The 126,925-nt window shown below is 35.3% G+C and overlaps 2 protein-coding genes and 1 pseudogene across 5 annotated transcripts; 1 reads left to right on the top strand and 2 right to left on the bottom strand.

The window, feature by feature from the left end:
- Positions 1-15,656: 15,656 nt before the first annotated feature.
- Positions 15,657-16,199, bottom strand: LOC124095996 (calmodulin-A-like; annotated as a pseudogene).
- A 36,357-nt stretch (positions 16,200-52,556) lies between these two features.
- Positions 52,557-57,891, bottom strand: Commd6 (COMM domain containing 6). 3 transcript variants are annotated; one of them, XM_046449482.2, is made up of 4 exons: positions 57,829-57,891; positions 57,729-57,740; positions 54,797-54,949; positions 52,557-52,752 (listed from the first exon to the last, which is right to left on the bottom strand). In XM_046449482.2, exons 1-4 carry the CDS (start codon positions 57,874-57,876, stop codon positions 52,702-52,704), a joined length of 264 nt encoding a protein of 87 aa, XP_046305438.1. In that variant the 5' UTR covers positions 57,877-57,891; the 3' UTR covers positions 52,557-52,701. The 3 variants fall into 3 exon arrangements, with proteins under 3 accessions (XP_046305438.1, XP_058436952.1, XP_058436951.1); XM_058580969.1 differs by lacking the exons at positions 57,729-57,740; positions 57,829-57,891 and adding an exon at positions 57,448-57,702; XM_058580968.1 differs by lacking the exons at positions 57,729-57,740; positions 57,829-57,891 and adding an exon at positions 55,300-55,514.
- Positions 57,892-68,121: 10,230 nt separating this feature from the next.
- On the top strand, positions 68,122-123,089 carry Uchl3 (ubiquitin C-terminal hydrolase L3). 2 transcript variants are annotated; one of them, XM_046449477.2, is made up of 9 exons: positions 68,122-68,215; positions 76,666-76,794; positions 82,554-82,710; positions 83,072-83,157; positions 85,054-85,101; positions 108,772-108,963; positions 113,781-113,856; positions 122,059-122,117; positions 122,871-123,089. In XM_046449477.2, exons 2-9 carry the CDS (start codon positions 76,720-76,722, stop codon positions 122,952-122,954), a joined length of 777 nt encoding a protein of 258 aa, XP_046305433.2. In that variant the 5' UTR covers positions 68,122-68,215; positions 76,666-76,719; the 3' UTR covers positions 122,955-123,089. The 2 variants fall into 2 exon arrangements, with proteins under 2 accessions (XP_046305433.2, XP_046305434.2); XM_046449478.2 differs by lacking the exon at positions 108,772-108,963 and having other exon boundaries at positions 68,197-68,215.
- The last annotated feature ends 3,836 nt before the right edge of the window (positions 123,090-126,925 follow it).

Genomic DNA, 126,925 nt, shown 5'->3' with positions numbered 1-126,925 from the left:
GTCTAAATTAGTATTATGTGGATTGTGGAAGAGATGGAAGCTAAGGAAATAACAAAACTAGTGTTGATAGAGCTGGGGCTGTAGCTCAGTGGTAGAGCACTTGCCTTGTCCATGTGAGGCACTGGGTTCGATCCTCAGCGCCACATAAAAATAAATAAATAAAGATATTGTGTCCATCTACAACAACAACAAAAACCAGCCTTGACAAGTGAAAATGGAAGCTCTTTCTGGGCACTTCCACAAACCACCCTCCAGAAGATGCAATCTTTCTTCATATCCCAGCTCTGTTCTCTCTGTGTTGGTCTCATTTTTGGCTAATAAGGTTGTTTTATGGTTTGGATAGGAGGCGTCCCCCAAAAGCTCCAGTGTTGACATAGGAATATTCAGAAATGCAATGATTGGATTGCAAGAAATATAACCTAATCAATCCATCCTATTTTGATTAGACCTACTGAGTGGTAACTGTAGGGCAGGTGAGACTTGACTGGAGAAAGTGGGTCACTGGGATGTGCCCTGGAAGGATTCATGTTCTGTCTCACCTTGGTCCCAAAGCAATGGAGTCTACCATCTATGGACTGAGACCTCTGAAACCATGAGTCCCCAGATAAACTTTACCACCTCTACATTATTTTCATCAGGTATTTTACAGCAATGAAAAGTTGACTGAAACAGTTGGCTAGACCACAAAGGCAGATCTGAGTTCAAATATTGGCAGGGATTTATGTTATAAGTGTCTATTTATCTATCTATCTATTTACTACAACTGCTTCACATTACTTTTCCTTTGACCACTGACTCAGCAAAGAAATCTTATAAGGCCAAGGTTATAGGCCCCCAGAAGTAGGTCATAAATTGGATGTTCTTAGTATCTGTAGAGAGCAATCAGGCAGGTTAGAGATTCCCAGAATCTCAAAGGACTACCCTATTACCTTAGAGGAAATCCTTTCTTCTCCGCAGTTAGGAATGAGCACAGATTAATAGTTTCCTTCCTTTTTTTTCACACCTGTATGTATATAGGAAACAGCAGTCCCTCAGTGAAGATTATAAGATGAAACATATCATTTTGGGGGGCTTTTTGCAGCAATGGGGATTGACTCTATAACCCCACATGTTAGGCCATTCTTCTACCACTGAGCTACATATACCCCCAGCCCAATAAAATACACTTCTTACATTAAGTTCAATTCATCTGAAATAATTAAATTATGCAAGTTCAATAACTCAAGTTCAATTCATCTTAAAAAATTCATTATTCAATTTACCTATGTAGTCGCTTATTTCAGTCTGTTCCATCTACTTGATTTTTAAAGAATTGTATTAAAATCTTTTGATATAAGTTCATGTAACTTCTACTCACTTTTTTCTTTTTCCAGTACTAGGAAATGAACTCAGGGCCTTGCACAAGTACTCTACCACTGAGCTATATTTCCAGCCCTTTTTATTTTTATTTTGACACAGGGTCTCCCTAAATTACTGAAGCTAGCATCAAACTTGCAATTCTCCTGCCTCAGCAATAGAAAGTTGACTAAAAGCTCCTGAGTAGTTGAGATTACAGTTGTGCACCACTGCACAAGTCTTCTCTTACATTTTTAGTAGTTCTTTTCCTTCTTAGAGTGCTTCCTCCAAGAGTATTTTCAGGGATATTTCTTGTTTGATGAAGATGTTTGAGACCTGGTATACCTAAGCATATCTTCATTTCTATTTAACACTTGAATTTAATTTAGATGAATATAAAAATTATTTTTGAAGTTATAGGAGATAAGGAAGTTTAACAACTTAGTATAGTCTATTATTACCAAAATAATAAAACATGTGACTACCTCCTCTCACAAAAAAATAAATAAGAGCTGGAGGTGGTGGTACACACCTATAATTCCAGCAACTAGCAACTCAGGAGGCTGTGGCAGAAGGATCACAAATATGAGTCCAGGATTTCATGCATCTACCTTTGTTATGGGCCAGGCTTTATGATCAATGACCAAACAGACTCCATTTTACCCTGAGACTCCACATCATGTAAGAAATGCTTCTCCCATGGGAAAGGCCCACCTCTGTACCCTTTAATAGTGACTTAGCATAACATACTTGGCAGTCTAGAAAACATACGGATACCTTGTCTCTTTATAAATAAATAAATAAGCCACGCATGATGTTGCATACCTGTATTCCCAGCAGCTCAGGAGGCTGAGGCAGGAGGATAGCAAGTGCAAAGCCAGCCTCAGCAACTTAGTGAGGCCCTTAACAACTTAGACTCTGTCTCAAAATAATTAAAAAAAGAAGAAGAAGGAGGAGGAGGAGGAGGAGGAGGAGGAGGAGGGGATGTGTCTCAGTGGTTAAGTGTCCCTGGGTTCAATTCCTGGTATAAATAAATAAAAAATAAGTAAGCCTGGGCATGTAGCTCAGTGGTAGAGCATCCCTGGGTTCAAATCAATCCCAAGTACGGCATGGAGAGGGGACAATTTAAAAAAGAAAAATGCTGAGAGTAGATTTTAAATATTATTACCACAAAAATGACAACCATGTGATGTAATGCATATGTTAATTAGCTTTATTTAACCATTCTGATGTATATATATTTCAGAACATACCATACACAACAAATATAATTTTAAAATATAATTTTAGCTGTCAATTTTGTTAAAAAACGATAAAGACTATGCTTGCTACATAAAAAAGGAAGGAAGTAGGGAGAGAGGGAAGGAGAGAAAAGAAAGAAAGTAATATAAATAGAGTACAGACATTAGGAGAATAGAGAATGGGAAAATAAGAGAAAAACAGCAAATAATCTTTTTATATCTGCTGATCATACAAATTTGCTCTTGAAGGATTTCATGCTTCTGCCTTTGTTATGGGCCAGGCTGTAGGAGGCAATGACCAAACAGACTCCATTTGACCCTGAGACTCCATATCATGTAAGAAATGCTTCTCCCATGGGAAAACCCTGCCACTGTACCCATCAATAGTGACCTAGAATAACATACTTGGCAACACAAATAGCAATTCTTATACAATGTTAAATTGTTCTCTTTGGTTTCCATTTTTGTTGGGCAATGTACCTTGTCAGAGATGGTCTAGACATTAGTAACCATTCTCTAACTTGGGCTGCACTAGGGTCATTTTGACCCACTTCCTTTCTGCTTGCTTACTGCTATGCCAACCTGGAAAGTCCCATGGGAAGTACCAATGTACTCATTGCATTGTCTCGCTAACTGCCCAATTCAGCTTCTGTACCTACTTGCTTGCAGTCAACCCGGATGTGGTTTTTGCAGTTTTTTCCTTTAAATATCCTAAAATGCTCAGGCTCTGGGATGTTCCTTGCAGAAACAGTTATGGGCCCTGCGGGAGAGCAGTCACCAGCAGCTAAATAAAGACTCTTCAATTTGGACAAATCAGAGACTTGGTGTGTTTTCTGAGCGACCTGCCCCACAATACCTTTTGCCTTTTGTGGTACTGGGAATTGAACCCAGGGTATTCTATCACTGAGCTATGTCTCTGGTCCCCTTTTTTATTTTTTATTTTATTTTATTGTATATATGTGTTGGGTCTTGCTAACACTAAGCTGCTGGCGCTGACCTTGAACTTGTAGTCATCCTGCCTTCTCAGTAGCTGGGATTACAGGCAAGCATGCACCACCACACCTACCTGTCAATTTTTTAAACTGGGGTCAAATTATAGACTCCCTATAATAATGTTGTCCAATACATGTTTTATAATATTTTTGCTGGTTCGTTGCTATTGTTTTTGTACGGAATAAACAATATAGATTTTTTTTCAGAATACAGATTTTTTTAACATATGTGAAATATTCAGAGAAATTAATTACACTTTCTTTTCTTTCAATATTGTTTTGACAAAAATTTAGGTAATTATTCATTTTTTTCTGCCTACACCCAAAATATAGATACTACTTCTTAATATTCCTGACAGGTAAATGGATGGTAAGAATTATAAAAGTGCCATTGTTTTTTTTTGTTTGTTTGTTTGTTTGTTTTTTAGATGAAGAAATTAAAGTTCAAAATAAGTAGGTAAAGAGAGTAATATTCAGAGTATGAATATCAATTGATTGCCAATCAAACATACAGTGTCTGGCATCCAGAGGATGATTAATAAATGTCTAGACAATGAATTAATCTACAGCTCTCTTGAATTCCAAAGAACAGAAAGTAGAGTGACTAAAATCCCCACAATCCCCATTGTTTCAGAAGTTCAAAATTTCTCTAAAAGAAACAGATTTTCCTCCCACCATAAGGCTGGGATAACTTTATCAATCCCCATTTTTGCCTTTCTGCATAATCCAGAAGTATGTGTGGTTGAAGTTTAAGTACCTACAGTGGTCTGAAAACTGTTGACATAAAACCTATTTGATAGATAAAAGAACATATAAAGTTAAAATGAGAACTTAATACATGCTTTTAGGATAAACAGCTCCATATCAGTCAAGCATATAAGACAAACCACTGTATACTTGAATGAGAGTATTAATGTGGAGAGATTAAACACTTCCCACACTACACATTCCTTTATCATTGAGTGAAACTTCTAATTTATGCTATTTTAAATTATGTGGATTTACATTCATGTTATTGATTATTTTCTCCCTAGGCTAATGAAAACCTTTACAGCTAAAAGCAATATTAATGCCTCAATAAAATTGCCTTCCTGTGAAAATGCTTCTTGTTTAATTGCTGCTTCTACTTGGCTCTAACATGTTTAAAAATGAATCTATTTTAAGTTTATTATGGATGAATTATTCCAAGTTTTTATTGCTGTTTTTAAAATACATCATTCAGACTATTAATAATGGAGATTAAAACAGGCAAATATACATGAAGTATTTTTAATTCATTGTTTTCAGTAGGTCAAGTATTTTTAATTCATTGTTTTCAGTAGGTTTGGATGTTGGGTGTACCCTAAAGGTCCATATATTAAAGCTTGGTTCCCTGGTTCCTTGGTTCTCCCATGGGAAAACCCTGCCTCTCTACCCATTACTGGAGGTAGTAGTACCCACTACTGGGAGGTGGTGGAATCTTTGGAAGGTAGAGCCTGGTGGGAGGCCTTAAGCCATTGAAAGCAGACCCTGAAAGGGATTTGTGGGGCCCCAAATCACTTTCCTTCTCTCTGTTCCTGTTTGAAATGGAGCTATTTGCTCCAACACACACTCCCACCATAATGTGCCACCATCCACAAACCTCACCAGAAACCAAACAAATAGGGCCTGCCTGATCTTGGACTTTGACCCTCCAAAACTGAGCTAACTGAACCTTTTATCTTTATAAATAAGCTGCCTCAGGTATTTCATTATAAAAACACAAATCTGACTAAAACAATATAATAATAACATATGCATTTGGTACAATATTCAAAAATATGTATAGCAAAATGGAACCCTCCTTTCCATTTTTTTCCCAGCTACTCTTTTCTTTCTGGAAATAGTAAGTATGATGAGTTTATTATGCATGGATCTAAAAATGAAATAATACTAGCCTGCATTTGTTGAGTTCTTGCTCTGCACCAAGCATTCTCACCTTAATCATATAAATTCTGCTATTATTTAACAGATGAGAAAAAACTAGGTCATACAGACACTAAAAAAAAATTGCTTTAAGGAATTTCATTTTGTAGGTGGAAAAATGTGGATTCAAATAAGGATCACTGCTCATGCCCCTATAGTTTGTATTGTAGCAGTTACCATGTTATATTTAGCGTTAAGAAGAGACTAAATGAATGGCAGTAAGTTACTAGGGCAATAGATACTAGATAAAATGCAGCAAGCATATCTTTAAAATGTTTTTCACAATTAAGAATCACTTAATTAAGTAATATTTATTGAATACCTACTATGGCCCATACACTAGAAACATTCTTACCATCCTCATGGAGCTCTTCCATCAAGGTATGCAGATGAGGATACAGCAACTGCAGTACTACATGGTATGTACAATTGGGATGGTGCCATAACCAAACTCTAAAATATGTGACATTGATACATATACATACATACATATACAACTTGTGGTTTATCTCATATGACTACATGGCAGATGGGAAGGACACTGGTAGGGGAGACTGAAGAAATATCAAGAAAACTATTGCAAGAAAACTACTGGGGAAATGTTAAGGAACTGCTAAAAAAAAAAAAAAAAGCTGAAAAAATTAAGTTGTGACTCATGTTCTGTAGTGCTAAAAGCACCACCTGATGGACTTTTTAATTTGAGCAAAGCAAAAAGCAAAAAAAATTCAGAGTGTCAGATGGTTTATACTAGCTGCAAGTAATAAAGTATTTCATGAAAGAGATGGATTCAGAAAAGAACAGCCAATTTGCAAACAAATCTTAGAAAATTATAGATGGGCTAGAATTTGCCTGTCTGGAAAATAAACAATCACTTGTTTCTAGGTTCTAATATGAATTTTAAAAATTCTAGAATTAAGAAATGGCCTTAGAATGAAGATCAGATCAAAGACACTTTGTAAAGTTTTCTAGAGAATCAAATGAGTGCTTCCTCTTCTGAACAAAACGGCTTTTTAAAACTTAAAGATATGGTAGGTACCATGGAAACCTGACCCAAGGTATCAGTGAGTCAAAATATAAAAGCCTGTCTTGAAACTACTTTTGGATTTGGCTTCTGAAACATTTAGTGAATGTAATCTGTTATACAGAAAATCCCCAGAGTTCTTAAGGGAATTGTATCAGCAAAAGTATCACCAACCTAGACTAACAGGGACTACAGTTTTCCAACTAAAAAGGTTTCTGAGCCCCAACTTTGCACAGAAGACTGAAAAAGTTGTTCAGAAAGCATACAGGACGATAAATTTAAATTGGGAATTTGAAATTTTTAGTATCTATGGGATACCAGAGCAGAAAAATCAATGGAGTTGAACATATAATTCTGAAAGTTAATAGATAGATTGGAGGTATAATTAGAAATTGTGGAGCCATTAGCACATACTGAAAATACAAAAACAACAACAACATAAACTTTCAACCTTGGTTGAAATATCGATGAAATCTTAGGACCCCCACATCATAATGTTGCTAAATAGGAACCTGTAATAGAAGCAGAAAGTTATTAACAAAGGTGCTTTTGAGAAGACAAAGGAGAAGACTAGTTTTATAAAACTGTCAATATCAGATTCCTAGAAAGAAAAAGTTTCATTCTAAGTGGATTCAAATTAAGACTTCAGTGAAAGAACTATTAACAACAGTGTGGGCAGAACTGATGAGACAAGTGGAAGACGGAGGCACTAAGACCTGTAAGAGTGGAAAGCCAGGACTGACTGCTCTTTGAACTAAAGAGTCTAGAGAAGGACACAGTGCTGCTGGAACCCCGGGGTAGGCACCACCTAACAGAACTGCAGCTGGGAAGGACACAGCTAATGCCAAAGACAGTGCACTGAGCAGGGATGGGCAGAAGAGTAATCACCTGACCCTCTGCTTCTGTTTTCCATCTCCTGCTAGTACACCTTCCATTGAACCAAACTTCCACTGGGGGTGGGGGAGCTAGAGTGATAAAGTCCTCAGAAGACAATATCCCAAAGCATAAATAAAAGGGAAGAAGGGGAGAGGATGTGTCTGTAAGTAAATGGAGAATAGCCAGCATAGGTTGTAAGATAAGGGGAAGATGTAATAATATTTGTAAACCTGAGGCTAGGGTTGCAGCTCAGTAAGAAAGCACTTGCTTAGCATGTGTGAGGCAGAGTTCAATTCTCAGCACTGCATATAAATAAATAAATAAAGATCTATTGACAACTAAAAATAAAGAGTGAGACTTGGCCTCCTTTCTCTTTGAAAAAAAATAATATTTGTAAATCAGATACCATATATGCACAAAGAATATTCAACATAAGTTAGGTGGAAAGAAAGTTATGCTTAATTTACATATACAGTTTTCTATCTTATTAAATTAAATATGAAATAATGGAACATATGAGTCCACTGAATGAATTCCTTAATTAAAAGCAAAAAGCAAAATACACTGTCTTGTCACATTCTACTTTCATTTTTTTGTACTGGGTATTGAACTCAGGGGTGATTAACCACTGAGCCATATCTGCAGCCCTTTTTTTTGTTGTTGTTGTTGTTTATTTTAGAGACAGGGTCTCACTGAGTTGCTTAGGTCCTCACTAAGTTACTGAGGCTGGCCTTGAACTCACAATCCTCCTGCCTCAGCTTCTCAAGGCTCTAGGATTACAGGTGTGTGCCACCATACATGGCATAATAGTCTACTTTTAACTACAAAAGGATCATCATCATTATCTCTTTTGCAATCTTAACTGAACACACTAAATACCTTAAAGTTTATTTCTCCTGTTTGTTATATTTATGCACTTCATCAAGGGTGTGTGACATTGTATCTGTTAGAATCTTTCTTGTGAAAGTGTTGTCAACTGTATACAATTTGTATTCAGAATCAACTGTATACAATTTGTAATACACAGCCAGCACTGTGATGATTTAGACATCACCTATAAACATAATAACTTTGTTCTGTCATTCCACCATTTAATTGGCATGAAATCCACTGCTAATCAGAACTCATCAACATATTTTGCTTTGGCTTTCTCCCTATAGACCTATTTAAACAAGACAATATTTGTGATGCTAACAACTTCATTTCTGAACACAATGCCAAGCATGTTTCTTACATGATACCAGTGAAAATTACATTCTTGGGAGCTGATGACATCAACCATGGAGAATGTTAACAATGAGAAAGAAAGATTCCCTAGGATCTTGTGAGGACAACAACATTTAAGGGAAAGACAACAAACTAAAAAGAATGAACCAAAGACATAGGATTAAGGTGGTATCAAGAAAACAAGTGGAAAATGAGAAGTGGCCCACATTTTTAAATGTTGCATTCAATAAAATAAGGTGAGGACTGAAATGATTCCATTCAACTTAGCCACAGGCAGCTTGTATTAGTCAGCTTTTTGTTACTATAATGAAATACCTGACACAAACACTTATGAAGAAGAGATTGATTTAGCTCACAGTTTTGGAGGCTGAAAGTCAAAAAAGCCTGGCACAGGCTCTGATCCCATAACAGATGGCAGATAGTGGAGCATGGGGGTGGAAGGATCACATCTCAAGCCAGAAATAGAGAACTGGATGCAGCCAGGCTTGCTACTTTCATAAAACCCTTCCTAAAGATCAGTAGAGTAGAAGGGAACAGGGAGATGAAAGAGGAAAAGGAAAGGGGAAGTACTGGGGACTGAATTAGAGCAAATTATATTCCATGCTTTTATAATTACATCAACATCCTAATATTATGTATAACTAACTAAAGACTAAAAAAAACAATTAAAAGCCCTTCTAAGAGAACTGAAGGGGTGACAGAACTAGATAGATAAATAAATAGGTAGAGAGAGAGAGAGTTCTAGAGCAAAGAGCTATAAAATCTATCTTGTTGGACCCTTGTCCTCATGACGAAAATATAGGAAAACTCAATTTGTTTTCAAAATAGACAATGGGAAAAAATTGTGGGCAAATCTCATGAAAAACTCTTATTGGAAACAAATATAGCAGAATAAAATCCCCACAGACCATAAAGGAAGAGCTTCAAAAAGGCATGCCAACAAAATGGGAAACTATAAAATACAATATTTCAAAATAAGCAAAAACTAAAGTTTAAAATATACTATTCAAAGAAATTAAGAAAAACTTAGAAGCCATGAAAGAATAAGTATTAAAGAAATTTTAAAAATAAATGATAGCAGAATCAAAATCTAGGGTTATAAAGCAAGGAACCTGAAATTTTGCTAAATTTCTCTCTACTATTCCTTTCATTGATCCCTTCAAACTTTAGCTCCAGCCAACCCTTATTCTGTGGGCTAACTTCACTTTTGCCATTGGCCTTCAGTAATGCTGACATGATAATGCAAGTATGAAGACCATAGGCACGGCTAGGGTTGTGGCTCAGCGGTAGAGCATTTGCCTCCAACGTGCAAGACCCTGGGTTTGACCCTCAGCACCACATAAAAATAAATGAATAAAATAAAGGTATTGTGTCCAACTATAACTAAAAAATAAATATTAAAAATAAATAAAAATAAACACCATAGGCAAACTGATGAACACTGTAATGGTTTTTTTGAATTGTTGACATGATTGGATTAAGAGATGCTGAAGTTTGAGGCTTCTGAGTATGTATAGGAATGATTAGCATGTGGAATAGCAAACTGAAGTGGAGACACTCCCTAAGTGTAGGCAGCACAGGCCAATAGGACAGTGGCTTGGATGGAATAAAAGATGGAAGAACATTGACTCTGTAGCAGATGCAAGACCAATTCTTCTTTAAGGGGATTTTGATTGCTGCTGGAATCGCCTGAGGATATCAAACTCTTGTTCCTTCACTGTTCCAAAATAGACTCTGACAGTGATTCTCCAGGGAGTTTCCAGAAGCATTTGGTCTCAGACTGAGATAGCATCGTTGATCCCTCTTGTTCTGAGGCTTTAACCTGTTGGACTGCGCATCTACTGCTCCAGCTCTCTAGCCTACAGACGGCCATTGTGGGCTTTCCAGCTTCTGGTCGTATAAGCCAATCTAATAAATTCCCTTTTTATAATCATGCCTCCTGTTGATTCTGTTCCTCTAGAGAACTCTGACTAATACAAACACTTAAGAAATCAGTGCCAGGCACGGTGGTCCACACCTGTAATCCCAGGAGGCTGAGCCAGGAGGATCGCTAGTTCAAAGCCAGCCTTACCAAAAGCGAGGCGCTAAGCAACTAAGAGACACTCTGTCTCTAAATAAAATACAAAATAGGGCTGGGGATGTGGCTCAGTGACTGAGTGCCCTGGAGTTCAATACCTGGTACCAAAAAAAAAAAAAAAGAAAGAAAAGAAATCAGTAAGTACTGTGTCCATAGCCCTTTCTGTATTTCCTGGAGATGAAGCTTCCAATAACAGAAATGACTGGAGAGACATCAACATAGGGACTGGTAGTGAGCATGTGAGCACCAGTGGAACTAAGACTCAACAATGGAGAAGAAGGATAGAGTAAGATATGTAATTGGCCATACACTCCATTAACAAACAAGAGTACAACTTTCAAACTTAAGAATGGTGGAAAATGAAGAAGATATGAAAAGTAGATCAAGACTGCTGATTGCCTTAGAGTTATTACCTGGAAATTAAAAGATAATACTTCAAATCATATGCTAGGGGAGTAGAAGAAGAGGAAGGAAGAATTTATTCGTAAATTTCAATATTTCTCATCATCAGGAACAAACAGAAAAATCACTTGTATACATTGCAGTACATAAACAGCCATGGTATCAAAATTACTAAGAGAGAGAAAACACGCAAATAAAATGAAGAAAGATTATTTCTATAAAACACATGCAAATTAACATAACATAAAACAATAAGGCAGAACTGAAGGGAAGTATACAGAGCATGAACATGATTTTATTTTATATTATTAAAGCATACTTACCACTAATCAAGTTTGAAACAATTGAAATTCCCTAAAGTTAGGACTTAAAAAGACATTGTTTTAGTCAGCTTTTTCATTATTGCGACTAAAAAACTCACAGAGCAAATTTAGAGGAGGAAAAGTTTATTGGGGGGCTCACAGTTTCAGAGGTCTCCATCCATAGACAGCGGGTTCCATTCCTCAGAGCTCCAGGTGAGGCTTAACATCATGGCAGAAAGTGTGGTGAATGGAAGTGGCTCACACGATGATCAGAAAGCAGAGACATTCCACTAACTAGATGCAAAATATATATCCTAAATCCATGCCTCCAATGACCCATCTCTTCCAGCCACATTTAACCCACCTTCAGTTACTACTCAGTCAATACCATCAGGGGATTAATTCATGGATTGAGATAAGGGTCTCAATCCATTCATTTCTCCTCTATACCTTCTTACATTGTCCCATGAGCTTTTGAGGGACACCTCACATTCAAACCATAACAGATGTGAATAAATTGTAGTTCCTTATTACAGAGACTAGGCACTATAAGAAGCTAACTAGCACAGTTGTGAAGGCATTTAGTGAGTGTCTGTGCGCGTTCGTGTGAGTGCGCGCGCGCACACACACATTTGTATTTACATGTAGGTATACCTCAAAATCCATCTTAAAGGGGACAATTATTACTCAGCTCTTGTTCATTGTTGGCTTTGAAGAATGTAGGCCCAGTGTTTCTGAGAATCTTAAATTAAGAGAATCTTACATTAATGATTAAAATATTGTGGAGACCTAATAATATTCCTGCTTAACCACTACATATGTAACCTGTTGAGATTAAAGAAAAGTACATTTATGTATCAATGATATTTGAAGTTTTAAAAATGAGCATATTATTTGTAACAGAACATTTTCCAAAGATAACACTTGATTGTATTGTTTTGTAGCTTTCTCCATGTTTCATATATAGTCAAACCATAATTCCTGCCCTCAAGTGTACACCATATCTTGAGAGAATTTTTTCATGTTAGATTATTACTATGTTCATCTTAACTCATCCCTCTGTCCTGTCTTTTTCTCAGTTAAAAAATGTTTTTAAAAATTTTAGTTAAATTAGTATTTCCAAATGATCTGAATACAAAACTACTTTTGGAAATTTGTTAGAGTCAAACAAGCACTTTTACTGCCAGTATAATTATGCAGCAAGCTGTTTACCAATTCATGGATCACCAATCAAAATATAAAAAGCAAATCATCTGGCTCAAAGTCTACTTCAATTATGGCACTGTGTATACTTTAGCCCAGCTACATGATAAAAATTGCTCTATTATGTATCTTTGCCTCCCATCTTGGAATATGAACAAATGTATTTGCAAACTAAAATACTAACATCTGATTTTTCATAAGATGACATAAATTCCCAAAATTAAAATAATTATTGTGGAAATTATCACATAAATAAAAGAAAATAGTACAATGAACCCAATGTACCCATTATTCAACTCTAACAATTATTAATAAATAGCTAATCTTTCACCTTCTCTACCTACCACTTTCACCTCACCCTAATTACTTAAAATTAAATCCCATATATCATATAATTTCAGCTGAAACTACTCTAGTATTTATTAAAATCTCATAATACAACTCTCACACCCAAAATTAACAGTTTAAGGGGTGGGACATGGGCATTGGGGTGGGGTACTAATGCAATTCACTAACAGAAACTAATTGAAGCTGGAGCAAATGATAAGACTTCAAATCCCATGTGATTTGACATCAGACAACTCTTATGGTAAAATGGTGACGGGGCAAAGAAGATGGCTGCTAAAGGGAGGCAGAGATGCCAAGTCCTCCATCCTGCTTTTGGCCACCCATGGGCCCCAGGCAGGCAGAAATGAAGCATCCAGTCCTGTGACAGAGAGGCCACCCTATGCATACTTGGATGACTTGTGCCCTGAGATGGTCCAGGGCCAAGGTCTTGACCAATACCTCCCAGCATCAATATGCTACTAAAAAGACAGTGTCTTGCTAAGTTGCTCAGCATCTTGCTAAATTGCTGAGGCTGGCCTCCAGTTTGCAGTCCTCCTGCTTCAGCCTCCTGAATTGCTGGGATCACAAGTGTGGGTCACCATACCTGGTTGGTATGCTTCTTCTTCCCACTCTCCACCCTGTGGCTTGGAACAACACGTTGGAGGCAGTCTGGGTGATTTTGGCCTCTGTATGGCCAAGGAGTGGACATCCATCGAGACTTAGCAGACGGAGTTTCCCTGCGATGGAAGGTGTTAAGATAGAAAACCATCAGATCTGACTCATCCCGATGGTGCTACTTAAAAGCTGTCCTTGTCTCCCGGTGCCTGGATCCAGATGCCCACCCCTGGACTCGTTACCTCTTCCTGCCATTCTTCACAGTAAATGTCTTATTTGCTGAAGGTAACCGGAGTAGAGTTCTGTTGCTCCAAGCCAAAAATCTGAACAGAAACAGAGAGCGTGAACGTGCAGGTGTTATTCATGGTACATGACAAAGTGGCGTTTGGTTCCAGTGCAGTGTTCTGGTACCAGAAGAGGCTGTATAGAAACTTGAGATGGGACTTGGGAATATAAGTGCTTTGGGAGATAATGTGTTCCTGTTATCAGAGATAGTCTTGTCTTGGCTGTCCTAGTAGATTCAAGCATTACATGAAATGATCTTGAAGTTCTTCTTCAACCTAAAATCCTAAAACTCTTTCTAGTCATTTGTTGCCAGTGACTGAGGCCCATCAAGCACATCCTGACAGCTGAGGACAATCGTCCCTAGACTAACTTGGTGCATTTCACACGCACCTCAGCTCTTACAGAATTTCAGTGCAAACCACCCATAGGGTCCAAGGCAAGTGTGCATCTCCTCAGAAGAAGATATCTTTGATGCAGTCATTTGTAAGCCATATGAGTTATGACTGGCTTTTAAAGTAGCAGTTGCTATAATAAAAAATTAAACTTATGGAAAATCTCTAAAAAAAATTAACAATTTAATACCAGAACTATACAGCTACTTTTCACATTTTTTTATTCCTGCCACATAATTTAACCATGTGCTTGAATCAGATTTTAAATAAGGTCTATACAATATAATAGGTGGCTATGTCTTTTATTATTTTTTTTAATCTATGGATTTTCTCTTCATTCAATTTTTTTATTATAATTTTTATTGGAAAAAAAATATACAACTTGGAATGGATTTGAGGCAAATTGTGCCATAAACAGATTTTCTTTAAGTGGCTAAACAAAGTTTAAAAAGGAAGTAATGATAAAAGAAAATGTTTCTGGTACAAAACCAGCAGTACAAAAAAATAGTGTATGAATACCTAGATAATATACCCGTTTTGCAATAGTGCAACTTTTAAGTACATATTGTTGACTGTCCATAGTCCACGCAAAGTTATAACTCCACACTTCAACAACAACATGTGACAATTCCTAAAGAAAATTACTTTTAAAAAAAGGCATAACCCAAGGCTGAGGTTGTGGCTCAAGTGGTAGAGCACTTGCCTGGCATGTGTGAGGCACTGGGTTCGATCCTCATCACCACATAAAAATAAAATAAAGATATTGTGTCTGCTGAGAGCCATAGCCAAGTAGGAATGACTCATGGCTTTTTTGGTTGAAAGGTGACACCAGCAAGCCATTGAGATGATAATGATTATGTTAAGATGTGCATTCAATTGGAGATTAGACCCCTGCTGTCCGCCTCCGCCTGCTACTTTGGAGCTCTCCTGGGACTCCCAGAGAGTTCCAATTGGTTGGGGAAGTGCGGTAGGAGGAAATTCCGGAGGAGGGATTTCCTGTTGGTAGTGTGTCCCTGGAGAAGGCCACGTTTGTGGCATTCGTGGAAGTTTTGGAAATAAAGTTTGTTCCTGCTTGAGTGGCTCGTGATTTTGTGCCCAGCCAGACTGCGGCATGTGTCTACCTAAAAAAGTGAAAAATAAGTATTAAAACAAATTTAAAAAGGCGTAACCCAATTTGACCAACTCCATCTTAAGTTTGGATGTGCACAAGGGCTTAGATATATCCAGAGTAAGCCACATGCAACATGTTACTTGATCAATTTTCTAAAATAAGGTTTCAGGACAACAACAGTAAGATAAGGGAAGAAAACATGGAGAAATGAAGTCCTAATTATTATACATGCATATTTTTTGACAGTAGAGGGAAACTCTTACAGATAAGTTACAAAGAAAAGGCAAATAAATGATTTAATACAAGAAATTTAATACATTCTGTACAATGTCTTCACTCTGCTGTCATCATTTGTACAAACTCTTCATAGTTTACTTGACAATCACCATCAATGTCTGCTTCCCCGATCATTTCATCAACCTCTTCATCTGTTAACTTCTCTCCAAGGTTTGTCATCACATAGCGAAGCTCTGCTGCATTAATACAGCCATTGCCATCCTTATCAAATACATGGAGTGCTTCTCTAATTTCTTCTTCACTGTCTGCATCTTTTATTTTCCTTGCCATCATTGTCAAAATAAATTCAGGGAAGTCAATTGTGCCAATACCATCAGCATCTACTTCATTAATCATGTCCTGTAACTCGGCTTCTGTGGGATTCTGCCCAAGAGACCACATTACAGTTGCCAATACCTTTGTTGTTATAGTCCCATTCCCATCCTTGTCAAAAAGTGGAAAAGCTTCTTTGAATTCTGCAATCTTCACTTTTAGTCAGTTGGTCAGCCACGCTGCAAACACTTCCGGTTTCTGAGACATAACCACACAACCACTGGGCTCACTAGCTCTACTCGGACTTCACTCAATTTTTTACTGGCATTTTCTTTTTAAATTTGGAAACTCAATTGTTTATCATACAGTGTTGCGCATCCCTGTAGTGTCATTTGATACAATTACTCTGCACTTATATTTCCTGGAAATTGGCACAGTGAGGATCAATACAACTTTCTGCTGTGATGGAAACATTTTATACACCATCCAATACTTTATCCACTACCTATCTACATATGGCCATTGGACATTTGGAACTGTTACTCATATGACCAAGGTACTAATTTTTTTTTTTTACTTTATTTCATTGTAATTCACTAATTTCCATTTAATAAGCGATAGATGGCAGGCAGCTACAATATTAAAAAGCATAGTTCTCAAATCTTGATCAGATTCTGAGCAGAGGTTTTTGACTTTCATTTTGTTTTTGGTTTTCTTTTTTATTTTCTTTTTTTAAATGTTTATTTTTTAGTTGTAAATGAACACAATACTTTTTTTAAAAAGAAATTATTTTTATGTGGTGCTGAGGATCAAACACATGTGCTAGGTGAGCGTTCTACTGCTGAGCCACAACCCTAGCCCTCATTTTTGGTTTTCTAACATGATTACTTAATATGCAATGTTGTATACTTTTCAGGAAGAACATACTCTCTCTGCATCTCAACATTGATGATCGCTTCTTAATCCATTAATTCATTAGAACTTCCAAAATTTGGTCATTTTGGAAAATATGAACATATATAACAATAGATGGAATTATATAATGAACTCCATGTACATTGATCCTCTTCTACCTGTTGCTTCATTTATAGCCCCACTCACTTTCCTTCCCTCCTGTATCATTAAGACAAATTCCAGATGTATAATTTTATCTATAAATATCAAGATTTCTAAAACCTAAGGGGTATTTTAAAGTGATCATAATCTTCATGATCAAGAAAAAAGTTAACTTTAATTTACTAGTTCTCAAATTGTCCCTTCTTTAAGCACTTGGTTTTCTCTCCAGTTGCTGGTTTGACAATATGATCTTCTTTACATTTCCCAAACTAGACTAGGTGCCCATCATTTCTCCACAGTTTGGTATCTTTTCTTTACATCACCTTAGAGGATATATAAGATCAAGGTGATTTCTCAATGGTGATATTAACCTTGTTCATTTGGTTAGAGGAGTATTTGCCAGGTGTTTGCCACTCTAAAATTACATTTTTTCCCTTCTCATAATTTATTCTGCAATGGAGTCCCTGAGTCCAGCTCACTCCCAGAAGTGGGGTATGGGATTAAGTTGCATCCCCAGAAGGGAGACGGAATCTACATATACTATATACGGAATCTACATCTACAAATACATATACTATCTGATTTGTCCTTTCTCCACGTATGGTTTATGTATTCACTTATTTGTATCACTATGGGTTCACAAATATTTATTTTATACATTGGATTGCAAACCAATACATGTTATTTATTTTGTTGATCAAATTTTTCCAGCTTTGGCCTCTGGGAGCTCTTAAAGGTTAACTTCCATGTCCTTTCATGTGTCCCACTCTTTTCCTCCTTCTTTTTAGCGCTTCCTTGCTTTCTAGCATTATAAGATGTTCTAGGCTCATCTTGTATTTTGCCTGCCTAAGCCCTAAAATCAGTCATTTCTCAAAATAATAGGATTTTGGCATGTAAAGTTATGTGAGAGAGGCTATTATTTAACTTATGGCATTTTCAAATCCATGTGATAAATCCTAATAGCATGTGTATGTGTGTAATATTCCAAAAATCCTGTAGAGATTTGAGTTTTGATCTATCTGATATAACTGCTTCTAAAGAAATTAATATGTGTTGCACTTCCATTTCAAGATATACCATGCCATCTCTCATCCACAATAAAAAAATATGAATCATACAGAATGAATTCTGGTCTTGCCTGTCTGTCCAGGGATGTATTAACTGAGACTTACTACGGAAAACTCTAAAATAATTTCTAGTAGAGAGTCAGTGTTCTCAGTAATCACTAAAGATTGAAACATACCTACACATCTATAAATATTCCCTGGATTACACAATAACACTATAAAATCACCTCTGAAGTAGGCTTGTCTCCAGATAAGATGACATTGCACCTTGAAAGTTCTATTGGGTTAATAAGATTTTCATATTTAAAAGGTTACATTTGGAACAATTCAATAAAAAAGCAGTTTTCAAAACAAATCTATCCCAGAAAAGCAACCTGAGGCATCAACCATTGCCCTCTCTCATTCACTCTTATGACTGTTGCCAAATCCATTGACTTTATAGATGCTGATTTCACTCTGCTGATCCTTTCAAGTTTTTAATTCCTGGAATTTCCTTGTAAGAAACTGGTTCACTTTGTTAAAAATAAATAGCATTAGAATTTTCTGTAGGATGCATAATTAGCCAGTTTCCTCATCAAGTCTGCAATTGCCAGCCTCAGTAGGGCCCATAATGTGCCTTCTCTGTCCTTCACACATCCATTGACTATGTTTCCCATTCTCCAAAGCAGCAATTCAAAACCTTCATCACTATAAGCTCCCAATGCAACACTGCTTATGTTCTTATTCTCAGAACATCATTCATGTTCCAATAAATTATGGACAAGAGACCACCAGGTATCACTTTCTGTATCAGCTAAGTAGCAAGCAACAGAAACACGTTGTCCAAATTAAGTAGAAAAAGGAATTTGTGAAGAGTTATTGGATAGCTCATAAGTTCTAAAAGAGAAAGACAGAATCAGAGTTGAAAGTTATAGCACTAGCACCAAGACCCAAAATAGTGCTGCCAGATGGTCCCAGGAAGACACCACTGCTGCCGCTGCTGCTGCTAGTTTCAGACACTACAGCTTGTTGCAGAAACACAATTAACTATAATAGAGGTCACAGGATGTAGCTTCTGAGCTGTTGTCACTTCTTCCTGGGAAAACTGGATGCTAACTGTTTCTGCAGTACCCCTATAGGATGGGCTCTACAGGGCCCTGGGTCCTTTATCTAAAAATTGAAATGCTCTTGGAGTGGAAGGATTCCTGTTTTCTGTAATATTTTAAACTTCTAATGTGCAGATATTCTATGTGTATTGATACTATTATTTTAGATATTTGCTTATCTGTTTTATGCATACATCTTGGCTGTCCTTACAATCCCTCTTCTTTTATCTTCCACTCTTTTCCTCCCATTCCTGGCATCCCTTTCATAAGTTTCCTAGCCCCTCTTCATGAGTTACATTCAACAATTCTACCCAATTTAAAAAAGGCTAACTATGGATGGATAGGTGGATGGATGGTTGGATGGAGAAAGGCAGGAGCTAGACCAAGCAAAGCAGAGCACCTGCCCAAAATTCACAATCCTGAAGTCTCAAATAGGATGTGTAAAGAACACAAAAATCTGAAGACCAGCAGAACCAGATGGTAGCTCTGAAATTATGCATAGAGTGGATTTGGAGTAAATTATAATATTGTTAAAAAATATTTTCTCCTTCTGCAGAAGTAGGATACCTTACTGCCCCGTTGGCATTTAGTGTGCCAATATGACTTCCAGTCTGAGGAGATGTGAAAGTGATGTGTATCACTTCCCAACAGAAGTTTTAAGACCCAGTGAATGAATCTATCACTCCTGTTTCTCATATACCATGAACCTTACCACTTGTATAATAGCAGCTGCTCCTGGAATGATGCTAACACTGAGTAAAGGCAGAACTGGTTTAAGAGAGGTACAGCATGAACTAGGAACTCTATTGGAAGCCACTGAAAGGTGAGGCTTGATAAAAACCATAACATAACTCGTAGGAAGTGGCTAATAGAGGACCGCTAGGACTGATGTGACAAAGCTCTCAGTAGACAGAGATACCAGCCCAAAGGATACCTTTTACATGGGTGATATTTTTAGATCTTTTTAAAAATCAAAAGTATGAATGATCAGTGTCTTGATATCTACACCAATGTATTTATTCATTCATAAGAAAGCAGTTTTTGAACAATGTAAAAATACTTTTCCAAACCACAATAATTGTCAAGAGGAAGAGGAAACAATAATAATGTTTACAAAAACAAACCTCACTCAAGTGTGAGAGAGTTTTGAAGCAAATGGGGTGCTAGCATGGCCACTCTAAAAGTGGTTCAAATATCAAAATATTCAATTACATATAATAAAAAGAGAAAGACCAAGAGGTACCTGAAAGTATTTTCTTTAAATAAAAAACAAATATTTTTATCAATACATACTTACCTGCAGCAACAAAAATATTCATGTCCCTGGTCCTCCCTGTAAATACAAAAATACATACATACATACAAAAAGGCATTTCAAAATAATGTCTCTTTGCCCAGCACAGTGGCACATGCCTATAATACCAGTGTCTTGGCAGGCTGAGGCAAGAGGATTACAAGTTCAAAGCCAGCTTCAGAAATTTAGTAAGGCTCTAAGCAACTTAGCAAAATCCTATTTCTAAATAAAATATTTTAAAAGGGCTGGGGATATGGATCGATGGTTAAGTGCCATTGGGTTCAATTCATAGTACCAAAAAAAAAAAAAAGTCTCTTTATGAGCTCTCTGATATGAGGGCCTAAGGAAGACACAATTTCAACTTTGTATATTCCTGACCGAGGTAAAATTGAATAGAACCATGAGGAAATATCAGAAAACCTAAATCCAGAAACATTCTATATATAACTGACCTAAACTTTTTTTTTTTCAGTACTGGAGATTGAACCCAGGGGTCCTTAATCACTAAGCCATATCCCTGTCCTTTTTAGTTTACTTTATTATTTATTTACTTATTTTAAGACAGGGTCTCATTAAGTTGCTTAGGGCCTTGCTAAATTGCTGAGACTAGCTTTGAATCTGAGATCCTCCTGCTTCAGCCTCTTGAGTTGCTGGGATTACAGATATACACCCCTGTGCCTGGATATACAGATATACACCTCTTAAAATACACCTGTCACATAAAACAAAGTTTGAGGAACTATTTCAGATTAAACTAAGTTAAAGACACATGGCAATTGAATTCATTTTGGATTTTTTTTTTTTTTTAGTTGTAGATGGACACAATACCTTTATTTTATGTGTGTATTTTTATGTGGTGCCGGGGATCGAACTCAGTGACTCATGCATGCTAGGCAAGTGCTCTGCCCACTGAGCCACAGTCCCAACCCCTATCTTGGCTTTTCTTTAGTGGGTGTTGAGACATTGGCAAAAATTGAATAAGAAAAATTAGATGAGGGGCTGGGGATGTGGCTCAAGCGGTAGCGCGCTCGCCTGTCATGCGTGCGGCCCGGGTTCGAACCTCAGCACCACATACAAACAAAGATGTTGTGTCCGCCGAAAACTAAAAAATAAATATTAAAAATTCTCTCTCTCTCTCTTTAAAAAAAATTAGATGATAATATTGTATCACTGTTAATTTTTTAAATGTTTTCATCAATTTTTTTATAATTTTATTTTACTTATTTATTTATTTTTTTATGCAGTATTGAGGATTGAACCCAGTGCTTCACACATGCTAGGCAAACACTATACCACTGAGCCATAACCCCAGCCACTCGGTGTTAATTTTGATTTTGATATTATACTGTAGTTTAACAGACTTTCCTTGTTTTTAGAAAAAACAAATTGCAGTAATTACAGGCAGTAGTGAAGTGGTAAAAAATGTATGAGAATCCTTTGTACTATTCTTGCAGTTTTCTATGGAACCAAAATTATGTTAAAATAAACTATTAAGTAAAAAAATACAATGAAAGTATTGGAATAAGGATAAAAGATTTTATTAAAGGTATTGATCAAAAGAAAATCATTTGAAGCTAACAGAATCACATGTATCTTCTTATCATTTGGTCAACTAGTAGGAAGTATGTAAAACTGAAATATAGCTAAAAATTTTTGCATAAAAATATGATGATAATACAATAATGAAACCACTGGCATACTTTACTTCTTTTTTCTAGTTTAGGTATGGTTTTTTCATGATTTTCTCTTTTTTATTAATGTTTTATAGCTATACATAATATTAGAATTCATTTGAGATAATCATACAAGCATGGAATATAATTTGCTCCATTTTAGTCCCCAGTACTTCCTCTTTCTTTCCCCACCTCCCTCCCACTGTTCCCCTTCTTCTACTCTATTGGTCTTCCTTCTAGTTATTCATAGTTTTTTAAAATTAGTGCTTTATTGATATAAATAAAGGTGAGGGGCTGGGGTTGTGGCTCAGTGGTAGAGTGCTTGCCTAGATCGTGCGAGATGCTGAGTTCTACCCTCAGCACCAAAAATAAATAAAATAAAGGTATTGTGTCCAACTACAACTTAAAAAATTTTAAAACAAGGTGAAATGCACTGTGGTATATTCATACATGTACATTATTTGGTCAGTTCCATGCCACTGTTCTTGACATATTTTATTTTTTTAAGTTTCTTTTTAAGAAAGATGTATAACATTTTATTTCAAATTTATCATTAAATAATTAATCTTTCTACATTTCATATAGTATATGGTTTATTTTACATAATATTTTTATATTCATTATATCTACAAATGATTTGTCATAGCATTTTTAAAAAATATATTTAGGTATAGATGAACACGATATCTTTATTTATTTTTTTATGTGGTGCTGAGAATTGAACCCAGTGCCTCACACATGCTAGGCAAACACTATACCACTGAGCCACAACCCCAGCCCTCTTGTAGTATATTTTTCATATTTATGTATTTATAAATGTCACATTTGATGTTTGAATATGACTATACACTTTGTATTTGAAATGTAAGATATTTAGTTCCACTGGTGTTCATTTGTTTTTGTTTTAATTTTGGGGAATGAACCCAGAGCCTCATGTGTGCTAGGCAAGTGCTCTACTGCTGATCCACATTCTCAACCCTCCACACTGAAATTTTTATTGCTCACATTTTTGAACAGTTTTAATTTAGAAAGTCTTAGTATGATTTGGGCATTTAGCAAAATAATATAAAAATTGTGAAACTGCCATTTTTCTCCGGTACAGTAATCACTGTTCATGTCACTAGCTTATGACTTTAAGTCTGGGCTGATACATCTGCTGGGCCAAGGTCAGACATATGCTGTTGACCTAGAAGCAACAGAGGCTGGGTAACAAAGTATCTGAGGTAGCTCTGGTACCATCTTTTAAAAAATTGTGGTAAGAAAACCTTACATGCGATTAACCCTCTTAAATTTTTAAGTGTGCAATACAGATTACTTCTATAATAATACAGTATTATTAACTATAATGTATCTATAATACAGTATTACTATTAACTATAGGTCAATGTTATATTGCAGATCTCTAGAACTTATTTTTCATTATTGAAATATTATACCCATTGAATAGCAGCTTCCCATTTCCCCTGCTGATAGGCCCTGACAACCACCATTCCATTGTTTGTATGTGTTTTGGCTATTTTAGATACCTGATATGTGGAATCACGTAGTTTTTGTCTTTGATTGGCTTATTTCACATGTCATAATGTCCTCAAGGTCCATTCATGTTGTTGCATATGGTGGATTTCCTTCCTTTTTAAGGATAATATTTAATTGTATATCTGCATTAAATTTTCTTTATTTACTGTTCATCGATGGACATTTTTGTTGTCTCTGCATCTTGGCTACTGTGAATAATGCTGCAGTGAACAGGGAAATGCAATTATATTTTTAACATTTTGACTATTTTAGATAAATACTCAGAAGTGGGATTGTTGAATCATTTTATTTCTACTTTGAATGTTTAAAAGAACCTTCCTACTGTTATCCATAGTAAGTACATGATTTTACATCCCCACCAACATTAGATAAGGATTCCAATTTTCCCACATCTTCACCAGTACTTTTTATCTATTTTTTTAATATTTATTTTTTAGGTGTAGTTGGACACAATACTTTTATTTTATTTATTTATTTTTATGTGGTGCTGAGGATCAAACCCAGGGCCTCACTGAGCCACAACCCCAGCTCTTGTTATCTATGTTTTAAAAAATATTTCCATGATTTGGATCTGGAATGTCCTCCAAGGATTCATGTGTTGACAGTCTGATCTCCAATTCATCCAGGTTCAAAGGAAGGGTTTGAGTAAATTAATTGTGAAGGCTCTGACCTCGTCAGTGATTAATCCACTGATGTAGTAATAATTTGATGGCATTATTGGAAGGTGGTGACACTATAGGCAGTGGGACCTAGTTTGGGGAAGTAGGTCTCTGGAGGTATGCCCTGAAAGTATGTCCTGGAGGTGTGTCCTCTGTCTCTTTTATTGCATGTTCTCTCTCTCTCTACTTTCTGGTTGCCATGAGCTGAGAGTTTTCCTTTTCCAAACCCGATAGATTGTCTCACTGCATGCCAAACCATGATAGATTGTCTCACTGCATGCCCAGAAATAATGGATCTGGCCGATCATTGTCTGAAGCCTCTGAAATCAATCTTGTCTGCCCAGCCCAGCGGCATACACCTGTAATCCCAGCAGCTCTCGAGGCAGAGACATGAGGATCACGAGTTCAAAGCCAGTCTCAGCAACTGTAAGGCACTAAGCAACTCAGTGAGACCCTGTCTCTAAATAAAATACAAAATTCAGCTGGGGATGTGCTCAGGCTGAATGCTCCTGAGTTCAGTTCCTGGTACCTGCCTCCCCCCCAAAAAATAATAAATTAGTTAATTTGTAAATAAACAAATCTTTCCTCCTGTAAGTTGATTTTTTCAGGTATTTCATCCCAGTGACAAAATCTAACACATCATACTAAGAAGGGAGAAGTGTTATCTCATTGTGGTTCTTATTTGAATTTCCTGATGATTAATTACATTAAGTATCTTTCATATACTTGTTGACTACTAGTATGTTTTCTTTGGAGAAATGTTATACTGATACCGAGACCCTCAAATAACTGTCAGACCACACATTGCCATTCCAATTAAGCCTTTATTGCTGGTCAGCAGCAGACACTCTACTCTCTAAAAGCGAGATGGTAAGAGTGGCACACCACTTTCAGTTTGCCCTCATACTTAAGCCAAAAAACACACAAAAGGGACGTTAGGGGGCTAAGCCAATGCAAGCAAGCCAAGTCACAGAAGTGGGAGATTGCTGTCAGGCAGCAGTAGGCTCAGCCAATCAGAATAAGCCCAGTTACCCCAGTTACAGAAACAGGAGCCCAGTTACCCCAGTTACAGAAACAGGAGCCCAGTTACCTCAGTTACAGAAACAGAGCCCAGTTAGATAGTTCCGTGTTCTTGAGGGTTTCCACAACAAAAGGAAAAACCACTTGCCCCAGTCATGACTTTTCTAGATGGCATGGCTGTTTCACAAAATGGAGTCACTAAACAAAATGGAGTCATTATAGTCAAGACTTCTATCTCATCACAGAAATGTCTATTCAAGTTCTCTGCCCATTTTTAAAAAGTTATTTGTTCTTTTGCCATTGAGTTGAGGGAGTTCCTTACATATTTTGGATATTAACCCCTTATCAGAGGTTTAGTTTGAAAAATTTGTTTTCTATCCCAATGTTGTCATTTTGTTTTCTAATTGTCTTCCTCTGCAGTTCAGTTGGATTTTGGCATGAACTTTTATGTACATAAATAATCTTTATGTACTCTTAAAGATTATTTTGGGGGGCTAGAGTTATGGCTCAATGGTAGAGTGCTTGCCTAGCACATGCAAGGCACTGGGTTCAATCCTCAGCACCACATAAAAATAAATAAAATAAAAGGGTTGTGTCCATCTATAACTTGAAAAAAATTTTTTTAAAGATTATTTTTGGCCAGGTATAGTAGCACATGTCTAGCAACTAGGGAGACTGAGGCAGTAGGATGGTAAGTTCAAGGACAGTCTGGACAACATAGCAAGACCCTGTCTCAGAATAAAATATAGAAAGGGTTGGGGAAGTACTTCAGTGGTAGAGCACTTAGGTTCAATTCCCTAGTACCAAAACAAGAAAAAGGAAAATATATATGTATATGGACTTTTACTTAGATTATATTATTTTTAAAGTTTGTTTTTTAAAATTTATATTTAATATATGCAAATTATAAATTCAAAATCTTCTATCTTTAACTTTCAAAATCAGTTTAAAAATTAAATTACATTTATGTCAGTCACTTCTAAGGAGACTTCATAATTTTTGGTTCTTTTTCAAACTTCAGTACCTTCAAAGACTTAAAAATTTTATAAAATTAATTTTTCTAGTTTCATTTATCAATACTTCATTTGTTTAATCAGAATCAATAAACAAAGACTTTCCTGGACCTAAATAACTCCTATGCATTTAACAGATTAGATAGGGTACCTAAAATATTCTTAATTATTCTAGTACCACACATAAATTGAGCAAGCTATCACCTTAAACTCTCAAGTCTGAAGCAGTTACTGAATTTTGTATCCTGGATTGGAGTTAGAAGTCTGAACAAATTACCTTATAAAATTACATTGAATATTAAATATACACATATTCCTTTTGACACAAAATTATCAGTATGATGGTTCTAATTCTCTTAAATATTTCTATGCTCACTTCAAAATCTTCTGGAATGGAAAAAATGTGTTTCCATTTGGAAAAGATGGTTACTATCTCAGCTTACTGTGGTTGCCAACTTAATGTGGAAAATAATTGCTGTTCCAATTAATTAGAGATTTTTGGCCTGGACACTGTTTGAGTTGTCAGCAGCCATACTGGATTAAATGAACCCTATTTTATTAGGTGATATTTTAAAGCTGTTGAGTCATGAAGTTTAAGACTTAGAAGTGAGCTGGTCTAGTAAGTCATAGATCTCAAATTTATGCACTCAAGTACAAGACACAGTAATTTCTCCATAGGCTCAAAGAAGTCTCTAGCTCCTTCTGAGGTTTATCATGTGAATATATTTTATGTTTCTTTGGATGTTGAGAAATATAAATATCTTTTATAAACATAGCTTAATAGATAACAGCTCTGTTCCTAAAATCAGACTGTCTGGGTAGGCATCCAACTATGACCACGGGCATACTGTATAGTATTTTTTCATCTAGGTTTTCACATGTGTAAAAAATAAAGATGATAGCAGTACCTACCTTATAGGACTATTATATGGATAAAATCAGTGAATATTTGTAAAGCACTTAGGACAGCGCCTGTGTGTGTTAGTCAGCTGAACAATTTAGAGAAGGAAAGTTTGTTACACAATGAGTACTAAATAAATACCGCAGGTAGGCAGAAGAGCCTCTGGTGATTTATACTCACTGTTCAAAAGTCATGACACAGCATCTTAGATACTAGAGTGCATGGTCAGTTTTGTTCAGTATTCGTTTCTTTTGGGGTATGTGGTAGCACAGAGGAGTCACCAAGCAAATAATTGATTAATGATTAAATATTTATACTAGAAGTCAAGTTTTACCCCCATAGTGGTGATGTTTTCAGCTAGAGATGAAAAACATCCCTTCTCAATTCTCCAAACTAAGCAAATTCTATAGTGTGTGAAGAGAGTCCATATACTGGAAGAAGAAAGTAAACTGGGTCTGCTTTTTTTTGGCTTCCCCATTTACCCTAGCATTCCTTTGGAAATCCCTACAAGCCAGCATGTTAATTTCTGTCTGAATTGCTCAGACCTGCTGTCTGCATCATCATGGCTTAGAATCTGAAAGCTCCTTACCTCTGCGGTTATTATTGTCTGGGTAGTAACAATTCTTTAATGGTACAATAAATAATAGCCCTTGTTTAAGGAAGTGTGAAAAAAAAAGACCTGAAATGCTTTTCTTTTTAACAAATGTTCTTCATATGCTGAAATAATAACCAGTGAAAGATTTAATAGCTTCTTTCTCCTAGGGCTCTTGTAATTCAAAAGAAAATAAATCTAGTTCGAGTTAATTGAGATGTGCAATCTATTATACTCAGTATTTCTGTGTGCTGTGAAATGGTGGTTAAATCAGAAGCTACAATATCTCCCTTAACAAACACACGCCCTAGGAGCTGGGGGTATTGTTCAGTGGTAGAATACTTGCCTAGCACATGTGAGGCCATGGATTCAATCCCCAGTACCATAAAAAAACAACAGAAATATAGGCCCCAGTAAAATCACAACGCTCATTTGAGAAGTTCACATGAAATGCTAAATTTTAATTATATAATGGCACACATAAACTGGCATCCTTTTTTAAATTTGAAAACTTCTAATCCTTAAATTCTGCAACTTTTTGTAAGAAAAAATACATAGGTTAAGTTTATGTTAGCATCATTAATTTATTATAATTAATGAAATAATCAGGACAATTAGGCAATTATAAGAAGCTATGTAGCAAGGTACAATAATAACAGCAGAGGTAGAGAGGGACTTTGCTGAGAGCCACAGCCGAAGGGGCCCCAGCAAACTTTCAGACTGCCAGCTGATGATTGGCTCACAGCGGCCCCAGCAACATCTAGCTGATTGGCTCCTCTGTGGTGATGCTCATTGGAGATGCTCATTGGGCTGTTTCCCCGCCCTTTCAGACTACAGAGCTGCTCATTGGGGGACTTTTTTTGGCTCCGCCCACATGACCCAGCCAATCAGCCTCAAGAGCAGGAGGAGTGGGGGAGGTTGAGAGGCTTGTGGGAAGCTGGTGGTGGCAGTTGGGCTCTGAGGGTTTTTCCTGAGGAGCTGTTTTGTTTGGAGTGTGTGGTTCTAAAAATAAAGTTCGTTTCTTTTGACAAGTGGCTCCTGAATTGTGCCCAGCCAGACTGCGGCAGGACTTCCAAATTTTTTAGGTAAGTTTCATTGTCCCCATGCAGAAGAGAGTTGACACAGTGGTCCTGACTGCTTATCCTTAAAAATGCCTGCTTACAAGATTGGCCCTTGGCTCATTTCTGGAAATTTTTATTTCTAAAGGGTTCCAAACATTGACAGATATGAGTGGCTCACTGTGCCTAAACTGTTTGTAGAAATGATATAATTTAAGTACACATCTGCTTTCCTTCACAGAGCCTGAAATTTGGGTACATGCCAGGTAGAATGTGCTTATGTGACAGGTCCCCATTAAAAACCCTGGGTGTTGAGTTTCTAACAAACACGGTCAGCATTTTCACACATTTTGGCACCACTTATTATTTGAAGAATTAAGCACTATGTGTCCTTTGTGACTCCACTAGGAGACAACTAATTAGATCTCCTCTGAATTTCCCCAAGAGCCTTTCCCCTTTGATGACTAAAATTTGTATCCTCTCACTGTAATAAATCGTACTCAAGGCCATGAACAGAGTAAACACTGAGTTCTGTGAGTTCTCCTAATAAGTTAGAAAAACAGGATGGTAATGAAGACCACCAACACAATCACTTGATTAGTTTGCATTCCAACATAAGAAATGGTATATAAAGGCATTACTAATAAAATTTAAGTATTTTCCTAAGCACTAAAATTCGATAATCTATAACAATTGATTATAACTACAATTTAGGATTTTGATTAAAACTTTTTTAAGTTCCTGCTAAATTGTTAAAGGCCTATCTAAATTGTGAAGGTGGTCCTCAAACTTGCATCCTCTTGCCTCAGCCTCCCAAGTTGCTGGAATTACAGAAATGTGCCACTACACCCAGCTTGGTTACAATATTGTGACTAATGTTAGGATCCATTGATAAGAAACTCTCTTTTACCTTGTGTCAGGATAGTGTCCTTAATCAGAGTACTCTCTGTATTAGCTAAGGCCATAGCGAAAATTCATTACTCTTTCTTTTAATAAAATGGACTTATCTTGAACTATATCTTTGCTTTTACATTATAGTGACTCCATTGAGTGGTTGGGAGATATATATCTGTATCTTACTTTTTAACTTTAGAAAACCAAAGTTTTCCACCTAATAGGATTCATTCTATAGGACGTACTCTATACATACATCTCTGCATTGAACTCACCTTGGATTTACTATTTTCCTACTAATGTGTCCTGATGTCTTCACTGTTTTTCTAACTCTTCTTAATGTATGTATTATTTCCAGACACTTCAAAATTTTTCAGATGATCCATATAGGAAGACAAGGAGGAAGAAAAACTGAGTATTGAATCCATAACACGTCTAAAAAGAGAGAGCAAGCAGAAAATGGGAACAAAAAAAAAACCCTGAGAATTAGTCAATGTATTACTAAGCACCAAAAGGAAAGGTTAGATTGACTGCCTGATAGATGTACTTTGGGCCTGCTGGGTAAAGACATTGTTTTTGGTGCTGATGTCTGCATCAATCTTGCACAATTTCCAACTCTCTGATTTCATGTTTATTGAGCATCCTTCAGATGTGTTCTCCTCAAGGAGAGTTAACATGTTTTCACTGTTTACTATGTTTTACATGGAATAATTAATTTTCACAGCAACCCTAGGAGTTGTTATCCCTACTTTCCAACTGAAGAACATAGCTAGCCATTTCTGCCAAGGATTGCTCCTCTGGTATCCAAATATGGCAGTACTCCTACCACATGTGGAAAATACAACATGACCAAAGTGCAGGATCTCCATTTGATGCACAATTGTCTTTATCATAGTCGAATGTAGATCCCAGTAGTACAGCAACTAAGGAACTAAAAGTCAATGAATCTTCCCACACTTCTGTCCTTGTGTACACTGGAGGAATGGGGACCCAAGTAAGGATAACATAATTAAGACTCCCATTTGGAAAGAGATAACTGAGAAACTCAGCAGTCATTGGTCCATAGAAATGACAGAAAGCTGTAAGCAGATATGGTAAAGACCCACTGCCCAGGACACATTCATAGTTAACTCAATATGTTCAGTCTTCCAAACTTTTCTACTAAACCCCATTGTATAAAAGAAGTTAACAAGCTAATATGCTGGTTTTTCATAATTAGGAATTATTATATATCTGTCTTTCCCAATAGATGATAAGCTCAGTGCAAATTGTCACCACCATATCCCAAGTGTTTAGCAAACTATCTGGTATATAGGAGATGTTCAGTAAGTATTTGGTAAGTGAACAAATAACATAACCATTATAGTCTATTTGGCCATTGTATTTTTCAGTATAAATTAACACAAATAGGGATTTTTAGTTATATACCAAATTCACTAAGTTTGATCAGAATCAGTTAATTATCAGTTATTCATCCTGAGGCAAGATCACTAGCTGGAGTGAGTTTCTTTCTTTCTTTTTCTTTTCTTTCTTTTTTTTTTTTTTTGTACAAGGGTATTGAACCCAGGGGCACTGAGGTGCTTAACCACTAAACCACATCCCAGCCCTTTCTATTTTTTATAGAAAACTAAATTGCTTCAAGCCTCACTAAGTTGCTGAGGTTAGTCTTGAACTTGCAATCCTCCTGCCTCAGTGTCCCAAACCGCTGGGATTAAAGGCATGTACCATCGCACCCGGCTTAGATTGAGTTTCTAAACTTAAAAAGTTATGCTACAGATATTGGACTAGTAGACTCACTTGAGTCTTCCTAAATCCAGTAATAACTATATATACTGCAGATTTTGTTGCTTGTTTTAACTTCAGAAGCACAAAATTGGATGTGGTAATATTTTTGAGATCATTAGTTTGTGTCATATTTTGAGCGTTGGTCTAAACACACTCCCCTTTGTTTTATTTTGTGTATTCATATTTATTTAATGATAAATCACCCACACAGAAGATATGAACATTACCAGCAAGTACTAGCAATTCCAATCTACTTATGGCTCTTTTCCCATCTTGTGTTTTCTCCCCAGCTTATAAACTGATAGTGACCACCATCTTCAATATTTGTTTTCGTTCTCCATTTTTTACACAGGTTTTTACATACACACTTATCTATTAGATATTACATTATTAAGATTCATTCATAAATATTATATGTTTTCAGTTCACTGACTCTCTATGATATAATATTCTATTATAAAAACATAAAACTATTTATGATTTTTCCGGTCAATGTTCATTTAGGCTTTCATGGATTTTTGCTACTATAAGTAGGAAACTATGAACATTCTGAAAGATAAATAGTAAGAGTTCTACCAGTGGAACTACTGCGTCATAGGACATACATAATTAAACTTTATAAGATAATCTAAATCATTTTTGAAAGTGGTTGAACCAATTTCTACTCCCCTCAGCAATATGTAAGTTTCCATTGGTATTAAGTAACTTTTTGTTTTTCTTGAAACTGTGTTTTGATTTGCCTGAAAATGCCAATACTCTATGGAAATGTCAAAATTGCTGTATTCAAGTATATGTATCACATAACTTTAAAGCAATCAATAAAAAAATGAAAGAAGGCAACAACAAACAATTAAGTTTGGATTTATAATAATGAATTTTAAATTTATACTTGAATGTGTAAAATATTTTTTGGTAGATTCAAGATACGGATTAGAGAAAGGCTGCAATTTCAGTTGCAATGTGGCTTAGGATTCAAGCAGCAGGAGTACTTCCTTACAGCAAGGTGGGTAAAAAAGGGAATTCATTGAAATTTAATACTGGACAGCCAGAGACTCTTTTAGATCCAGATTACACAGGTGCATTAAACAAAGGACAAGAGAGAGTACCTTGGAGCCAAGCTGGTGGTAGAAGTGGTATCAATGCCTGTTAACCACAGAGGGAAAGGATAACTAACAGAGAAACATAATAGCATGAAAAAACCTGTGGAACAGAAAAGTAGTCTAAGCATAGCTGAATCAGAGGGTGCACAGCAAGCTGGTGTTTAAAAAATGCTTCATGTTTCTCAACTGGTAGGTGGAGAACTGAGGAGAGAAACCATCTTGAGGAGGCTATGTTATAGATAGATTGCTGCTGTGGAAGCCTGAGAGATCACAATAAATACTGCCATGCTATCCTAACAAGGCCTACAATGTGGCCTAGGGTATATCTTGGTAGCATAAGGTGATTAAAACAGGCACAAAGAAGAATGTACCCAAGGGATTCCAAGTCAGAGACACGGAGGGGAGTGCAACTCACTTTCCCTTTGAGCCTGGCACTTGTGTGATCAATTATAGAAGGTCAGGGAATTGAACAAGCAGGCATGATTACATTCGGGGACTAAGCCTAGTAAGACTACACTTATGGATGGTAGGGTTACAAGACCTCTGGTGGGTTGGCTCTTCCACCTTATGAGAAATCTTGGGAGGCCCTTGAGGTGCAGACACCCAGCAGAGATCAGCATTTGCCTGACCCTAGAGGTGTGTTGATTTAATCTTTCCAGAGCAGATACCACCTGAAAAAGTCCAAAAGACCTGAACTAAACTCCAGCTGCCAGAACTTCTCATTTATAGCTCTGCAGCAGCCTCAACCTGAGAGTGCAATATGGTCTGTCCAGACAAAACTCCAGTTGACAATGCTTCCTATTCCATCCTACCTAATCCTGGTGAGAAAGGATGCTGAGAGCTATTTAGACCAGCTTCAGCTCCAGCCCACTCTAGCTGTCAGCCCAGAGAGCAGCACAAAAAGAGCCCAACCCTTGTTCTATCTAAGGGATACTTGGCCAAGAATAAACAAAAAGAAGGATGGTCTGTCACAAGCAGTGACCATCCATCCTTACCAACAGGTTTGACAACCTCAGTGGAGAAAATCCTTTCATTTTTCTTTAAGAATTAGTAGCCAGGTGCAGTGGTGCATTCCTGTAATTCCAGTGGCTTTGGGGGCTGAGATAGGAGAATCATAAAGTCAAAGCCAGTCTCAGCAATGGCGAGGCACTAAGCAACTCAGTGAGACCTGTCTCTAAATAAAATACAAAATAGGTGGGAATGTGGTTCAGTGGTTGAGTGCCCCTGAGTTCAATTCGTGGTACAAAAAAAAAAATAATAATAATAATTCTTTTCTTTTCCCCCCATAAGTTCTTACTGTACTGTGTTGATTGGTTCTTGGGATATATATGTGTGTATAATGTGTTCATATGTACATATGCACATGTGGAGAGCAGTGATAGTGAATGGGAGAACAGTGTCAGAAATTGGGGTGCCTGATGACTTCACAGCTGTGGAATGCTTGATGCCTGGGAAAGTTTCTGTGCAAAGGTACAGGATGCCTAGTTGCTATGGTAATGTCCTCCATGAGGATGCTCTGTGCTAGAGTCTTATCAGTCTAGACCTTGATCTCAGGCACACCGCTCCTGGGAATAAAGGAACTCTTTTGCTAGACAACCACAGTGTTTTACCAGTTCTGCTGCTCCTGAACCTGCCTGCATAAGAGTAACTTCAAACAATGAACTTTTTTGAGAGCTACACAAATCTCCTAACATTGCATATTGTATCTGTAGTATGTAACTGAGGAATAAGCTGCATAATGTTGCTAATTCTGTAACTTTCATGAATACAAAGAATAATGCTTGCATAATCTTTAATCTGATTAATGAGACATATATATTAAAGATTGCTAGTGTAATTCTTTAGACCTGCTTCTCCAGCAGAGAGCAGCACTCCACCCAATCCCAGCTGTTCATCTTCAAGATCTGCATATGTGAGTCTTTATTCTTCAAATCTCCCATCACTCCTCTCCATACTCTGCTAGTTTGGCTGTGCAGGTTGCGGCATACACACAAACACATATTCATATACACACACATAATTCTTTCTTTTTTTAATCATTCTTGATGTTCATTATTTTTGTTTGTTTGTTTTGTCTTTTTTTTTTTTTTTTAATTTTTTATTGTTGGCTGTTCAAAACATTACATAGTTCTTGATATATCATATTTCACAATTTGATTCAAGTGGGTTATGAGCTCCCATTTTTACCCCATATACAGATTGCAGAATCACATCAGTTACACATCCATTGATTTACATATTGCCATACTAGTGTCTGTTGTATTCTGCTGCCTTTCCTATCCTCTACTATCCCCCCTCCCCTCCCCTCCCCTCCCCTCCCCTCTTCTCTCTCTGCTCCCTCTACTGACATTCGTTTGTCCCCCTTATATTATTTTTCCCCTTCCCCTCACTTCCTCTTGTATGTACTACAAATCTTTACTCCTCACACTTCAGATAGAGCCCTAATATCCAGAGTATACAAAGAACTCAAAAAATTAGACAATAAGAGAACAAACAACCCAATCAACAAATGGGCCAAGGACCTGAACAGACACTTCTCAGAGGAGGACATACAATCAATCAACAAGTACATGAAAAAATGCTCACCATCTCTAGCAGTCAGAGAAATGCAAATCAAAACCACCCTAAGATACCATCTCACTCCAGTTAGATTGGCAGCCATTATGAAGTCAAACAACAAGTGCTGGCGAGGATGTGGGGAAAAGGGTACACTTGTACATTGCTGGTGGGACTGCAAATTGGTGCAGCCAATTTGGAAAGCAGTATGGAGATTTCTTGGAAAGCTGGGAATGGAGCCACCATTTGACCCAGCTATTCCCCTTCTCGGTCTATTCCCTAAAGACCTAAAAAGAGCATGCTACAGGGACACTGCTACATCGATGTTCATAGCAGCACAATTCACAATAGCTAGACTGTGGAACCAACCTAGATGCCCTTCAATGGATGAATGGATAAAAAAAATGTGGCATTTATACACAATGGAGTATTACTCTGCATTAAAAAATGACAAAATCATAGAATTTACAGGGAAATGGATGGCATTAGAGCAGATTATTCTAAGTGAAGCTAGCCAATCCCTAAAAAACAAATGCCAAATGTCTTCTTTGATATAAGGAGAGTAACTAAGAACAGAGTAGGGTCGAAGAGCATGAGAAGAAGATTAACATTAAACAGGGATGAGAGGTGGGAGGGAAAGGGAGAGAGAAGGGAAAATGCATGGAAATGGAAGGAGACCCTCAGAGTTGTTTTGTCTTTTGAAGGTTAGGATTTTTCTTTATTTTTGTTTTTATTTGTTTTTGTTTCTCTTTCTCTCCTTTCGTCTCCCTCTAATAATAAAATTCTCTTGTTCTCTATTTATTTTGCTTCATTTATTTATGTTGTTCTCTGCCTAATTTATAGCCATCACTGGCTAATCTCTTCTGTTTTCTCTCTGTTAACATTTTGAACATTCTAAACTTCCTTTTACCTTCCTACCACATTCTCTTTTCTCCTAATGAACTGTACTTTTACCATCTTTTAGAAATATTTAGTACATATAATTACTGCCCCCACTATTCATGTTGCAGTTATCAATACTGTATATGGTGTAGATGACAGCTGCTATATACCTTAATGCCAGGTATTACCTTAATACTCAGTACAAAAAAAATGGCCATGTATTATTGTTGCTATTATCAATTGCTGCTCCTGCCATTCCTATTTCCAGGGTAATGTTGTAGTTGTCATTGTAGGCACTGGATATTTACTTTAACGTTGTATATTTTTCACTGTTGTTGTTGCTGCTGTGGTTTGCTTCTTCTTTTTCTGAGAGATTCTGGGATCTACTGGGGCACTGTGAGTTCACAGTGTAGAGACTACTGCTGAGCTGTACCCAAAACCCAGCCAAGTAGAGAGTGTGCCTTGTTCCACATACAAACTACCCATGCTCAAACTTCAGTAACATTTTGATACAAAGAATAGGGGAGGCAAAAACCTCAAACCAATGACCAGAACCCAAGTAGGCAGGCACCACTGCTCCCAGCCTAATTAGTGTATTTTGATACAGTGTTTTGTGTCAGAGTTTGAGAATCATTCTTACCCTGTAGGTTTCACAAGTGTGGATCTTTTGTAGATTAGGTAGTTGTATCCAATAGAGTATGTAGGGTACAACCTCTGTGATTACTCTTCTACATTTAACAACTCTGCATATTCTAAAGGTTTAGGGAGCATTCTGGATTGAGACCCCCCCGAACCATTGTAAGTCCATAGTGTTTTTTAATCTCTATTATGCTGTAGGAGTGGATGTCCATGAGTATGACCTGAGGGCCAACCTAGCCATTCCTACTTGGGTTCTGGTCATTGTTAGACCCGGTCTCTAAATAAAATACAAAGTAGGGCTGGAATGTGGCTCATTGGTTGAGGGACCCTGAGTTCAATCCTCAGTACCAAAAAAAAAAAAAAAAAAAAAAAAAAAAAAAAAAGCACACTAATCATCACCAATAAACTAGGATGGAAATTGTTGTAGTCAGTCATTTTGCTGCTCTGACCAAAAGACCAGACAAGAACAATTTTAAAGGAGGGAAGCTTATTTTGTGCTCATGGTTTCAGAGATCTCAATCTATACATGACCAACTTCATTCCTCAGGGCCTGAGGTAAGGCAGAACATTATGACAGAAAGTGAGGCAGAGGAAAGCAGCTCAGGACATGGCCACCAAGAAGCAGAGAGAAAGAGAGAGAGAGATGCTCATCAAGAACAAAATACATACCCCAAAGGCATGCCCCCAATAACCCACCTCCTCCAACTACACCTCACCTGCTTATAGTTAGCACCCAGTTAATCCCTCTTAGGGAATTAATGCACTGATTATGTTAAAACTCTCATAGCTCAATTATTTGACCTCTCAATTTTCTTGCATTGTGCCACAAATGAGCTTTTGGGGGACACCTCATACCTAAACCATAACAGAAATTATAATATAAACCACTTGGATATAGATTGAAAATATCACAACAACCTGATATCCCAGAACACTTTGCCTAGAGAAGACTGTGACCTAAAATGGCCCACATGAAAGAGTTGAAGAAAAATACAGATGCACAATATTCAACACAGGAATACAAGAAATATTAAAAAAAACAAGATAACATGACACTTCCTTAAGCTCATAATTCACCAGCAACTGACTCCAAAGATATTGAAATGAGTGAAATGTCAGATAAACTATTCAAAGAATGATTACCAAAATGTTCAAAAAATTCCAAGAGAATACAGAAAAATGAAGCAATTAAAGAATTCAGTACAGGACATGAATGAGAAATTCAAGGAGATAAAGATATTAAAGAATCATTGGAATTGAAGAAGGTTGTGAGATGCAGGATAAAGGCAGAGATAACCTCTTCAAGGAAATAATAAGACAAATTTTCAAACCTTGGAAATTATAAGAGCATCTAGTTACAGGATGCCTTTAGAACCTCAAATACACAATATTTAAAAAGAATCTCTCCACAATTACAATTAAAATGCTGACCATATGGAACAAGGACAGAATTTTTAAAAGACTCAAGAGAAAAATGTCAGGTCATATTTAGAGGTAGACCAATCAGAATTACTTCTGATTTCTCAATACAAATTCTAAAATCCAGGAATGATGTTTTCTAACCCTTGAAAGAAAATAACTATCAACCCAGATTTTAGTACCAAGAAAGCTATCATTCATAATCAAAGAAGAAATAAAAACCTTCTAAGACAAATAAAAATAAAAGAATTAATAACTCCTAAGCTGCCACTTGAGAATATACTTAGATATTACACCAGAAAAAAATAAAAGAAAAACAAATGCAAGAGCTCATAAATGGACAAATTTTGTTTGAAGAGTAGCTAAACAAATGAGAAACAGGACCAAATTAAACATTAGAAATAAATCAAAATTGCAATAATTAATAAACATCTTAGACCTAACTATATGTTGTTTGCAAGAGACTCACATTACAGGCAAAGACAGTCATAGACTGAAAGTAAAAGCATAGACATTGATATGCCATGCAAATGGAGCCCTAAAACAAGCAGGAGTAGCTATTATCATGTCTGAAAAAGCATACTTCCACCAAAATTAATCAAAGAGACAAAGAAAATTTCCTCATAGGAATAAAGGGAATAATCCATCCAGAAATCATGATAGTAAATATTTATATTCCAAATATTGGTACACCTAATTACATGAAACAGACACTAGTTGACTTAAAGAATCAGATAGATACCAGGTATGGTGGCCCATGCCTGTAATCCCAGCAATTTAGAAGGCTGAGACACGAGGATCACAAGTTCAAGACTAGCATCAGTATCTTATCAAGGCCCTAAGCAACTTAGCAAGACCCTAAATAAATATAAAAAATAAAAAGGGATAGGGATGTGGCTCAGTGGTGAAGTACCTTGATTCAATCCCCAGTAACAACAACAACAAATCAGATAGACCCCATTACAAAAACATTGGGATACTTCAACACACTTCTATCACCAACAGACAGGTCATCCAGGCATAAACTCAACCAAGATCCAACAGACCTAAAAAAAAAAAAAAATTGAAATCAAGCTGGGTACAGTCATGCATGCCTTTAATCCTAGCAAAATGAAAGGCTAAAGCAGGAGGATTACAAGTTTAAGATCAGCCTTGGCAACTTAGCAAGACCCTGTCTCAAAATAAAAATTTAAAAACAACAGGGGGAATGTAGCTCAGTGGTAGAGTGCCCTTAGTCCAATCCTGAGTCAACCCCCAGCACACAAACACATTTGCATACACATACATACATACACGCACACACACACATCAAGTGGATTTGGCGAACATCTATATAATATTGCTCCAAAACAGCCAAATTCACTTTCTTTTCAGCTGCTCATGGCACCTTCTCTGAAACAGATCATATTTTAGGACACAAAACAACTCTTACCAAATATAAAAAAATCAAAATATTTCCTTGTCTCTTTCTGACCATAATGGAATGAGATTAGAAACATGAAAAATTAAAAACTATAGAAACTATATAAACATATGAAGACTAAACAATATACTTTTGAATGATGAACAAATGATAGAATAAATTAGGAAAGAAATTTTTAAAATTCTTAAACAAGGGCTGGGGATGTGGCTCAAGCGGTAACACGCTCACCTGGCATGCGCGGGGCACTGGGTTCGATCCTCAGCACCACATAAAATAAAAATAAAGATGTTGTTTCCACTGAAAACTGAAAAATAAATATTAAAATATTCTCTCTCTCTCTTGTTTAAGAAAAAAATTTCTTAAACAAGAATAGTGATACAACATAACAGAACTTCTAGGACATTACAAAGGCAGTTCTAACAGGCAACTTTATAGCTATGAATGCCTACACAAGAATATCAGAAAGATCCCAAATAAACAACTTAATGATGCATATCAAATCCCTAGTAAAACGACAACAATGGGGCTGGGCTTGGGGCTCAGTGGAAGAGCACTCGCCTTGCATGTGTGAAGCAATGGGTTTGATCCTTAGGACCAAATAAAAATAAATTAATTAAATAAAGCTATCATGTCCATCTACAACTAAAATGATATTAAAACAACAAAAACAAATCCCTAAATCTGTAGAAAGAATGAACTAATTAAGATCAAAGTTGAAGTCAATGAAATAGAGATTTTTTAAAAAAAATATGTAGTTTCAATGAAACAATGAATTGGTTCTTCAAAAAGATAAAGATTGATAAGACCTTAGCCAAACTAGCCAAAAGAAAAAGAAGGGCTGGGATGTATCTCAGTGGTAATGTGCTTGCATTGTATGTTCTCATTCAGTCCCCAGCATGCATGCACACACACATACACAAAGGAAAAGAAATACAAGAAAAAGACAGAAGACCCATATTAATAAAATTAGAAATGCAAAAGGAGATATCACCACAGACATCACAGAAATCCAAATGATCATTAAAAACAATTTTGTAAATTTTTACTTCAACAAATTGGAAAGTATAAAAGAAATGGATATGACCTGCCAAAATTGGATGGAAAGGATATATAAAACCTAAACAGATCAATAACAAGCAATGAGGTAAAAGCATTTAAAAAAAAATCAACAAAGAAAAGTCCAGGGGCTGGGGTTATGGCTCAGTAATAGAGTGCTTGCCTAGCATGTGCAGGACACTGGGTTTGATCCTTAGTACCACATAAAAATAAAATAAAGTATTGTGTCCAACAACTAAAACAAACTAAACTAAAACAAAATATTTTTAAAAAAAGAAATAAAAAGAAAAAGTCCAGGACCAGATGGATTCTCAGCTGAATTCTACTTGATCTTTAAAGAAGAACTAATACCAATGGTCCTCAAATTATTCCATAAAATAGCAATGGGTGGAAGCCAGTATCACCATCATACTAAATCCAGCTAATGACATACCAAGGAAAGAAAACTACAGATCAATATCCTTGATGATATTAGATGTAAAAATCCTTAACAAAATAGTAGCAAATCATATTCATTATGACCAAGATGGTTTCATTTCAGGGATTTAAGGATGGTATAACCTACTCAAATCAATAAATGTAATTCATCACATAAATAAAACTAAGGACAAAAATCATACAGTCATCTCAATAGATGTTGAGAAAACATTCATCAAAGCTCAGCACCAATTCATGATTTAAAAAAAAAAACTGAAGAAACTAGGAATAGAAGGAACTTACCTCAACATCTTAAGGACTTATATATGACAAATCCAAAGCCAACATCACAATGAATGGGAAAAAACTGAAAGCATTTCCCTTAAAATCTAGAACAAGACAGGGATGTCCACTTTTACCATTCCTATTTAATATAGTATTAGAAATTGTAGCCAAAGCAATTATTCAAGAAAGGGATATAAAGGAAATTTTTTAATGTAAAGAAAGAAGTCAAATTATCACTGTTCACAGATGATATGATCCTATACTTAGAAGATCCAAAACATTCCACCAGAAGACTACTAGGGGTAATAAACAAATGCAATAAAGTAGGTGGATACAAAATCAGCAAGCAAAAATCAATAGCTTAACTATGCACCAATAATGAATCTGCTGAAAAAGAAATCAGGAAGACAATTCCATTTACAATCGCCTAAAAAAACACCTAGGAATAAATCCAACCAAGGAGGTTGAAAAAACTCTATAATGGCTGGCTGTGGTGCATGCCTGCCCAGTACCCAAAAGACAGAACAAAACAAAACAAACTACAACAACAACAAAAACAAAAACAAAAACAAAACAACAAAAACTCTACACTGAAAACTATAGAACACTGAGGAAAGGAATTGAAGAAGTCATTACAAGATGGAAAAACCTTTCATGTTCCGGGAAAGGGAGATTTAATGCTGTTAAATTAGGCACATTATACCAAAAACAATCTACAGATTTCATGCTGTCCTCATTACAATACTAATGACATGCAGAGAACTAAAAAAAAAAATGAGTCCTAATGTTCACTTGGAAGAATAAAAAACTTGGAATTGCCAAAGCAATTCTAAGCCAAAAAAACAATACTGGAGTCATCACAATACCCAACTTCAAATTATATTACAGCATTATAGTAATTAAAAATGGCATGATACTGGCATACAGCAAACACAGAGACTAATGGAAAAGAACAGAAGACACAAACCCACAGGTACAATCATCTGATCCTTGACAGTTGTGCCAAACACATACACTGAAGAAAAGATAGCATGTTTATCAAATGGTGCTGGAAAGACTGGCTATCCCTGTGGAAAAGAATAAGCAGCTCAGAAGGCTAAGGCAAGAGGATCACAAGTTCAAAGCCAGCCTCAGCAAAAGCAAGGAACTAAGCAACTCAGTGAGATCCTGTCTCTAAATAAAATACAAAATAGGGTTAGGGCTGTGGCTCAGTGGTTGAGTGCCCCTGAGTTCAATCCCCCATACAAAAAAAAAAAAAAAGAATATGAAATGGAATAAAATCTTGGTAGCTACTCTTCTGGCAGAGGATTAAAATTCAGAATATACACAATAGTTCTAAGGAACCAGCCTAGGTGCCCTTTAATAGATGAATGGATAAAGAAAATGAGGTACATATACACAATGGAATATTACTCAACCATAAAGAAGAATGAAATTATGGTTTGCCAGTAAACGGATGGAACTGGAGGCTATCATGATAAGTGAAATAAGCCAATCCCCCAAAAAACCGAAGGCTAAATATTCTCTCTAATATGCAGATTCTGATTCACAATAGGTGGGGAGAAGAGGGGGCACTTTATCATATTGGACAGGGTGGACTGGGGGGAAGGAGGGTGAATTAGAATGGGAAAGACAATAGAATGCATTGGACATTACTTTCGTATGTTCATATATGAGTACATGACCAGTGTAACTCCACATCATATACAACCACAAGAATGGGAAGTTATACTCCATGTATTTATGATATGTCAAAATACAATCTACTGTTGTGTATAACTAAAAAGAACAAATAAAAATAGTAAAAAAATAAAAGTCAGAGTATATGAAGATCTCAAAAGCTCAAACTCCCCCCAAGAAGCACAACTAAGTCAATAAGTGGCCAAATGATCTAAAAAAACACTTCTCAGTCTGGGGCTGCAGTTCAGTCACAGAGTGCTTGCCTAGCATGTGTGAGGCACTGGGCTCAATCCTTAAAACCACATAAAAATAAACAAATAAAATAAAGCCATGCTGTGCATATACAACTACCAAATATTTTTTAAAAAGACACTTCTCAAAAGAAGAAATACAAATGACCAAAAAAAAAAAAAAATTAAAAAGTTCCACATAATTAGCAATTAGGGAAATGTAAATCAAAACTACACTGATATTTAATCTCACTTCGGTCAGAATTGCAGCCGTTAGGAATACAAACAATAATAAATTCTGGAGAGGGTGTGGGGGAAAAGAATACTTTTACACTACTGATGGGATTGTAAATTAGTACAACCACCATGAAAATCAGTATGAGGTTTCCTCAAAAGACTAGGTACGGAACCACCTTATGATCCAGCTGTACCAGGCAGTTAGGCATCAAGTCACGTACATGTTGCATTTATCCTAAAGAGTTAATGTCATCATACGATAGTGATGCATGCATAGCCATGCTTATAGCAGCACCATTCACAATAGCAAAATTCTGGAACTAGCCTAGGTTTTTGCCAACAGACAAATGGATAAAGAAAATGTGGTGTATACATACAAAATGGCACTTTATTCAAACATAAAAATAATGAAATTATGTCATTTGCAGCAAAATGGGTGATCTTGAGATCATTGTGTTAAGCAACATAAGCCAAATTCTCAAAGTCAAGGGTCATGTGTTTTCTCTCATATGTTGAAGATAGAGAAGAAAAAGAAAGGGGTGGATCTCATGAAAATGAAAGAAAGAACAGTTGAGTAGAATAAAGGGACAAGGGAGAGGGAGCAGAGGAGGGAAAGTGGAAATACTGGAACAATATTGGCCAAATTATATTGCTATATTGAGTGCATGTATGGCTATGTAACAAAGAATCCAACTATTATGCATAATTATATATGCCAATAAAATATGAAAACAAAATATTGTTTAAAATGGTTATCATTGATGTATTTTGAAATATCTTATTAATACATAATTTTTTCTTTTCCTATTTATTTATTTATTTATTTTTGTTTCTTAGGGTTCTTGAGAGCCTCTAGGAAGCCTTTAGCAACCCCTTGGATCTATTCTACACTCATGTAATACTTGGACATAACTTGATTTTAAAACTTTCATCAGAAACTATTTGCTATTTGTCCTTCAATACCTCTTCATTCTGTCTTACAGTAATGGAGCATTTATTTAGGCATAGAGTTGCTCAGTTAAAGAGTATAACTCCTAGCTTTCTTGCAGGTAGTTTTGGCTATATAACTGAGTTAGACCAGTGGGGTATAAGCAGAACCGATAAAGGAAACTTATGGGTTAAAATCTAAAGCATCCTTTCTAGTGCAATTTGAAGCTAAGAGTTGGAACAACCTTCTTGAAATCACTAAGTAGGCTGCACTTTGAGAACAATAGTTAAAAGATAGATAGAAGCCTAGGCCCCTTTTCTCTTCAAGTAGAACTGCCAGTTTAGACATGAGGAATAAATTTGTATTATTTAAGGGGCCGGGATGTGGCTCAAGCGGTAGTGCACTCGCCTGGCATGCGTGCAGCCCGGGTTCGATCCTCAGCACCACATACAAACAAAGATGTTGTGTCTGCCAAAAACTAAAAAGTAAATATTAAAAAATTCTCTCTCTCTCTTTAAAAAAAATTGTGTATTATTTATTATTATAAAACCAATAACAGGAGGCATTAGCAGGCATCAAGTCATGAACATACTGTAGACTTTAAGACTGGTAACACTTAAGTTTTGACACAACATTTGGTAAAATTGTCAACATATAGTAGCACATGTCTATAGAGCCTATACCTCTAAGAGGATGAGTGTTTCTCAAAAGCTGTCCTATTGAAATTTTGGGTAGAACATTTTTTTGTGGTTCAAGAATGCCCTAAGCATTGTATGATGTCTAGTGTCTCTGCTCCCCACCCATGAAATGCTAGTAATAAGCCTCAGCTAAGGGCTGGGGAATACAGCTTAGTTGGTAAAGTGCTTGCCCCACATGCGCAAGGCCCTGGGTTAAATCCCCAGCACCACCACCCAAAAAAAAAAAAAAAAAAAAAACTTCACCATATTCTCCCAGCGTCCCTTATAGAAAATGCACTTTCCCCTAGATAAAAATCACTGCACTTGAAGAAGTAGCTAGAAAAAGTGTCAGAACATTGGTTTGTTGGCTGTTTCTTGCCACTTTTGACAAACTCCTTAAGAGAGAGAGAGGCTCAAGCTAATTTACATGTACATGTACAGATAGAGGGAACAAAGTTTTGGAAGACAAGGTTCTGTCCAAAGGGATTCAAAAACTTTCCATACCCTTTGGAAAGAGAGCATGTCCTGCAAAAGGAAAGAAAGATGCTTATAGGACAAAGAGTGTGACAAAGGTTGCTAGTTTTCTGTAGAATCTATTTTTCCCCTCTAGCATAAGAATAAAACTTTAAACTGAGTGCAGAGCTTCCAAGCTGTAGGCATTTTCAGTCTCTTTGTATTTATGTTGTGACTGCTTGAATAAGTTAGGGTCAATGAAAAGAGAACAGAATTAGGTGTGAGACATACAGAGTGTGAGTTTAAATGGACAAGTATGTCCTCTCCTTTTCCTTTGTCCCTTGTGATTGCTGGTGTGATGACAGAAACTGGAACCCTCATATTTCCTACAAGATGGAAGCCACATGTTGAGAATGACAGGTCAACTACATAAAAGAGTTGAAACCCTCAATAATTTACAAGGGAGAACCACTACATCAGCTCAAATTTTTAAGTGAAAGAGAAATAAACATCTACTATGTAAGTCATATCAACATCTATCATTTATCTATACAAAGTACCCATCAAGGAATGCATAAACATTATTGAACTGTATAAGCCATATTAGATCTCTATTATGAATAAAATCCATATTCTAAATAAAGCAGTACCTACCACCCTTAGATACAATCTTTTACTAGATTTTAAGTGTTTTGAGGCCTAGGAGACAACCCTTTTTTTCTCATTCTAATCTTCAATATATAGGACCAGTATTGAGTATTTAATGAAACATTCTTCAGTGGTAAAAATAAATTAACTATCAATTCACCAAAATACATGGAAAAAACTTAAATATGTATTATTAACTGAAAAAAGCCAATCTCAAAATGGTTCATACTGTGTGATTCTAACTATATGACATCTTAGGAAAGGAAAACTATAGAGTCAATAAAAAGATCAGTGGTTGCCAGAGACTTGTGGAGAGGGAGGGATGAACAGGCAGAGCACAGAGGACTTTTGGAGCAGCAAAACTATTCTGCATAATACTATGCATCATTATGCATTTGTCCAAACTCGTAGAATTTACACCACCCAGAATGTATTTTAACATTAACTATGGACATTGAGTGATGATGATGTGTCAATGTAAGTTCATCAATTATAACAAATGTACCACTTTAGTGAGAGATATTGATAATGGAAAAGAATGTGTATGTGGTATTGGGGTAGTGGAAATATATGGGAACTTTGTACACTTCCCACTTAATTTTGTGGCAAACCTAAAACTACTCTAAAAAAAAGTCTATCACATGATCGGCTCAATATTCTGATCTGGACACAAATTATTGATTAAGTGATGCTATGACATTCAATGATGAAATGTTCATATAGACAGATCATAGATATGGATAGATATAGATGGATGGATAGATATTGATATCTTCAAAACAGCAGCATATTTTTAAAGATATTAACTAGCAAACACACTAGCATGAGTTGAGATTGGCCAAGACTAGGCCTACTGCTAGGAGTACAATGTTGCATCCTTGAATAGGCCTGATGATGCAAGGAGAAATAAAAGTATGGGTGTGTGTTTAAGTAAGAATATCTTTTGCATGATCAGAATAGGGTGACCATATGTCCTTGTTTGCTCAGGGATTTCCCAATTTACTTCTGTATTGTGACATAATTGTTAATTATGTTTCTTTTATTCTGAAAATTGTTCTTGTAAGAGTAGGTCCTTGAATACTAACATGTCATGTTCCCGGCGACCAAAACACTCAGGGTCACTCCAGGGTTACTGGGCTGCGTGAAATAACCACACAAGAGACAGAAATGCCTTTTTCTTTGGGGTTCCTGTGACAGTTCCTCTGACCTTAAGGGTCTGCAGAAAGAGAGAGAGAGAGAGCATGTGCTGACCCCTTTTATTGAGGAGAAGCCATTCAAATTAGGCAAGTGGTCAGGTTTCAAGAGGCTTAGTCTAGCTTCATGATGTCTCACTGACATTTAGGAAGGCCACACCCAAGGGCAGAGTAAGAGAAGGGGACTCACAAAGGGGTTTCCATGGAACATTCTATCCCAAACAGGGCAAGGGGTTAATATCACAAAGGAACAGGTGAGCGTAGCTCTACCCATGGGGCTACAGGAAGGCACGCCTATGCATGAAGACACATTTGGTTGCATTTTTACTACTCTCAAGATTGGGGCTACTGTCTTCAGCAACTTAAGAGTAGCCAGACCAATGGGGAGTGGGGGGTATGACTGACAGTGCCTCAACCGATTAGGAGAGGAAAAATACTGGTCACTAAGTGTGACGGCCTCCCACACTAACATACTCTTCCTCACCTTCCTTCTCATCCATTCCACTCACCCCAAACAGTATAAAAGATAGCAAGTCCCAAATCCTGGGATCCTCTGACTTGGATAATCTCTCCTAATGAACTACTAAAGCCACCAACCTGGTCCACCTCCCCTTTCTTGCATTCTTGATCTCATACATATTATTTTGACCTGTTTTCTAGGTGGTTAAATTGTAAGCTGAAGTGATAATATTTACAAAGTCTGGGGCATCATCCCCACTGATCCTAAAACAAAGGATAGGCTTTGTGGCCTGACATATCTTAAGAGCAGAACTTTTTCCTTTTGACTTCTACATTTTGAATGTTCTCAAAATCTAAAATACAGAGCAGATGTAGTAGCCAGATCTTGTTTTCTAATACCATTATCCAATAAAAAGAGTCAGAGTTCCTGGAAGAAATGGATAATTCTAGGACTGGGGAAAAAAATGCACAAGATGAGCCTAGAGTATGTTGTAGGGTTAGAAAGTAAGGAAATTCTAAAAGAGAGGTGAGTGTAGGAACAGAGGAACCAACTGATAGAATTAATGAACAAAGCTGGAATAATTTGAGCAACAAAAAAGTTCAATTATAAAAATAAATATCCATGAGGCCATATTGATACAAGAAAATTATTAGATAAATTAATTGGAGAAGAGACAAACTTCCCTTAGAAAATTCCAAATGAAATACGTGGATGCTTTATCATAAAGTGGGGGAGAGGTCCTAACTCTCCACTCCTTAAATATGAGCTGTAGACAGTGACTTCCTTCCAAAGAGTAAAGTACAGAAAAGAAGGGTTAAAAAAATAAACTTGATATGGAGAGACATGACAAACACAACTACTTCAGGCAGGTTATCAAGGTCAGCATAAATTTATAAATCATCTTGCTAGTGTGGACCCTGAGAGAATGTAAAGAAAAGGGCACTTTATGTCTGTGATTTTCCTCCCCAAGGCCCAACTGAGGGGCATCCAACAAATATACCTGCCCAGCAATCATTAGAACTGTCAAGGTCATCAAAACAAGGAAACTCTGAGAAACTACCACAGTCATGAGGAACTTAAGGAGGAGACATGATAATTAATTAAAAGTAATGTGGGTGTCTTGGATAGATAACCTAGGATAGAAGAAGAGTATCAGGTAAAAACTAACAAGCCTAACTTATCAATATTGGTTCATTAATTATAACTAACATACCACACATGTAAGATGTTAATAATTGGAGAAACTGGGTATATGGCATATGGGAATTATTGTCCTATCTCCACAACTTTTTATTCATCTAAAACTTCTAGAAGAGTTTATTTTTTAAAATATGAAATACGGAATATTTTTAAAAATTTGTTTGAGGGTTTGGGGCTGTGGCTCAGTGGTAGCACACTCGTTTGGCATGTGTGAGGCACTGGGTTCAATTCTCAGCACTGCATATAAATAAATAAAATAAAGGTTTATCAACAACTTAAAAAATTAGTCTGAAAAGACAATTTTGCAGAAGCACTTTAAAAAAGTAAGGTACCAACTTGCATGTTAGTTTCAATCACTTTAAACATGTGACCATTTTGCCTTCTTTCCAAATATACCTGATATTTATGTTAAACTATGATTGTAGAATATATGTAAAAATTTGATTTTTCTCGATAAGCTCAAAGTAACTTACCCTCATTTGAAAACTAAAAGTTCATTAATACATTTTCCAACTTCAGAACAAGTTGATTTCCTGAAATTTAATCAAGTGTTTGAAACCTGAAACACATTTTTCCCACAGAAATGTTGTTATTATTGACAATGGTCAACTCCCAGTCCAGCCCAGTGAAGCTGATTAAGTTCATAAGAAGCAAAAATAGATATCTACAATCAAAGCAGTGTAAAACTATATTTTGAAAAAGGAAAAAAAAAAACCATTTTTTTAAACTCAAAAGGTTAAGCATGCAATTTATATTTATTTCAAGTCTATCACCCACAATGTTTGAGCCAGGGGCTAATTTTGGGCCTTTGCATAAAACCTTAAACTTGGAAATGCTACACTATAGATGCAAAGGAGACTGAGAAAGGTGTTAAACCGGGGTGGGTGGGAGATAGGAGAATCTTAAGTGCAGTTAGAGGGAGCCATACCATTTTAACTTCTAGGAGCACAAGGAAGCTGGTATCCCATAGGATGGAAGAAAAGAGATGGGGACTTTGATTTCTCCTAATTCTAGAAAACTAAATGTGCTACTACTACCCAGAAGGTGGGATCAAGAGTATGTGTAGCAGTTGTTCAACACAGATAACTACCTCATCAAGTTGTGGGATCCTGAGTATGCAGGTGGGCAGCAGCAGGGGCTGGTCAGGGCTCCTCATAGTAGTCTCTGTCTAGCTGACAACAACAACAACAAAATAAAGTGGATTCACCCAGCAGACCAGCAGAAATGCTGACAGGGATGATGAAGACATAAATTTCCAACATGGAGAATCAGAAGAAGAAATAGAGGTTAAGATGTTAGTTCCAGCTGGAGTCGTCATTCTTACAGCACAGCTAGGGTTAATGTTTGATGTAGAACAAATTTGTATACACAGGTTGGAGAAGTATTTCACAAGAAATTTATTAAGCACTTTCCATTTGTTATATTATAAGAAGAAAAGTTTATACTGGAAAAAGAACTACAAGAACTTTTCAAAACTTAAAAACAAATATTTTCTAAAGGGGAATCAGCAGAGAGGAAAGGGACCAAAGGGTGGAAGATGAGGAGGGAGAGGGAATGTACTGGGAAGTGATATTAGCCAAATTATATTGTTATGTTGTATGCATATATGAATATATAACAACAATTTCATCAATATGTACAACTATGATGCACCAGTGAAAATGTGGGGGAAAAAACAAAGTGTTTTAAGGAAATCGTGTATTTTCAAACAATTTTTTTTTTGGAGATCAAACCCAGGGCTTCATGTATGTTAGGCAAGCACTCTACGTCTGAGCTACATACCCAACCCTTTATAAATTTTAAAACAGGATCTTACATTGCCCAGGCTGGCCTTGAACTTGGGATTCTCCTGCCTCATCTCAAAAATAACTGAAACTAGGAGCCAGGTGCAGTGGGGCAGACCTGTAATCCCAGTGGCTCTGGAGGCTGAGGCAGGAGGATCATGAGTTCAAAGCCAGCCTCAGCAACTCAGTGAGACCCTGTCTCTAACTAAAATACAATAGGGCTGGGGATATGGCTAAGTGGTTGAGTGCCCCAGAGTTTAATCCCCTGTGCCAAAAAAACAAAACAAAACAAAAAACTGACTAAAATGGGGAATCACTACTTTTTCTGCAACTGGAAATACCATAGTAAAAATCTCCATATTGTAGGTTATTGTTTATGCTTACTTGCTGTTGTAAACTTCCAAAATCTCTCCAGCTCACCCCAACAGAAGTTTGTTTCCAGTTTACACTGCTGGATGATAGAAGTCAGGCTAATCTTGTGGGGAATCCACCTCCAATAGTGATTTAGGGAACCATCTTTTAGTTTGTTTTGGAGGGTTTTTGTTGTTTTGATACTATAAGTTGAACCCAGGGGTTCTCTACCACTGAACTACATCCTCGGTCTTTTTTTTCCTTTTTTTTGGACACCAACTGTAAGTTGTTGAAGATTTTGAAGTTCTTAATTGCAACACTTAAGCATAGGAGAAAACTTGGAAGATGTGAAGGAACAATTTATGACTAAGACTGGAAATGGCTTAGGATATTTCTATCCAGATCTTACTGGCTTCAACCTCACTATGTGGTTCCAGTCTAATTGCAAGGGAAACTGGGAAATAGTCTTCCTGTATGCTCAAAGAAACTGGATGAACATTAGACATTTTTTTTAAAATATTACATTTCAAAGGATATACTCCTATGTACAAGCGTTTTGCAGAAGAACTTTAATATTCCCTATTTCTACCAACAGAGCAAAACTACTCAGCAAAAATTCTTGCTTTTCTGAAGCTTAACTGACCAGATTCCTGTGTCAAATGGTTCTCATTTTCTCCCAATGCTTGTGTGAAATTAGGAAAGACCAGGAAAGCGAGCAGCCTTTATATTGCTGCATACACTTGACAGAAAGATGACTGAAGGTAGACATGGCATGTGCAGGGGCTTCCAGGTGACATCCTGCTTTGTGCTACAAAAACCTGAATATCTGCAGTGGACTTTCTAAAAATACAGAATCAACTGAATCTAGGTTAATATAATGTTCTAATATGTAAAATTTGTGCCGCCTTCAATTATGGTTTTGATTTTTTAAATATTTAACTCATATACTAGAGCACCCGCCGTAAGAGTGTGCAGTTCAAGCCAGGTGTGGTGGTGCACTCTTATAATCCCAGTGGCTCGGGAGGCTGAGGCAGGAGGATTGCCAAATTCAAAGCCAGCCTCAGCAACTTAGCAAGGCCCTAAGCAACTTAGACCCTGTCTCAAAATATTAAAAAATAAGGGGCTGGGACTATAGCTCAGTGGTAGAGCTCTTGCCTTGCACACGTAAAACACTGGGTTTGATCCTCAGCACCACAGAATAATAAATATATTGTGTTCATCTGTAACTAAAAATTATTTTAAAAATAATAATCATTTATTATTTTTAAAAAATAAAATGGGCTGGAGATGTGGCTTAGTGGTTAAGTGCCCTTAGGTTCAATCCCTGGTACCATAAAATAAATCATGAAGTGTGCAATTCAATAGCTTCTAGTATACTGACAAACTTATACATCAATTACCAATAATTCCTATTTATCTCACTTTTTATTTAGAAAAATGAAAGTATAATTTTCATTCAATAAATATTTGATCCTTATGTAGTTTTTTTGCAGAAGATGAAATCCATTATTTTAGATGATGATAACAATTTATTAGCCAAATAACCAGTTTTCACACAGTTTCAATAATGGCAGCAATGTCCTTGAACTGTCTGTAGAAATTCTGGAAAGAAAGGGGAAAATATTAAATTTGTTTTTAGAGAATATTTAAGTAGTTCCTTTAATTACATCTGACTACTAGGGGCTGTCTAACATTGTTTGCATTTTAATGTTACATACTCAACTAATAAAGACTGCTGTGAAACAAACAAGTGCAACTAGGTACTACACACAAAAATAATATTGTAGAATCAGATTAGTTTACTACTAAACTTTTTTAGAAAGCAGGAGAAAGTTTATGAGGATCACACCAGAAAGATTTATTAAATACACAATACTATCCTAGACACTTAAGATAAAAACAAAATTGACAGATTCATTATGGGTCCCTAACCATTTTCAACCATTTCAGGGTCACAGGGGCTATTTTAAGATTGAGTTCAATTTCAATAAAAGAGACCCAACATTGACAATATCTTATATGGTAGGAATTTATTTCTCTATCATTTAAAAAAATTATTGTGGTTTGGTTGATCTTCTGTAGAATTCTCTTTTAAAAAATTGCAGTTAGGATCAAATTCTGTTTTCCTTTTTCTTCTGTACCTGCTGGGAAGCTGGGAGGCAAATGTGAAACATAACTGCAGCAACTGGATACCCTCTGATTTATACATTTGCATTTTCATTATTATCTTGGCCTTAATTTTCTATTTTATTACTTGAGTATTTATTTGAACTTATATGAAAATGTCATAAAACATAATAAATTGTGACTATTCTTTAAAAATACATATTGATGGTCAAAATTGCTGCTAACAAAAGCCCAAAGATGGGACTGGGGATTTAACTTAATGGTAGAGCTATCATATGCCAAGGCTCTGGGTTCACTTCCCAGCACCAATGGGGAATGGGGGGGGGGCGGGTGGAGGGGAGAAGCTGAAAGACTGTTCCTTAGCTCTGTTATGTATTTGCCTGGTTACCTTTAGACCACATAAAGAATGTCTTAAAAACAGCTGTCCCCTTCTGGCAGCATGGGAGGCTGAGGCAGGAGGATCACAAATTCAAAGATAGCCTCCGCAACTTAGTGAGGACCTAAGCAACTTAGTGAGACTCTGTCTCAAAAAAATAAATAACAAGAAGGGATGGGGATGTGGCCCAATGGTTAACATTCCTGGGTATAATACTCAGTACCAAAATAAATAAATTTGTCCACTAAATAAAATGTTATATATACCCACACCCCAGTGGTCCCACAGTATTCATGGGGGATTGGTTCCAGGAAGGATTGCCTATAGACTCCAAAATCTAGATGCTTAATTCCCTTATATAAAATTTACTATTTGAAATATAATGTTTATATTACCAATATATGTATGTATTATGTATCATATTATACACACACTCAATGGAATATTATTTTGCCATAAAAAATCCTACCATACGTAAAAATTTGCATGAATTGGGAGGACATTATGCTAAGTAATATAAGATAGACACAGAAAGACAAATACTACATGATTTCACTTATATAGAATCTAAAAGAGTTGAAGTCAAATCAGAGTAGAATGGCAGTTGTGAGAGGTTATGGGGAACATAGAGATGTTGGTCAAAGAGTATATACTTTCAGTTATAAAAGTTCTAGGAATCTAATGTACAGTTATGGTGGGTATGGTTAATAATAGTATTTTATCTAGTTGAGGTTGATAAGAGTAGATTTTAAGTGTCTTCACCAACACACACACACACACCCCCCCACACACACCCCCCCACACGAGTTAACTATTTGTGGTAATGGATATATTCATTAGCTTGACTATAATAATCCTTACACCATGTATATTTTTATTAAATCACTACAATGTTCTTGAAATTTCCTAATTATACTAACAGAGGATACCTGTCAAAAGTAATTAAATGGCACAACACATAAATTTAGCAATTTTATTGAAAATAATCTATTAAACTTTCAAAGAACAAAATCTAGATCTTTTGTATCTGCTAATACATGTAAAACACATCAATTTCCAAATATTGAAAATTTCCCTTAAGAAAGATTTTATACACTTCATAAGCAATAATTATACTAAAATTCAATGAGTTAAACTACAAACCTGAAACTGTGGAATTGTCATTTCAAAGGACTTGTTCTTTACTTGGCCAGAATGATCTGCCACTTTTAGCATCACAGCAACATAAGGATACTTAAGAGATCTGCAACTGTCGGAGCTCACAGCCATACCCAGTTTCCACTGAAAATCGACAAGCTTTAACAAAACAGTATAAAACAATAAATTAGTAACATCATTGCCTTGAATGCAAATATTATTCAATTTTACTGCTCTCAACTCAACTTTTAGTTTCAATGCAGGTCATAAAATACAGTATCTTCATTTAATATCATTTCAGAAACAATTAACAAGGGACATAAATAGAGTTATAAAACAACATTGTCATATTTACAAAAGAAAAAAGCAAAAAGTGAAAAAAAAAAAAACCAAACCTCTACAGAATGGATAATATAAGTAGATGACATTGAAGTATTGGTTTTCCTTAAAAGGTTTAAATTTTGTTCTGGCAATTCAGTGGCCTTCAAACACGTTGAAGCATCTTTTACCTCACTTTCCTGTTCCAGATGCTTCCTCATTCCACAAACAAAAAATCCTCAAATGCAAGATGGGTTACGTGATCTTCATAATTAGTTGAGGCTCACATGAGAATCATTCCAGTTTCTTTCCTCACCATAGTCCTCAAGCTCAAACCTTACATTAGCATAAATAATGATGTAGTTTTAAGATTTCATCAGTGTTCATGATGGTCAGGTGATGTGCTCTGTAATTTACATGTATTAAATGCCTCAGTGAGTCAGCATAACATTATGGATTTTTTCCATTTTGCAAATGACAAATCCCAATTTCAGAGAGCTAAGGTAATGTGTACCAGGTCACACAGTTCTGGAATCAGAAGAGAAACCAATGTCTGCATGACTCCAAAGACTACATGCTTATAAACTACTAGCTGCTTCAATACTTTATCTAGTTCCTGTCAATGATTGTTCAGTGTTGTTATGGCATAAATCAGGACTGGACAAATGCAGCTCTTAATATTGACTTTAAAACATAAGGCTGTGGGTGAAAGAATTTTGTCTGTCTTCTTTTGAAAGATTAGACAGGCGCGTGACACGCAGCAGGCATTCTAAAAACTCACGTCTGCTACCAAACTAACGTTTGCCCTGTGTTCGTTCTTCTCTGACAGATCAGAGAACTGTTGATTTTTCAGTAAGCTCAGCTTTTAGTTTCTACTAAAAGTTAATACTGTGTCCTAAAAGGGTAAATTTCTTATATACTGGTCCAGAAACTAGAAGCTCTGATTTCTTTTAATAGATTTATTGCAAGGTACTTTATAATTTATTTCTTGTTTAAAATTATATTTCAAACTTTGTTTCTGAACTTTAAAAAAAAAAAACAATGGTGGGCTGAGGATATGGCTCAAGCAGCAGCGCGCTCGCCTGGCATGCACGGGGTGCTGGGTTCGATCCTCAGCACCACATAAAAAAATAAAAAAATAAAGATGTTGTGTCCACCGAAAACTAAAAAATAAATATTAAATCTCTTGATAAACTCATTATAAATCAAATGATGTTTGTAAATTATCTTGGCTTTTCCTGCACAGAAAAAAAATCAGATAACCTATGAATGAATGTATGGATGGGATGTATAGCAGACTTAATGGTCATGCAAACATGTTCATGTCCTAATCCCTGAACACTGAGTTACCCTATGTGATAAAACAAACATTAAAGACTTAACAAAATCAAGGATCTTGAGATGGGAAGGCTTTTCTGGATTATCCAGGGAAGCTCAATGTAATCACAGCGTCTTTGTAAAAAGGGAATAAAGAAGGTCAGAGTCAGAGAAGAAAGCAGGGGTTGAAATGATGTGTTTTGAAGATGAAAGTAGAGTCCATAAGCCAAGAAAAGGAGGCAGTTTCTAAGAGCAGGAAAAGACAAGAGATTCCCATACAACCTTGAAAAAAGAGCCATGCCAACATCTTAATTTTAGTTCTAGAAGACTAGTTTTATACTTCTGACCTCCTGAACTCTAAGATGATAGATTTGCTGTTTTAAGCCAAAATAAACAAATAAATTTAAAAGTTCAATTAGGAAACCCTATAATCTAATATAACTCAGTTTCAAGCTATCTTTATTCAAGCACGCCATTTAATAAGTGAACAAAGTGATTTATGAGAGATTGAATAAAAATGCACTAACCTATGTAACTGAGCAAAGACAGGTAGAGGACTGATTACTATCTCCCTGAGTTCCCCTATCTCTCAGGTATCCTCAAAAGCAACAGCAAGATCAGAGGGAGACAAAAGACAGAGCAGTCAATGGACACCTCTCTTGGCTCCTGTATTTGCATTATTTCTTATCTCAGCCCTTTTTTATATTTTATATGGATCTGGATAACTCTTGACCCCAAACCTTCTAGTTTTAGGATTCTTCTTCAAGGAGCATTATAAGTAATTTGTCCAAAAATAGTTTATTAGCTGCAAACACTTGAAACAGAAACGGAACCAAGATGTTCTTGAAAAAACTATTGTTTTTCAACATACATCACACACACACACTCTCTGAAAGGTTAAAAAGTTATACTCCATCTTCAAAATAACCTTTCTCAAGTGCAAGAAAAGTCATCGGTGCTACCTTTGTCAATTTTAGTAATTTCTTATGTGCCCATCACATTCTAAAATAGTGTATTCCTACCTTCGAATACAGGTCGCCTAATTAAGGAAGAACAAGACTTTGTACTCTTTGCACTAGCGCTGGCTGGAGAAGCTTAAATTACAATGGCAGCAGCATCACCTCGCGCGCACGGGGGAAAGAGCAATGCAGGGATGCGGGCTGGAGAACACCGGCTTGAGGACACAGGTTATGAAATGCAAGTACAGGGCACGGCACACTGCGACGCCGTTCTCCGGGAGCGGCCGCCAGCCTTTGACCAGCAGAGGCCGGCTGAGGACAAGGCAGGAGGGCCACTCACTCACCTGGTTGGTGACCTGAAACGGAAGCAGAAAACACAATTTATGAGACGATCTTGCTTGCTCAGGGCTCCTCTGATCCTTCTCCTTCCAGGCCGAGCCTCACCTGCGATTTAGCATCCAGGATTGGCTCCTGAGACCGAGACGCCTCCATGGCAAAAGCGAAGAGTTGTTCCTGCAGCCTCAGGCTGAGGCTCCCTCGGACCAACACTTCCGCTTCCTGCCCTTCGCGGACCAGCGCACGCAGCCGACGGTGGGTAGGGAGTGGAAAAAAACATCTTTGCGAAACTCAACTTTCGTCTCAAGTAAGCATCAGTTTTAAGTAAAGGTTCAGTACTATGGAGGTTGATATGGATAAAAAGGCTGAAGACTTAGGAGACATCTAGCGAGGGGAAGGAATAATTACATTCAGGACGCTCTTCCCCCGATCCTAGGCTGCAGTTATGGGCTCTTCCAGTCGGGGGCGGGGCACAGAGTAGTCTCGGTGCAAGCGCGAACTCGAGACCGCCTGTTCTAGCCTAACCTAACTTGAAATCTCCTGCACAACCACACCCACTACTTTCGATTTTTGTCCCGCGAAGGAGATGGTTGTGGGAACACAGAGGTGCTTTAAACCCTGGGATTTACTTCACTGGAGGGAGGGACTGGAGGATGCGATTCTTCATCTTTCCTGTCATTAAACTCCAATGCACAACATAACTACAGCAATACTTTCTCATCCGGTCTTGCCTCTTTCTCTTACTGAATTTGAATGAATTCTACACAAAATACACAGAGGGGTTTCTTTCCCCTGCCAATTTATTTTTAAAAACTTGAAACATATTTTTTAAAATGTTTCGAAAATAGTACTATGAACATCCCTGTATCCTTCATCCACATTCACTAACTGTCAAGGATTTATACTTTTGTTTATCACTGCCTATGTACACAATAATGAGGCTGCTTCATTCCCCAATACTTGAGTGCATATCTTCTAAAACAAATTTAGCATTGATAAAATAGGATTATCTAATAAATAGGCTAAGTTAAAATTCCCAATCATTTCAACACTATTCTTGAAAGTTATTTCTTCCACCAACCAGAATCTAATCAAGTGCTGTGGTTGAAGTTAGTAATCAGGACTCTTTAGTTTCTAATCTAGAAATGTACTGGTGAGGTGATGGATGAAATTCCTCTTTGGAGGCTAGAGGGGAGAATCTGCTTTCAGATTCAAATTGTTATTTAAAAAGAAAGAAAGAAAAGAACCAGGTCTGGTGGCACACTCCTGTTAATCTCACTGAGGCAGGAGGATCTCCAGTTTCAGGCCTGTTAAGGCAATTTAGTAAGACCCTAGGGCCGTAGCTTAGTAGTAGAGTGCCCCTGGGCTCAATCTCCAGTACCAAAAAAATAAAAAATTAAATTGTTAGAAAAATTTAGTTTTGTACATTTGTTTTCTTGCTGGTTTTAGACTGGGATTCTCAGCTTTCTTAACATGTACTCCCTGCCTCTATCTTCAAAGCCAACAAAACCTCCCCCTGTTTTCTGATCTCTTCCTCTGCAGCATTTCTCCTCTGCCTTCTTTTACCACATCTGATTCCAGCCAGAGAAAGTTCTCTATGTTTAAGGGTTGAAATGTTTAGATCAGACATACACAAATAATCTAGAATAACCTTCCTAAGGTACATGACTTTAATTACATCTGAAAAGTTCCTTCAGAGAAGTACCTAGATTAGTGTTCATTGAAAAAATCAGGGGAGGGCTGGGGTCATGGCTCAGTGGTAGCGCGCTTGCTTGCCTAGCATGTGTGAGGCACTGGGTTCGATTCTCAGTACCACATATAAATAAAATAAAATAAAGGTCCATCAACAACTAAAAAAAAAAAAAAAAAAGAAAGAATCAGAGGATGAGAATCATTGAGAGTTGAGCATTTCTGGAATCCTGCCTATTACAAACACCACTCATTGTGTTGTTGGAGAATTATGTTGGCTAATGCATGTAAAACAACTAAAATTATACCTGGAATGTAGCTCTCATTAAACATACTAATTAGCTTGAGAACATAGTCCCTGAAATAATCAAAAGATTTCCTTCCTATGGAATTCAGATGAAAAGATAGAACAATATTGCACATCCAGTTGGTCAGTGAATTTGTTCTATTTGTCAAGAAATCTTTCCCCTTAGCTCTTGGCTGCCATAATATTTATGCTCCACAGGGCGTGTGCATACAACACACACATACAAATTTCGACTGTAAAAATGTTCCAAAAAAGATAAAAAGATACATTTTAAGAATTAATATTTATTATTTCTCTATTTTTCATTCATTCATTTAAAGCTGTTGATTATTTTATTATTCAGTATAAGTGTCCCTTTCCTAAAACCATGGATCTAATTTAGGGAGAATAAAATATCAGTAGTGTTTAAGGAAATCTCTGCCAATTCTTACTCTCCATTTTGTGTTCTGGACATTCCAGCAACATATCTGATAACCTGTTTATTTTTAAGACCTTTGTCTTACCAGAGATCAGAACTTATACAAGTTTCACACTTGGAAAATATGAATTTTATGAATAGTGTTAAGGAAAATGCTAAAATTTAAGGTGCATGAGTATAACTTTTGTCTTATATTTAATGTCATCTCATGACATGTAAGTAGGACATATAAGTCAGAAAATATGGCAGTCTTGCAGTAAACCTAATACTATTATATGCATAGGAGGAAGTCTACAGAACTATGTCATGAACTTCTGATCAAGAGGTTACAGTGTAATAGGGAAAACAAAATTGACACATGTGAAGCAAGATATACTTCAGTTTAAGCTCTTATCTTGGGGGTTTAAAAAAATTTTTTTTAGTTGTAAATGGAGACAATACCTTTATTTTATTTATTATTTTATGTGGTGCTGAGGATTGAACCCAGTGCCTCACACGTGTGAGGCAAGTGCTCTACTACTGAGCCATAACCCCAGCCCTCTTAGGGCTTTTTTATGCCAAGTGATAGAAATCCAACTCAAGCTAGTATAAGCAATATAGCAGGAATTATTATCTCACAGCTTCCACAGCTAAGGGTGGAACGTGCTGCAGAGACAACAGAATTGTGAGATTTGAATAGCAAAGGGCCCAGTCTTTGTTTCTCAGCTACTATCTGCTTATCTTGTGGCTGCATTTTCTTAGATTTTTCCATAAGCTGCTGGGGAAGGGGAACAGTGCCTATAGACATATGACCACCAGCATATTTGGGATTAAATTACGGTTCATGATCCAAAGGATAAGAAGCAGCCACCTACCCTTCAACAACAATTTTCAGAGAAAGACTGATTAACCTGCTTGGGTCATATGCATAAGCCTTGGACAAATATTTGTTCTAGGGTGATGTATTACTATTTTTGCTCCATGGCCCCTATTGTCTGTAAGGGGTTGAACTGTGTCATTGGTAAAGTCACTAGCACCAGTAGGGGTGAAAGATATACCCTATAGGAGATATAGGTAAGGATGATGTAACACAACTTAGATTAAAAATGCTAAGGAAACAAAAACAAATGTTCACTAAACATATATACATATTACTATACTATATGATACTATACTATCAATGAACACAGTAGGCAGAATAATAGCCTTCCAAAAATGTCCGCTTCCCAATCCCCAGAATCTATGAATATATTATGTTGCATAGCATTGGGAAATTAAGGTTGCTAATCAGTTGGTCTTAAAAGGAGATGTTCCAGGATTAATCAGGTGAGTAGATGTAATGACCAGAATCCTTAAATGTGGTAGATGGAGGCAGACTGGTTAGAGATAGCATCAGAATAATACCATGTGAGAAAGATTTAACTGGCTTTTGATGGATTTGAATATAAAAGGATACAAAGAGCCAAAGAATGCAGACAGCCTTTGGAAGTTGGAATAGGAAAGAAAACAGAGTCTTCCACATAGATGCCAAAAGAAGCACGTCCTGCCAACACTTTTAAGTATAGCCCAGTGATAGCCATTTAAGAGGTCTGAACTTCAGATTGTAGAATGATACTTTTTTTGGGGTATCAGGGATTGAACTCAGGGGCACTTAACCACTGAGCCACATTCCCACTTTTTTTTATATATATATATTTATTTTTTAGTTGTAGTTGGATACAATACCTTTATTTTATTTTTTTTTTAATGTAGTGTTTGAACCCAGGGCCTTGCATGTGCTAGGCAAGTGCTCTACCACTGAGCCACAATTCCAGCCCACCCCTTCTTTGTATTTTATTTAGAGGCAGGGTCTCCCTGAGTTGCTTAGTGCCTCGATAATTTGCTGAGACTGGCTTTGAACTCACAATCCTTCTGCCTCAGACTCCTGAGCTGCTGGGATTATAGGTGTGTGCCACTGTGCACATTTATATTGTTTTAAATAAGTAGAGTTGTGGTAATTTGTCACAGTAGCACCATAAAACTAAGAGAGTGGAGAGAGTATCAATGAAGTGCTAGGAGCTTTACAGGCCCAAATCTAAGTCCCTCTTTCATCACTTCTCTGTGTGACTACAGCTAGTCTTGGAGCGTCAGCTTTTCATCTGTAAAAATAGAGCTATTATTATTTGTCTCAAGAGGTTTTTATGTAGCATAAATATGATTATGTATGTAAAGCAAATAGCCAAGTTCCTGAACAAATACTGGCTGCTTTATCATCACTGTGATATTCAATCCTCCAAAGAAGCCCATAAGTTATCTAGATCACACATTCTAGCTATTTTAAAGATAAGAAAATTGAAGTTCAGGAGTGTACATGACATCAGTTAGCTAAAAGCTAACTAGCACTTCAATGGTCTGGTTTAATTTTGTTTGCAATCTAATTTCAGAGAGATCCCTGATTCCCAGGGTACCTGCTGAATCCTTTTCAGCTGCTTTTTTTAAAAAAAAAATCTTTATTTTACTTATTTATTTTTATGTGGTGCTAAGGATTGAACCCAGGGCCTCACACGTGCTAGGCAAGCGCTCTACCACTGAGCCACAACCCCAGCCCTTTCAGTTGCTTTCTGCTGACTGAATGTGTTGTACACCAGGCTATTCAAGAACATGAGTGCTTGATAGGAGCAGTGATACATGCCTGTAATCTCAACTACTCAGAGGCTGAGGCAGGAGGATCACAAGTGCAAAGCCAGCCTGGGCAAATTTAGCAAGACCCTGTCTCAAAAAAAAAAAAAAAAAAAAGACTGGGGTGCAGCTCAGTAGTAAAACACTCCTAGGTTTGATCCCCAGTATCACACACACACAAAATTTTGAGTGCTTGTGTGTGTTTTGTGATGGCGGTAATAGTGATGGTGGTGGGATGGTAATGGCAATCAATGGACAGTATAAGGAAAGATGTACAACTGGGAATAAACATGATCACTTATATTGCATCCTAAGGGTTTTAGAGCTTAAAGCAAGGCTTAAAATTCTTAGCTTTTGGGCAAAGTCTGGCCTACTCACATATTAATAACCACAAAGAAAGCAAAATAGTTATATCAGAACCTCTAATGCATTTAGAAAACTTTCACATGAAATTCATACTGCATTTCATCAATTCTTAAACGTTCTTGTTTTCACATTAACACCTCAAGAAATTTTACCGCATGTTGCATCAGATGGCTTCTTCACCCAAGCAGCACTTGTGACTCAGTTGTTTTTGCAGGTGTGCCTGAATGTGGTCATAGCTCTTCAACACTTCTACTAAGTCATGATTATTACTGCCTCTATACTTATTATGTATAATTGCCATTCAAATTATCTTTAAAAAGATTATGCTGTGATTTGACATAACAAAAATATCCATTGTAGAAATAGGCATGAAAACAGAACAGTGTGTTTTAAATTGTATTGATGAAACAGATATGGATTATTGGAGGAATGATCACAATTCTATGTTTTCTTGCAAAGCAACTAAATAATTTACAATTTTCAAAAGAAGTGGGTAATGGCTGGGGGTTTGCTGGTGGAGTGCTTGTCTAGCATGTGTGAGGCACTGGATTTGATTCTCAGCATCACATATAAATAAATAAAATAAAGGTCCATTGACAACTAAAAAATATTTTTTAAAAAAGAAGTGGATAGCTTTGAGTAGTGTTAAACTCAGTTTAAGTTGGACCTCAATTTGTCTCCATGCTTGAGCGATAAAGTTTGACCTAAAGTGGCCTCTGTAAATAGTGAACTATACCCTAGCTTGACCTGTAGACAAATTGTAACCTAAGAGTGTACCCTTGTAACCGAGCAATCAAGTGTTAGCCAACCACAGGTGGCAAAATTATAAAACTATGTCCAAATAAAGCAAATGTCTCATCACCCTATAAGTCAAATGCCAATTGCAGCTAATCAGGTTGTTTTGGTATGTCACTTTGATTTTTCTTACAAAAAATGTAATGTGCACATGTGGTGGTATGGGGCATTCTGAACCAACTGGTCCAGAATGCCTCCTGGTTGTAGAATCTTTTCTTGCTTAAATGAACTTTGTTAAATTTAACTAATCTCAGATTTTTGCTTTAATAATAGATAAAGCAAAATAGTTGCTAATTTCAGTTTAAGAGTGAAGAAATAACCAAATCTTTCAGAAAATAAAAAGTGAATTTATAAGGATGAGACAGCAGTTTCTAAGTTTCAAGTACTCTTGTTAAGGCATCAAACATTAATATGTCAAAACTTCTTTCTGTCTTTGAATGGAAACTACTGAATTCTGAGGTTGTATGTTTTATCAGTTACTGAAAAATAAATGAAACTATGTGATAAAATGATGATAAATCCTGATGTTCTTTGGCAACCATTAGAATTATATTGCTATTGTCAGGTGTGGTAGCACACACCTATAATTCCAGCAACTCAGGAGGCTGAAACAGGAGGAGTGCAAGTTTGATCTTGCAATCAAACTTGCCATCCTCAGCAACTTAACAAGGCCCTCAACAACTTACTGAGATCCTGTCTCAAAATAAGAAAGAGAAAGTTTGGGGATGTTACTTAGTGGTAAAGCACCCCTGGCTTAAATTCCCAGTTTCCCCCCTGAAAATTATACTCCTAAGGCAACTGAAAGTGCAAGTGCATGGATTTATATAAATGAATGGCAAGTCTCTATGACAGTATGTATAGGCATGCCACAATATTTATTATAAAATTGTAAAATATTTAATTAAAAAATTCCATTATGATGATATTATGCATACCAACAGAACCACTGCTCCTAAGGAAATAGTTTAGATTCTGGGAGCCTCTGTCCACATTTCATTAGCTGATCAATACATAACCTTATTTTATGGGCATTTCCCTTTAAAGTTACAATATATATTGTTGATTCATTAACACCAAACTATGGCTGGCAATACCATAACTCAAAGCCTATAATAAGCTTATCTAAACAAACTTATTTTCTCTGCAAGAAACATCATAGTTTTCTTATACTTTGAAACAATAGGCAGTACTTCATCGTTATGCTTGGGAACTACAAGCAGGGACTTTATAAACATTGAAATCACTTACAAAAAGCAGAAAAATGAGGAAAATGTAACACTAAATAGATCAAAAGATGGGCACTAGTTTCCGGTATGAAAACTGCAACAAGAAGGCAGAGTATGGCCTTGCTTAACCTCAATTTTCATTTGCCACTCTGTGCATGTGTGGATGACTGCAGAAGTACTTGGAATGTTGATTCCTGAGTTTTAGATACATTTTAGTAAGACAAATTAAAAATGCAGACCCCACTAATCATGAATTTGTCCCCTAGTAGAAAAAATTCCAAAGTTATATGGCAAGGACTAAGAATAAAGAGAGGGTTAAAAAAATTGGCACCAATGATGGCAAATCTTGGGCCCCATCTCAGACTTATTGAATCAGAAACTTGCATTTCAGGCTCCCCAGGTGTTTGCATGTACATTCAAGTTGAAGAAACACTGCCCTTCATGTCATGGTAGGTATTTCAATGCCAGAAGGTGGAAGTTAAAGCATATTAAGATTAGAGGCCTGCTACATTTGTAAAGTTTTAGGTGTCCAAAGTTCTGGGGCATGCTAGGACAACCTCTCTAACCTATCTCTTTATTAATAGGAAAATGGCAGAGTACTTGGTGGGTCTCTTTGGCTTTTAGAGACCGTGTATACCACTTTTGGGAAGATAGCTCCAACACATTCATTGTGTGACTTAGAAGACTGCCAGTTTCAGAAGGTTCCTGAGCAGGACAATCCATACTGAGATGAAAGTTGCCTCGATATTTGACCCTTTATCTCACTCCTTTGTCTCAATAGTGAGAGAGATGTCTACAGTAGATAAGGATATTATGTGGAATCTTAGGCAAATACTGATAAGAGAGTCATATAGTAGAACCTCAGCATTCTGGAGCAAAGCTTTTCTTACAATACCAAGACATTTGAAAATTTAGCCCCTGATATGTTACTGGGCCCTAGTAGAGACCAAGAGCCTGACCATGCAACTCAAATGATCATGAGCTGGACATTGCCAGGTTTACCAAGTCACAGTGTTAAATGGATACAGCAGCAATCTATCGGATAGAAAAGGAGAAAGAGTAGCCGAGGACTGGAAATGCCAGTGAATGGAAGAACAGTAGTTATAGGAACATGAATGGGAGAGTTGGAAGTTCCTCAAGGAAGGCAAGCTCAGTATAATAAAATTATCTTTATCCTTTTCCCTTGCTCCTTTCTCCCTGAATTCCCTCTTCTGGGTACAGAGTGATAATATTCACTCAATCCCAGGCAAAATTTCTGGAATCATCACTGAGGACTCCTTCTCAACCAAGGGGTAGAACATGAGCAACTTTAGCTCCATGACTACTGCCTTTATTCTCTCAGCATTAATCTTTTGCAAAATTTCACATTATTGACAAATGCTATTTCTGCATATCTAATTATGCTATTCTTTTTTTTTTTTTTTTTTTTTTTAGAGAGAGAGAGAGAATATTTATTTCTTAGTTTTCGGCGGACACAACATCTTTGTTTGTATGTGGTGCTGAGGATCGAACCCGGGCCACACGCATGCCAGGCGAGCAGCTACCGCTTGAGCCACATCCCTAGCCCTAATTATGCTACTCATCCCTGGTATATATATATATATATGCACTGGGTTAAGTCCTGAGGAAATAACATGAAGAACAAAAAAGACATTACAGTTCGCCTTCGGAATTTACAGTTCCTTGGAGAAGCGACATTAAAAATGCTTCTAAAATCCTTTGGTGTTTCCGGGATGGGGCTGTAGCTCAGAGGCAGAGCGTTCTCCTGGCATGCATGGAGCACTGGGTTTGATTCTCAGCCTTACATAAAATAAAGTTATTGTGTCCACCTATAATAAAAAAATAATATTTTTTTAAAAAATCCTTTGGCGTTTCCCTGCTGTTATAAGGATGAAGTCCAGATGTCTTGTTTCAGTTGCCCTTGCTTATTTCTCTAGCATCACCAATATCATTTATTTTAGCAGGCTCTGCAGCCACAATGCCAATTCCCTTCTTCAGAGTACCCTCTTCTCTGCTGGGTTACTGTCTATTATTTTTTAAGGATTCAGTCCAGGAATTCACTGTGTCCAGGACAGTTTTCTGGACACTCCTTTTCCCCTTTAACTGCACTTCTACCTGTAGGGCTAGCGAACCTTATGCTATCATTGCCTTATATTATCACGCTTTATTGTGACAATTTTCTTGTCCACCTACTGTACACTGTAGCATACTCAGTTCTGTGTCCCAACACTTAGTATAATGTCTAATTGAGTATGGTATTCCAACATTTTTTGTCAAGCCTAACAGGATACACACACACACACACACACACACACCACTCTGCGTAGCAGAAAAGGCCAATGCATTACTTCTGCACCCTCACAAACAACAGCAACAGCAACCAGGCCACGACTCCAGGGCTCAAGCGCGTCGTCCTCTAGCCTAGCTACCTTCAGATTCCTTGTGACCTGGTCCGGCCCTGGCAGAATAGGACTTATCGGCGCGCCCCCTAGCGCCTCTGGTTGACCAGCAAGAATGGGAGGGCTCCCGCGAACACGCGGTCCCCGGCCAGCACGTGGCGCATGCGTAGAACACAAGCGCTCAGTTGGGATAGGGAGAATCCAAGTTTGAGGGGAGTACTCAGTGGACTCAGATTATGTTTTTCTCAAATAGGGATATAACACCTTTTAAAGAAATTAATTTTATATTGTATACCATTTTAAAATATAATGCTTGGGCTTTTGCTCTTCCGGGAGTGATAAAGTCGCGAGAAGGTTGTCGAGCTTTTCTTCGTCCTTCGGCACTCCCCGGCGGGGCGGCGGATTGGACAGTCCCAGGTCAAGGCGCGCGGGGGCGGAAGCGGCGGCGGCGGTGGCTGTCAGAACTGGAGAGGGGCAGGGCAGAGCGACCATGGAGGGTCAACGCTGGCTGCCGCTGGAGGCCAATCCTGAGGTGAGCACGGCTGGGGTCCAAGCCGGGGGGCCTCGGGAAGAGAAGAGGGAGGCAGGCTGCTGCAGCTAATCCGCGCCAGTTTGTCTCTAAGTCGTGTTGTCTGTTTCGTTTCAGGTCACCAACCAGGTGAGTGAGGTGTCTGTCGCCCTGGACCTCGGAGTCCTTTCTGTTTTCTCGGCCAGCTTAGCTGCTAGACTTCACCTCCACGTTCCCCAGGATGCTGGGATTGAATTCCGCGAAGCCCCTCGTACTCGGCTGCGGGCGGGTCCTCCCCTTCAGGCCGGCTCCCTGCCACCTGGCTCCTGGAGATGCTCCTGACGTCTCAGCCCCTCCGCTAGTCCTTTTCCCGGGCATCTGGTTTCCTGGGGCCTCGGGCTCTGAGGTTTGCGGGACTCACCTTGTTTTCCTATTGCTCTTCCTCCTCGTTTCGCCTCCTGCTAGTGCCGATTCCATAATTGTCCTACTCCGGTACTTTCTGGGTGACTAATTTGCCAACACTTCCTGACTCCAAGCTCTGTAAACTCGCCCACCCAGTCCTTGTAATTTCATCCACCTCCTGCACTATGAAATCATCTTCCAATCATCTTCTCTTGCCCCATCAGGTCACTTCTCTTTCCTGCCACGCCCCCTTTCCCTTCCAAGCTTTTGAAACTGGACATTTAGTTACTTTTCATGCCTTTGGAAGCACAGTTTAATAGTTCCCACACCATTATTTGCCATCTGCCACTCTTATTGAAGTCTGTTTTGGGTATTGATGAGTGGGGGTTGGGGAGGAAGAGGAAACATCTTCCAGCCACTCAATTAAAAGAATAAGTGCTATAAGGTAAAAAATTTTGATTTACTCAGATGTGTCTTCTCTTTTCCTATTTATTTCATTCTCAACAGCTTGTTTACTTTATATTACCCTCTTAGTTTATCATGTGCTATACTCTTCTTTACCCTTAATTTTTCTTATCACCAAGGAATAAAGATTCATCATGTACTTTAATAATTATTTCTTGTTTTTCAAAGCTTGCAGAAAATTCTTTATATAAGGAAAGTAGATAGGGTTTAACATAATATAAGCAGCAACCCTCTTTATCTTCTTATTTAGGTTTATTATACTCCTTTGAAGTGATTATTACCACAACTTTTATTTTGTTAGTAACCTAGAAATATTGAAAACTTAAAATCTAGCAAATATTCTTTTAGTATCTTTTTCTATGGATGTTAATTTTCATTTGTCCCCCCAGCCCCCATTGAAATTTGTTGATCATTTTTTCACTAATACACTTTGTCCCCTTTGCCAAGAGAAAAATCTTAAGGCTGAAGAAATCTGTATTTGCAATTTCTGGTTTAGTGCCATGGGAAAGAAGCATATTTCTTTCAGATCAAATCCAAAATTCTTTTTACATCTTTGTGAAAAATCAGTTTACCGTATATCTGGACATTTTTCTGCGCCATTTATGTATGTATCTGTTCTTTTACCATTACCACACTGTTTTGATTTATAGCAAGTGTTCAAATCAAATATTATGAATCCAGCTTTGTTCTTTTTCTAAATTGTTCAGGCTTCTAGTTACTTCTCCTTTCCATATAAATCTTAGAATCAGATTGTCAATTTCTATAAGAAGTCCTATAAAAAAATTTTGATGGTGATTGTGTCAAATCTATAGATGTATTTTGGGAGAAGTTAATGTCTTAATAATATTGAGTCATGTAATCCATAAAGGAGGTGCATCTCATGTTTTATTTAGGTCATCTTTGATTTCTATCAGTGTTTTTTAGTTTCAACATGTTAGATTTATAATTATGTAATTAGTGATTTTTGTTGCTGCTGTTATTGGTACTGTTTAGAATTTCTATTTTGAATTGTCCATTGCTATATGTAGACATTATTTTTTTTAATATCTTAGTATCCTGCTCCCTTGATAAATACACTTATTAGTTCAACCCTCCCCCTGCCCTTCCACTTTTGTAACTGCCTTGGGATTTATATAGATAATCATGTTATTTATGAAAAGATTTTTTGTTTGGGGTGGTATTAGTGCTTTACCACTGAGCTACACCCCATTCCATTTTATTTTTTGAGGCAGGGTCTCACTTAGTCAGGCTAGTCTGTAACTTGTGATCTTCCTGCCTCATTCTCCCAAGTTGCTGGGATTATAGCCATGTGCCATCATGCCCAGGTAATAGATTATTTTATTTCTTCCTTTTCTGTATGTCTTTCTTTTTCTTGCCCTGTTCCATTGGTTAGGACTGCATGTACAAAGCTGAATATGATGGAGAAAGGCACGTCCCTGATCTTACTTAGAAAACATTTAAACATTCATTAAATATGCCAGCTGTAAGTATTTAGTAGGTGCTTTTTATTAGATAGTGATGTTCCCAATTTTTCCTATATTGTTGAGATTTTTATTATGAATCAATGAATGTTCATTTTTTCCCAATAATTTTTATGCTTTTCTTGGGATGATCATTTAAAGGAACAAATAATACTAATTCTACATGAACGTGAAAGTGGGGAGACACTTTTCAACCCATTTTATGGCCAGCACTATCCTGACACTAAAATTAGATATTCCATAAGAAAAAAGTATACACCAATATCACTCATGAACATGGGTATAAAAGTTTTCAACAAAATATTCCCAGACTCTCAAAATAATTACCAAGAGCATATCATCAGCAATAAAAAAGGATAATATATTACAACTAAGAGTAGCTTATCCTTATATTTCCAAGCCATTTAAAAGTCAATCAATTAATCGATTAAAAAACTATTAATAGATTAAATGACTGTTTCTAAATAGTGTTGTCAATTGTTTTAATGACATATAAGCTTATATAACTGGAAACTCATTCTGTGATTTTGGTGCTAATGGGCCTTATTCCTAGATGACCTTCATATAACTATAAAATACATCTAAGAAATGGCTAGTTTTAACCCAAATCTTTGTGATTCTTTATTCTCAATGTGTCCTGTGCAGAACAGAGAATAGAAAGTGAATAGAAATTGAATGAACTGACTTAAGATTTGAAGAATTAATAAACTCCAATAACAATATTCATCCCCATTCTTATTTTCTCAGCCTAATGGGATCAGGAAACTTACTTGATCTTGATCTTACCCTATTACCTCTGGTAGTTGTATGTATTACTAACTCTTAGTTTGAGCAAATACTTTTTTTATACTGTATTAATGCCTGGTGTTATATAGGAATGGCCATCACTTGTCAACATGTTAATTGTTAGACATGAGCTAGTAATCATATATCTCAGTAGATGTGGTAAGCAGTGACTTTTCTTATTGGTTAGTATGCTCACAACCCCTTTTAAGGATATTTTGTCATGCCACATATGGGAACTTACTTAGAATAAAATCAGTAAAGTGATAAAAAAATAATAAACATTTTAAGTTCTACCTTATTTACATATGTATTTAAAGGGGTAAAAGCAGCTTGATGCTAACAAAAAATTACAAATGATTAAGCATCAAGAATTGTAACTCTTGAGTGCTTGTTTTGCACATGTGAGGCACTGGGTTCGATCCTTAACACCACATAAAAAATAAATAAAAATAAACAAGATAAAGATATTGGGTTCATCTATAACTAAATTTTTTTTTTAAATATAAAAAAAGAATTGTAACTCTTTTTAGAAGTAGAGTCTATTATATGGACTATCATATGTCATATACAGCCATACTAGATTTTCCATGTGATTTTTTTGGGTGTGATTTATGTATAGCGCAGCAAATTATATATAATGTATATCACATTTGTGTGTGTGTGCATATATATATATATAAAATACTGTTGTTTTAGAAATAATTATTTTTAGTATTGAAATCTCCTAGAATAATTTCTAATTGTGATTTTATTGAGAGGGTAACATTTCCTAGCATAATATCCAAAGGAACATAAATGTATTTTATAGCACAATAATTTTATTTAGGGTAGAATGAGAGGTCATTTGTTGGATTATTACCATAAACACATAGAATTCTCTAGTTTGTGGGTTCAATCTTTGGAAAAAAATTCTTGGTTGTTTTCTAGCTCCTGCTTGGTCTCTGTTTCCCTGCTTTGTAACTTTCAACAAAGAATTGTTCAGGCTGTTGTTATTCCTCATCTCTCTCTCTTTTTTTCCTCTGTATTCACTCTTATCTAGCTTCCTTCTATTCCCATCATTTCATAGTCACTACTGTTATCAGATTTACTAGTGATCACCACTCTGTCAGATCCAGTGGTCACTGTTCTGTCATCTTATTTCTTGGTTTATCAGCAGCATTTGGTAGAGTATAGCTCACTCCATTCATCTTGAATTAGCATCCTTTTTTTTTGGCTTTTCTAATAATTCTGATTTGCCTAATTCTCTTACTGCTTCCTATCTTCTTTTTTTTTAATTATTTTTTTTAGTTGTTGATGGACCTTTATTTCATTCATTTATTTATATGCGGTGCTGAGAATAGAACCCAGGGCCTCACACATGCAACTCTACCACTGAGCCACGATCCCAGCCCTGCTTCCTATCTTCTTTACTAGATCATTTCCCTTCTACCTTTTGAGGAGCTCCTCAGGGCTTCAACCTTGACTACTAATCTTTTATATGTGCACTTTTTCCTTAGTGATGTTTTGTGTTATATAGCTTTAATACCATCAGTTATCACATATTGACTCCATGTTCCTCTAAACCCTGACCTCCCCATTGAATTGGAAACTGTGTATTTAACTACCTCTTTGATATCTCCATCAGGATGCTTTATAGACATCTCAAATTTAATATGGAAAAAAAATCAGGATTTTAATCTTCCTACCTCCCTCTAAATCCATTTCTTCCTCAATCTTTTAAGTGTACTATCATCTCTTCAGTGTTCCAGTTGATGTCACTGATTCTTCTGTGACTGTGCTATTTTGAAGAGATCATAGTATATTGATTTGATTTCTTGGATTAAAATCTCTGCCATATACTAGTTCTGAGATGATAGATAGTTATTTAACCTCTTTGTACCTCAGTTTTTAAATTTCTAACAATCTCTCCTAATCTTGTAAGATTGTTATAAGGATTAAACATACTACTAAATATAAAATGTGCAAAACATTGTCTGGGTACAAAACATGCACTCCATGAATGTTAGCTGTTTTTAATTGTTTCCTCTAATTCTTCAGATCCAATTGATCTGTAGGTCTTATAGACTCTTCTTTCAAAATCTATCCCAAATCTGTCCATTCTCTTCATTTCAGCTACCATAATGCAAGCCACCATTATCCTTAGCTTAGACAATTATGGTAGCCTTTTTACTAGTTCTGCTTTTCCTTTTGCCTCCCTGTTCTCTGTACACATTTAAAACACACACATGGATTTAAAACACCCAAAATGTCTATTTAAAAATGCAAATTACATCTTGTGATTCCCTGCTTAAAATACTTTAATGGTCTTCCCCCCTGCTTGTCTTTAGAATACAATGCAAGCTTATCGTGTGACGGGATGAAGTGGTACTCTCCATCTCTGCCAATGCTGTGTCGCTTGACTGAGGAGCTTGTTCCTGTTTCAGAGTCTGCACGTCCTCATTCTTTTCTTGAATCATTGTAGTCTAGATTGATTCACGGTTGGTTCTTTTCTGACATCTGTGGCTCAACTTTATCTCCTCAGTGTTTCTTTTCCTGATAACACATTTAAAGTATCCCCCTCAAATTTGTACTATCATCCAGTCTTTTTTATTTTCTTCAAAATGCTTTCTACTTTGTGAAATTATCTTGTTTGTTTATATGTTTACTTGTTTATCTTGTTTACCACCAGAATACAGGGTCTTTGAGAGCAGGGACATTTCTGAAGTATCAAGAATAGTGCCTGGTTCATAGGGGGTTCTCAACAGGTAGATCTCATAAAGCTGCTTTCCTGTTCTAGAAAAATCTTTCCCAGAATTATCTTTTTAAAAATTTTTTTTGTAATTGTAGATGGACAGAATGCTTTTATTTTATTTGTTTATTTTTATATGGTGCTGAGGACCGAACCCAGTGCCTCATGCATGCTAGGTAGGCACTCTACCACTGAGCTACAGCCCCAGCCTCCCAGAATTATTTTTAATGTATGAATTTTTGGTTGAATATTTTAATGAGCAGCATTCTGTCTCCTAAGGTGGTTTAATTTTTTTATTATAGTAATGAAAATAGTATATAATTAGAAGAATTATATATTTTTTTCTTATACTTAAACAAAATCTGCTTTACCATAACTTCCTCTAGTTGATAATCAGTTCTCCCGTTGAAACCATACAGAGTTAATCTAATTGCTCTTCTTTGATATTGCTAAAAGTATCTGGGGTTATGGATCACAATAATTTAAGTGATGTCTGAACATGCCTATAATTTTCAACTCTGATGTCTTCCAAAACCTTTTTCCTGGTCACCTTTCTTAGGGCCGCTTTCTCTTGGTCACTGACCTTTATAAAGTATGCCTCCCAGAACTGATATCATAGTTCATGCTGCATCATCTTTGTTCAGTCCTGGCTCCCTCTGCCTAGTCTCCTTTCTCTACTCTACTGATCTTCCCTTTGCTCCTTTATTTATTTTTGATTGGTATTTTATACATATACATGAAGGTGAAATTTCCTATGGTATATTTACAGAAGCATATAATGGGATTTTGTTATTCATTCCATATTTCTTCCCCTTTCCCATTCCTCCTCCTCCTTTCTTGATCTCCTCCTTCTCCTTTGAGCACTCTACTGCTGAGCCACAATCCTAGCCCCAAATTCTCTTGCTTTTTTATTGGTTGGCTTGTTTGGTTTTTTTTGGTGGTAAATTTTTTGAGTTATTCATGTATATTAATGATATTCAATCCCCTACCCCTTTCCTCCTGCCATCTTCTTTCCCTTATTTTGTTCTAGTTGTCACATATGAGAGGGAACATTTGACCCTTGATTTTCTGAGTCTGGCTTATTTCACTTAGCATGGTGTTCTCCATCTCTATTTACTGACAGATGCCATCATTTCATTATTCTTTTGAGACTGAGCAGAACTCCATTGTGTTTTTATATCACATTTTCTTGATCCATTCATCTATTGACGTGCATCTGGAGTGATCACATAATCTGGCTGTTGTGAATTATGCTGCTATAAACATTGAAGTGGCTGTATCACTATAGTATACTGATTTTGGTTCTTTTGAGTGGGACATTTGGGTCATACGATGTTTCCATACCTAGTTTTTGAGGAATCTCCATACTCTTTTCTAGAGTGGTTATACCATTTGTAGTCCCACCAGTGATGTATGAGTGCACCTTTCCCCCTACATTCTCATCAGCATTTATTATTATTTGTGTTCTTGATAATGGATATTCTGACTGGAGATGAAATCTTAGTGTAGTTTTGATTTGCATTTCTCTAATTGCTAGAGATGTTGAACATTTTTTTCATATATTTGTTGGCTGTGTTTCTTCTTTGGGAAAATATCTGTTAAATTCTCTTTTTTAAAAAAAATATTGTTTTTAGTTGTAGTTGGACACATCTTTATTTTTATTTATTTGTTTTTTAAATATTCATTTTTTAGTTGTAATTGAACACAATATCTTTATTGTGTTTATTTTATTTTTATATGGTGCTGAGGATTGAACCCAGGGCCTCGCACATGCAGACGAGTGATCTACCGCTGAGCCACAATCCTAGCCCCCTTTATTTTGTTTTTATGTGGTGCTGAGGATTGAATTCAGGGCCTCTCACATGCTAGGTGAGCACTCTACTGCTGAGCCACAATCCTAGCTCCAAATTCTCTTGCTTTTTTATTGGTTGGGTTGTTTGTTTTTTTGGTGGTAAAGTTTTTGAGTTATTCATATATTCTGGATATCAGTCTCTTGTCAGAGGAGCAGCTGGCAAAGATTTTCTCCCATTCTGTAAGTTCTTTCATGCCCAGAGAGATTCTTTAATTGACTACATTGCTTGTTAAGCTTATCTAGAGCTTGGTGTGGTGGTACGTGCTTGTAAAGGCTGAAGTAGGAGGATCACAAATTTAAGGTCAGCCTCGGCAAATTAGCGAGACCCTGTCTCAAAATAGAAAATAACAAGGGCTCGAGATGTATTCAGTGGTAGAGTGCCCTTAAGTTCAATTCCCAATATTGGGGGGAAAATAATCAGGGATTGAAAATGAGTTTAACATATCAGTCAAGCCAACTTGTACGTATTTGGTTAAGATTTGGCTTATTATATTCAATTTCAAAGTAATAGATTTTGAAAAGAAGTTTGTTTCATATTCTATGAATTTTAAATGTTTGTTATGTGATAAATAAATTGCTGTCTCATCCCACTCTATTCATGGAAAGAATGATTTACTGCTTTTTTCCCCCACTCACATTTGATATGGTATAATTGATAAGTAGAGACTACATGTATTTATGATGTATACTTGGTATTTTGATATATGCTGCTTTACCACATCCTTATTGGGCATCATTAATATTTGTATTACGTTCCCTTTTATGTATTTGATATGTAGTATGTACTTGTTGATCATTTCACTTCCCCGTTAATGCTATGCTGGTTTTTCTTTTACCAGTTAACATTTTAATGCTTATTTGTTTTTTTACCCCTTTCTTTTATTAGTTTCTCAAACAATTAGGTCTACATCCTGACTGGCAGTTTGTCGATGTTTACGGAATGGATCCTGAACTCCTTAGCATGGTGCCAAGACCAGTCTGTGCAGTGTTACTTCTCTTCCCTATTACAGAAAAGGTAATTGTCAAGTAACATACTAAGTTTCTGATAAATATAAAGATATATAAAGGGTTTTTATTAATTGATGAAAGTCTTTAAGTGTTGCCCTTCTTGCATACAGTCGATGTAGGCAGTGAAGGAATCTTTTTTTTTTTTTTCCCAGTGCTGGAAAGCAATTCCAGGGCCTCATGAATGTTAGGAAAACACTGTACTACTGAGCTAAATCCCCAGCCCTTTTTTATTTTTTATTTTTGAGACTGGGTCTTGTTAAGTGCCCAGGTTGGCCTCAAATTTATGATCCGTCTCAGCCTCTCAAGTAGCTGGGATTACAGGTGTATGCCACTGTGCCCAGCTCAATTGTGTTTTGATGTATTATTTAATCACATTTTGATGTATGTACTTTAGAAATTTTAAGTGTTAGAGAAATCTTAAATCTGTGTAAAACAGTATGACAGCAGAATGCATTTTGATTCATTGTACATTTTTTTTTAGTTGTCTTCAAGTTTTTGATATATAAAATACATGATTTTTTCAGTATATTTTAAAGAAGAAACCTCCTTTGTTTCTTTTTTCTTTGCTTTTTTTGGCGGGGTGCGAGGAACCAGGGATTGAACTCAGGGGCAATTGATCACTGAGCCACATCCACAGCCCTATTTTGTATTTTATTTAGAGACAGGATCTTACTGAGTTGCTTAGTGCCCCGCTTTTTGCTAAGGCTGGCTTTGAACTCACAATCCTCTTGCCTCAGCCTCCTGAGCCGCTGGGATTACAGGATGTGCCTGGCTTCCTTTTTTTTTTTTTTAAGGTGATAGCAGAAATTGATGACATATTCTTCTTTATTTTCAAAATAAACTTTATTTGGGAGGGCATTGCTAAGGTTAAATAGCTTAATCGGCAGACTTAGGATATGTTGGGGATTATAAACAGATATTCTTAGATCTTTGTATTGAAATTCAAGTCTCCATATTGCAGTCTTCCTAGAATGATGTCATGTGTCTGTGTAGGTGTGTCTATAGTGGAGTTAAAACTTTAAAGTGCAGTTTAAAACAATTTTTGCGTTTGTATTCTTCTGATATGTATTTTTAAACTTAGAAACAATCAAATGAACTTTGTAGTTATAAAAATATGAAGACATAAATATTTGAGAAAATGTGGAAGAAATGAAATGTTAATGATTTGGCATGTGCATGCTTAAGGAATCTTTTTCTCAGAAACAGATAGATCCAAATCTCAAAGAAATTAAGAATTAAACTTTGCTCAATCCTAGAAATTCCTGAATCATTTTCTTTGTGCCATAAACTAATTAGCCTCAGTTTAAGATAAACATTGAATAAATTTTTTCTGCATAAACATTTTACAAAACAAATTATTTAATAAAAGGAAGGCTATTTGTTCATATTATTATTTGTAATATCTGTAGGAATTTAGAGTAAAGAGTTTCTTAGTAATTATCTAGTGTTAGACCAAACTCTTGACTTTTTACTTTTAGTCCAATGTGATTTCTTCCTTTTCTGATGACTAAAATAAATCAACAGATAACTATCCCAGGGGCCTAATTGTAAAGAGCAGTAAAAAATTACAAAAAATATCAGATGCTTGAATCTTAGGCTTCCTTAGTTGATGTGATATGAGCTCAAAATGAGTTTTGTCTAATTAGAAATTTCTCAGACCAGTGATTTTTTTTTTTTTTTTTTTAGTTGTCAATGGACATTTATTTACTTATTTATATATGGTGCTGAGAATTGAACCCAGTGTATCACACATGATAGGTAAGCCCTGTACCACTGAGCCACAATCCCAGCCCCCAGACCGGTGATTTTTATTAGCTACTATTTTGGTAAAAAATAAACAAAAATTGGAGCTGGGGCTGTAGATCAGTGACAGGTGCTTGCCTAGCATGTGTGAGGCACTGGGTTTGATTCTTAGCAACACATAAAAATAAATAAATAAACTAATTATTTTTTTCTTAAAAGCAAGATTTGATTTCCTTCATTTGGTTGAGTCATCAGTATTAAAAAACTGTATTATCCTTATCAACCCATTTTGATTCATTGTACACAATTGCAGCACATTGTATACAATTGTAGCACTGCACCTTACATGCAGTCATATATGTATCTAGGGTAATAATATCCATTGCATTTCCTTTTCTTTCCTGCCCCCATACTTCCTCCCTTTTGCCCTCCCCCATTATGGATCAGCATCAGCTTATCAGAGAGAACATTGGGCATTTGCCACTTTTGCCACTCTTTTTTTTTTTTTTGCTTTGTTACTGGGAATTAGAACCAAGAGTGCTTTACCACTGAACTACATCCCCAGTCCTTTTTTGTTTTTTATTTTGAGATAGTGTCTTGCCTAATTGCTAAGAGTCTCACTAAACTGATGAGGCTGGCCTCAAACTTGAGATCCTCCTGCCTCAGCCTCTGGAGTTGCTAGAATTACAGGCCTGAGCCACTGTGCCTAGCTTTGATGCTTCTTAAAATTTTGTAGGGAATAACTAAAGCATACTAATAGCAGGGGAATTGTCATGTATATTTCTTGCCCTTTAAATAAAGTCAGTTATGGTGTTTAAATATGTTTTATATATATATATATATATATATATATATATATGTATAAATAAATATATATATTTATTATATATATAATATATATATTATATATATAATATTATATATATAATATATATAAATAAATAAATATATTTATTTATTTATATATATTTATTTATATATTTATTTATATAAATAAATAAATATTTATTTATTTATTTATTTAATTTATTTATTTATTTTTAAGTGGTGCTGAGGATCGAACCCAGTGCCTCACACATGCAAGACGAGTGTGCTACCACTGAGCTACAACCCAGGCTTTGAATATGTTCTTTATAATAATACTTGCCAGGCAGTGAATCATAAAGAAGTCATAATTTTATTTCTCCGTGGTATTTATGTCTCTTGCCTCTTTCCCCTATGTGTTCTTTTTCCTTTGGTCTATGATAACTTTCTTTCTTTCTTTCTTTTTTCTTTCTTTTTTTTTTTTTGTACTTTTTTATTATTTTAGGATTTTTTTCTAAACATTAAATATTTAGAAATTATCAGATCTTATTTTGTTTTGTCAATAAAGAACATTATTAATCAACAAACTAAACTGTAGGACCGTATAAACATTTTGGTATTAAGACCTTAATATATGGAACCTTTCCACAGTTCTTGTCAGTTAATTTCCTTTCAGTGAATTAAGGTTGACTTATTCTGAAAACGTAGCTTAAATTTTTTATTTAAAAACGCATTCATCGGGGCTGGGGTAGTGGCTCAGTGGTAGCGCACTTGCCTAGCATGTGTGAGGCACTGGGTTTGATTCTCAGCACTGCATATAAATAAATAAAATAAAGGTCCATCAACAATTAAAAAAATATTAAAAAAAAATAAAAGCACATTCATGAAATTATATATATATATATATATATGCACATATACACACACACACACACACATACATACATACATACATATATATATAGTGTGTGTGTGTGGGGGGGTGCTAGGGATTAAACCCAGGGCCTTGTGTATGCAAGGCAAGCACTTTACTAACTAAGCCATATCCCCAGCCCATGAAATTCATATTTTTAAAGCATACATACATTTGTCTTTAGAACCAGTTTTTATTTTATTTATTTGTTTTTAATTTATTTATTTAGGTGTAGATGGACACAACACAATGCCTTTATTTTTATGTGGTGCTGAGGATTGAACCTGGGTCCCGCCCGTGCTAGGTGAGCGCTCTACCGCTGAGCCACAATCCCAGCCACACAGAACCAGTTTTTAATATTTATTTTTTAGTTGTAGTTGGACACAATACCTTTATTTATTTATTTTTATGTGGTGCTGAGGATCGAAACCAGGGCCTTGCATGTGATAGGCGAGTGCTCTACTGCTGAGCCCCAACCCCAGCCCAGAACCAGTTTTTAAATTCTTGTTTTCTATAGATACCATTTGTGTCCTTTATTACAGGGATCATCAAGATTTTTCTATAAAGGACCATATAATAATTATTTTGTCTTTGGAAGCTTTAGAATCTGTTCCAGCTATTAAACTTTGCCTTGAAAGTAGCTACAAAACAGGCAGTGGGCAGATTTAGCATTTGTTTTATAATTTGCTGATTCCTACCTTATTGAAATCTGAAAATTATAGAAATACAATAAATAAAACAATAAAATCATCTTTATATTCTCTGCCTTTTTCTTCTCCTCTCCCATTTTTTCATTCTCTTTTATTATTTTTAAACCCTTTTTTGCAATCAGGAAATTGAGGTTCAGAGACATTAAGTAATTTGCTGAAATCGCATAGCTAAGAATGGCTGAGCCAGGTTATGGGCCCAGGTACCATAAGCTGTAGAGCCCACAGTTTTGATATTTATCATTATGTGAGATTGCTTTTATAACCAGTTATTGTAGATCTCTGAGAATGTTAATTATGGATAGTGTATGATTGTTCATATAGTATGGTTATCAAAAAGGGAATATGGTTTCGCTGGTGGTGAACAATAAAAAATGTAAAAATTAGAAAGTGAAAAGTCTTTTAGTACTGTTTTTGGCCTAAAGATAACCTCTTAAATTTTTTATACCTTTCAGACTTTTTTGTTGTTGTTGTTACCAGGGATTGAACTCAGGGACACTCGACCACTGAGCATATCCCCTGTCCTATTTTGTATTTTTATTTAGAGACAGGGTCTCACCTTGCTAAGTTGCTGCGGCAGGCATTGATCTCATGATCCTCTTGCCTCATTCTCCTGAGCTAGGCCCCTTTCAGACTTTTTAATGCACATATAAAGTAAATATTTTAAAAATATAAATGGAAATCACATTAATATGTTGACTGATAACATCATAATTATATATAGATTTTTGATCAGAATATGTAGATCTATAATTTATTCATCTTAAAATGCTTTATAGTATTCTATTTATATATACTATAATATATTAACCAAAGCTAGAATTAGAATTTTTCTACTTTATGTTCTTAAAACTGTGTAGCACACACACAATTATATATGTACATACATATAATTGTACAAAAAACATCTTAAAGTGATACAACATATATATTTTTCTTATGTAGAACTAGGGATCCAACCTAGGTCCTTGCACATGCTAGGCAAGCATCAAGTATTGAGCTACATTGCCACCCTTAATTGTACATTTGAAAGATTATGTCTTAAACCAAACTTCTGTAAAGGAAATTGCTTGTTGGAGAATGTGTATACTTAATCCTCAAGCATGGCTGTACAAATGTCTTCTAATAATGGCATATGAGAATGCCTTTTTCCTCATGTCCTATCATTACTGGATATTATCTGCATATTGTTATTCAATCTTTTGTTAGTCTGGTAGATGATAAATTAATTCTTTTACTTTAAACCTTTTATTTTATTTTACTGTATTTTTTTTTTTGTTCCAGAGATTGAACCTAGGAATGCTTTATCACAGCACGGGGTCACATCCCAGCCTGTTCCCCCGCTCCAGCCCCTTTTTTTATTTGTTATTTAGAGACAGGATCTCGCTAAGTTGCTTAGGGCCTTGTTAAATTGCTGAGACTGGCTTTGAATTTGCAGTCTTGCCTCAGCCTCCTAAATAGCTAGGATTACAGGTGTGCACCACTGTGCTGGCCCTTTTCTTCCTTTAAAATAAGTTTCATCATTTCTGTTTTTCCTTTATAGAGTCCTTTTTAATGTGTTCTTTCTTACATGTACACTATTGATCTTTTTTAAAATAGTATGAAGTTTTCAGAACAGAAGAGGAGGAAAAAATAAAATCTCAGGGACAGGATGTTACATCATCAGTATATTTCATGAAGCAAACAATCAGCAATGCCTGTGGAACAATTGGACTGATCCATGCTATTGCGAACAATAAAGACAAGATGCACTTTGGTAAATACTTTTCATTACTGCTGTTTTTCTCCCTTAAGATAGATTAATTTCATTGAGCAGTAGAGGGTGCTCTAATTCTGTTTTTTCAAACTATAGAATAAAACATTTCCCTTCTCTCTTTTGTAATGGGAATTTATTATAGTGTTAGAAGAAATATTAGTCCTTGCTATTTTATTTTATTAATCGAGGCTTTTAGCAAATGAACATATGACTTAGGCCCTATCATTTATCCCAAAATTCTTATATTCCTAACTTACCAATGAAAGGATTTTCCCTGAATGATAGCAAATTTCTATTATCTTTATTTACCAGTGTCTGTGATATCAAACATTTTCAATTTTATCTTTTTTGATATTCTCAGAATCTGGATCAACCTTGAAAAAATTCCTGGAGGAGTCAGTGTCAATGAGCCCTGAAGAACGAGCCAGATACCTCGAGAACTATGACGTCGGTACCTTCTTTCTGTCTTGATCTTATATATGGGCAAAGTTTTGTGGGATTATAGATTCTGTTGGGGGATTTGTCTTGAAACCACAGTACTGACAAAGTATGAATTTATCATATCAGTTAAAAAAAGTCTTGGTATATTTCAGGTAACTGAAATATCCATAAATATTGATAAATTGCCACTTCTGTGTCTAAAATTCAATAAACAAATTGAGTTTGCAAATTAATAAAGCATTTTAAGATTGAATATTCCTTACCTTTCCATATTTATCATAAATACATGCTTGGCAATATCCTATGTGTCTTTCACTGAGAATTTGGAAGAAGGCTAAACATGAAAGGAAAAAACAGGTTCCATGTTTTGTTTTAGAATAGCCAGGCCATATAATCTAGTTTAAATAACTGTATCATTTCATAGATAGCATTATAATAGTGTTAGAAGAAATATCAGTTCTTGTCATTCTTTTATTTTATCAATGAAGGCTGTAGCAAATGAACAAGTTGGTTCTAGGAGTCAGTCCCCAGGACCAAAAATAAAAAATAAAAATAAATGAACAACATGAAAGTTATCAGTAATCCCTCCAATGATAGGTACCATTAGTAATTTTTATAGGGAGCATATATGTATATATACAATATTTTTTAAAAAAATTTGAGGGCTGGTTGTGGCTACGTGGTAGAGTGCTCACCTAGCACACGTGAGGCCCTGGGTTTGATCCTCAGCACCACATAAAAATAAATGAATGAAATAGGGGTATTGTGTCCAACTACAACTAAAAAATAAATATGTAAAAAAAAATTGATCACACTGTGATTGATACTTTTTTGTAACTTGATTTTTTAACTTATTAAAAATATATTACATACCAGTAAATATGTAATTGGCATTACCATTTAATTGTGCATATCTTTCCATTATATAGCTTTTTTTTAAACCAGTTAAATATTCTTAGAAATTTAATAGTTTTCCCCCTCTTTTTCACTATCTAAAAAAATATTGTAAGGTACATCATTATAACTAAATCTTTGCAAACATCCTTAATTATATATTATAATGTACACTTATGTAAATATATAAATTCCTGCAAGAAAAATTGCTGGAGCATATAGTTTGCATATTTTTTTTTTTAAAGAGAGAGTCAGAGAATTTTTAATATTTATTTTTTAGTTTTCGGCGGACACAACTTCTTTGTTTGTGTGTGGTGCTGAGGATCGAACCCGGGCCGCACGCATGCCAGGCAAGCGTGCTACCACTTGAGCCACATCCCCTGCCCTAGTTTGCATATTTTTAAGGCTTTGATACTTGTTGCCAAATTGCCATTCATAGAGATTGTACTTTCACTTACAGTTTACTATTGCATCTCTGCATCTTTGCTGATCATAGGTATTACAAGAGCATTTTTTGTTTTTTAAAGGTCAGGGAACCAAATTCTCTAGCTTCTGATAAATGCATGCTTTTTACTCCACATTTCTAAATTGTCAACTGAAAAATGCACGTTTAAGCATATACAGCCAGAGCTGCATGGAACTTGGAGAAATAGATAAGCTTCTTCATTTTCTCTCTGAGATGCTCACTTTATTCTCTCTCAAGTGAATAAAGTGTTAGGTGTTCCAACAAATAAGTTCAATGACCCCTGCTTACACCAAGGAAATTATACATAATCATACATTCTGTTTTCTAAGTCTTCAGAGGTCTGTGGGTAAAAAGTTCAGCAGTTCATTTCTTTGCTCAGTTATCATTCTGAAATATCTAGTAATAAGCTATTCTTAAATTTCCTCCAATTTATTGTTTCTTTAAAAGACTTTCAGTGTTAACCTTTAGCTTTGTTATTGTTTTCATTTTAAAAAGTGGATACAGTCATTTGTTTCTATAAATACCTTGTATTCTTATTACAGGCTATTCGAGTTACTCATGAGACCAGTGCCCATGAAGGTCAGACTGAGGTATTTCACATTTTAAAAAAAATTTTCTTGCTCTGTTTAAATTTAATTGTAGTGTTATTGTGCAGTATGTAATTTTAAAATGTTACTTGATTTTTTTTTCCTTTGAGAGAATCTGCTAATGCAAAATCAGTCATATAGTAGTAACACAAGAAATGTTTTGACAAGCTGTTAACATGATACTTCAATATCTGTCTTCTCAGTTCATACAAGCATTTGTACAGAATACAGATTTTGTGCTGTTTACTTTGGCTAACAGGTAGTCTGCTTCTTCCTTATCAGATTCCTTTGGCATTCATATATTTTGAAAAAATATATGCACAGTTAGACAGGCCATATGATATTCAACAGTCTCTGTCATGGTAGCTTCCATTACAAACCCATTTCCTTCCTTGTCTTTGCTTAGTGAATCTGTTTTGGGGCACCAGGATGGTATTCACCACCTATAGACTGTTAGCTAGCTCTACTGAGTTGCTTCTCCTTCCCTTTTCTTCCTTCCATTTCTTCTTTTCTACCTTTTTTCTTTCCTTTCCTTCAACCCTCACTCTATCACTCTTGAGGACAGTTTGTCAAAAAATATTTTAGTCAAAATGAATAGAATTTAATTGAAGACCCTTGGTGTGTTTGCAGTGCAATTAAGTTTTAACATCATAGACTTACAGATTTTTCTTCTTATTCTGTGTGTGACTTGAGACCTCACTTTTGTGTGTACAGGATGGCATTGCCTTTATGCTTTAAAAATACTTGAAAAATTGCCTAATTTAAAAATGCTGATTTTTAAATATGCTGTTTTCAAAACAAATTTTTTTAGATAGTTTGATAATATAACTACAATTATTCTTAGATCAACCTGAATAACTGAATGTTCATGCTAAAACTGCTTAGGAAATGAAATATTAATTCTCTATAATTACATCAATACCTTTATTATTTTCAGCTGCTTTCATACATGTGGATTATTATTTTTACTAAGCTTATAAATGCGCACACATAAGTGGGAGGTTGAAAATTAATGAAATGCCTTGTTTTTTGTATTGCTTTTTATAATTCTGTGCATGTTTGCATTGCAGATTTATAGTGTTCAAATTAGCAATAAAGAGTCAATGTAAAATTATTGTAAGATATGAAAACAACTACTTGTAATAAGGCAATTAAGTGCTTTAAATGCATGCTCACCTCAAAAATATTTACTTGTAGTACCTTCTTTTGCCTCCTTTTTGGAGTTTCATCTAAATTATGAGTTTACCTCTTTTTGGATGATGGTCTCTTTCTAGACTTCAACTTCTTCATTCTTTACCATCTTGGATCCCTGTTGGACATCACCTGAGTGACTCACCAACATAACAAGAATGCACTTGTTCTTATTTGAGCATAAACTTTTTCATTCCTTTATTTTTTCTGTTTGTTAAAATAGTTCCACCATATCTTTTTCCAAGTGTAACTAATCAAATGTAGATATGTTTAACTTCTTATTTGGAGGGTCAGTTTCTTATGCAGATTCTTGGTCTTTATTCTAATTCTCATTTATTTTTATACAATTCTACTGAATTATCTTTCCTAAAATATAACCTGAATCAAATTTTTTTATGTATATTATTGCCCTAAAATGTATTAGGTTGAAAAAAAGTGTTTGACAGTGATTCCTCCAACCTTTGTGCCAATTTCAGCCTCTTTAGCCTACCTACATTCAAGGTTCCCCTAATCCTGGTCATTCTGGCTTTTAACAGTGTGTCTCTATAAATATTTCTCTGTAGCAATCTCTCATTTTATTACTTCTAATCCTTACTGCTGGCATTTCCCTCATTCTGAAAATATTCCTTCCTTCAATCTCTGTCTTTCCATCTTTTTCAAAAGTGGACTTAAATATGCCCTACTACATGAAGTGCTCCCTGGTTATCAGACCTGGATATATTTTATCCTTTCTGTGAGCTCCTGTGTGACTTCTCCAGCTCTTTCCATTTTAGCTATTTATTTTCATATTCTTTTTCATTTATTTAAGATGTATATTTTAAGCCACTCATAGTGGCATATGCCTGTAATCCCAACAACACGGAAGGCTGAGGCAAGAGGATCACAAGTTTGAGGACAGCCTCAGCAACTTGGACCCTGTTTCAAAATAAGAAATATAAAGAGCTGGGGATGTAGGTCAGTTTCAGAGCACCCTGGCTTCAATCCCCAGTATCAATACACACATATATATATTTTCCCCCTCCATATTTTAAGGTTTAATTATATCTTAAAATTGATGTCATAGTCTACTTGGTGTTATTCCATCTTAGTGGTATATAAAATGATGCCTTTAAAATGGATAGTACTTTAATTTGATGAAATATAGTATCATGCTGGGCACAGTGGCACACCCCTATAATTCCATCATCTCAGGGGGCTGAGGTAGGTAGATTGCGAGTTCAAAGCCAGCCTTAGCAATGGTGAGGTGCTGAGCAACTTAGTGAAAACCTGTTTCTCAATAAAATACAAAATAGAGCTGGGATGTGGCTTAGTGGTCAAGTGCCCTGAGTTCAATCCCTGGTACTCCCTCACCCTCCCCCCCCCCCAAAAAAAAAAAGAAAGAAAGAAATGTGGTATCATATCTCTTCACTCTGACTCTTAGGCCTAGGATTAGTGTCTGATTCATTTGCTTATGCTCCATATCCAACATCATTTCTTGCACATAGGCATTAATACATATTTAATTACCAGGATTAGGTCAGAACCATCTTTGGTTGTATAAGAACCACTAAAAAGGACTGAGGCTGTGGCTCTGCCGTAGAGCACTCAGCTAGCATGTGCGAGATCCTGGGTTTAATCCTCAGCCCCACCTAAAAATAAATAAAAGTATTGCACCAACTACAGCTAAAAAATAAAAATGAAGTTAAAAAAAGACCACTAAAAAGGGCCAAATCTTAGTTTTCTGTAGTTTCCTGAATAAATAGCATATGTATTAGCCATTGTTTTTCATTCAGTAGGGCACAGTTAACATTTTATTAACAGTTATTTGTTGTGTGGAACTGTTCGTACATTCCATGGTGGACTATAGTGGCCTCTGTAACTGTGTTAATGACTTTCAGTCACTGGGAAAAAAACTCACACCAAATATTTTCAAGTCCATTTATCCATGAGCTCAAACCTTCCTACCAGGAACTATTTTTTTATTATTTTATTTCAGGTTCATCTATCATTTGTGGGCTTGAGAGTCTTTGACGTATTATTATCTCCATTGCTCTTTACATTTCAGCATACTGGTTTTTATCAGTTCCTACAAAACACATAGGTTGGGCTGTGATTGTGGCTCAGGGGAAGAGTGCTTGCCTAGTATGTAGAGGCACTGGGTTTGATCCTTAGCACCTCATAAAAATAAATAAATAAAGGTATTGTGTCTATCTACAACTTAAACAAACAAACAAAAAACTTGGGGTTTTCCAATTTATTCGGTGGCCTAAACAATAGAAATTTGTTTTCCCTCACAGTTGTGGTGGCTAGCAGGTGCTAGCAAGATTGTCTTCTACTGAGGCATGTTTTCCTGGCTTGTGAACATATTCCTTCTCACTGCATCCTCATATGGCCTTTTCTCTTTGTGTGTTAGGGGCAGAGAGACAGATAGACATATGGACAGGGGCTCTGGTGTCTCTTTGTAAAAACTTCAGTCCTATTGGATTAGGGTCCCATCCATATGATGTAATCCAAATACAGTCACATTGGTCATTAGGGCATCAATACATGAATTTTGAGGAAACACAAATTCAGCCAGTTATACTGTCTTTATGCTTTTTTACAACCCAAAGCCTTCTGGGTATATTTTCCTCTTTATAGAATTGGTGCCTTCTGATCTTTTAGGTCTTACCTTATAAATCATTTTTCAAGGAAGTCACCTTTCAACATCATTTTTAGTGGGTCTACCTGTCTTATTTTCTATAATAAAATCTTGTTTATTTTCTTCCTGGCCCTTTTTAATAGTCTATATAAGAAGCTTTTTCTTTGTTTTGTTTCTTCTGCTCACTTACTAGACTCCAAGTTCCATGTGAATGTGGACTTGTTTGTCATGTTCACTTTCTGTCTCCATGATAATAATGAATGTATGTAGCTTTCAGTAGGAAATTTCATGGCAAGAGCACAATATGTTATGTTTTAAACTGACTCTACCATTTATTAGCTTAGGCAAGATATTTTCTTCAGTGTGAAATAGAGATAATACTTGCCTTCCATGTGAGATTACTGTGAAGATTAGTGAGTTAATTGTAAAAACTGTGCCTGGCATTTAATAGGCGTTCAATAAATATCAGGTGCTAATTTTATTTTATTAGGCATTGAGAAAAATTAATCTGAATGACAGGCAAGAATGAAGGCAGACAAGAAAAGCTTGGACTTTATAGGGAATGTAAAGCCACCAAAGATGATAGGTTTAGTTTTCAGCATATTGAGTTTCAGGTTAGTTTATTGCATCATCTTTGTAGGAGTCTAAAACTCAGGGGTCATATCTGTAGTCTTTTGTGCTGGGGTAGTAGTTAGATCCTTGAGAGCACTATAGAAGAATAGTGGTAAAGCAACTTAATCCTTGGGTCTTACAGGACTAAAGGAATGAGTAAAAGAAGAGGAGCCATTGATAATATAGTATAATAGTAACAATATAACTTGTTGACATCATTGATGACATCATTGGTACGTTGTCAGAACGTTTTCATGGAAGGGAGGCAGGTGCCTTATTGCTTGCTGCGACTTGTAGTCTAAATGAGAAATCAGTAAGTTGAGCCACAAAAATATAATAATCTTTTCAGAAAATTGATTATGGTATGCTGCCATAGAGTAACTACTTAGTATATGTTTTTCCTGGTTACACTATCCCACCATGATTGTCTGGCAGACATTAGTAATCTAGAAATTTGGACAGAAGTCCTACTTCACTTATCTTTCATTATTTTATATTTAAGGAGATATTGCTTTTGGGCTGGGGCTATAGATCAGAGGCAGAGCACTTATCCAGCATGTGTGAGGCACTGGGTTCGATCCTCAGCATCATAGATAGATAGATAGATAGATAGATAGATAGATAGATAGATAGATAGATATGTTGTGTCCATTTACTACTAAAAATTTTAAAAAGAAATAGGTATTGCTTTTATCTTTCAATAACCTTGGGAAGATTAAAAAAACAATAGAGTCAGGCATGGTGGTGCACGCCTATAATTGCCTGTAATCTCAGTGCTTAGGAGGCTAAGGTAGGAGAACCCTGTGTTCAAAGCCAGCCTCAGCCAAAGTGAGGTGCTAAGCCACTGAGTGAGACCCTGTCTCTAAGTAAAATGCAAAATAGGGCTGGGGATGTGGCTCAGTGGCCTAGTGACCCCAAGTTCCATCCTCGGTACTAAAAACAAAACAAAAAAACAATTGGCTATGAAGAAGAAATTAGTTTATTGGTGGAGGAGAGACTTTTTTCCCCTTTGATTTTTACTTGCTACAATCACCTTTTGTACTCTTCTAAATAATGAGAATAAAGATTGTTATTGGATTTGCTTTTCTTTAATAATGCTATAGAGATGGTTGAGATTATATGCCATTTAATTCCTATAACAGCTTTATGAGGAATAGGTATTTCTATTACCCTTCTTTTACAGATTAAGCAGTTTAGGCATAGAAAAGTTTAGTGACTTGCCCAAGGCTACATACATGTGGAGTATTAGAATTAGAATTTGAGTTCCGGTCCTCTCCCTGTAGACACCAGTTCTAGTCCCTCTTAGCTCGTACCGCCTATGTTCACACAAACTTTAGATAAAAGTTTGACAAGCTGATTCTGTAGTGCTTTGTAGTAGTTTGTTGTTGTTGTTGTTTGTTTGTTTGGTATTGGGGATTGAACTCTGGATCACTTGACCATTGAGCCATATCCCCAGCTCTATTTTCTATTTAATTTAGAGACAGAGTCTCACTGAGTTGCTTAATGCCTCGCTTTTGCTGAGGCTGGTTTGAACTTGGGATCCTCCTGCTTCAGCCTCCTGAGCCAATGGGATTACAGGCATGCCCTGTGCCCAGCTGTAGTAGTTTTAAGTGATCTTTATATCCCTTCTTGGGACAGAAAACAGATTGGTGAGAAACAGTAAATTGATAGCTTTTCGTTTACTCTCAAATTTCATCTCTCTTTAGTGGTTTCATTATTTTATTTACAACTGCTTTGTTAGAAAATTGATAATATATAAGCTTTCCATCAATTATGATGTTGATCTACATGTATGTTATGGTACTGTGTGGCCCTGCACTCTATACAGTTGAATGTCTTAATGGAAAGATAATTACTGATTTTAAAATTACTATAATTGTGTATATGCATACTCAGTTAAGCAATCTAAAAGTGAATATATGTATCCATTCAAACTAAGTCCTTTCACAATGACATAGAGTAATAGGTTGGCAGGAAGTTCCAAGCTGATATGATTTGGCCTTCTAAATTATCTAATAGATTAAAAGATCTTATATTAAGGCTTTTTTATTTAGAGAAGAAGATTCTGATAATAGGAGTGTTTTTAATCTGGCTGTGGGTAGTGTATTTCCATAATCCTAGGGGCTCTGGAGCCTGAGGCAGGAGGATCAAGGGTTCAAAGCCAGGTTGAGCAACTTAGCAATGCTGTAAGCAACTTAGTGAGACCCTGTCTCAAAGTAAAAAATATGGGAGGAATAGACGAACTCTAGATAGGGCAGAGGGGTTGGAGGGGGCATGGGGTAATTAATGATGGTGGAATGTGATGGTCATTATTATCCAAAGTACATGTATGAAGACACGAATTGGTGTGAATATACTTTGTATATAACCAGAGATATGAAAAATGGTGCTCTATATGTGTAATAAGTATTATAATGCATTCCACTATCATATATAAATAAAAAATAAAAATAAATTAATAAAAAAGATTCATATAATGACAAAAAAAAAAAAAGTCTGGGGATGTGGCTCGGTGGTTAAGTGCCCTTGGTTCAGTCCCTGGTACCAAAAAAAAAGGTGTTTTTTAAGTTGTGAATAAATGTCCATGATACAATAATGGAAAAAAATCAGCAAGTCAAATGTGAAGACAGGGGAAAAAAATCCAAAAATATATTTTATTTGCTTCAGATTCACTTTCACTTCATTGTTGCTTATCTAAAAAGTAATTATTCTAAGTGCTGGGTGTGGTGGCACATGCCCATAATCCCATTGTTTTGGGAGGATGAGGCAAGACAGTCATAAGTTCAAAGCCAGCAGCAACAACTTAGTGAGACCCTGTCTCAAAATAAAAAATAAAAAGGGCTGGGGATGTAGTTCAGTGGTTAAGCACCCCTGGGTTCAATCCATGGTTCCAGAAAGTAATAATAAAAATTTAAAAAGTAATTATTATAAAGTTTGTGATTTGTCCTCCTTATCTGGGAGTCAACCCAGAGATGAGTAGAAATCTCCTGATCATTTATTGTCTAACTTTTTATAAAAAGAATAAGATTTTTATCTGTGTAGAACTCTCCATGTAAATTTATAGTAATAATAATTATTTTAAAAAAACCAACAGAAAGGACTATTTGTTTTTAAATGAACATACCAGTATTAGCAAGTATAGCAAAAAAAAAAAAACCACATTTAATTGTAGTATTCAATTCCAATCTTTTTAAAGAATATTGTAAACAGTTGAGAGCAAGCAATTTTTCTTAACATTTTATCATGATCTTATTCCTGTTTCATTAAAATCTTTTCATGAATTTTTTTGTGACCATGAATCACTCTCATGTTAAATAGAACCATAATTTACTTATATTTCCTTAACTTTTGATGTTTAGATTATTTTCAGTTTTTCACATTAAAAATGTAACTTCATATATCTTTGTTTATTCAAGTATGCATTCTAGGTTCCTTCTTTAAAAATAGGTGAAATTACTGAGTTAAAGTGAGAAGGCTTTTTAATTTTTTGTTATTATAATGTGAAATTGTCTTTCTTTAATTTGATCAATTAAACAACCTATTTGAGCACCTGTTGTGTGCTAGGTGCTGTACATTACACAGTTTGTGTCTTCAAAGATCTATTCTAGAGAAGATGACAACTTCATAAATTGCCATTGCCAGTGTTGAAGTTTTATTTTTAAATATTTGTTTGTTTGGTATATAGTAATGTTTGTGTGCTTAATGACACTTCACATATCTTTAGTAAAAATTTATGAATTGAAAGCATGAATAAAATTGTATCTATTTACAGTGGAATATGCAATTTATTTTAGTGTTGTTAACCTATAAAAGAAGGCTTAGTGGTCACTGGGTAAGCAATGGTTAACTTCTGATTTTAAGAATATAATTATAAAAGTTGGTTCTTTGAAAAAATAAATAAAATTGACAGACCCTTAGCCATGCTAACAAAGAGAAGGAGAGAGAAAACTCAAATCACTAACATACATGATGAAAAAGGCATATCACAATGGACACTACAGAAATACAGAAGATAATTAGAAATTATTTTGAAAAACCTGTACTCCAGGGCTGGGGATGTGGCTCAAGTGGTAGCGCGCTCACCTGGCATGCACGGGGTGCTGGGTTCAATTTTCAGCATCACATAAAAATAAAAAAAATAAAGATGTTGTGTCCACCGAAAACTAAAAAAATAAACGTTAAAAAAAGAAAGAAAACCTGTACTCCAATAAAATAGAAAATATGGAAGGCATCGACAAATTTCTAGAGTCATATAATTTGCCCAAATTGAATCGGGATGATATACACAATTTAAACAGATCTATTTCAAGTGACGAAATAGCAAATGCCATCAAAATTCTACCAACCAAGAAAAGTCCAGGACCGTATGGATACACAGCCTAGTTCGACAAGACCTTTAAAGAAGAACTAATCCCAATACTCTCCAGTTTATTTCAGGAAATAGAAAAAGAGGTAGCACTTCCAAACTCATTCTATGGCCAACATCATTCTGATTCCAAAACCAGGCAAAGACACATCAAAAAAAGAAAACTTCAGACCAATATCTCTAATGAACATAGACGCAAAAATTCTCAATAAGATTCTGGCAAATTGAATACAAAAACATACCAAAAGTATCGTGTGCCATGAACAAGTGAGGTTCATCCCAGGGATGTAAGGTTGGTTCAACATATGGAAATTCAAGAAATATATTCATAACATCAATAGACTTAAAGATAAGAATCAGATGATCATCTGAACAGATGTAGAAAAAGCATTTGATAAAATATAGCAACCCTTTATGTTCAAAACTCTAGAAAAACTAGGGATAACAGGAACATATGTCAACATCATAAAGGCTATCTATGCTAAGCCCCAGACCAACATCATTCTAAATGGAGAAAAATTGAAGGAATTCCCTCTAAAAACTGGAACAAGACAGGGATGTCCTCTTTCACCACTTCTATTTAACATTGTGCTTGAAACACTGGCCAGAGCAATTAGACGAAAGAAATTAAAGGGATGTACATAGGAAAAGAAGAATTCAAATTGGCACTATTTGCCGATGATGATTCTATACCTAGAAGACCCAAAAAGCTCCACCAGAAAACTTCTAGAACAAGTAAACTAATTCAGCAAAGTAGCAGGATATAAAGTCAACACCCATAAATGAAAGGCATTTCTGTGTATCAGCGATAAATCCTCAGAAAGCGAAATGAGGAAAACTACTCCATTCTCAATAGCCTCAAAAAAAAAATACAATAAAATACTTAGGAATCAACTTAACAAAAGAGGTGAAAGATCTATATAATGAAAACTACAGAACCCTCAAGAAAGAAATCAAAGAAGACCTTAGAAGATGGAAAGATCTACCTTGCTTTTGGAGGGGCAGAATTAATATTATCAAGATGACCATACTACCAAAAGCATTATACAGATTTAATGCAATTCTGATCAAAATCTCAGTGGCATTCCTCTTAGAAATAGAAAAAGCTGTCATGAAATTCATCTGGAAAAATAAGAGACCCAGAATAGCTAAAGCAATCCTTAGCAGGAAGAGTGAAGCAGGTGGCATCACTGTACCAGACCTTAAACTATACTACAGAGCAATAAATAACCAGCAGAGTATTGGCACCAAAACAGACTGGTAGACTAATGGTACAGAATAGAGGACACAGAGACTAACCCACAAAACTACAATTATTTTATATTAGACAAAGGTGCCAAGAACATGCATTGGAGAAAAGATAGCCTCTTCAACAAATGGTGCTGAGAAAACTGAAAATTCTTATACAACAAAATGAAATGAAACCCCTGTCTCTCACCATGCACAAAACTCAATTAAAAATGGATCAAGGACCTAGGAATACAACCAGAGACCCTGTGTCTAATAGAAGAAAAAGTAGGCCCTAATTTTCATCATGTGGGATTAGGCCCCAACTTCCTTAATAAGACTCCTGTGGCATAAGAATTAAAATCAAGAATCAGTAAATGGGATGGATTCAAACTAAAAGGTTTCTTCTCAGCAAAAGAAACAATCTGGGTTAGAGAAGATAATGCTGAGTGAAGTTCGTGAATCCCTAAAAAACCAAATGCTGAATGTTTTCTTTGATATAAGGAGGCTAATTCATAGTGGAATAGGGAGAGGAGCATGGGAGGAATAGACGAACTCTAGATAGGGCAGAGGGGTTGGAGTGGTAGGGAGGGGGCATGGGGTAATTAATGATGGTGGAATGTGATGGTCATTATTATCCAAAGTACATGTATGAAGACACGATTTGGTGTGACTATACTATGTATACAACCAGAGATATGAAAAATTGTGCTCTATAATATGTAATAAAAATTGTAATGAATTCTGCTGTCATATAAATTTTTTAAAAAAGAATATAATCATGTATACTTAAAGATTCCTCATGACAGTTGTCCCTCAGAATCCTTTTAGGGGTGGGAGCTGGTTGAGGGACCTGCATAGATACTAAATCCCTTTATAAAATTTATTTAACTTTTACTGAGGCACTCATTTTATACAAGTCCTTTGTGTAAAATGGCTTAGTATTTGCATGAAGCTCATTTAACAAGGAAAAAAAAAAGTCCGTATATATTCAGTACAGATTTAATTTTTTTGAAAAATATTTTTTTGATTGTTAGTTGTTTGAATCCCCAGATATGGAATCTATGGAAGCAGGACAAGTGTGTGTGTGTGTGTGTGTGTGTGTGAGAGAGAGAGAGAGAGAGAGAGAGAGAGAGAGAGAGAGAGAGAGAGAGAGAGAGAGAATTTCAGAAAAATTCTTTTAGAGTTGTCGAAAATGAAGTTTCATCTTCATTGGCTGTGTAAGTATAGTTTGTATGGCTTCAGTTTACTCTGAAGGGTAATTTTTACTTACTTTATTATGTTGGCATTAAAAAAACAGCAGAAATTATTTCAATAAGCCAAAAATGATTTGCGCACACATAAATTAAAAGACTCACATAATTATATCCCTTTTTTAGGGATTTATTTCTACTTTCACTTTGAAAGACTCAGGCAATTAGGAAGAACTTAGTTCTTATAAAATTTAAGTTCCTGATTATCTTGGAGAGTCAAATGGAAACAGTAAATGGAACTCTGATGAAATGTATCTTGCTGTTTAAGCTATGTAAGTCTAGTTTTGTCAAGAAGTTTGAAAATAACTTTCTGGTCATTTTTTGTTTGTTTGTTTGTTTTTTTTCCTTTACTCTCTATACCCCATTTTGTTTCATTTTTAAAACAGAAATTCTCTAGAACTTTTGTACTAGCTCCTTATACTTTGACTTGTATTTCTCTTTTGTCTTTTTTTGTTATTATTTCTTTTCATCTCATTCTCTCAACAGAGGTTTTGCCCTTGTTCTGTTTTCTTCCTCTACTTCTTTCTGTTTCTTTTTTCCTATTCTCAGTTTTAGAAATGGAGATACTAAACTGTTAATTATTTTAAAAGAAAATTCTTAGACTGAATTTACCAGTTTACCAGCCAGATCTGATTAGATGTTATTCTTCTATTTAAAAATGCCTTCAATGATAAAAATAGAATTGAGGTTATGTTTGGGGATGGTGAGGTTTTTCTATTTTGTTTTAAACCAGAATTTTCTGTAATAGAGAATAATGTTATTAGAATTTAAGATTTTTGCATTTGTAATAAATGAGAACATGATTTGGGGGTGCTCTCAAATTGTAACGAAAATAATTTTGGGGATTTAATTTAGATAACTTAACAATAGTAAGTTTGAATTTGATATAACATGTAGATATAAGTCATTATATTAATAGACTTTTAACATGGGGAATTATAAACCAAAGTGAGAATATCTTGAAATCAGTGGGCATCTTGATTTATTAGGTAAGCAAAATGAAGAGACTTGCAATTTTTCTAGATTTTCCATGAAATATGTAGTGGTATTTTGTGTACTTTGATATCCAACTCATGTTTGACTGCCAACTGAACATGGAATAGTTTGCATCTTTTGCATGGATTTGGTTTCACTTTTCTGTTTTAAACATAAACTTTGAATTTACTCTAATTCAGTATATTGTACTGAAATTGAATAAGAAAACCTACAGAAATCTATTTAGAATTATAATTTTGATTTTAAATTTTAAAGTTTTATATGTAAGTACATATTCTCATGCATGTGCTCCTAAGTGTCCTTACATATGTGTACGTGCATTTATAATATTTTTGTAGAATTTGGCAGCCCCAGAAACATTGTCCATTGTTTTCCTTTCTGTGGTTTATTTTTCAGACTCAGTGATATTTCTGAAGTCTGAAAGGACACCATATTCAGGAAATAACTGTTAAATTGTCATGATCAAGTGCGAATTTTGTCAATAGGTCAATAAAAGTACCTATGATTTCTAATGATTGTGTAATAAGAAAGTGAAATTTGGGCTGGGGTTATGGCTCAGTAGTAGAGCTCTTGCCTAGCACATGTGAGGCACTGGATTCCATCCTCCACACCACATAAAAAATAAATAAATAAAATAAAGTTTTGTGTCCATCTACAACTAACAGTATTTTTAAAAAATAAAAGAAAATAAAAGTAACTAAAATTCTTAAAAAATAAAGGAATTGGATTTTATTCTTTCAGTTATTTTATTCTTGTTTCTACCTTGTGACAGTAGTGCACATTGTTCTTTACTAGAGATCCACAAATACTGAAGGTACTCAAGTTAGAAGATGACTGGGGTTGATGGAAAAAATGGGCATCACTTCTGGGTACTACAGTGTCATGAGACTGCTTCAATGCATCATTTATGGGTGAATACAATGGAAATTTCTGGTATACTTAACAGATCCCAAGTATTCTTGTCTTCTTAATCCTTACTGCTACTGTGTAGCATCTTATTAATAATGATGGTTACCATTTAATGAATACATGTGATATGCCACACTTTGTATTTGCCTTATTTATTTATTTATTTATTTATTTATTTTGTGGTGCTGGGGATTGAATCCAAGGCCTTGTGAAGGCGAGGCTGGCACTCTACTGAGTTATATTGCCAGCCCTTTCATTCTTATTCTCTTACCTCCCTAAGATAGTTTTTACCCCATGTTCCAAATGAGAAGACTAAAGTTACTATGTGGTCAAGTTCACATAGCCAGCAAGTACTTTATTTCTTTTAAGGCAACAAAATGTATAGGTAAATCAAAATTTGTAAAACAAAAACTAAGAAAGCAAAGTTTTAAAACTTAAAATGACCCAGCTAACAATTTAATTCAAACATGTACTGAATTACAAATAACCAGAGTATTACTGAATATGTTGTTCTTTGTTGCCCTTATAGCCATTTCTTAGTTAATATAGAAGAATTGTTCCATACATAAAACATAATATCATTTATTAAGCAACCAGTCTTTTGGTAATTATGTATATATTAGAAAAAAGTAATTATTTTAACTATCTAGCAGCTGATGATCTTTCATGCTCAGGAAATTACATGGTGATAACAATATATTTCTTAATAATAGAATATCAATAAGTTTTAAAAATTTTAGGTGTAAGCAAAATGTACTTACTTTTATTTTGGCATTTTAGAATAATTTGGATTTAAGCACTTACCAAAAACTTGATTCCTTGATAGAGAAATGCTTTTAGGCAGACTCTCTGTCTTCATTTAAAGCTCTGGTTCATTTCTTTTTAACCTTTATAGCATTTCGAATTCTTTGATTTGTAGAGTAATTTCTTCATTTTTTGAAATACAGAGTACATGCACATTAACTGTAAGGGAAAAGCAGTTTGGCTTTATAGAACCTAGGGGGTTTTATTTTATTTTTTCATGAGTTATCTAAATTTGACATCCAGAAAATAGATTTGAATTGTGTTTGGGGAATAAGACACAAATAAGAATGGGTGTGCCTCTGTGAATCAGTTAAGTTAGCTGATATTTGATGGGGTGAGATGGCATTTCATATTATGAAAAATTTTAAAATCGGAGCTATGTCTTATGAGTTTGCCTCTGGCTTTGACAGTCACTGGTTGTGTGGCTTTGGGCAAGTCAGCTGAGTTCTTGTGCTTGTGAACATTTGAAAAAAACCCAAAACACTGTCATATGTATGGACTGTATCCATGTAGTGCGCTCCTTCTCTCTCTCTCTCTCTCTCTCTCTTAATTCTGAGACGATTCAAGTCAGAATCAGAATGCTTAAAAAATTTTTAAATGAGTATCTAAATGTTTCATGCAACAATCATTTATTAAACTACTTAGAATTCCACCTGAAAACAAAAATATTTAATCTGCTTTCTAAAATTTCCAGAGTTTCCAAAAAGCCAGTTCTAGATTTTTTTGGAATTACAATGGAGAGAGATGTTTACAGGCTACCTTGTTTTATTGCTCTTTGCATATATTGTGTTTTTTACAAATTGAAGGTTTGTGGTAACATTGCCTCAAACAAGTCTAACAGCACCATTTTTCCAACAATTGAGATGATTATTAGCATTTTTAGCAATAAATTATTATTAATTTTTTTTTACTTGTAGGTAGGCACAATACCTTTATTTTATTTATGTGTGGTGCTGAGTATCAAACCCAGGGCCTCACACGTGTTAGATGAGCACTCTATCATTGAGCCACATCCTCAACCTGAGCAATAACTTATTTTTAAAGTAATATTTACATTGTGTTTTTAAGCATAATGCTGTTGTATACCTTAATATACTATAGTATAGTATAAACATAACTTTTACATGTACTGGAGAAAAATTCATGCTATTTGCTTTATTGCAGTATTCATTTTATTGCAGTAATCGGGAACCAAAACCACAAATGTCTTTGAGGTATGCCTATATATTACATGTAAAGTGATGTATGTAAAATCACATTTTGCTTTTGCAATACCCATACAGTCAGCAGAGGGGGCACAGTTCAGTGTTAAAGTCCTGGAAAATACTGTGTCATTAGTACTTTCAAAGTTTGTTTTGGAGTTGCTGAGGATTGAACCCATTCATAGTTTTTTGTTTGTTTGTTTGTTTTGGTACCAGGAATTGAACTCGACCACTGAACCATATCCTCAGCCCTATTTTGTATTTTTTATTTAGACAGGGTCTCACTGAGTTGCTGAGTGCCTCGCTTTTGCTGAGGTTGGCTTCGAACTACCGATCCTCCTACCTCACTCAGCCTCCCATGCCACTGGGATTACAGGGTGTGCCGCTTCACTCAGCCCATTAGTAGTTTTAATGATGTGGTAATTGTTAGTAATTTTAGACCCCTTACTAAAACCAAAAATGTGAAGAAGTGAGTTATAGAAAATAAGAAAGCTTACAAGAAAGACAGCTTTCTGAAAGACTTAACTGTAGATATTTTATCTTTTCTAGTTAGTATGGAAGACTTCTAGTTAATTTGAAAAATTAGATATTTGGTCCAAGATTAAGGTTATGGCTTCAATTTTCATATTTAAAAGCAAGGTTAATTTAAATTAGGTTAATTGTTTAAATTGTATTCCAGCTAAAATTATGAAGATTTAAAAGTTGGTGTATCTCTAATCTTTCTTATTCTAAAAAGCAAATCTAAGAATATAAAGATTCCATACCAAATAAAAGATATTGCTTGGAAATCTTTTTCTGGATTGTCATATAAATTAAGCTTTATTTGGACTTAAAAATATATATGATGTACAGATAATCCATATTATGAATTATCTTTAGAAATTAAAAAGTTGCAGACTGTACATATTTCCTTTAGCAGAAGGAGGTAGGAATGAGTATGATTAGATTAAAAATTTAGCCTACAAATCTAATGGTTAATAACATTCATTTAATAAATGCTTAGTATGCTGGCACTGTGGCAATAAGATAGTGATTAAAAGCTTCACAGTTCTTCAAGAGCTATACATAGTACAGGCTTGAGCATCCCTAATCCAAAAAACCCAGAATATGAAATGGATTAAAGATGCTCAACTGGTGAAATCTATGCTGATATTCCCAAGTTCAGTGAACTCTGAAATCTGTCTGAAATGTTCTCAAATGTTTTGGATAAAGAACATTCAACTAGTAGTTATAAAAAAACAGGCATGATATAGTAATGTGCCATCCTGTTTTTAATGTAGCCAGATAAATACATACAGACACAGTCCTTGATGTATGAAACTTACTTTATAAGGTGTACTTTTGAACCTATCATCTGTTCTTATTTCATTCTTTCCTCTGTTATGTAAGCTTATACTAGAAAATATGATGAGAAAAAAGAAGGCTAAAATTACACATAGATAATATGATAAGAGTTTTGTCAAAAAATATATCTTCATCTTTAGAAATGATTGTAATTTTTACTTATAGGATTATTGTGAGGATCTATAGCATCTATATTTTAGAATTTCTGATAGGCGATAGTAAACACTCATTGTTAGTTATTGACTGATGAACATATAAAGATACTTGTGTGAATGTTTTCACTGAAGCATTGTTTATAATTGTAGAAATCCAAAAACAATCTAAAGGTGCAAAAATGTCTTTCTGGTGCAATAATGTCTTTATAGTACCTCTATGTAATATGCCATGAAAAATTACCTAGAGCTATATTTATTAAGATAGATGACATGGATACATGGATAATGAAAAAGGCAGCATGAAGAATCTGATCATCTATTGTAAACAACAAAATAGGTAGAAATTTGAACATATTGTGAAAGACCAACTATAGGCCATCATAAGACTTTAAAAATCCCTGTAAGTAGCCCCATGGGGAGAGCTCACACCCATTTTCCACATACCTCACTGGGTATTCATGAGATATGTGGAGTCTATCATGAAGATAGACTGTGGAAAAGGCAGGAAAGAGACCTATGGTGTAGGCCCACTGTGGGAAAGGTACCTAGCCTGGATTTTAATCTCCTGTAGAACAAAGCCTAAGGATCCTGGGACAGAAAGTCCTTCCTGGGAATTGATCTACTTCCTAGAAATCTCTATATGAGATATCTTCTACAACCGGAGAGGATCCCTCAGAAAGCTTTGTCCTTGATATTCAGGGACAAAGGAAATGCCTGTGACAGAGACTGAACCAGAAGAATAAAGAATGCTTCCATATCTCCATCATTAGACTATAAGCACCATAGACAAGTATCAAAAGTATGGATATTAGTCAATAACATGAAGAAAGATCTCTTCTGAGGCATTAGCTTTAAGGAATATCCCAAAACTATTGATGAAACAAGAGCATTGAAAAAGAATCTGGCAACCCATATCCCACCATAAATACAAGGTAATGATAGATAAATTTTAAGCCAGTGCTGTGCTAAGGGTAACCATAGCACCAGTGAAATTCAACTCCTGAATAGATTGAATTGTCCTCCATACTAAAGTCCTAGCAGAAGATGAGGCATGCCCGTTTTTAGGCTTATTAAATAAATTAGTATCAATGCTCAACGCCCAATTACCCAACCTTTAACCAGAAAATTATAAGACAAAGAAGAAAACAAAAACATAAGCATACTGTCGAGACAAAGCAATCAACAGAACCAAACCTGAATATGATGCAGATGTTGGAACTATCAGACAGAATTTAAAATAAATAACTATGTTGAAGGCTCATGTGGAAAAAGTGGACATTATGTACCAACATATAACATCAGCAGAGTTGGAAACAATAAGAATCAAATGGAAATGGTATCAATGAAAAACATAATACCAGAGATGAAGAATGCCTTTAAGAAATTCACCAGTAGGTGCCACAAAATCGAGAAAACAATCAGTGAATATGATGATAAATCACTAGAAGTTACCAGAATGAGTGACAATAAAAAAGAAGTAGTGAAAAATGAAGAAAAAAACCCCAGAAAAACAGAATATATAAGAACTGTGGGGCAGTTTCAACTGATCTAATACATGAAAGTGGAATCTCAGAAGGAGAGAGAGGGATGACAGGAAGCGGATAGAGGAGTGACGCCTTGGTATAGAAAAAAAATATTTGGAGAATCAATGGCCAACTATTTTTCCATAAATAATTGAGTACATCAAACCATGTATTCAAGAATCTCAGACACACTAGGTAGAATAAATACCCCTAACCTCAAACATATACATATGCGTACACACACACACACACACACACAAACACATCACAACACATTTAGTTTTCACACTGCTGAAAACTGAAGATAATTTTAAAAAACATTCAAGGCAGCCAGAAGAAAGAGATATATCGGACTCAGAGAAACAAAGATAAGGATTAGAGCAATCTTTTCTTCAAAAATTTGCAAGCTGGGACAGTGGGATAATATTTTTAAAGTGCTGAAATTAAACTTTTTTAAAACAAGCAAAAACTAAGAGAATTTATTACCTGCAATATAAAAAATATAAAGGAATTTCTTCATGCAGAAGCAGAATAATACCAGAAAGAAACTTGTATCTATACAAAGATTTGGAAAGTACTGGAAGTGGAACAAGTGAAGGTAAATATAAAATAAATTTTATTCTTGTTTTTAATTGCTCTAAAAGAAAATTGTCTACAAAATATGTAACCATGTATTATGGGTTTATAACACATATAAAAATGTTTAAGCATAAGCCAGGAGTGGTGGTGCATGCTTGTAATCCCAGTGTTTCCAGAGGCTGAGGCAGGAGAATCTTGAGTTCAAAGCCAGTCTTAGCAAAAGTGAGGCCCTAAGCAACTCTGTAAGACCCCGCCCTTCTCTAAATAAAATACAAACAAAGGGCTGGGAATGTGGCTTAGTAGTTCAATCTTCAGTAGCCTGCCCACCCCCCCCCCCACACACACACACAAAGTTTGACAGTAGCACAAATGAGAGAGAGATAATATAATAATACTATCATGAGGTTCTTATACTACATGTAAGGTGATATAAGATTACTTGAAGGTATACTGACTTTTAAAAAGACAAAAAGAGCAACAAAGAACAGATGGAGAAAATATCGAACTGACAATGTTGATTTTAATTCAACCATAGAAAACAATACTATGAAAATGGTAAAATGTAAGTGATAAAAACGTAGACATGCAAGTTAAAACAGTTGGTCAGTTTAGTAACAAAACACTCAAATGTTGTCTACAAGAAAGTCACTTTATTTATTTATTTATATAGCAGCACTAGGGATTGAACCCAGAACTTTGCACACACTAGGCAAGTGTTGTACTACTGAGCTGCATCTGTAGCCCTAGAAAGTCACTTTAAATAAAAGGCATAGAAAGATAATAATAGTTAAAAGAACGGGAAAAGATGTGTATTACAAACATTAATCAAAAGAGTATTGGAGTGACCACATTAACATTAGGTGATGTAGACTTCAGAACACGGAATATTACCAGTGATAAAGAAAGACATAAAGATAAAGATGTTACCTCACCAAGAAGATATGATATTCACATAACATAGTAGGTATATTCAGCTTAAAATCAGAATCTCTACATATATGAGGCAAATAACTGATAAAAACGAAGGGAGAAATAGTATTTATCCCCATTTATAGTTGAATATTTCAGTACCCATCTCATGAACAATAGACAAAGAAAACTAGTAAGGGCATAGATGTCCTAAACAACATTGTCATGTAGCTTGGCAACTTAACCCTTTGAATGTTTATGGAATACATAAACAGCAACAGCTGAATGTATTTTTTTTTTTTTTATGTACATGGGATATTCTCCAGAATAGACCATATTCTGGTTCAGGAAATAAATCACAAAAAAATTTTAAATTGTACAAAAAAATTTTGTTGTTGTTTAATAATGATGGGATTCAGAAATAAATAAAAAAAGAAATACCCAAAATATATGAAAGTCTCCAAATATATAAAAATTTAAATTCTTCTGAATAACTCGTAGATCAAAAAGGAATTCATAAAGGAAATTGGGAAACATTTTGAATTGAATGATAATTTTTTAAATGTCAGAATTTCTAGGATACAGCTAAAGTACAAATTAGAAATCCATAGCAATAAATGCTTATAGTAGAAAAGAAAAAACAGGTTAGAGAGAAGCTATATCATTACATGCTTGGAAAAGAAAAATGACTTCAAGTCAGTGACTTGAAGTTTTACCTTACAGTAGCAAAAAAAAGAACAAATTAAACCCAAAGAAAGCAGAAAGAAGAAATAAAGATAAAAGAAATCAATGAAATTCATTGTGGTACTAGAGGTCCTAGCCAATACAATAGAACAAGAAATGGAAATAAAGGACATATGGGTTAGAAAGAAAGAAGTAAAACTGTTTCTATTCACAGAGTATGACTTTTTACTCTTCATTTTTATTTTAAAAAATGAAGAAGGGTATTTAAAAGTTCATAAAATACAAAGAAAGTTGTTAGAAATGTTCTAGGCTAAAGGATATAAATGAACATGACAAGTAAATTCTCTATCTGCTTATATATTAGACCCTGGGAAAGGGGTGGAGGGTATGGTGGAGGAGTACTATAAAGGACATAGCTAGATTAATTGACAAAATTAAAATATGAATGGAAGCTCAGATGAAAGTATTATATCAATATTAAAACTTGGTAGTGATAACTTCACTCCAGTTACTCTAAGAGAATTCTTTAGTCATAGGGAATACTGAAGTTTTGTTGGCCCTCCATATACATTTTGCATTTGTAGATTTAATCAACCCTGTATTGAAAATATTCTTTGAAATATTGAACACATTGAATGTGTGAAGATTTTTCTTGTTTTATTCCTTAAAAATATGTATAAAAACTTTATATATAGATATACATTTTATTAGATATTATAATAGGTAATCTAGAGGTGTTTTAAAGTATATGGGACGATGTGCATAGGTTTTGTGGAAATACTACATTTTATATAAGGGATTTGAGCATCCACAGATTTTGGTGACCAGGGTTCCTAGAACCAGTCCCCTATGAATACTTACAGATGAGTTTATTTAGGAGTAAAGGACCACAGTGAATGTAACTTACCCTAATTTATGCTTCAGGGGGAAAATTATGTAGAGAGAGGAGGAGAGTATAAGTGTAGGTAATAAAGCAAATGGTGGTAAAAAGTCAGATCTGAGTATTTCCTGTACTGTTTTGTTTTTGTAACTCTTTGTATGAAATTATTTTTTTAAAGTTTTAAATTTTTTCTTAAAAAATGGCAGAAGAAGGAAGCCTCACTGCTTGAAGTTGGAAATACCACATTTCACAAGTGTGTTAGTAGTAAATAAATTAAACTATGAGAGACGATGTCTTCGCTTCCAGGACAAATGTGGGTTTGCTTACTGCTTACTGTACGACAGTGGGTTTCCCCAGCTCCATGTTCCTCTCCTGTCATGTAGCCTGCTGCATGTGCAACCATCCATCTGGGCCCTCTGCATTGTCCTCATGTGAGCTGACACAGGCATATTTATGATCATGTACCTTGTACTATGAATTATAAAGTTCTTTTTCTCTGATCTAGGAGTCTCATGTCTTTCTAACACCTATGAAAAAGTAATAGCCAATTTGCTAGCCTGAAAGAGTAAAATGAAATCCAGACCCGACAATCTAGTCTTCTGAACATGTTCTGCTATTTCTCTTTTCATTCCTTTTCTCACATTAAATTCTTTGCCAGAGCTACCTTTCCAATTTTACCTGTGCCATTCACATTCTTTCAGTTTATAACTCTCTTTTAGTAATGTGTCTTCCTCAGATTCTTAGAAAAAATTTTTTTCTGTTCTTCTTCATCAACTCTACCTTCCTGTCTCTCTGTACTCCATTTCTTTTTTCCTTTTATTAATTTCCCTTTCCCTCTTCCTCCTATTTAAATGTAGATTGAATATAACAAATTTCTGATTAGACTATGTCTGTGAGAGTAGACATTTTGTTATATGTACCTTTATTCCAACATAGAACCATGTATAGGATCATTTATGTGTTTCTAATTGATTCTTATGAGCAGCTGTTCACAAAATTTTAAAACCCCCATCAAAATGATAGTTTTATTTTAGGTTAATGTATTGTTTATGTAGATCAAAAGTACCAACTTAAAAAGAGTTGCAGAGGGCTGGGGCTGTAGTTCAGTGGTCAAGCACTTGCCTTGCAAGTGTGAGGCACTGGGTTCAATCATCAGCATCACGTAAAAATAAAGATGTGTCCATCTTCAACTAAAAAAAAGATTTAAAAAAGTTTTAGAATCATTCAGAGCAAACTCAGACTACACCATGGTTAGTGAAATTATTATCAAAGCCTTATGACTATTCTTTTTTATTCTCACTATGATTTTACTGATTATAATTTCATCATATTGCTTTAAATCATTTTTAATTTAATATAGTGGTGTTATTGATTCAAGGTGACATTTGTAAGATCATCTGGGTTACCACTATTATTAGTTTTTGTATCCATGTACATTTTGTGGAAAACTATTGGGCCAGATTTGGCTTTGGTATAAGTAGTGTTTGAAAAGGTTATTCCCCATACATCTAATTTTATTAGAATCACTCTTCTGCTTAGTAGACTCTAATCTCATAAATTAGCATTAAAAATCTTTCTCTTGATCAGAGTCTGTATGCCATACTGAGTAAGATCATTGAATCTAGAACCTGATATCCTGGGATTTAGTCCCAGCCCTAATACTTGCAGCAGTGTGACCTTGGTTGTGTCACTTAGACTACTTGTGCACTGATTTCTCATTTGTAAAATGGGAATAGTTATATCTATGTCACAGGCCATTGGAGAATAAATGAATTGATGTGTGTAAAGTGCTTAAAACAGTGCCTGGCATAAAATAAGTGATACATATTTTAACTGATACTATTGTTTACTAAAAGATGATTAATAGTCCATGATAATTCCATGGTAGCTTATCAGCCTAAATAAGAGGATAGTTCAGGTCATCATATTTAGAGAAGTTCATTTCATTCTTATTTAGGTTTTAAAGTCCCCCCACACACACCTTGGTTTCTACCCTCTAAGGAATTTTACCAATGCCTATTGACATATGGTTTTCTTCTGCCCATTATTCTTTTTATGTTTTGTATGTGTTATGTGTTTGTGTGTGTGTGTAGGTGTGTTACAGTTTTAAAAACGATCTAATATAATGATTCCATTTTAGTGGCTTTAAAATAACTCAGTTCCATGAATCTGTGCTGTATAGCAGATGAGGATATGCCAGTACTTAAAATGTACATATAAGAAACTATGGCATATAACCTGATACTTGATTATATATTTCCACTTTACCCATTTTTAAACAATATTCATATGTGATCCTTTACTATATGATTGTTACTAGATCATATGAATACAAGTATGACCATACGTTGCTTTTAAGAAAAAAATGATCACCCAGTAACGTGGTCTAAGTAAAATATTCTCTTTTTTAATTATGTAGTCCTCCTCGCCATCCTCATCACAGCCTCATTCTAGCCACTGCAGAACGAAGTCCTCATCATTGTGTCACCATGCATCCCTGCCCTGGGTCAAACGTAACCATGTAGGCCCTGCAAAGGCTACCAGTCCATCTCTCCGTCTTCGTCGCTGGCGACCCTTCTTACGCCTACCATCTTTGGGTCTCCATTCTGTTGTAAGTGTAGTCAATCTTCCATCTCTTCTTCCAGTGGCAAGGGCAGTCCTTTTATTTTCCCCCCTTAAACGTCTTCAGTCTTCAAAGGGCTTTTCTCTTGGTTCACTCAACCATTAGCTTTTTCTCCCCCAGTAAGATTGCAAGCATAACTCTGTGCTTTGCAGTCTAGCTTGACTTTCACCACTGCCTTGGTGAACATTCATCTTTCCACTCCATACCCTGCAAAAATAAGGGCTCCTGCCTGTTGATGAGTCCTGATCGACATTTGTGATAATGTTTAAGTTCCTATCAGTTGTTAAGGTGAATGTGTGTTTTCTTACCCTTCAGCTTTCTGGTTTCATTTAGTTGACTTGGGTCAACAAATGCTGTGTTCCTTCTGAGTTCTTTGCCATCTATTGCTTTATTTATTTATTTTTCATGTTTCTGAGTACAGCATTAGTCTCTTGCCATGCTCTGGGGTCACTTTACTTACTCTATCCTTAATCTAAATCCTTCATGGTGTAGGGTATTTCATCTAAGCTGTTTTATTCCCTGAGGTGGCTCAGGTACTTGGTTTAATCTTGATTTGATCTTCCCTGTCTATTTAATTTCTGAAGATCTTTTCCAAGTAGGAGGTGAAGATTTTTCTCCTGTGTATCAATGTAGGCCTCCCGCAAATTTTATAATTTCACTTTTATAGGCTAAAAAGATTAGCAAACTATTAAAAAGTACATTTGTTCTTGTAATCTTCCTAATTATCTTAAATATTGAGATTGACAATGGAATTCTAATAATTCTGACAATGGAAATAAACTGCAGAATTAAGCAAGTACAGTTCTTGTCTTTCTGATGTTCTATACTTTTAAAGGCAATAACTGTGGTTTGGCAGTCTATCTAAAAATGAAGTATCTGAAATCTTTGTGTGCCATACATTTATAAGAAACTTGACATTTCTATAAATCATCATGACTTTTGAAGCTAGTATAAGCTTATGCACGTATTTGAGCTCTTAAAACAATTAAAATATGACGTCAAAGATTCTTTCTTCCCCCTATTTACCCTTCTAGAGCTGTACTCAAACTGCAAAGTGGAGTCTTGACACTTTTCCTTAAACATTTGCTTCCACCAATTATCAGCAAAATCATCAAATAGCCTTCCATTTGTGATGAGTATCAACAAACGGTGTCTCTATTTCATTACACTCATTGGGTTACCGTACTCATTTGTCATTTTTATTCATTCATCCATTTGATATTTTTTGCTTCGTATTATACTATATGTTGTTTAACACAGTGAGAATACAAGGTGAACTTGATATATAGAATAAGATCATAATTTTGTAAATTCCGACTGGGGTACAATTGATTTAATTCTACATAGGAATAATTTGTTTTGTACTAAAACCATTCTAAATGTAAATGAGCACATGATAAACTTTGGTATTTCCAGTTTTATGGTTTTATGTAATGTTGATCTTTGCACATATTAATTTTATTTCCTTATAGCTTTATAAGTATTTTCATAGCATAGTGGCTAAGAACATAGATTTTGAAGTCACATTGCCTAGATTTTATCCTAAATCCCATCATTTACTAGCAATGTAACCTAGAACATTTACTTAATGTTCTCTTAGTTTTTTTGAGAGTAACATGGATAAAATCATATTACCTACCTTTTGGGGTTTGTATGATGATTCATTGGTCAATAAAACATAAAAGCACTTAGAACAGTGCTTGGTATATATTAAATACCATTAAATTTAAACTGTATTTTATAATGTGAAATTTATACTTAGTGTTTGATTTCTAATTGATTTGTTGTATCACTTTTTAACCAAGACAAGTATTATATTCTAAACTAGGAAACTTAAAGCTATATAAATAGAAACTTAAAGTTATATAAATATAGGCAAATGATCCAATCTGTAGCCTCTGTTTTATGATTTTTGTATAGTTATATGTTGGTCATTTTTTTTTTTTTTTTTTGCAATAGAAGACTTGTTGGGATTTTCTTTGATTCTTGGTTTTAGTGGAATAATTTTTAAGCAGTTGAATAATTGCAAATTATAGATTAATTGAAGTTGATTAAAGGAAAAGTCTTAAAATGAAGATTTAGGTTTTGTAGAGGCTTAAACATTTTGAGCTTTACTAATCTTTTATAATAGTTTGAAGGCTTTTCATACCCACTGTAGAGTTTTATATTTTTAGTATTCATTTTTGGTTAAAGGAACAATGTCACAAAATTTTGAGTCACTACTTTGATAACTGCTCATATTTGTGAAAGTGTTTGTATTAATATTGTAATATTATATAAGATTTATAACACACTTAACAGATTACACACTTAACAGTTATATCTTGCTTAAACCTCTAAATGGATAGAAACACAAGCAAGGCTCCTGGATTTGGGCACGTATTTAGTTCTCTGACTCCAAGTATACTGTCTTTACCACTAGCATGGTTGTATTTACTGGCAAAACATGGAAAACAAAAGCTATGTAATATATAATTCTTAAGATGTTAAAATAATTTATGAAAACACAATAGTTCAAAAGATTTTAAACCCTTTATACTGTCATTGGAAAATTATCTTAAAATGAATAAAAGAAGATTTTTTTCCTAGTTTAATAAGGAATTCTTTTTAGCATTTTTCTTACAGAAATGAATTTGTAATTTGTAGATTGCCTAGGTTTGGGCTTGAAAAATTGGATTCTCCTGTATTTATGGATGAAATGAAGGTATTGGATTAACTGATTACTAATTTTTTTTTTTTATTCCCTAACCAGGAAAGTAAGGGAACTCACTATCACTGACGTTACACATTTGAAAACAATTTATTGTGTTAAAGAAGGATTAGGTCTTTTTCCAAGATGATTGAAAATACCAGGAGACCTTTTGTAGTCTCATTGTAAGAAAACTCTTAACAAAAATGTGTTAACGATAGAATGGACTGTCTCAAAACTTTGTTGCATTTACCAGGCATTTGAGGAGCAACCACAATAGCCGACCACACTAGAGAGGAGTCTTATGTTGGTGCAATAGTAAAACTAGATAAAAACTTTGATTTCTACTGTGTAATTCTTTAGTTCTTGATGAACTTAGGAGGAGCTAGTTTGCCATATTTGCCAATTTCTTCCATTTATAATTTGAGAGAAATAATCTCAGTAGAACACTGATTAGATGAGACACTGTATTGGCAAATATTTTAGAAGCATTCTATAAATCTTAGAAAATAAAATACAGTAATGAATAAAATAGTAATATTTAATCTCTACCTTTTAATTTCTGCATCAGAAAATTCCACATATAATTAATAGAAAATATGTATTATTATTGAGCATGAAAAAAAGTGTATTTTTTAAGTCAAGATACTTTTAAGGTGATATAAGATAAAATTTATGCCTTTTGAAAATTTTTACCTCTAAAATTTTTGTTTCACCTGTATTTAACAGTGATTGTATTTCATTTCAAATCACTTAGATTTGATATATAGCTAACATATATTAGTACTAGTTGCACATATCATAGAAAGTATCAGTTAATCGATGTATCAATTTTACATCAGTTATTTGAATGTCTAAGATATGTAAATATTACTTATGCAAATTGAATTTGGTAAATTTAATAAAACCTAGGTATAGTTTAAATTTCAAATTGTTAAGAGTCCAAAAAATAGGGCTGGGGTATAGCCAGTTGGTAGAGTGCTTGTTTCTCAAACATAAGGCCCTGGGTTCAATCATTAGCACCAAAAAAAAAAAAAAAAAAAAAAAGTCAAAAAAAGCAAGAGAAAAGTCCTGGCTACAGTTCATTGTACCTTTCTTTAAATTTCATTTCTCTCTTCTTATTTTATAATTCTTTTTTTTAATACCTTTATTTTATTTGTTAGATTTCTTAATGTGATGCTGAGGATCAAACCCAGTGCCTCACACATGTGAGACAAGTGCTCTACCACTGAGCTACAACCTCAGCCCAGTTCATTGCATCTTTTTTTTAAAACGTATTTTTTAGTTGTATTTGGACACAATACCTTTATTATTTATTTATTTATATGTGGTGCTGAGGATCGAACACAGGGCCTCACATCTGCTAGGCAAGCACTTTACCACTGAACCACAACCCCAGCCCCGTATTGTATCTTAATTTGTTCTTATCCTCTTTTCTTCTCCCCTTTTAGTCTTCAAGGGTATTTCCCTGCATTTATTCATTTTTAAGCTTTTTAATCTAGAATGAGTACAGATACTTATTTTATGATTTTTTATTCCACATTGTTCAAAAAATGATATTATTAAATTCAAGTCATTAAGGAAACCAGCTAGCTTTCTTTTGTTTTTGTTTCCTAGTCTTTTTATTTTTGTATTAAATGTCTTATTTTATTTTTAACATTTATTTATTTATTCTAATTTGTTAAATATGACAGCCCAACTAGCTTTCTTGATGTCTTAAATTTTAACTTGTGTTGCTTTAGTTTATGAATTATTAAAACCCAAGGCTTTTAAATTTTAAAAATTACACAATTCATTCATACATTCATTTTACTCAAACAAGTATGCATTGTGTACATACAATATACCAGGCATTGTGCTGACAATAGGGTTTCTAAGGTAAACAAGACTTAGATCAATTGAGACTAAGAGAAATATGCTTTTAGTTTGTGTTTTCCTTATTGATGGATGAACACATTGTCATAAGCATGGTCACTCTGTCCATCATATCAAGGATTAAGCCTTGAGTTATATTGGATAAATGTTCAGTCACTTGGTATTATTTGTGTATGTATATATGCCCTTGATTTGTTTGACTACTAATGTATATAATACGTATTTTTCCCTCCTATTTCAGGCACCAAGTATAGATGAAAAAGTAGATCTTCATTTTATTGCATTAGTACATGTAGATGGGCACCTCTATGAATTAGGTAAGAACTATTTTAATTTATCTTGGGGAGAAAAATGGTAAATGGGAAAGTTTCTATTTATGATAAACAGGACTGCTGATATATATTGTGTTTACTTAAATTAATTGATTACCCTATAAAATTGAGTTTACATAATGGCAGTTTTCCTTTTAATATTTTTTAAGAAAAAATAATTGTTTTGATGTTCAAGTATCTTATAATTCAAGAAAGTTTACATACTGTCTTTGCATTTTAGCAAAGCAGAAAAGTAATCATTACAGGAAACTTCTGGAAATCATCCTTATTAAATTATTGAGTTACTTGTTGAAAATATCTGGGTGAACTGCCTTTATTTTTGAAAGATATGTGTAATATTCATCAAGACCAGGTTTTGTATTCAATAACAAATATTACTAGTTTTTAATCCATTATACTGTCCCTATGGTAGGCTATCTGATTTTAAAAAAGATTTTACAGGTCTCTGGTTTCTGGTAATGGTTCCTTTGGATTTATGTCAAAGTACCATAATTAGTTACTTGATGTTTTGGCCTATGTCTGAACTTTTTTTTTTTCTTTTAATGTTACTGTTATTTGGACTATTTCAGGGCATATGCCAGGAAATACTCATAATTTTAACTGAGTTATTCAGTTGGAAGAAACTCCTTATATATGTTTCATGATTGGTGTACATAATCTTATAATTATGAGTCTTATGCTTCTCTATAGGACCTTCTGAGTTAAAAAAAATACGAATAAAGAAACAAAAAGGGGATGTTCTTTTCAGTAATTCTGCATGCTGTGATCTTTAGTTTTCTTACCTCTCATTTGTTGTGTATGTATTAATATGCCACTTTTTGTTTTTCTTGTTTTGCCCATATTTTTATTGGCACATATGGGTTGTAAATAATGGTGGGATTTGTTGTTACATATTTGTACATGCACACAATCTTAACAATACAGTTTGGCCAATTTCATTTCCTAGTATTTCCCCTTTCCCTGCCTTTTCCCTATTCCTGGTTTCTTTCTTCTACTCTACTGATCTCCCTTCAGTGAGATCCATTCCGACCTTTCTTTTCCTTTTTCCTCTTTAGTTGCCACATATGAGAGAAAACATAACTCTTGGCTTTCTGAGTTTGGCTTATTTTGCTTAGCATAATGTTCTCCAAGTTACATTCATTTTCCTGCAAATGACATAATTTCATTTCATTCTTCTTTATGGCTGAATAAAACTCCATTATGTGTAGATACCACATTTTCTTTATTCATTCAACCATTGATGAACACCTAGGTTTGTTCCGTAGTTTGGCTATTATGAATTATGCTGCTATAAGCATGGATATGCATGTTTTGCTATAGTATGATGACTTTAATTCTCTAAGAATTAAACAGGAGTGAACAGCAGGGTCATATCCTATTCTTTTTTCTTTTTTTTGGTACTAAGGATTGAACCCAGTGATGCTTAACACAGCCACAGCCCTTTTTAAATTTTGAGACTGGGTCTTGCTAAATTGCTTAGGCCTCGCCAAGTTGCTGAGGCTTTGAACTTGTGTTCCTCCTGCCTTGGCTTCTCAGGCCACTGGAATTACAGGTGTGCCACTACATCTGACTTATTGCTAATATTTTTAGGCACTTCTATGCCAATTTCCATAGTGGTTGTACTAATTAACAATCCTATGAGTAGTGTAAAATAGTTCCTTTTCTCCACATCCTCTCCACTTGTCTGTATTCTTTCTGGTGGCATTTTGATTTGAGTGAGATGAAATCTCAGGGTAGTTTTGATTTCCATTTCCCTAATTACTAATGGTGTATATTTGTTGGCCATTTGTATATATTCTTTTGAAAAGTGTCTGTTTAATTGGGTTATTTGCTTTTTTGGTATTCTGCGTATTAATCCTCTGTCAAAATAGTAGCTAGCCAGGATTTTCTTCCATTCTGTAAGCTCTTTCTTTACATTCTTGTTTCCTTCCTAAGGTGATTTTTAAAATACATTCCTCCAGGGGCTGGGGATGTGGCTCAAGTGGCGCTTGCCTAGCATGCGTGGGGCACTGGGTTCTATTTTCAGCACCACATAAAAATGAAGTAAAGATATTATGTCTACCTAAAAGTAAAAAATAAATATTTAAAAAAAGAAAAAAAAATACATTTCTCCAATGTCATTTTTTTCCCATTCATTCATTCACTCATCTATGTCAGAATGAACTCACACTTTTTTTTTTAAGAGAGAGAGAATTTTTTTAATATTTATTTTTTAGTTTTCGGTGGACACAACATCTTTATTTATTTTTTATTTTTATTTATTTATTTTTTATGTGGTGCTAAGGATCGAACCCAGTGCCCCACACATTCCAGGCGAGCGCGTTACCGCTTGAGCCACATCCCCAGCCCCCGAACTCACACTTTACTTAAAAAGTTACAGCCCGTTACATTCCATGTATGTATGTGTGTGTGTGTGTGTGTGTATATATATATATATATATATTTTTTTTTTAATGTGGAAAAGATATTTAATTGTAAAATAGAAAAGTAAGCCAGAGTACAGTTTAAGGGCAATTGCTTCTTTACATAGTATAGGTCATCTAGAGGGTTATTAGGGTTAAACATTTTCATAAAGCAATAAAACATTAAAAAATAAAGCAAGAAAAAAGGGCTTGAAGATATTACATTTCATATTTTGATGCTGAATTCATCCCAGACTTGGCCTTTGAAGAGAAGCTGAGTCTTGCATCTTGTTGATATGTCATTGTTACTCTTTGAGTAGTTTCTTTCAGTTGAAACAGGATGCTCCAGTCTCTTCTTTTATTTTCTGTTCTGTTTGTCCTATATTTAGCCTCTTCTCTAAGGAACCTGTGTTCCTTTTAATGTAAAATAGTGTTTAGAACCAAGATTAGCATACTGGATGTTCTCACTGCTAGTAAGGTATCAATACTTCTAAGCCCTCCCAGAGAATACAGCTAGAAAACATGTTTATGTACTATATATAAACACATGCATATGTGAATATGGGTATGCATGCACACGATTACATGTATTTCTAGCCTCTGTATATTAACAATTATTCATTTATATTAATACTTCTCATTCTTTGCTGAACTTGTAGCTCAGTAATGATGGAGTGCTTGCCTAGCATGCATGAGGCCCAGGGTTGATTCTTCAACATCACAAAATAAACAAAAAACACCAAAACACTTCTATTTCTAATGTAATGCCATAGATTTATTCTTTTGTTCTTCTCCACATTTGTGACTCTTTTCTGAAGCTGAAAAATCTCGTCCCCATGACCCTTGTGTATTTTCTGGTTTATCCATTCACCCTTTATGTAAACAACCTCTTGGCCACACCAGTCGCAAACAACCTCTTGGCCACACCAGTCCCACTGCTTACCACCTTCATCTGCCTCACCAATCCTAGCCTGTCCCAGAGAAATCAAGAGCTCTCCAGAGCTTGCTTTCTGGTCATTTGCAAATTTCAGCTGCCTTAGCCTCCTTGAATTACATTCTCTTTCTCTTTAACTCATTGAAATAGTTGTGCTGTGTTTGAGTGTCTCTTTTCTGCAGTGGTGTTCAGTAAATGTTTCCAGAAGAAAGCTAGTATTATTGTAGGATGTACTTATAGTTATGGGCAGTTTGTTCCCCATTGTCTAAAAATAAGTCTAGGCTTATTTTTTGCCTAGGCTTTTAGTTGTTTCTAGTGGAAGCCCTATCTAACACCAATAGTTCCATAATGGCTGCAGATAGTAGTTGCCTAATTTTTATTTCTTGAATTCTCCAAATGGAAGATAAGGATTTAGCTTTCTTTTATTGTCCTCTTTAGTTATTTCTCTTTCTCAATCACAAAGAAATGCACACTTTTCTTTTTGCTATTTTCCCAGGATACTTAGGGTTGTTGTTTGTCTTTACCACAGAAACATTATTCTCAGCTGAGCCATAACATACTTTTTTTTCCTTTTTATTTCTCCAGTTAATAATGGTTTTATTTTGCTGTGTGTGTGTGTGTGTGTGTGTGTGTTACTCGACTATTGAACTACATCCCAACCCCTTTATATTTTATTTTGAGAGATGGTCTCACTAAATTCACCAGGCTGGACTTAAACTTGGGATCCTCCTGATTTAGCCTTCCAAGTTGCTGGGATTATTGGTGCCACTATGCCTGACTTTTTAATTTTTATTTATTTATTTTAATGTACTTAATGCTAAGTTTCTCCTGGGCTCTTTTTCACTGGTCTGAGTCTCTCAATACTTAAAATTGGAACATCTGGCATTCTATTAACTTTGCCTTCTGGGCGATACCTCTCTCAGTGCTCTCTTTTCTGTTCTATGCCTTGTATACATTATCATCATGGTATTTCTCTTTATTGATGATATGTCTTGCTTGGGTCTGTTTATATCAACAATTTCGGGCTTCAGGGGATCTTTTCAATCTAGAAACTCTTGTGTTTCAATGTGGGAATTATTTGTTTTTTCCATTGGATTTCTCTTTTTCATTATTCTGTCTTTCTGGAATTCCTTAACTTTTCTTTCCTGTATATCATAGTCTCTTGTTTTGGTCTCTGGAACTTTTCTTCCAATCTGTTACAAATTTCTAAATCCTTTTATCATATTTCTAATTTTAAAGAACTCTTTAGTTTTCTGATTTTTTAAAAAACTTAAATGAATTAATTTATTATCTATTTTTGGTGCAGGGCCTCATGCATGCTAGGCATACACTCTACTGCTGGGCTATACTTTCAGCCCACTGTTCTCTGAATTTATGGTACTGGGGATTGAACCCAGGAGCCTTTTACTACTGAGCTACATCCCCAATCTATTTTAATTTTTATTTTGAGACAGGAGCTCACTAAGAGCTTACTGAGAGTCTTGCAGAATTTCTGAGGCTTACTAAACTTGTGATCCTCCTGCCTCAGCCTCCAGGGTCCCTGGGAACACCACCACACCTATCTGTTCTCTGAACTTTTATGTTTTAAAATATCACATTTTAACACTTAGGCAGTGTTTTTCAAAGTTTTTATTTTTTTGTATAGTTTTATGAGCTCCATCATTGATGTCCTTGGATATCTGAGATTAGCCTTGGATATCTTGGATATCTGAGGATATTTTATACTAGGCTTTCTCATTTGTTTTATGGTGTTTATAAGATCTTTTGTACAGTTCTGCTGCCTGCAGCTATCTCTGGGGTCTTGTGATCAGATTATCCAAAAGACAAGATTTGAATGAATTGGTTAGCCACTGCTAATGAACTAGGCTGCTGTCTTCTTTCCTATCCAGCCTATAAGTGGAACAACCCAATTGGACCAAAGTTGCAGGGTCTTAGTTACTGGACCCATGTACAAGATATACAGATTTTTACTGGTCTTAAAAGGCCCTGTATGGTGTGATGGTCTCTAACCTCATTTGTTCTTCTCTAGGATAGGCATTTGCTTAAATTACACCCAAAGTAGTTGGGAAATGGAAGTTTCATGGTCTATGAAAAAATTTGCCAAAACATTAAAATGTAAAACATTTAAATGTAAAACATTAAAATGTAAAAACTGCCATTGTTCCAACCAAACAATGGCAATTTTTACATTTTAATGTTTTGACAAATTTTTTTCTAAAGGACTAGGTAACAAATGTTTTAGGTTTTGTTTATTATTTTATCATTTCTCCTCTTCCTCCTCCTCCTCCTCCTCCTCCTCCTTTACCACCTTCTCCTTCTCTTTCTCCTCCTTCTTCTGTTTTTTTTTCTTATTCAACATGTAAAAACCACTTTTAAGGAAGGTATAAAAATAGGCTAAGGGGCTGGATTTGTACCATTGGTTATTGTTAGCACAACCTCAAGACTAGAAACATAATAAAAATCATAATTAATCTTTGCTCTAAACTGTTTTTATAACAAAATAGTACATGCTTTCATTTTGTTTATATTCTTTTGACATTTCAAGATCAATTATTTAATAATCTTAGTCTATAATAATGTTTGAAAGTAATTCTACATTAAACAACATCTGCATATGAAAGAAAATCACTTAGTAGGTTCTAATGAATGAAGAAATGAGTGATGAGAACCAGGAAAACTAAATAATTAAAATACATACATAAAAAATTTTGTTAAGAAAGGGAAACCAGCCGGGCATACTGGCTCACACTTGTAATCCTAGCAACTTGGGAGGCTGAGGCAGGAGAATTGCAAGTAAGGTCTGGGGATGTAGCTCAGTGGTAAAACACCCCTGAGTTCAGTCCTCAGTATCAAAAAGAAAAAAAAGAAAGGAGGGAAAACCTGTAGCCTACAATGTTTATTATACTTTTGCTTTTATGTAAAAATTAAAAGATAAAACAATATAAAATGAAGGTAGCACATAAAGAATGTAATAGAGTCTTATAACTTTAGAATAAATGAGCTACTGAGGAATAAGCTTTTGCTAGAAAAGGATATTTTAAGGAGTTGTTCTATGATGTATTATTAAGAAATATATAATGCAATTAATAAAGAGAATATGTTTTGTAGAAATATGGATAACTAAGCATTCATACGTAATATTTACTTAGAGGAAAGTATTTCCTTTTGGTTTTTACAGACTTTAAGGATTAAGGGCTGGGGTTGTGGCTCAGTGGTAGAGCACTGGTCTAGCACATGTGAAGTACTGGGTTCAATCCTCAGCACCACATAAAAGTAAATAAAATAAGGTATTGTGTTCAACTATAATTTTAAAAAATTAAAAAGAAGAAGAAGAAGAAGAAGAAGAAGAAGAATTAAGTCCCAGGCACTGTAATGTAAGGATATTATTTCTTTAGCATTTTGAAACTACATGTCTTAGTCCAAAAATATGCAGCATGTATTCTGATGATATGATTAAATTAATGTCACTTTACATGGAAATTTATATCTGTTCATTTTCACTCTTGTTTTTCTTTAATAGTAGTATCTGTTAATCCAAGTCTATTGTTGTGCATATTGATTCAGAAATTTTCAAAATATACACATATATATTTAGTTGTAAATCATGGATACAATACCTTTGCTTTTTTTAAACTCTTTTTTTAATATTTATTTTTTAGATGTAGATGGACACAACACAATGCCTTTTTATTTTATTTTTTTTAATGTGGTGCTGAGAATCAAACCCGGGTCCTGCCCATGCTAGGCGAGTGCTCTACCACTGAGCCACAATCCCAGCCCCAATACTTTTGTTTTATTTATTTATTTTTATGTGGTGCTGAGGATCGAATCCAGTGCCTCACACATGCTAGGCAAGCTTTCTACCACTAAGCCACAATCCCAGCCCTGATTCAGAAATTTTTATTGTTTAGAAACCATGGTATTATAAGAAAGTACTGTGTTTTGTGGATTGAACTTGATTAAGTACCAATTAAATTAGACATCTAAGATGATACATTTGCATAAAAAGTGGTATCATTTAACTTTGGGTTAATAAGAATTTTTATGATTCTGGACTTTTTATTTTTTTCATAATATTAAAAAAGTACCAGCTTATTCAAGATGATTGTCAATTTGGTTAGTTGTTTTGGTGGTCAGTAAAATAATTGTAGGTTATTTAAATTGTTGCTTTATATTACAGTATTTGTGGTACATAGTTAGTAATAATACATAAGCTATGACAGTATAACTCCCTTCATTAAAAAAAACTTGACAGTCTTATTTAAGATCTTCTGATTTAGTTTTAAAGCAAAAATACATATCTTTTATATTTCTGAGGATAAAAACTGAGTTCATAATTTCCCCCCAAATTACTAATTTTACATATTTTCAGGAAGTTAAAACCAATATTCATTTATAATAAATTCTATTCATAAAAATAATTTAGGCTTTTAAATGTGGAAACAAGGTGCTAAGAATATTCTTGGTCAGGCATGGTGGTATATACCTATAAACCCAGCCACTCAGGAAGCTAAGGCAGGAGGATTGAAAGTTTGAGGCCACCCCCAACAACTTGGTGAGACCCTGCCTCAAAATAAAAAACTTTTAAAAAGGACCAGGGATTTAAATCATTAGTAGAATACTTGCATAGCCTGTGTGAGGCCCTGGGTTCCATACCCAGTACTGCAAAATGAATGAATGAGTATTCTGTTAACCTTTAATGTTAAAAAATATTCATGGTTACACATTTAAAATATTTGTTTTAGGATGTATCTTTTAACTTTTCTTGTCTCAGGAAGAGGAAAGTGTGAGGTAAAGTCCATTATCTTGTAAAAACAGCTAAGCATTCAACTTTTTGTCTATTTTCCACAGATGGACGGAAACCATTTCCAATTAACCATGGGAAAACTAGTGATGAAACTTTATTAGAGGTAATGATAAAACATGTTGGCCTATTTTGAGTATAAATGATATTCTTATCATCTTTAAGACATCTCTAAAGATTATTTGTATAATATTTTCTCTGAGTCTGGATGTTTCTTTGTCCTTGCTCTTTTCAGAAAATCTAAAAAACAAAAATTTGAATTAGTATTTAAAATCTACAACAGATAAGGAGGTTGCTTGTGTTTTATGTGAACAATTGTTAAATTTAAAAAAGACAAGAATAGTATTGAAAGAGTCATTCACTGTATCCTGTATTTGAGTCCAAGATACCATGAGTTGTATCATGATCCAAATTTTAGAGATTTTATAAGATTTTAAATCCCTTTCTTTCTTGTGAAGGACTTATCTTGTTTGATTACTAGCAATAGCTGTTTTTATCCTTATTAGATCCCAGGAGAGATTATGTACTGGGAAACCAGGCATAATTTCTATCTGCATAGTATGAATATATATCATATATATTCAGTCTTCTTTCAAGTTGCTTAGAATCAGTGAAATATGTAATTTTCAGGTTAAAAGGTAAAAATTTTAAGAAAGAATACTTGCTATATCTTACACTTTTGTACTAAGCAAGTTGGGCCACCAACTGTTCCGTCTTTTGGTGTTTTGTATTTTTTATTTGGAAAAATAAGTCTGCAGTATAAAATTAGTACCAGAAAAAATATGAAATTCTTATTTATCATTCATAAGTAAAACATATATTTAAAAACTGAAAAGTTATACTTTTTTTTTCCCCATAGGATGCCATAGAAGTTTGCAAGAAGTTTATGGAACGTGACCCTGATGAATTAAGATTTAATGCAATTGCTCTTTCTGCAGCATAGCTTGTTGATGATGGAAATACCAAATACTGTATTATTTGCAACAAAAGTTAAACTTCCGCTGCCATACACTAACTCAGAAATTTTGATATTTTCATTAACTTGACTGATTAAAAATTTATGTGAATTAAAATTTGATTTAACCTGTGTTTTATTTTTGCAACAAGTTAAAACAGTAATTCTTTCCTTCCCTTTCTTTCTTTTGAAGGACTTATCTTGTTTGATTAATAGCAATAGCTTTTTATCCTTTTTAGAACCCATGAGAGATTATATATTGGAAAACCAGGCACAATTTCCATCTTCATAGTATGAATGTATATCATACATGTTCACATATTTATATAGAAAACATTTGTTGAAGATCTACTTATAATGAGATGGACAGTGTTTAGATGCAGGAGTTATCGCAGTGAACACTATTAATAAGTTCTGTAGTCATGGAATTTATGCTTTTTTGTTTTTTTGGTGCTGGGGATCAAACCTAGGACCTTGTGCATGCAAGGCAAGCACTCTACCATTGAGCCATATCCCCAGCTAGAGTTTATACTAGGGATATAGCTCAGAGTTTGAGAAAAGATAATAACAAACACATAAAGAACATATATACCAATGATAGATGCTGTGTGGAGAATTAAAGTAGGATTTTTTTTTAAAGTAACTGAGTATATACTTGAGATTTTTTGTCAGGGAAGCCTCCTGTGAAGATATGACTTTGAAGTTGAGAACTGAATGACAAAAAGTAGCCAGTCATAAAAGTGATGGGTACAATAGGGAGGATAATAATTCATGCACAGTCTCTAAGGTAGGAAAATCTTTCTGTATTGTAGGACCAGGAGGAAGTTCCATATGACCAGGGCACAGAAAGAAATCAGGAAAGCAGCAGAATATGAAGTTAGAGGAGGAAAAGGTGTTTGAATTTATTACAAGTGTGACAGTAAGCCATTGGAGGTTTTAAACCGATTTGACTTAAAATTTTAAAAGATCACTCTGATCTGTGGATAAAATACTGGGAAGGAGGGCTGGTGTTGTGGCTTAGTGGTAGAGCGCTAGCCTTGCATGTGTGAGGCATTAGGTTTGATCCTCAACACCACATAAAAACAAACAAAAGTATTGTTTCCATCCACAACTAAAAATATATATATTAAAGAAATATGGGGAGAGAGGGGCACAAGATTAGAGACACAGATGTAGATGTTTGGGCCTTAAAAGTGATAATCATTTAGATGAAGGTATGAGTGAATTTGGGGGTGGGCTTTGAAGAAAGGAAAGAAGTCTTCATGGAGGTATTTATAGCATTGGGCCAAAACATGGGACTGGTTTTGTATTTTTTGAGGGGGTAGTGGTTACTTGGATGTTCATTTATCAAAACAGATTGAATTCTACATTTAAAATCTGTACTGTGCTGGGCTGGGATTGTGGCTCAGTGGTAGAGCACTTGCCTAGTATGTGTGAGGCACTGAGTTCGATTATCAGAACAACATATAAATAAATAAAGTCCATTGACAACTAAAAAAAATATTAAAAAAAACATGTACAGTGCCATATGTATATTTTATCTCAAAAACAAAATAGCAACTAAAAAACAGAGCTGGGTTACAACAAATATAGAAGTCGGAAAGTCAGGTTTGTCCAGATGAAATTCTGGACTAGTATTGAGTATAGAGGTTTATACATAATTCACAGAGTGAAAGTGGATTCTTGAGGCAGTAATATGTGAGCGGTGATTTTTAGGAACAATAAAGTGGCAATGGCTTGTAGAATGAGTTAGATCTTTGTTACTCAAAATGTGGTTCCATCACTATTACCTGGGAACTTGTTAGAAATGAAGAATTTCAGACCCTAACTCCAAAGACTGAATTTTTAACAAGATCCCTGTGTGATTCATATGAATACTAAGTTTAGGAAGCACTAGATGAGAAAAAAATAGACATAATAAGGAAGGTCGCCTTGGGAGAGATTTACACTTAGCACCATTCTAGTGAAAAGGGTCTGGGTGAAGTGGTGGTAGAGGAATGAAGAAATTATCTAATGAGCTGAGGATGTAGCCCCGTGGTAGAGTGCTTACCTAGCATGCATGAGATGCTGGATTTGACCAGCCCCCCCCCCACCCCCCCACACACAAGCACACAATTCTCAAACAAGAGAGAATTTTTCAATATTTATTTTTTAGTTTTTGGTGGACACAACATCTTTATTTTTATATGGTGCTGAGGATCGAACCCAGCGCCCGGCACATGCCAGGGGAGCGTGCTAGAGCCACATCCCCAGCCCTCAAACAAATTTGGTAAACTGTATATGTGCATTATGCTTTTGTCATGCCAGTAAAAATAACTAAGTGTCCTTTTGTGTTAACATTGTTTGCATTTTCTTTACATATATATGTTATATAGTAAATATCACCTGAGAAGTTTTCTGCCTGTTGCCTTGATGGATTTCTCCTACTACATAATTTTTTAATAGATTCTAAAGCAATGGCACATTACCCAGAATTTACATGGTTTCTCAGTTAACTATGAGACACATTAACGTTGCAGACTATTAGTGGGCCAGAAGGATTGTGAAGTCAAATATTAAACAATTTTATTAAAGTTACAGATATATTGGGTATGGAGGGGACGATTGTAGAATCCCTCAGCTTTTAAAAAATATTCTACATATCATGAATAATTTTTCCTACACATTTTGTGGAACAACACTTAGGACTAGCATTCTTTGGTATACCCTATAGGGTGAATTTTGTCCTGTGAGAAGACAGAATTCTGGCAGTGTCAAACCCCTGTAAACCCAGGAAGCTGATGCAGAAAGACTGCAAGTTCCAGGCTAGCCTAGGCAACTTAGCAACACCCTGACTCAAAATTAATTCAAGACTTCAGTACCACCATTTAAAAAAATAATAATAAGGACTAATTTAATTATAATTGATTTTTAACTTTTTCACTTGAGAATCATGAATTGGGGCAGCCTCCATGCTATAAGATAGAATGAGAGCTCCAACTGCGCAATAAATAGCAGAAGAGTGGGTTGTTAAGATGGGAACAAAGAAACAACAATGGAAAACAACTGGCCAACATCACGTTAGTTCAGGGTTGTTGTTGTTTTGTTTTGTTTTTGTACCAGTGATTGAACCCACGGGCACTGGGTTACTACATCGCAGACATTTTGTTGTGTCGTTGTTTGGAGACAGGGTCTTGCTAAGTTGCTGAAGCTGCGATCCCCCACCCCTGCCTCAGCCTCTTGAATTCCTGGGATTACAGGCATGCACCACCATGTCTGGTCAGGCTATTTATTTTTTTAAAAAGGCTAAACAGAGACCTTCCTTATCAGTCACTCAGGTAAACTGAAATCTTGTTTTTAGGAAAAACTGATCTGTTTTGATATCTCTCTGCTTCCTTAACATTTCAGTTTGATTATGCTATTTTTGAGTGATTCTGTTTTGGTTTGGTCTGTTGAGGCCTCATGCAGGAGTTCAAGCCAAACAATTGGCTTCCCATAATTTTGTTTAACAGTCCCTTGTGAAACACACAACTTGAAAATTCCTCTTGCCTGTCCCTTAGGTTCATGTCCAGGACATTTTTTATTTCTTAGCTCAACTCCCTGCAATAGTTGATTTAGTCACTTTCTTAAAAATTGGCACTTATAGAAGAGATTGTAGTTGACTTTGTATGGAAACTTGTGGAGACACTAAAGCTGATGAAGTTGTGGATCATTTCTGTATAATGTTGTTAATGACTATGGTAGATTGGGGGAAAGGAATTATAACAGGAACTGAAACTAAATGTTTTTGCTTGGTAGACTTTTGAAAACTAACTAAACAAAGATTTGCTTTTAATTACTGAAACACAGAAAGGTGCTTTTATGATCTCCATAATAACCTCTAATATCTTCCATATTCACTTGAAACTAAAATGGAAGTTCTGGGCTGGGATTGCACCACAGTTGTAGAGTGCTTGCCTAGCACAGATGGGGCACTGGGT

The sequence above is a fragment of the Marmota monax genome, unplaced genomic scaffold, assembly GCF_021218885.2.
Source record: "Marmota monax isolate L192 unplaced genomic scaffold, Marmota_monax_Labrador192_F-V1.1 WCK01_AAM20220418_F8-fsc00137, whole genome shotgun sequence".
Taxonomy (NCBI): domain Eukaryota; kingdom Metazoa; phylum Chordata; class Mammalia; order Rodentia; family Sciuridae; genus Marmota; species Marmota monax.
The sequence above is the reverse complement of the archived record's forward strand: the minus strand, read 5'-3'. Positions and strand labels throughout refer to the sequence as shown.

Coding starts and splice junctions, on each gene's coding strand:
- Commd6 (XM_046449482.2), bottom strand. CDS start 57,876: ATGGAGGCGTCTCGGTCTCAGGAGCCAATCCTGGATGCTAAATCGCAG. Junction 52,753..54,796: donor TGACAATTCCACAGTTTCAG/GTTTGTAGTTTA, acceptor CTTTCTTTCCAG/AATTTCTACAGACAGTTCAA.
- Uchl3 (XM_046449477.2), top strand. CDS start 76,720: ATGGATCCTGAACTCCTTAGCATGGTGCCAAGACCAGTCTGTGCAGTG. Junction 76,795..82,553: donor TCTTCCCTATTACAGAAAAG/GTAATTGTCAAG, acceptor TTTTTAAAATAG/TATGAAGTTTTCAGAACAGA. Junction 83,158..85,053: donor GATACCTCGAGAACTATGAC/GTCGGTACCTTC, acceptor TTCTTATTACAG/GCTATTCGAGTTACTCATGA.